This window comes from Heterocephalus glaber, unplaced genomic scaffold (assembly GCF_053883595.1).
Source record: "Heterocephalus glaber isolate CG9 unplaced genomic scaffold, H.glaber_assembly_v1.0 deba00001744, whole genome shotgun sequence".
Taxonomy (NCBI): Eukaryota; Metazoa; Chordata; class Mammalia; order Rodentia; family Bathyergidae; genus Heterocephalus; species Heterocephalus glaber.
Window position 1 is genome coordinate 4,599,805 of NW_028258450.1, and position 144,179 is coordinate 4,743,983.

General features: G+C 38.2%; 3 protein-coding genes, 3 long non-coding RNA genes and 4 pseudogenes across 7 annotated transcripts in view; 7 read left to right on the forward strand and 3 right to left on the reverse strand.

Moving 5' to 3' along the window:
• The window catches only part of LOC101712719 (vomeronasal type-1 receptor 4-like), a 948-nt gene extending 921 nt beyond the window's left edge, over nt 1-27 (forward strand). The window contains exon 1 of the mRNA XM_013066207.1: nt 1-27. This exon is cut by the window's left edge and continues 921 nt beyond it. Coding sequence (XP_012921661.1) covers nt 1-27 — 27 coding nt within the window.
• A 47,663-nt stretch (nt 28-47,690) lies between these two features.
• LOC147821361 (vomeronasal type-1 receptor 4-like) lies at nt 47,691-48,596 on the forward strand. Its single transcript, XM_087200588.1, has one exon. The coding sequence runs from the start codon at nt 47,691-47,693 to the stop codon at nt 48,594-48,596; it is 906 nt and encodes a 301-aa protein (XP_087056714.1).
• An 11,797-nt stretch (nt 48,597-60,393) lies between these two features.
• LOC106007872 (vomeronasal type-1 receptor 4-like) lies at nt 60,394-61,341 on the reverse strand. Its single transcript, XM_013066205.3, has one exon. The coding sequence runs from the start codon at nt 61,339-61,341 to the stop codon at nt 60,394-60,396; it is 948 nt and encodes a 315-aa protein (XP_012921659.3).
• Nucleotides 61,342-63,953: 2,612 nt separating this feature from the next.
• Nucleotides 63,954-106,742, reverse strand: LOC147821362 (uncharacterized). Its single transcript, XR_015447185.1, has 3 exons — nt 106,642-106,742; nt 71,308-71,432; nt 63,954-64,033 (listed from the first exon to the last, which is right to left on the reverse strand). It is a non-coding gene; the product is annotated as an uncharacterized LOC147821362 (long non-coding RNA).
• LOC101711650 (small ribosomal subunit protein mS35 pseudogene) lies at nt 65,108-66,098 on the forward strand (annotated as a pseudogene).
• Nucleotides 76,420-78,048, forward strand: LOC101711292 (von Hippel-Lindau disease tumor suppressor pseudogene; annotated as a pseudogene).
• Nucleotides 106,743-107,769: 1,027 nt separating the features above from the next.
• LOC101701706 (uncharacterized) lies at nt 107,770-116,620 on the forward strand. 2 transcript variants are annotated; one of them, XR_015447143.1, is made up of 4 exons: nt 107,770-107,931; nt 108,074-108,181; nt 108,323-108,348; nt 114,744-116,619. It is a non-coding gene; the product is annotated as an uncharacterized LOC101701706 (long non-coding RNA). The 2 variants fall into 2 exon arrangements; XR_001182453.3 differs by having other exon boundaries at nt 107,770-108,181; nt 114,744-116,620.
• On the forward strand, nt 108,411-109,365 carry LOC147821363 (translation machinery-associated protein 7B pseudogene; annotated as a pseudogene).
• Nucleotides 116,621-121,121: 4,501 nt separating the features above from the next.
• Nucleotides 121,122-128,510, reverse strand: LOC147821364 (uncharacterized). Its single transcript, XR_015447096.1, has 2 exons — nt 128,094-128,510; nt 121,122-122,832 (listed from the first exon to the last, which is right to left on the reverse strand). It is a non-coding gene; the product is annotated as an uncharacterized LOC147821364 (long non-coding RNA).
• Nucleotides 128,511-132,871: 4,361 nt separating this feature from the next.
• On the forward strand, nt 132,872-143,479 carry LOC101701357 (RING-box protein 2 pseudogene; annotated as a pseudogene).
• The last annotated feature ends 700 nt before the right edge of the window (nt 143,480-144,179 follow it).

Consider the following 144,179-nt stretch of genomic DNA (forward strand, 5'->3'; position numbering starts at 1 on the left):
TGTTTTCAAAGAGTACTCAGTGGCTGATCTGACACCCTATACTTTTCATTAGCAATAGAGGAGAGTTTGCAATGATTTCTATTAAAAACAATCACTAGCACTTTATTATTCTTTTATCTGTATTTTTATTAGTACATATTTGTCATACATATTGATCACATTCATTATAGGGAATTTGTACCTGTGCATAGTATCTTAATTATTTTTCCCCATTACCCTTCCCTCCTTTCAACCCTTTTTCTCTTCCCCATTTACAAATGCTTAGTTTCCATTTTCCTCCTTCTCTTCTCTTTTATTCCTTTCTTTTCCTCCACCCCCTCCTTTGCACTCCTTCCCATTTGAACATATTCTTCCTACTTCCCAATATCTATCCTCTATTTTGCTCTTTATTTACCCTTTGTGTTTCTCACACAAGAGAAACAATGCAATATTTCTAAACTTGTGTGTCAGATTTATTTCACTTAAGATTATGGTCTTGAGGTGCTTTCATTGTCTTACAAATGACTCAAGTTATCCTTCTTTATGGCAGAGTAGCACTCCATTGTATATACATACCACATTTTCTTTATCCATTCATCTTTTGATGGGCATATGAGCTGTTTCTAAGATGAAGAAGCTACTATAAATTGTGCTACTATAAACATGGGTATGCATATATTACTCTGGTATGGTGCTTTTAACTCTTCAGGAGGAAGCCTAGAAGGGGCAGAGCTGTGTCAAATGGCACTTCTAGTTTTACCTTATTGAGGAATCTCCATACTCATTTTCATAGTGGTAATACTAGTTTACACCCCCACCAGCAATGGAGAATGTATCTTTTTCCTCTATAGCCTCACCAGCATTTGTTATTGGTTGAGTTTTTGATGACAGCCATTCTTTCTGAAGTGAGATCATATTTCAGTGTTTTGTTTTGGATTTGGTTTTGGTTTGTTTGTTTGTTTGTTTTGGTACTGTGGATCAAACTCATGACCTTGCACTTGCGAGGCAGGCACAGTGCCACTGAGCTAAATCCCTGGCCCAATTTCAGTGTGTTTTAATTTGCATTTCTCAAGTGACCAGTGATATTGAGTAGTTTTTCATATATTTATTTGCTGTTTGTATTTCTTCATCTGAGAAGTGTCTATGCATTTCAGATGCCCATTAATGGATTGGTCTTTAAATTTGGTGGGTCTGATTTTTTTTGAGTTTGTATATTCTTGATGCTAGTCCTCTCTGTCTGAGAAGTAACTGATAAAAATTTTTTCCCATTCTGTGGGTTGTCTCTTCACTCTGTTGGTGGTTTCTTTTCTTGTGAAAAAGCTTTTTAATTTGATGTGGTCCCAGTGGTTAATTCCTTGTAAAATTTCTTGTGTGTTCAGGGTTTTGTTCATAAAGACTTTGCCTACACTCTTGTCAAGAGTGCTACCTATCCTATCTTCCAGCAGATTGTTTCTGCTTTTATATGTAGATCTTTGATCCATTTTGATTTTGGGTTAGTGCATGGTGAGACATATGGGTCTGGGTTCACTTTTTGACATGTGGAAAGTCAGTTTTCCTAGCTCCGTTTAGGAAAGAGGTTATCTTCTTCCAGAGGTGTTTGGTCCCTTAGTCAAAGATAAGGTAGTTGAGTGTCATTAAAGTTATTTCTACATCTTTTATTCTGTTCCACTGATTCCTGGGTCTGGGTTTGTTTTTTTTTTTTTTTTTTTTTGCCAATACCATTCTGTTTTTATCACAGTAAGTTTGCAGTACAAGTTCAAATTGGTGATTGTGATGCCCCCTGCCTTACCCTTGCTGCCCAGGATCACTTTTGTTAATCTAGGTTTCTTCTAGTTCCATATGAATTTTGTGATTATTTTCTCTGGTTCTGTGTGGTATGCCAATGGTATTTTGATTGAGATTGTATTACATCTGTATAATACTTTTGGGAAGTATGGCCATTTTCCTTATATTGGGTCTGGCTACACAAGAACAAGAGCTATCTTTCCATTTTCTGTTATTATCTTTGATCTCCTTTTTCAAAGTACTATAGTTTTCAATGTATAGATCTTTCACTTCCTTGTTATAATGATTCCTAAATATTTTAGTATATGTGCTGCTGAAGTGAGCGCATGATTCCTAAATATTTAGTTTCTCTTGATGCTATTGTGAAAGATGTGATTTTTCTAATTTTTCTCTCTGTGAATTTATTCCTGTAGAGAGATGTTATTGATTTTTGAATGTGACTTTGTATGCTGATATGATGCTGAATTTGGTAATTAATTCTAGTAGTATTTTGCTGGAGTTTTTGGTGTCTTTTATGTGCAGAATCATGTCATCTGCAAATAATGATAATTTAACTTCTTCCTTTTCTATCTTTTTTCCTTTTATTTCTTTCTCTTGTCTAATTGCTCTGACTATATTTCCAGAACTATATTGAAGAAGAGTGGTGATAGTGAACATCCTTGTCTTGTTCCTGATTTTAGAGCAAAACTTTCAGGTTTTGTCCATTTAGTATGATGTTGGCTGTTAACTTGTCATAGATGGCTTTTATCAGATTGATATAAAGAACTTCTCTTCCAATTTTTGTAGGCTTTTTATCATGAATAGGTGTTGGATTTTGTCAAATTTTTTTCTGCATTGATTGAGATGATCATGTGGTTTTTGATCTTGCTTCTGTTTATGTGGTGTATTACATTTATTGATTTGTGTACATTGAGCCATCTCTGCACCCTTGGGATGAATCGTACTTCGTCATGATGTTATCAATCATCTTGATAATTTGCTGCATTCTATTTGCTAGTACTTTATTGAGGATTTTTGCATCTATGTTCAGTAGGGAGATTGGCCTGTACTTCTTTTTTTTGCTTAGGTCCATCTCTGGTTTTGATATCAGAGTAATGCTTGCTTCCAGGAATAAGTTTGAGAGTATTGCTTCTCTTTAAACTTTATTAAACAGTTTGAGAAATAGTGGTATTAGATCTTCTCTAAAGTTCTCAAAGTAGGTATTGATGATCTAGATTTCTGCATGATCTGTTGTGATTTCACCCTTTTCATTCCTAATTGCATGAATTTGGGTCTTTTTTTTTCTTTTGGGATAAGGTTGGCTAAGGGTTTCTCAATTTTATTTAATCTTTTAAAGAACCAACTCTTCAATTCATTGATACTTTGTATTGTTTTGTTAGTCTCCATTACATTAATTTCTGCTCTGATCTTTATAATTTCCTCCCTTGTACGAACTTTGAGCTTCAATGGCTCTTCTTTTTCTAGAAGCTTGGGGTTCAACATTAAGTTGCTTATTTTAGCTTGCACTGTTTTTCTGATGTGGGAATTTATTTCTATAAATTTCCCCTGTAGGATTCCTTTCATTGTGTTCAATAAGATACAATATGTTGTATTGGAATTATTATTAATTGAGCAAACTATCTAATTTCTTCTTTAATTTCATCTCTGATCCATGGTTGTTCAGGAGGATGTTATTTAATTTCCATGCTTTTATGGCTTCTTTTGCCATTGATTTCCAATTGTATTATACTATGATCTGATAATATTCATGGGATAACTTCAACTCCTTTGCATTTAGTTAGTCATGTTCTGTGAGCTATTTTGTAGAAATGTGTTTTACTTTGTAGGATGTCCTGTGTGCTGTTAAGAATGTATATTCTGTGATTGTTGGGTGGAACACTTTGTAAATATCTACTAAGTCCATTTGTTCAAAGGTTTGTTTTAGCTCTGATATTTCTTTCTTGATATTTTTGTCTAGTTGATCTATGTATTTGTGACAGTTGGTTATTGAGGTCCCCTACTATAACTGTATTAGCACTTACCTGATTTTCCATATGTATATGATTGTTTTATGTAGTTGGGTATACCAGTATTTGGTGCATATATGTTTATGATTGTTATTTCTTTCTCTTTGATTTTTTTCTCTTAACAAATGTATGATGATTTTCTTGTCTCTTCTGATCAGTCTTGGCTTGAAATCTACTTTGTCTGCTAATAGAACAGCTACCCTTGCTTTTTTGTGTTCCTATCACATGGACTATTGTTTTCCATCCTTTGACTTTCAGTTTATGAGTTTCTTTTTTAGTTAAATGTCTTTCTTGTATGCAGCGTGTTGTTGGATCTTGTTTCTTGATCCATTCTGCCAATTTGTTTCTTTTGATTTGTGAATCGAGACCATTCACACTGATGATTATAACTGATATGTATTGACTCATCCTTGTCTTGTTATTTTCCTGTTGTTGGTTCCCATTCTTTCCTTTTGGGTTAGTTGCTTGCCTTGCCTGGTGGACTAATTTTACTGGGATTCTTGGAATTGTCTTTTTCTAGAATTCAGAACTTTTTGGAGTGCTTATTTGGTGGTCATGAATTTCTTCAGGTGTTCTTCATCATAGAGGCATCTTATTTCTCCATCAAGTTTGAAAGATGATTTTGTGGAGTACATCAATAAAGGTTGGAGGTTGTTTTCATTTATAGCTTGAAATACTTCACTCTTAGCTCTCCTTGACTTAAGGGTCTGTGTTGAGAAGTCTGCTGTGATTCTGATGGGCTTTTCTCTGTAGATGATTTGTTTCTTTTCTCCAATAGTTTTAGTATTCTTTTCTTATGCTGAATTTCTCAAATCTTGACTAATATATGCATTGATGTAGTTTATTTTCTGATCATGACTGTTTGATGTTCTACATGTCTCACTTATCTGTATCTCAAATTATTTTCCAAAGGTTGGGAGATTTTCTGCTATTACTTCTGTGAACAGTGTTTTTATGCCCTTTGTGCCATCTTCTGATTCTTCAATGAATCCAGTTTATCTCGTATTAGTCTTCTTTGCCTTGTCTAGCAGTTGTTGGATTGATTTTTCATGATCCCTTGCTATTTTTAAGAGTTCTTTCATTTGATGTTTGCCAACCACAACTCTGTCTTCTAGATCTGACAATCTATCTTCACATTGGTTGACTCTGCTCTATATGCTTCAGTAGAATTTTTTATCTCCTATTTGATTCTGTTTTATGGAACCCAGTTCTTTTCTATGTTGAGAATTCAGGGTTTCTACATCTTTCCTAAGCACCTCTATTTTTTTCTGTATCTACTCTAGATTCACTAATACTTTCCTTCATTGTGGTCATCATCTCTTTAATTATCTTTGTTTTGTTTTTGTCAAGAGACTTATTGATCTTTTTTGTTACTTACACTACCACAATTTCATATACTTTAGTGGGGAGGCTTTTGAGTTCTTCCACCTCAAATCCCCCTTGATTTGCCTTGGGTGAGTTCGAGGCTATAGATTGCATCTTGTTTCTGTGTTTTCTCATTTTCTTTTTTTTTAATTCTTTTATTGATACATTTTAGGTATACAATACATTTACATTTATCATTGGGTGCTTGTACCTGTACATGATGTATCTTAGTTCTTATTTTTTCCTCCATTACCTGTGTGCCCTTCACCCCCTCCACCCTTCCCTATTTACATAGACTTTGTTTCCATTTTTTTTCTTTTCTCATAATTTTTCCTTTCCCTTCTTCCTTTTCTCCTTCTCCTCTCACCACCCCTACACTTTTGGATGTTTTCCTATTTCAAATTATCAATTATTCATTTTAATCATTTTAATTCTTATTTACACTTTCAGTTTCTCACACCAGAGAAACTATTCAGTATTTACACATGTGTGTCCTATTTATTTCACTTAAGAGTATGGCCTCAATATGCATCCATTTAGCTATAAATGTCTCTAGTTTCTCATTCTTTATGGCTGAGTAAAAAAACTACATTTTATTAAAAAAGCACATCTTCTTTATCCACTTTGCAGTCGATGGGGACTTGGGCTGTTTCCAAGCTTTAGCTATTACAAACTATGCCGCTATAAACATAGGTGCACATATATCACTGCGGTATGATTCTCTTAATTCTTTTGGGAAGATACCCAGCAGGGGAATAGCTGGGTCAAATGGGACCTCTAGTCCTAGTTCTTTGAGGTATCTCCATACTGATTTCCACAGTGGTTGCACCATTCTGCACTCCCACCAACAATGGCGAAGGGTTCCTTTCTCCCCAAACCCGCACCAGCATTTCTTATTGGTTGATTACTTAATAGCAGCCATTCTTTGTGGGGCGAGGTGGAATCTCAGTGTTGTTTTCAGCTGCATCTTTCGAATGACTAGTGATGTTGAACATTTTTTTATATATTTACTTGCTGCTTTTACTTCTTTGTCTGAGAAATGTCTGTTAATTTCAGATGCCCATTTTTGAATTGAGTCTTTGAATTTGGGGGGGTCTGATTTTTTTTCAATTCTTTATGTATTCTCTATAGTAGACCTTTGTCTGAGGTACAGCTGCTAAAAATTTCTTCCCACACTGTAGGTTGTCTGTTAGCTCTGTTGGTGGTTTCTCTTGCAGTGCAGAGCTTTTTAATATGATGAGATCCTAGTTGTTCATTCTTTGTGCTAGCTCCTGTGCTACTGAAGATTTGTTCATAAAGTCTTTTTCCTATGCCAATGTCTTCAAGAGTTCCACCTAACTTATCTTCCAGCAAGTTTAGTGTTTCTGTCTTAACATTTAGATCTTTAATCTACTTTGATCTTAGTTTAGTGCATAGTGATAGGTATGAGTCTAGTTTTAATCTTTGCCAGGTTGAAATCCAGTTTTTCCAACAACATTTATTAAATAGGCTACCTTTCCTCCAATGAGGGTGGTTGGCTCCTTTGTCAAAGATGAGGTGGCTGAGTATGTCTGGAGTTGTTTCTGCATCTTCTAATCTATTCTACTGACCCTCAGGTCTGTTTCTTTGCCAGTACCATGCTGTTTATATCACAGTGGCTTCACAGTATAGTTTCAAGTTGGGGATTGTGATTGTTGCCTAGAATTGCTTTTGCTATTCTAGGTCTCTCTGGTTCCAAATGAATTTTTGTATTGTTTTCTCTAGTTCTTTGAAGTATATTGTTGGAGTTTCAATCAGCATTGCATTAAATCTATATAGTAGTTTTGGAAGTATGGCCATTTTCACTATATTGGTTCTTCCTACCCAGAAACAAGGGATATCTTTCCATTTTCTTATATCCTTCTCAATCTCTCTTTTCAGAGTGCTGTAGTTTTCAGTGTAGAGGTCTTTTGCTTCCTTTGTTAGGTTAATTCCTAGATATTTCATTTTTTAAGATGCTATTGTAAAAGGAATTATTTCCCGAATTTCTCTCTCAATGAGTCTACTATTTGCGTATAAGAAGGCTATTGTTTTTTGAATGTTGACCTTGTATCCAGCTACTCTACTGAATCTGTCAATTAGGTCTAGAAGACTTTTGACCGAGTTTTTTGGGTCTTCTATGTAAAGTATCATATCATCAGCAAATAATGACAGTTTAACTTCTTTCTTTCCTATCTTTATTCCTTTCACTTCTTTCTCTTTTCTAATTGCTGTGGCTAATGTTTCCAGAACAATATTGAACAGGAGTGGTGATAGTGGGCATCCTTATCTTGTTCCTGATTTTAGCATGAAAGTTTTCAGTTTTTCACCATTTAGTATGATGTTGGCTGTTGGTTTTTCATAGATAGATAGCCTTAATCTGTTTTCTCATTTTCTATTTTTGTTTGTTTGTTTGTTTGTTTATTTTCTGTGTTGAGGATTGTAAATTGCTTATGGTAGATGACTTTATTACTAGTATTGTGGTCTCTTTAGGCATTGACTACTTTTTAGAAATGTCTTCCAGACATATCTAGCTTTTGGCTTTTGAATCTGTCCCAATATATTGCCTCTTCAGGGTATAAGAAATAAAGGGTTGCTGTCTCTTTGTCCTAGCATCCAGTCTTTTGTTAAAAAACTATAATATTGCTTATGGCTCTCAGATCATCTAAATATTTGAATACAGGGAAGATCAACTGAACACAGCAACTATGTCACCGGTGCTGAAGTAGTACACTCAGTAATGACATTAGCATTAGCATCAAGCATGGACTAGAAAATGACTGATGAATATTAATTTGCCACCTTTAACTATAGGTTCAAGATTAATAGTTATATAACAAGATCTAAGACAAGCCAGAAAAATTATATATACTAAATATCTACTCAGTAGAGCAATTTTACCCTAAGTGAAAAAATTTAATAGAGATAATTAGAAAAAAATTAGAGAAATAAAGGAGAAGAGAGTAGAAGCAAAGCTGAGGGACAAAGGAAGACTCCCCAAGCTTTGGCAAACTAGTGAATGATACAGGAGAATAAGAAAGAAGGAAAAAACATAAATGAGAACAAAACAAAACAAAAATCTAAAAATTTTCACATTCAAGAAAAAATAAAAAACAAACAATAAAACAAAATGAACAAACAAACCCTGAAAAACCCCAGAAGTGAAAAAAAAAAGAAATTTCTCTGTGATTTTAAGCCTGTGATTATCTTCTGTGGTCTACAGCTTTTTGGTTGTTTGCATTTCAGGGAATGATTCTGCTCTTGCTGGGAGATTAATTATGAAGTGAAAGCCTAGGTCTGGGCTGGATAATCCCAGCAAGACTGCTGTGAGAATAGGCAGGGTGCCAGTCCTGGTATTTTCAAATCCACAGAACTTCAGACTCAATCTCATCTCTGGGTTATGGAGTTGGAGCCTGAATCATTCAGCCTACAGTACTCTGGGTGTTTCTTGCCAACCTGACCATGGTTTCATGGCCCTGGGCATCTGTGCTTTTTCCTCACCCTGCCACTATGGTATTTCAACATTGGGAGCCCTGAGATGAAGCCAACCCATGACTGCTCTGAATATCAGGTTCAGTTGGCCCTTCCTTAAAGTGGCATCTGACCAAGCACCCTCTTCAGGGCACACAGCAGCTTCTTGGACTGGAGTCACTCACCAGCTGTTGTATCACCCATCCACTGCTTCATTCTACTGGTTCATTTCTCCTTGGAGGCTGTTGAGGCACCCACCCTCACCGTGTCTCTGTAGAGTCAATCCTCCTCTCTTACACCATGAGCTGGGAGCCAGTGAGAAAGTGCAGATTGCCCTTCCTTTCTCTGCATTATTGTCTGTCTCTTCACTTTCTCTGTGGGCTCCAATTTTCCCTTCAGATCTTTCCTGGGTCTTGGGGATCCACCTCCCTCCTTCTTTTCTTCCCCAAGTTGTTATTTTCCATAGCTTTGATTCCAAATCTTGGAGAGGTTGACTTGTTGCCTCTTACAGCTCCTCCATCTTCCCAGAAGTCCTCCTCTATGATTTTATATGTGCAGAGTTTTAGTTCAAATATACTGTAAATTTAGGGCTGGAGTTTTAGCTCAGTGGTGCTGCCACTTGCCTCACAAGCACAAGGTGCCCAGTTTGATCCACGGTTCCAACTCCAGACATATATATATATTTACATATATATATGCAAATTTAAATACTTTGAGATTGTGATGTCTTAGTATAATTAAAAACATACACATCCTATAAATAATTTTCATATTGATTACACATCTTGATATTTTGGTAAATGAATTGCTATGGTTTATATCTAGATGTGCCCCTTAAAGCCCTACATGCTCATAGGTGCAGCTCTGGAATATGATTGTATCATGGGGCATGATACTCATCAGTGGATCACTCCACTGGTGAGTTTATAGCTAAATGTGATGTTGGAGGTTCAAGTCTGGTCAGAAGATGTGAGTCACTGGAATGCATGGTCTGGAATGGTTTAACTCCCTCCTTCTTCACCTGATTTCTCTCTGCTTTTTGATTGTTATTCCATAAACAAGCTGCCTATGCCATGCCCATCTGCTATGCCACCCTGACTTGGAGCCAGCCAGCTGTGTAATTTTTTTTTTTTTTGGTACCAGGGATCAAACTCGGGTCCTTGCACTTGCACAGCAGGCAGCAAAACCACTGAGCTAAATCCAGGCCCTGTGTGTATTTAAACCTCTACAAATAGTGAGCCAAAAGAACTATTTTGTTCTTTAAGTTGTGGGTGTTGGGTATTGAATTTCAGTGACAAGAAAACTAAGGCAAGTTTTGGTACTAGAGAAGTGTGGTCATTACTGTGACACTACCTGATCATGTGATTTGGAATCCCTTGGAACAGGTTCACAGGAAGAGTTTGGAAATGTTAAGAGAAGCTGGCTGACCTTAGAATGGTGAAGATGAGCTTGATAGGAGATTCTGGTCAGAACTCAGAAGACCAGAATTCTAATAGAAATGCAGTCAGTAAGGCCCAGGATCAGGACGATTTAATTGGGAACAAGGACTACATTAGCAGTTGGACTCCAGGCCACGTGTGTTATGCTGTGGCAGAAAATTTGTCGGCACTTTGCTCATGTTTTGAGACTTTGCTAGAGATTGAAATTAAGGGTGATGGACTAATTAATCTGGCAGAGAAAATTTCAAACAGCCTAATATTGAGGCTGTGGCATGAGTATTGTTGAGGGCTTTTAGTCTCATCCATGTTGAGATTAAGTAGCCCAGAAGAATGGTTTAAATGTTTTGAGTTTGCTAGAAAAGAAGCCTCCACAAAGTTGGACCCTGAAAAGATGGTTCAAGTGTGAGTTGGTTTGATGAAATGATTAGCATTAAAGAGAAGCCAAGTATTTTGAAACAGGACAATAGGAAAAATGCCTTGTGGGATTGTGAAAAACCAGCAATGCACAAAATTGTCTCCCACTGCAGGCTTACAATTGCAAAGGTGAAAGACTGCTTTGAGAAGAGAGCTCCAGAGCACTCTGGTGGAAGAAGGGATGCCTAGAGAATTGATTCCTTGGGATTCAGATTGCCAAGTTCAGCCATCCAGGCACATAGAGAGCTCTGCAATCACTAGGAAGATAGAAAAGTGTTCTATTACTGCTCTCTCTGATGCCAGATCTGTCATCATCCACCTATTGCTGGTTTCATTCACATGGAGAATGCAAGAATTGTGGGTCTGGGGGCTTCCACTCAGATTTCAGAAGGCCTTATGAGATCTGCAGTGTGCCCCTCAGAAAGTAGTGCGTGGAGTTGGGAAATTGAAGCCAAAAACGGGGACCCCAATATGTTCGAAAATCCAGGATGGTGGAATGTCTGAGGAAAGCCGCGAGGAGTGAGAAAAGCCAGTTCAAGACAGAAGGCATGTGGGCTACACGGTAACAATGCCCTGGGAGTGAGGCTGCCCAGGTCCCTTAGAGGTTCCCTCTCAACCATAGATTTCCCCAGGTGCTAGACATGGAGCTGGAGGATTTAATGTTTTCTTTGCTGGATTTTGGTCTTGCTTTAGTCCCATTCCTGTCTTCTGGAATGGGAAATTTTGCCTTATGCCTTTGTATGTCAGCAGTGTTTAACCTTGTTTTTAATGTTTATGTGGGCTCACATAAAACAGGTTGCCTTAAATTTCAGAGGAGACTTTGAATTTGGATCTTTCACCAATGCTGAAACTTTTAGGACTTTGGTAACTTTTAGAGATGAACTAAATGCATTTTTCATAAAGGGATGCACGGAGTCTTTTAGGGTCTGGGGGTAAAATGTTGTGGTTTATATCTAGATGTTCACCCAAAGCCTCCTGCACTCATAGACTCATAGGTGGAGCTTTTGGGTGGTGATTGGATCATGGGGGTAGTCGTCAGTGAATTAATCCACTGATGAGTTTATAGCTAAATGTAATGTTGGAAGTTGAAGCCTAGTCAGAAGAGGTGGATCCCTGGGAGTGTGGTCTGGAATGGTTTAACTCTCTCTCTCTCTCTCTCTCTCTCTCTCTCTCTCTCTCTCTCTCTCTCTCTCTCTCTCTCTCTCTCTCTCTCTCTCCCCCATGCCCCTCTCTCTGCTTTCTGATTACCATGGCATAAGCAAGCCTCCTCTGCCATGTCCCTCTGCCATGTTGCTCTGCCTTGGAGTCTGCTGATCATGAACTGACACTTTCACAAACTGTGAACCAAAATAAAACTTTCCTCCTTCAGGTTGTGGGGATGAGGTAGTGTCCCAGTGATGAGGAAAGTAACTAAGACATGAATGCCTTTCACATATATTCTGAAATGTGTTGTATTTTTCAATTTTTGGTTTTTTAAAAATACAAGTAGTAGTAAATGTAAAATTCAGACTGGAATTTCTATTTTATTTCTAGTGAACTGTGCTTTTCTTGAGAATTTATTTTAATCATTCAAAATTCCCACTTTAAATTTCCTGGAGATTATTTCAGGATTGGATACACATCAGTGTCCTGAACAAAACATAATAAATAACTAATGAGACAATACAAAAAATTTGTGTTGTAGAGAAAATATGTGTACACTTGAAAAATGTTGTAAAATTGAGTGGGTTAAACATGCACTTGTGATAAAACCCCTACAAAAAATTGGAATACATGGTCTCTATCTTTTTTTTTTGTATTAAATTCTTTTATTGGTACATTGTAGGTATACAACACAATTACATTTCTCATTGGGAATTGTACCTTCATATAATGCATCTTGGTTCTTATTTTTTCCCCATTTCTAGCCCTCCCTTCACCCCCTCCACCCTTCCCTATTTACAAAGACTTTATTTCCATTTTTTCCATTTCTCATCATTTTTCCTTTCCCTTCTTTCCTTTTCCCTGCCCCTCCCACTACCCCTACCCCTTTGGACCTTTTCTTCCTATTTTACATTATTGATTATTCATTCTAATCATTGGTACATTTTAGGTATACAATATAATGACATTCATCATTGGAAATTTGCACCTCTGCATAGTCTCTCTTGGTTCTTATTTTTCACCCTTGCCCAGCCCTCCCTTCAACCTCTCCATTCCTCCCTATTTACAAAGATTTTGTTCCTATTTTTCCATTTTCTCATTTTAATCCCATTCCCTTCTATCCTTTCCCCTAGCCCTTCCACTTCCTTCCCCTTTGCCCCTTTTCTTCCTATTTCACATTACCTATTATACATTTAGTCCTTATTTAAACTTTCAGTTTCTCACATCAGAGAAACTATTCAGTATTTACACATGTGTGTCCTATTTATTTCACTTAAGAGTATTGCCTCAATGTGCATCCACATAGCTATAAATGTCTCTAATTTCTCATTTTTTATGAGAAATTAACTCTCTCTCAATATCTGAGGCTGAGTAGTGCTCCATTTTATAAAAAAACCACATTTTCTTTATCCAGTCTCCAGTTGATGGGCATTTGGGCTGTTTCCAAGTTTTAGCTATTACAAACTGCACTGCTATGAACATGGGTGCACATACATCACTGTGGTATGATTCTTTTAATTCTTTGGGGAAGATCCCCAGCAGGGGAATAGCGGGGTCAAATGGGACTTCTAGTTCTAGTTCTTTGAGGTATCTCCATACTGATTTCCACAGTGGTTGCACCAGTCTACAGTCCCACCAGCAGTGGAGCAGGGTTCCTCTTTCCCTACAGCCCCACCAGCATTTGTTATTGGTTGATTTCATGATAGCAGCCATTCTTTCTGGAGTGAAGTGGAATCTCAGCATTGTTTTCATTTGCATCTCTCGAATGACCAGTGATGTTGAACATTTTTTCATGTATTTATTTGCTATTTCTATTTCTTTGTCTGAGAAATGTCTGTTCATTTCAGATGCCCATTTTCAGATTGGGTCTTTAAATTTGGGAGGTCTGATCTTTTTAAGTTCCTTATAGATTCGAGATAGTAGACCTTTGTCTGAGGAAAAGCAGGTGAACATTTTTTCCCACATTGTGGGTTGTCTCATCACTCTGCTGGTGGTTTCTCTTGCTGTGCAGAAGCTTTTTAATAAGAAGAGATCCCATTTGTTGATTGTTTGTGCTAGTTCACGGGCAACTGAGGTTTTGTTCATAAAATCTTTTCCTACACCCATGTCTTCAAGGGTTCTACCTAACCTCTGTTCCAACTGGTTCAGAGTTTCTATTTTAATATTTAGATCTTTAATCCATTTTGATTTTAGTTTAATGCATGGTGAGAGATATAGCTCTAGTTTTAATCTTTGGCAAGTTGAAGCCCAATTTTTCAGCACCATTTATTAAAGAGGCTATCTTTCCTCCAGTGAGGGTGTTTGGCTCCTTTGTCGAAGATGAGATGGCTGAGTGTGTCTGGCGTTGTTTCTGCACCTTCTAATCTGTTCCACTGGTCCTCAAGTCTGTTTCTTTGCCAGTACCATGCTGTTTCTATCACAGTATCTTTGTCATATAGTTGCAGGTTGAGGATTGTGATACCCCCTGCCATGTCTCTGTTACCTAGAATTGCTTTTGCTATTCTGGGTCTCTTCTTGTTCCAAATGGATTTTTGGATTGTTTTCTCAAGGTCCATGAAGTATGCTGCTGGGATCTCAATTGGAATTGCATTGACTCTATATAGCAGTTTTGCAAGTATGGCCATTTTCACTATATTAATCCTTCCTACCCAGGAGCAGGGGATGTCTGTCCATTTTCTGATATCATCTTCAATCTCTCTTTTCAGAGTGCTATAGTTTTCAGAGAAGAGGTTTTTGATTTCTTTCATTAGGTTGATTCCTAGGTATTTCAGTTTTCTGGATGCTATTGTGAAAGGAATTATTTGCCCTATTTCTCTTTCAGTGAGTCTGTCATTCATATAGAGGAAAGCTATTGATTTTTGTGTGTTGACCTTGTAACCAGCTACTTGACTGAATTTGGTTATTAAGTCTAGACAATTTTTGGTGGAGTTTTTGGGGTCTTCTATATAGAGTATCATGTCATCTGCAAATAATGACAATTTGACTTCTTCATTTCCTATCTTTATTCCTTTTATTTCTTTCTCTTGTCTAATTGCCATGGCTAATGTATCCAGAACTATATTGAACAAGAGTGGTGATAGTGGACATCCTTGTCTTGTTCCTGTTATTAGTGTGAAGGATTTCAGTTTTTGACCATTTAGTATGATATTGGCTGTTGGTTTCTCATGGATAGTTTTTATCAGTTTGAGGTAGAGACCATCTATTCCACTTTTGTGTAGGGTTTTTATCATAAATGCATGTTGGATTTTGTCAAATGCTTTTTCTGCATCTATGGAGATAATCATATGGTCTTTGTCCTTGGCTCTATTGATATAGTGTATTACATTGATTGATTTGCATATATTGAACCATCCCTGCATCCCTGGGATGAATCCCACTTGATCAGGGTGTATGATCTTCTTGATGATCTTGTGCATTCTGTTTGCCAGTATCTTATTAAGGATTTTTGCATCTATGTTCATTAGTGAGATTGGCCTATAGTTCTCTTTTTCAGTTGGGTCTTTCTCTGCTTTGGGGATCAAGGTGATGCTTGCTTCCAGGAATGAATTTGGGAGTATTGCTTCCCTTTCAATTTCATTGAAGACTTTCAACAGTAGTGGCAGCAGTTCCTTTCTAAATGTTTTGTAGAATTCAGCAGTGAAGCCATCAGGGCCCAGGCTTTTCTTAGTTGATAAGTTTTTAATTACATTTTCAATATCATTGGTTGATATTGGGTTGTTCAGAATTTTTAGGTCTTCTTCGTTCAACTTTGGTAATTCATATGTATCTAGGAATCTGTCCATTTCTTCTATGTTGTCCATCTTATTGGCGTATAGGTTCTGGAAGTAGGTATTGATGATCATCTGGATTTCTGCTGGGTCTGTTGTAATTTCACCCTTTTCATTCCTAATTGCATGGATTTGGGCCTTTCCTTTCCTTTTTCTGACAAGGTTGGCTAAAGGTTTGTCAATTTTGTTGATTCTTTCAAAGAACCAACTCTTGGCTTCATTGATTTTTTGTATCATTCTCTTAGTCTCCATTGCATTGATTTCTCCTCTGATCTTTATAATTTCCTCCCTTGTATGAGCTTTGGGGTTGTCCTGCTCTTCTTTTTCTAGAAGCTTGAGGTTCAGCATCAGGTTGTTTAATTGGGCTCGTTCTGTTTTCTTAATATGCATATTCACTGCTATGAATTTCCCTCATAAGACTGCTTTCATTGTTTCCCATAGATTCTGATATGTTGTATTGTCAATGTCATTTAATTGAAGGAACTGTCTGACTTCTTCTTTAATTTCCTCTGTGACCCATTGGTTATTCAGAAGTGTGTTGTTCAATTTCCACATGTTTCTGAAATTTTTTGAGTTTCTTTTGCTATGGATCTCCAATTTCATCCCACTATGGTCTGATAATATACAGGGGAGAACTTCAATTCCTTTGCACTTACTTAAACATGTTCTATGTGTGAGTATGTGGTCTACTTTGGAGAATGACCCATGTGCAGCTGAGAAGAATGTGTATTCTGATTTTGTGGGGTGGAACACTCTGTAAACATCTGTTAAGTTCATTTGTTCAAGAGTTCGATTGAGTTCTTGTATTTCATTACTTATTTTTAGTCTAGTTGATCTATCTATTTGTGACAGTGGGGTGTTGAGGTCCCCCACTACAATTGTATTAGTGCATATATGACTTTTCATGTCCGTTAGCATTTGTTTTATATAGTTGGGTGCACTAGTGTTTGGTGCATAGATATTTATGATTGTCATCGCCTCCTCTTGGATTCTTCCCTTTACAAAGATGTAGTGTCCTTCTTCGTCTCTCTTAATCAGTGTTGGTTTGAAATCTACTTGATCTGCAAAGAGGATAGCTACTCCTGCTTTTTTTCAGGTTCCTGTCGCATGCAGTATTGTTTTCCACCCTTTAACTTTCAGTCTATGAGTTTCCTTTTGAATTAAGTGTGTTTCTTGTATGCAGCCTATTGTTGGATTTTGCTTCTTGACCCATTCTTCCAGTCTATTTCTTTTGATTGGTGAATTGAGAACATGGTCTCTATCTTAATCTGACAAAAGCCATCTATGAAAAACCAACAGCCAATATCTTACTAAATGATCAAAAACTGAAATCCTTCACACTAAAATGAGGAACGAGACAAGGATGTCCACTATCACAACTCCTGTTCAACATTAGCCACGGCAATTAGACAAGAGAAACAAATAAAAGGAAAACAGATAGGAAATGAAGAAGTCAAATTGTCATTATTTGCAGATGACATGACACTCTATATAGAAGACCCCAAGAAGTCCACCAAAAGTCTTCTAGATGTAATAACCAAATTCAGTAAAGTAGCTGGATACAAGATCAACACACAAAAATCAATAGCTTTCCTCTACACGAACAGACTCACTGAGAGAGAAATAGGGCAAACAATTCCTTCCACAATAGCATCCAAAAAACTGAAATACCTAGGAATCAACCTGACAAAAGAAATCAGAGTGCGATCAGCCATGTGAGATAAGCAGCTTGAAGCTCCGCGGCCATCCCGGGTCCCGCCCATGCCACGGTGAGGTCCACCTAGCCAACTGGGTGCCTGCAAGGCCCAATTACTCCACCCACCCACCCCCGCACCTCTGGCCTTCTGGCTTTTCTGCTACCTGGTCCCACACTACAGAGGTGCAGGAGATTATAAAGAGCCTTATCCTGAGTGCCACAAGATAGAGCAGAAGTTAGTAACAGAAAGAGGGCTTCTCAGGCTCCTCAAACAAAACTGAAGCTCAACAGAAAACTAAAGAGAATCTCTACAATAAAGGCACATCAGACTACTGTACTTGGTCTGCAGCCGCCTTGCTGAGACTCATTGACTCGTATATGCACATGGATTCCCACGTGGCCTACTGGGACAGCAGAGACATACACTGAAGGAGGTCCATAATTTTTATTGCTATTTGCAAAAAAGAAAAAAAAATTCTCTTTTTTTTTAATTCTTAATTTTTACTTTTCTTACACTTCAAATTTTTACTTTTCTTTCTTTCTTTTCTTCATCTTTTCTTTTTCTCTCTCTCTCACTTGTTCTCTCCCTGTCCCACATTGCTCCTCATCTCCTCATTTGTTCCTTTCTGCACTGAATTCGGATTTCTCCCTTATTGTTCTTTTTTTCTCTATTTCCTTCTCTTATTATTAGGTTTAAAGGAAAGTAAATTTGGTATGTAGCCTCCCTCTTGCTGTTAGGTGATTCTATTCACATCTTTGTTCTTTCATTCTGCCTTTCTCTCTTGAATTTAGCAACTTCTTAGAGTTTGTGTGATCTTTCTGTGTCTTCTGACCTCACCACTAATCTTACCTGTTCTTTCTACCTGTCCCTCCCTCCCCAACTCCTTTTAACTCCCTACCCCGAAGGGGAAAGATGCTATATTGAAGAGTTTATTCATAATAAACTTATGTTGGGTTGGTCCTCAGTTTTAATTTAACTCACATAGTTAAATGTGATAAATTAATAACTACCACAAATTGTCATTTTCTAAGCTGTGCTTGATACTATGGTATGCTATGTCATTTGGGCTAACATGTTGTGATTGATCTAATTAGTTTTCCTTCCTGGTATAAGGAAAATAAAATAGCCTCAGAGTCACTGGAGTCTCAAAACCCAAACACAAGCTACATCTGGAAGATACCTCTGAAAAGCAATCATTCCACAAGGGTTTTAAACACAAGCAACAAAGAAACCTACATTAAGCAATTTTGAAATATCAGCCAAGGAATTGAACCAAGGACAGTACCAAAAACAAAAATGAGAAGACACTTATGCAAGGCACATGCTCAGGCTTCCATGCCACATAAAGGAAATTCTGGGGAAAATGAGGTGAAAAGTCTGATAAGCAACCACTTGGACACCCTGAACTGATAGCACAGGAAGTAACGAAGCAGATGCATGAGGCTCTAGAAAAATTCAAAACAGAAATAATCTCCCAGATAAATACAGACATGGTGAGCAGAGTGAAAGACATGATTAGAAGCTCTAGAGCAGAAACAGATAAGAAAAAAGATGATCTCAGAAGCATGCTGGAAGCTATGAATGCCAAGCATGAAAAATAAATGGAAAACATGATCACCCAACATAAGAAAGAAATGGAATCCACAAAACAGATTCAAACAGATATTCAGGATATTAAGAACTCCATTGAAAGCATGCAGAGCAGACTAAGAGAATCTGAAGACAGAATATCAGATATAGAAGACAGGATTGCAGTTAAGGACCATGAAAACAGAGATTTCTTAAAGATAGTAAGGAATCATGAGAAATCAATCCAGCTGCTGCTAGACGATGCAAAGAAGAATAACATAAGACTGATTGGAGTCAATGAAGAAAGAGGAGAGAGTGCAGATGACATTAAAAAACTGTTCACAGAAGTAATAGTAGAAAACTTTCCAGACAGAGGTGGAGAATTGGACACACAGATAAGTGAGGCATATAGAATTCCACCCAGCCATGATCAAAAAAAATCTACACCTAGACATATAATAGTCAAGATCCCAGAAACCCAACAGAAGAAAAAAACTCTACAGGCAGTTAGAGAAAAGAAACAAATCACCTACAAAGGAAAACCCATCAGAATCACGGCAGATTTCTCAACACAAACCCTCAAATCAAGGAGAGCCTGGAGTGAAGTACTTCAAGCCCTAAAAGAAAATAACTTCCAACCTAGACTGTTGTATCTGGCAAAATTATCTTTCAAAATCAATGGAGAAATTAGATACTTTCACGACAAAGAACACCTGAGAAATTTCATGAACACCAAACCAGGGCTACAAACAATTTTATGTAATATCCTAGAAAAAGACAATGAAGGTCACAACTCCGTGAGGGCCAACAGAGACAAGACACCAAGCAAGGTAAGGCACTAAAGGGAAAGGGGTAAAAATAAGAATGGAGCCAACAACAATAAAACATCATGACAAGAATGAGTCAATATAAATTATAACTATCAATGTCAATGGCCTCAATTCACCAATCAAAAGAAACAGACTGACAGAATGGATTAAGAAGCAAACCCACCAATATGCTGTACACAAGAAACACACCTAACTCAAAAGGAAATTCATAGACTGAAAGTAAAAGGATGGCAAACAGTTCTCCATGAGACAGGATTCCAGAAATAGCAGGGGTAGCAGTCTTATTTGTAGACCAAGTAGATTTCAAACCAAAACTAAGAGAGACAAAGATGGTCACTACATCCTTGTGAAGGGAACAATCCAAGAGGAAGGGATGACAATCATAAATATTTATGCAGCAAATACAAATGCCCCCAACTACACAAAACAAATATTAATGGACATAAAAATCCAAATAAACAATAACAACTCAACACCCCTCTATCACAAATAGACAGATCATCTAGGAAAAACATTAACAATGAAATTCTAGAACTGAACCAAGTTATTGAAAAATGGACTTAATAGATGTTTATAGAATGTTCCACCCCACAAAATCAGAATACACACTCTTTTCAGCTGCACATAGGTCATTCTCCAAATAAATCACATGCTAGCTCATAGGGCAAATCTAACTAAATGTAAAAGAATTTAAGCTATCCCCTGTATATTATCAGTCCATAGTGCAATAAAATTGTAGATCAATAACATAAGAAACCACAAAACACCCACAAACACATGGAAATTGAATAACACTCTCCTGAGCAACCAATGGGTGACAGAGGAAATTAAAGAAGAAATTAAAGAAGAAATTAGACAGTTTCTACAAGTAAATGATAATGTCAGTACAACATACAGGAACCTGTGGGAAACAATGAAAGCAGTTCTACGCAGGAAATTCATAGCAGTGAATGCCCATATTAGGACAACAGAGAGAATGCAGTTGAATGACCTAATGCAGAACCTCAAGCTACTAGAAAAGGAAGAGCATAACAAACCCAAAGCTCATACAAGAAAGGAAATTATAAAGATCTGAGCAGAAATGCAATGGAGACTAAGAGAATGATACAAAATTTCAATGAATCAAAGAGCTGGTTTTTTGAAAGAATAAATAAAACTGGTAAACCTTTAGCCAACCTTATCAAAAAAGGGAAAGAAAAGGCTAAAATCCATGCAATTAAGAATGAAAAAGGTGAAGCCACAACAGATCCAGCAGAAATCCAAAGAATCATCAATACCTACTTTGAGAACCTGTACTCTAATAAAATGGAAAACACAGAAGAAATGGACAGATTCCTAGATACATACGAATTGCCAAAGTTAAATGAAGAAGATATAGAAATTCTAAACACCCCAATTACAATGAATGAAATTGAAAATGTAATAAAAAGAATACCAACAAAGAAAAGCCCAGGTCCTGATGGGTTCACTGCTGAATTCTATAAGACATTTAAAGAAGAACTATTGCCATTACTCTTTAAACTCATCAAGGAAATTGAAAGGGAAGCAAGGCTTCCAAATTCTTTCCTGGAAGCAAGTGCTACTTTGATTCCAAAACAAGGGAAAGACCCAACCCAAAAAGAGAACTACAGATCAATCTGCCTAATGAACATAGATGCAAAAATCCTCAACAAGATATTGGCAAACAAAATACAGAGGGTCATCAAGAAGATCATACACCCTGACCAAGTCAGATTTATCCCAGGGATGCAAGGATGGTTCAACATACGTAAATCAATAAATGTAATACACTATATTAACAGAGTCAAGGACAAAAACCATATGGTCATCTCAATAGATGCAGAAAAGGCATTTGACAAAATCCAGCACCCATTCATGACAAAAACGCTACAGAAAATTGGAATAGGAGGTCTTTATCTCAACCTGTTTAAGGCTATCTATGAAAAACCAACAGCCAACATCATACTAAATGGTCAAACACTGAAAACTTTCATGCTAAAATCAGGAACAAGACAAGGATGCCCACTATCACCACTCCTGCTCAATATTGTTCTGGAAACATTAGCCATAGCAATTAGACAAGAGAAAGCAATAAAAGAAATAAAGATAGGAAAGGAAAAAGTGAAACTGACATTATTTGCTGATGATATGATACTTTACATAGAAGACCCAAAAAACTCAGTCAAAAGTCTTCTAGACCTAATTGACAGATTCAGTAGAGTAGCTGGATATAAGGTCAACACTCAAAAGACAATAGCCTTCTTATATGCAAATAGCAGACCCACTGAGAGAGAAATTTGGGAAATAATTCCTTTTACAATAGCATCTAAAAAAATGAAATATCTAGGAATCAACCTAACAAAGGAAGCAAAAGACCTCTACACTGAAAACTACACCACTCTGAAGAAGGAGTTTGAAGAGGATATAAGAAAATGGAAAGATATCCCTTGTTCTTGGGTAGGAAGAATCAATATAGTGAAAATGGCCATACTTCCAAAACTACTATATAGATTTAATGCAATACCAATTGAAATTCCAACAATATACTTCACAGAACTAGAGAAAACAATCCAAAAATTCATTTGGAAGCAGAAGAAACCTACAATAGCAAAAGCAATTCAGGGCAACAGAGACATGGCTGGGAGTATCACAATTCCCAACTTGAAACTATACTACAAAGCTACTGTGATAAAAATAGCATGGTACTGGCAAAGAAATAGACCCGAAGATCAGTGGAATAGATTAGAAGAGGCAGAAACAACTCCAGAAATACTCAGCCACCTCATCTTTGACAAAGGAGCCAATCGCTCTCATTGGAGAAAAGATAGCCTGTTCACTAAATGGTGTTGGAAAAACTGGATTTCAACCTGCCAAAGATTAAAACTAGACCCATACCTATCACCGTGCACTAAACTAAGATCAAAGTGGATTAAAGAGCTAAATATCAAGACAGAAACACTAAACTTGCTGGAAGGTAAGTTAGGTAGAACTCTCAATGACATTGGCTTAGGAAAAGACTTTATGAACAAAACTTCGGTAGCACAGGAGCTAGCACAAAGAATCAACAACTGGGACTTCATCTTATTAAAAAGCTTCTGCACTGCAAGAGAAACTACCAACAGAGCTGAGACAACCTACAATACGGGAAGAAATTTTTAGTAGCTGCACCTCAGACAAAGGTCTACTATCTAGAATATATAAAGAATTGAAAAAAATTAGACCCTCAAATTCAAAGACCCAATTCAAAAATGGGAATCCAAAATGAACAGACATTTCTCAGGCAAAGAAGTAAAAACAGCAAATAAATATATGAAAAAATGTTCAGCATCACTGGTCATTTGAGAGATGCAGATGAAAACAACACTGAGATTCCACCTTACCCCACAAAGAATGGCTGCTATCAAGAAATCAACCAATAACAAATGCTGGTGGGGGTGTGGGGAGAAACGAACCCTTCTCCATTGTTGGTGGGAGTGCAGAATGGTGCAACCACTGTAGAAATCCATATAGAGATACCTCAAAGAACTAGGACTAGAGGTCCCATTTGACTCAGCTATTCCCCTGCTGGGTACCTTCCCCAAAGAATTAAAAGAATCATACCACAGGGATATATGTGCAGCTATGTTTATAGCAGCACAATTTATAATAGCTAAGGTTTGGAAACAGCCCAAGTGCCCATCAACTGGAAACTGGATAAAGAAGATGTGTTTTTTTTATAAAATGGAGTACTACTCAGCCATAAAGAATGAGAAACTAGAGTTATTTATAGCTAAATGGATGCATATTGAGGACCTACTCTTAAGTGAGATAAATAGGACACACATGTGTAAATACCAAATAGTTTCTCTAGTGTGAGAAACTGATAGTATAAATAAGGATTAAAAGGATTAATAACTAATAATTGATATTTTGAAATAGGAAAATGTCCAAAGGGGTAGGGGTGGTGGGAGGAGATGAGAAAAGGAAAGAATGGAAAGGAAAAATTATGAGAAAAGAAAAAAAATGGAAATGAAGTATGTAAATAGGGAAGGATGGAGGGGTGAAGTGTGCACAGGTAATGGGGAAAAAAATAAGAACTAAGATACATCATGTACAGGTACAAGCACCCAATGATAAATGTAAACGTATTGTATACCTAAAATGTACCAATAAAAGAATTTAAGCAAAAAAAAAAAAAAAAAGTACATAGAGATCGTGGATACTCCCTTTGGTGAATAAAGAAGTGGCCACCCAGAAAGTAATTATTCTGTTCTTGATTCACTAAAGGAACCCCCTAGTAATTTTCATAATCTTATGGGAGACATACCACAATAAATATTATCTCACTATATTATTATAAATTGATTACATCAGTTATCATTGAAGTTTAAGTTCTAAATATGTTATTATAAAATGTTTATATTGGTTAAGTTCTAAAAATGTTATTGTGATATGTCTACATTGGTCAGCTTCAAAAGATTAATTTCTGTGGCATAAACAAAAGAGTGTTATTAGAAAGATGCTTTTGGTACCAAACTACATTGAAAGACATAAGGTTTTATATAACTGTGATATTTATTACTGCTCCTTTTCTGGTGTATAAAATGTATTCATGCCCCCTGATTGTATGGGTCTTCCAACATATTGTTTATGGCAATAACCTTTTGATTCAAATATTTGCCCTTCTCTTATACTCCAGCCACCTATGATAATAGGCACAGTTGTAGGCAGATATATTTTCCTTAGATGACGTCCTATGAAAAGATAGCTACTTAGGGATTCAACCACAAGAACAAACATGATTGGCAATAATAACAGTTTTTTAACTATATTTTTATTCCAAAATGCTTAATATCCAGGTAAAGTTATAATAGTTGAGTTCACTACTCCTCTTACAATGCTAATGTTATTGATCTTCTCTTCTGGGTTTTCAACAACCAAAGTTTAGAGTCCAAAACTAAAAAGGTATCTGTGCTAAGAAGGCAGCCAATATTTTGGCCCTGGCCCTCCAAGGTCAACAACAATAGCACAAAGATCCAGGTCATGAGGGAACCATCTCCAATATCCTGCATTTTTGGTGAGTCACCCCACCTCCTGAGCAGGGAGGTTGCTGAACACCAAAACAGTAAAGATACAACAAAAAGTGTGCCAAAGGAATGTCACCTGGGGGAAAAAAAAATCTCCCATGCTTTCGCAGGAAGCAACATGGTCAAGCAAGGCCATGACATATCCTGAGGGCTGACACTGACAGAGGAGCTAAGAGGCTCTATGCATGATTCCAGGACAGTGCCTGTGGAGACTTAATTGACCTTGTTAGATAGCAAGAGATTGACTTTATTTAATATAGGTCTCACCGTAACTTGGTCTTAAATACCCAGTAGAAAAGTACAACTAAAGACAATAGTTATTTGAGTTCAACAAAAGTTTTAAGTTTTTTAGCCAACAATGTTTAAAAAAAGTTATTAGATTTTTAATCCTTTTACAGCCCCAATTAAGAGAAATTATGCTTATTATAGACAGCTAAGCCAGTCAAACACACTATAGATCCTCACAATATATAGGGACAAGCCATTCTTGGGTGTGCTCACTTTTCCTAAAAACATCTTCACATAAAACAAAAAGAAAGGGAGATATGTCAGGAGCAATGCTACATAATTTTAGGGAAAATCATTTGGTTAGCCTAATTGTCCTGCCTACAGCCCAGCTATGGCATTCTGAGACATAATTCCATTTTGGCCTCTGGACACAACTGAGACCTCAAGGATCCAGTGATGCTGTGATTCTCCAGGACAAGGTTACACCAGCAGAAGACATCCTGCGAGGAACAAAATCTTCATCTACTCAGTTCCTCATTGTTCTTGGATTGTTACCTCTTGTTTACGCCAATGTACTGAACTCTCTGCAAGTTATTTGTTACATTTGTTTCTCCCAAAGTACTGAATAAAAGGTGCGGTAAGCTGGGGGCTTTCATCTTTGCCACCCAGAGCAGCACTGATCGGACCCAAAGCTCAGCTTCTTCTCAGTCTCATTTTTCTACCTTTCCTGTAATTTGCCTTGTTCTGCCATGGCTCACAGGAGACTAGGACTTACTGCAGAGGTTCTAGTAATGTCCCCTTTCCCTGTTCCCTACAAAAATGGGTTAAAGATCTAAATATTAAAACAGAAAGGCTGAACCTGCTGGAACAGAGGTTAAGTAGAACTCTTGAAGACATTGATGTAGGAAAAGATTTTATGAACAAAACCTCAGTTGCCCATGACCTAGCACAAAAAATCAGCAAGTAGTATCTCTTCTTATTAAAAAGCTTCTGCATAGCAAGAGAAACCACCAACAGTGTAAAGAGACAACCCACAATGTGGGAAAAAATTTTCACCTGCTATTCCTCAGACAAAGGTCTACTATCTAAAATCTATAAAGAACTTTAAAAAATCAGACCCCCAAAATATAAAGACCAGATTCAAAAATGGGCATCTGAAGTGAATGGACATTTCTCAGACAAGGAAGTACAAATGGCAAATAAGCACATGAAAAAATGTTCAGCATCACTGGTCATTTGAGAGATGCAAATGAAAACAATGCTGTGATTCCACCTCACCCCAGAAAAAGAATGGCTTCTATAAAGAAATCAACCAATAACAAATGCTGGTGGGGCTGTGGGGAAAGAGGAACCCTGCTCCACTGCTGGTGGGAGTGTAGACTGGTGCAACCACTGTGGAAAGCAGTATGGAGATACCTCAAAGAACTAGGACTGGAAGTCCCATTTGACCCAGCTATTCCCCTGCTGGGTATCTTCCCCAAAGAATTAAAAGAATCATACCACAGTGATATATTTGCACCCATGTTCATAGCAGCACAGTTTGCAATAGCTAAAACTTGGAAACAGCCCAGTTGCCCATCAACTGGAGACTGGATAAAGAAGATGTGGTTTTTTATAAAATGGAATACTACTCAGCCATAAAAAATGAGATATGAGAGACATTTATAGCTAAATTGATGCACATTGAGATGATATTCTTTAGTGAAATAAATAGGACACACATGTCAATACTGAATAGTTTCTCTAGTGTGAGAAACTAAAAATGTAAATAAGGACTAAAGGTGTAATAGATAATGTGAAATAGGAAGAAAAGGGGCAAAGGAGAAGGGGAAGTGGGAGAGGTAGGGGAAAGGAAAGAAGGGAATGGGATTAATATGAGAAATGAAAAAATGGAAACAAAGTCTTTGTAAATAGAGAGGAGTGGAGACATTGAAGGGAGGGCAGGGGAATAGGGAAAAAATAAGAACCAATAGAGATTATGTAAAGATGCAAATTTCCAATGATGAATGTCATTATATTGTATACCTAAAATGTACCATTAAAATTAATTAAAAATGACAATAAAATAAAATGAAGTCACTGAATACATTCTAAAAGTAAAACCTCAGGCAATGTAACACTTTTGTTCCTTTAGCAAACAAACCCTATAGCTCTTAGAAAATAATAATTTAAAAAACTGTAGGAAATGAGATAGTTTTAAATCTTTTGCACATAGGCCCACCAGGACACCTGCAGCTTGGGCACAGTCCCCAAATAGAGGCCAGCCAGGACACCATTGGCAAGGGTAAACAGGTCCCAGCCAGTGGGCCACCTGGACACCATAGGTAAGGGTATGCAGGCCTCAGCCAGAGGCCTACTTGGATGCCAGCAACACAGGGACATAGATCCCAGACAGAGGCCAGTTGAGACACCATCAGCAAGGGCACCCAGACCCCTACCAGAGGTCTGCCTGGACAGGAGTGCAGTGCAGGGATCCAGAAGGCCATCATTCTGAGCTCAGGATTTGGTGCAGTGGTGAGCAGCAGAGAGAGGGCCTGTCCAAGGCTTGTTGAGAATTGAAGCCCACTTGGAGAGCAGAGTCACCTCAATAAAGGCAGAGCAGACTGCAGCAGTTGGTAAGTTGTTGGGATCAACACCTACTACCAGAACCTGGACTCACTGTAAGGGAAGGGCAGCTCAAACCTGCTTTCGAACCATGCAGAGTTCAAACCTGAAGGAGGTCAGGGAGCTCAATTCCAGCCTCACAGCCAAAAACCAGCCTGAATTTCACTGGACTATGTCTAGCTCACTGAGATTAGTTGACACAAATCTGTAAGCTATTCACATTGTCCACTGGTGACAACAGAGACACCCCTTGAAGGTTTTTTTTCTTCTTTCTTTTCTTTTTCTTCATTTCTCACCTTTCTTGTTCCTGTTTTTGTCCCCTTTTTTCTCAATTGTTCTTATTTTTATAGGACCAAGAATACAGTTTCTAGTTTTTCTGTTGCTGTTAGTTTGTTCTGTTCCTGGTTCTGCCTCTTCCTTCTCTCTTTTCCTTCTGTCTTTACCAGTTTCCCAAAGTTTGCATGATCTTCCTGTGTCCTTTAGCCTTATTTCTAACCTTGCCCTCTCCTTCTATTCTTCTACTCCCCCAACTCCTTCTAAATCTCCCCAGAGGGCAAATTTGCTATATTGAAGGGCTTACTTATTGTCAATATATTTCTAATTTGTTCTAGATTTTGACCTATAACCACAAGTCTAGTTCATGTGGTTGAAGATTTTGATCTATAACCACAAGTCTAGTTCATGTCCTTCCCGGTATACCAAAACTAAGATTGTCTAAAGGCCATTACAGACTCAAAACCCAAACGCCAACTAAACCTGGAAGACAATCCAAGAAGTAGACATTCCCTAAGAGTTCTAAATATTAGCAATAAAGATACTTCCAATAAGCAATTTATAAGCAGCAACCCAGGAATTAAACCAAACACATCAACAACAACATCCAAAATATAAATGACAAGACTCAAAACCAGACACCCAGATCACGAAAGGCAACTACAAGAAGCAAATAGATGGAACAATCTGAAACTCAACTACCTGGACTCCCTGAACCAGAAATAAAAGAGGATTTGAAAACAATGAAATCACAAATAATTTCTCAGATGGTGACACTAATGAAAGACATGATTATTAATTCTAGAGCAGACACAAACAAAAAAATAGAAAAGCTGAAGAAAATGATAGAAACCATGAATACCCAGCATAGGAAAGAATTGGAAAGCATAAAATACATCCAAGCAGATATCCAAGAAATTAAAAATTCCATTGAAAGTTTCCACCACAGAATAAGTGAATGTGAGGACAGATTTTCAGATATAGAAAACAACACTGTGGCTAACAAACATGTAAACAAAGCTTTCTTAAAAATACCAAGGGACCATGACAAATCAATCCAACAGCTACTAGATGATGCAAAAGAGAATAACTTAAGATTTATTGGAGTCAGTGAAGGAGTAGGAGATAGCACAAAAGACATAAATAAACTTTTCACAGAAGTAATTTCAGAATACTTTACAGAGAAAAAGCATTTGAAATAAAGATAAGTGTGGCATAGAGAACCTCAACTAGCCATAATCAAAAAACCTACACCTAGACATATAATAATTAAGATTCCAGAAATCCAACACTAGAGAAAAATATTAAAAGCAGTCAGAGAAAAGAAAGAAATCACAAACAAATGAAAGCCCATCAGAATCACAGCAAACTTCTCAACACAAACCCTCAAGTCAAGGAGAAGTGGGAGGAAAGTATTTCAAGCTCTAAAAGAAAATCTCGAATCCAGGTTGATGTATCCTGCAAAACTATCTTTCAAAATTGATGGTGAAATAAGATACTTTCGAGACAAAGAACAACTTAGCAACTTCCTGAATACCAGCCGAGTGGGCTAAAAATTTTTAAATAATATCCTAGGAAATGACAATGAGGGTTACAACTCCATGAAGTCCAACAAAATGAATCTATCAGGCAAGAAAAATAATTAAATGTAGGCTTCTGGGCCACTATCTGTCCCGGCCACTCCTGGCTCAGAGGAAGGGGCTTCTGGGGCACCATCTGTCCCACTGCTCCCAGCTCATAGGAAGGGGTTTCTGAGCTGCCATCCCACAGGAAGGGGCTTCTGGGCCTCTGTCCATGCCACTGATCCTGGCCCAGAGGAAGGGGTTTCCAGGACACTGTCCATCCCACTGCTCCCAGATAATAAGAAGGGGCTTCTGAGCCACTGTCCCACTGCTCCCAGCTCAGAGGAGGTGAGCTGAATGGGTGCCAACAGCACTCCGTCCCTGGGTTGAAATGAGAAGGCACATAAATAAGTCTCAAAATCAGACTTCCAGATCACCTACAGCAACCCCAAAGGGAAATGAGATGGAACATTCTGATACTCAACCACCTGGCCCCCCTGAACTGGCAACAAAAGAGGATCTGGAAAAAAATGAAAACAGAAATAATTTCTCAGATAACAGCAGAGAGTGTGCTCATAGGGCAAGACATGATTAATAAATATAGAGAGGAGCTGAGGAACATGATGGAATCCCAACATAGGAAACAAATGGAATCCATAAAACAGATGCAAATAGATTTCCAGGACATGAAAAACTCCATTGAAAGTCTACACAGCAGAATGAGCCAATGAGAAGACAGAATTTCAAATATGGAAGATAAGATTGCAATTAATGACCAGGGAAAGAAAAATTGCTTCAAAATTGGAAGAGACCATGAGAAATCAATCCAGCAGCTGCTAGATGATGCAAAGAAGAATAACATAAAACTGACTGGAGTCAAAGAAGAAACAGGAGAGAGTGCAGATGACATAGAAAAACTGTTCACAGAAGTAATGGCAGAAAATGTCCCAAGCAGGGGAAAAGAACTTGACATACAGATAAGTGAGGAATATAGGACTACAACTAGTCTTGATCAAAAAATCTACACACAGGCCTATAATAGCTAGGATTCCAGGAACTCAACAAAAGAACAAAGTTCTACAAGAAATCAGAGAAAAGAAACAAATCACATACAAAGAAAAGCTGATCAGAATTACAGCAGACTTCTCAACACAAACCATCAAGGCAAGAAGAGCTTGGAGTGATGTATTCCAAGCCCTAAAGGAAAACAGCCTCAAACCTAGATTGATGTACCGTGCAAAACTATCTTTCAAAATGGATGGAGAAATAAGATACTTTCATGAAAAACAGCACCTTAGGAACTTCATGAATACCAAACCAGAACTCCAAAAAATTTTAGACTATATCCTAGGAAAAGACAATGAGGATCACAACCCCAAGAGGCAAAGCAGAATGAACCCACTGGGCATGACAAGAAATTAAATGTAAAGAGGGAGAACCCAACAAAAGGAAAAAGTTATGACAATGATAAGTCAGTATGTTTCATTTAAACCATCAATGTTAATAGTCTCAATTCGCCAATCAAAACAAAGACACTGGTAGAATGAGTCAAGAAGCAAAATCCAACAATATGCTGCATACAAGAAACACATTTAATTCAAAAGGAAACTCATAGACTGAAAGTTAAAGGGTGGAAAACTATACTCCATGTGACAGGAACCTGAAAAAAAAGCAGGAATAACTATCCTCTTTGCAGATCAAGTAGATTTCAAACCAACACTGATTAAGAGAGACAAAGAAGGACACTACATCCTTATAAAGGGAACACTCCAACAGGAAGAGATGACAATCATAAAAATGCACCAAACACTAGTGCACCCAACTATATAAAACAAATACTAACAGACCTGAAAAGTCATATATGCATTAATACAATTGTAGTGGGGGACCTCAACACCCCACTATCACAAATAGATAGATCAACTGGACAAAAAACAAGTAATGAAATACTAGAACTCAATCAAACTCTTGAACAAATGAACTTAACAGATGTTTACAGAGTCTTCCACCCCACAAAATCAGAATACACATTCATCTCAGCTGCACATGGGTTGTTCTCCAAAATAGACCACATACTCACGCATAAAACATATTTAAGTAAGTGCAAAATAACTGAAGTTCTCCCCTGTATATTATCAGACCATAGTGGGATGAAATTGGAGATCCATAGCAAATGAAACTGGAAAAAATTTCATAAACACGGAAATTGAACAACACACTTCTGAATAACAAATGGGTTACAGAGGAAATTAAAGAAGAAATCAGTTCCTTCAAATAAATGGCAATGACAATACAACATATCAGAATCTATGGGACACAATGAAAGCAGTCTTACGAGGGAAATTCATAGCAGTGAATATGCATATTAGGAAAACAGAACGAGCCCAATTAAACAACCTGATGCTGACTTCAAGCTTCTAGAAAAAAAAGAGCAGGACAACCCCAAAGCTCATACAAGGGAGGAAATTATAAAGATCAGAGGAGAAATCAATGCAATGGAGACTAAGAGAATGATACAAACAATTAATGAAGCCAAGAGTTGGCTCTTCAAAAGAATCAACAAAATTCACAAACCCTTAGCCAACCTTATCAGAAAAAGAAAAGAAAAGGCCCAAACCCATGCAATTAGGAATGAAAACAGTGAAATTACAACAGACCCTGCAAAAATCCAGAGGATCATCAATACCTACTTCCAGAACCTATATGTCAATAAGATGGATAACACAGAAGAAATGTACAGATTCCTAGATACATATGAATTACCAAAGTTGAACGAAGAAGACCTAAAAATTCTAAACAACTCAATATCAACCAATGAAACTGAAAACGGAATTAAAAACTTATCAACTAAGAAAAGCTCGGGTCCTGCTGGCTTCACTGCTGAATTCTACAAGACATTTAGAGAGGAACTACTGCCACTACTCTTTAAATTCTTTGAGCACCTGGAAGGAAGCTCCCCCGCTGCCATCCCAAGCTCCTAGGGCCAAGAAGGTGAGCCGGTCCCAGCACCCGGAAGGAAGCTCCCCGCCTCCATCCCAGGCTTCTAGGGCAGTGAAGCTCAGCCAGTCCCAGCACCCGGAAGGAAGCTCCCCTGCTGCCATTCCAAGCTCCTAGGGCACAGAAGGTGAGCCATGTGGGTGCCAGAAGAAACATAAACAAGCCTCAAAAACAGACTTCTGGATCACCTACAGCAACCCCAAAGGGAAACGAGATGGAACAATCTGATACTCAACCACCTGGACTCTCTGAACTGGCAACAAAAGAGGATCTGGGAAAAATGAAATCAGAAATAATTACTCAGGTAACAGCAAAGATTTTGTTCATGGTGCAAGACATGATTAATAAATCTAGAGAGGACACAGATTAAAAAAATAGAGGATCTGAGGAACATGATGGAATCTCAACATAGGAAACAAATGGAATCCATAAAACACACAAACAGATTCCAAGAAATTAAAAACTCCATCGAAAGTTGACACAGCAGAATGAACCAATGTGAGGATAGAATTTCGCATATAGAAGATAAGATTGCAATTAGTGAGGAGGAAAGGAGAAATTGCTTTAAAATTGTAAGGGAACACGAGAAATCAATCCAGCAGCTGCTAGACGATGCAAAGAAGAATAACATAAGACTGATTGGAGTCAATGAAACAGGAGAGAGTGCAGATGACATAAAAAAACTCTTCACAGAAATGATGGCAGAAAACTTCCCAAGGAGGGGAAAAGAACTTGACATACAGATAAGTGAGGCATATAGGACTCCAGCTAACCTTAATCAAAAAAAATCTACACATAGGCATATAATAGTTAGGATTCCAGAAATCCAACAGAAGAATAAAATTCTACAAGCAGTGAGAGAAAAGAAACAAATCATATATAAAGGAAAGCCTATCAGAATCACAGCAGACTTCTCAATGCAAACCCTCAAGGCAAGAAGAGCTTGGAGTGATGTCTTTCAAGCCCTAAAGGAAAACAGCCTCCAACCCAGATTAATGTATTCTGAAAAACTAGCTTTCAAAATTGATGGAGAAATAAGATGCTTTCATGATAAAGAGCACATCAGGAACTTCATGAATACCAAACCAGCACTCCAAAAAATTTTAGACAATACCCTAGGAAAAGACAATGAGGAACACAACCCCAGGAAACCCAGCAGGATGAATCCATTGGTCGTGACAAATTAAACCCAAAGGGGGAGAATCCAACAAAAAGAAAAGTCATGACAAGGCTTTTAAAACTTTTGACTTCATCTCCCTAATGAGTGTATAATTCAATCTTATTATTGTACTGATTAGTATTCTTCTGATTCTAGAATTGCACACCATTCCTTGTGCTATACTGACTATTTATCATCTTATGTCTACTTTTTAATTGGGTTGTCTATTAATGAGCTGTAAGAGTTCTTTATATATTCTGGTCATAGGTTATATGCATTGGAAATATGGTCTGTTTAAGGACTACTTTTCATTTTAATGATGTCATTTAAAGTTCTAAATTTTGATGGAATCTCATCAGTTTTTTTCTTTTATACATCATGGTTTTTGTATCCTAGGTAGTTCTTGCCTACCCTGAATTCATACACATTTTCCCTTATAATTTCTCCTTAAAGTTTTATACTTTTAGGCTTTCTTATTTAGGTTCATAGATCCCTTCAAGTTATTTTCATGTACAGAAAAAAAGGGTTGAGGTTAATTTTTTATATACGGATACCAGGTGTTCTAGTGCCATTTGCTGAAGATACTATCTCTTCCTTGGCTCTTGAATCCAGTTTATATTCCATAAAATGCTAATGTTAAATAATCTTTCAAAACTCAGTGGACCATAGATGTGTGGTTCTATTTCTAGATTCTCTGTTTTATTCAAATGATATATATGTCTTTCCTTACACCAACACTGCCTTGATTACTGTAGCTTTAGAAGTCTTAAAATTGGGTGCTAAACATCTTCCAACACTGTTTTTGTTTTTGTTTTTGGCTTTTCTGGGTCCTTTGTACTCCTATATAACTTTAAAATTTCAATATCCAGTTCTTCATTTATAGCAAGTATGCACAGACCTGAATTTTTATATATACCTTGTGTTTTCTAATCCTGCTAAATTCAAGTACAAGTTCTAGGGGCTCCTAGAGATTTCTTAGTATTTTCTCTGTAGATGATCATTTCATCCACATATAAAGATTTTGCTTCTGCCGTGCCAATCCTATCCTAGTTGTGTCATTTTATTGCCAGACTATTTTGGTTTAGACCTATGTTTCAAAGTCTAATGGACAGATGAAGAGTTGGCATATGTGCCCTTGTTCCCCACTTTAGGGAGAAACCACTGTATCGTCTCCATTCATAGAAGGAATTTTTGTTGGAAGTATGAAGTACATTTCTTTGGTCTGTTGAGAAGGTTCTGTTCTACTTCTAGTCTCCTCATAGCTTTTACCATGAACGGTTGTAGAATTTTGTCCAATACTCTTTCTCCCAATAGTGACAGGATCATATGGCTTTTTCCTTTCCTCTGTTAAAATGATGACTTTTGGGGGTGAATCTTCCAATGCTGAACCAACACTACCATCCCTATAACAAAACCACTTTCTACATACCACCAGATCTGACTTCTAAGAGTTTGTTTTGTTAAACAAATTTCTATCTATGTTCATACTTTTTTCTTCTATTATCTTTATCCAGTTTTAGTATTAGCACAATGTTGATTTCCTAAAATGAGGGGAGAAGTGTTCCTTCTTTTTTCTGCTTTAATTGTTTGATATAATTTGTCAGTTAAAATGTTTATGAGCTTGCTGTTTTCATATAGGTAGGTTTTCAAGCTAGGAATATACTTTCTTTAATAGGTGCTATTCAAATTTTGTATTTCCTGCAGAGTTAGTTTCATTAATTTGTCCTCTAAATTACTTCTTAGAAGTTGTCAAATTTATTTCAAAAAAGATTTTTGTAATATGCTTTCTGTATCCTTTTAAATTCTGTAAAATCTGTGGTAATGTCTCCTAGATCTTAATATTGTAATTTTTTAAAATGTATAACCGATATTGTGTAACAGGAAGAAAAAGTCTAAAAGAGCAGGGGAATTGGGAGGGGTAGAGGAAGGGAAAAAAAGGGAAAGGAAAAAATATGAGAAGAGGAAAAAAATTGATACAAGGTCTTTGCAAATAGGGATGGGTGGAGGGGGTGAAGGGAGGGCAAGGGAAGGGGAAAAAAATAAGAACCAAGAGACTCATGTAATGGTACAAGATCCCAATGATGAATGTAACTGTATTGTATACCTAAAATGTACCAATAAAATTAATGGGGAAAAAAGAATCTCTTCAATGAAATGGAAAGGGAAGCAATACTCCCAAATTCATTCCTGGAAGCAAGCATCACCTTCATCCCCAAAGCAGAGAAGAACACACAACTGAAAAAGAGAACTATAGGCCAATCTCACTAATGAACATAGTTGCAAATATCCTTAATAAGATAATGGCAAACAGAATTCAGAAGATCATCAAGAAGATCATACACCCTGATCAAGTGGGATTCATCCCAGGAATGCAGGGATGGTTCAACATACGCAAATCAATCAATGTAATATACTATATCAATAGAGCCAAGGACAAAAACCATATGATTATCTCCATAGATGCAGAAAAAGCATTTGACATAATCCAACATGCATTTATGATAAAAACCCTTCAAAAAATTGGAATAGATGGTCTCTATCTCAAACTGATAAAAGACATCTATGAAAAACCAACAGCCAGTATCATACTAAATGGTCAAAACCCGAAGTCCTTCACACTGAAATCAGGAACAAGACAAGGATGTCCACTATCACCACTCTTGTTCAATTTAGTTTTGGAAACATTAGCCACAGCAATTAGACAAGAGACAGAAATAAAAGGAATAAAGATAGGTAATGAAGAAGTGAAATGGTCATCATTTGCAGATGATATGATACTGTATATAGAAGACCCCAAGAACTCCACCAAAAGTCTTCTAGACTTCATAACAAAATTCAGTACAGTAGCTGGATACAAGGTCAACACACAAATATCAATAGCTTTCCTCTGCACGAATAACAGACTCACTGAGAGAGTAATAGGGCAAATAATTCCTTTCACAATAGCATACAAAAAACTGAAATACCTAGGAATCAACCTAATAAAAGAAATCAAAGACCTCTTTTCTGAAAACTATAGCGTTCTGAAAAGAGAGATAGAAGATGATATCAGAAAATGGACAGACATCCCCTGCTCCTGGGTAGGAAGGAGCAATATAGTGAAAACAGCCATACTTCCAAAACTGCTATATAGATTTAATGCAATTCCAATTGAGATCCCAGCAGCATACTTCATGGACCTTGAGAAAACAATCCAAAAATTCATTTGGAACAAGAAGAGACCCAGAATAGCAAAAGCAATTTTGGTAACAGAGACATGGCAGGGGGTATCTCAATCCCCAACTTGCAACTATACTACAAAGCTACTGTGATAAAAACAGCATGGTACAGGCAAAGAAACTGACCTGAGGAGCAGTGGAACAGAGTAGAAGATGCAGAAACAATGCCAGACACACTCAGCCATCTCATCTTCAATAAAGGAGCCAAAAACCCTCACTGGAGGAAAGATAGCCTCTTTAATAAATGGTGCTGGAAAAATTGGGTTTCAATTTGCCAAAGATTAAAACTAGGCCTATATCTCTCACCATGCACTAAACTAAAATCAAAATGGATTAAAGATCTAAATATTAAAATAGAAATGCTGAACAGGCTGGAACAGAGTTTACATAGAACTCTTGAAGACATTGGTGTAGGAAAAGACTTTATGAACAAAACCTCAGTTGCCCGTGAACTAGCACAATCAACAAGTGGGATCTCTTCTTATTAAAAGGTTTCTGGAGAGCAAGAGAAACCATCAGCAGTGTGAAGAGACAACCCACAATGTGGGAAAAAATCTTCACCTCCTCTTTCTCAGACAAAGGTCTACTATCTCGAATCTATAAAGAACTTAAAAAGATCAGACCTCCCAAATTTAAGGACCCAATCCAAAAATGGGCATCTGAAATGAACAGACATTTCTCAGACAAAGAAGTAGAAATAGCAAATAAATACATGAAAAAATGTTCAACATCACTGGTCATTCGAGAGATGCAAATGAAAACAATGCTGAGATTCCACTTCACTCCAGAAAGAATGGCTGCTATCATGAAATCAACCAATAACAAATCCTGGCAGGGCTGTGGGGAAAGAGAAACCCTGCTCCACTGGTGCTGGGAGTGTAGACTGGTACAACCACTGTGGAAATCAGCATGGAGATACCTCAAAGAACTAGAACTAGAAGTCCCATTTGACCCCGCTATTCCACTGCTGGAGATCTTCCCCAAAGAATTAAAAGAATCATACCACAGTGATGTATGTGCACCCATGTTCATAGCAGTGCAGTTTGTAATAGCTAAAACTTGGAAACAGCCCAAATGCCCATCAACTGGAGACTGGATAAAGAAAATGTGGTTTTTTTATAAAATGGAGCACTACTCAGCCTCAGATATTGAGAGAGAGTTAATTTCTCATAAAAAATGAGAAATTAGAGACATTTATAGCTAAGTGGATGCACATTGAGGAGATATTCTTAAGTGAAATAAATACGACACACATGAATAAATACTGAACAGTTTCTCTGGTGTGAGAAACTGAAAGTTTAAATAAGGACTAAACGTATAATAGGTAATGTGAAATAGGAAGAAAAGGGGCAAAGGGGAAGGAAGTGGGAAGGCTAAGGGAAAGGATAGAAAAGAATGGGATTAATATGAGAAAATGGAAAAATAGGAACAAAATCTTTGTAAATAGGGAGGACCGGAGGGGTTGAAGGGAGGGCTGGGCAAAGGTGAAAAACAAGAACCAAGAGAGACTATGTAAAGGTGCAAATTTCCAATGATGAATGTCATTATGTTGTATACCTAAAATGTACCAATTACTAGAATGAATAATCGATAATGTAAAATAGGAAGAAAAGGTCCAAAGGGGTAGGGGTAGTGGGAGGGGCAGGGGAAAGGAAAGAAGAGAAAGGAAAAATGATGAGAAATGGAAAAAATGGAAATAAAGTCTTTGTATATAGGGAAGGGTGGAGGGGGTGAAGGGAGGGCTAGGAATGGGTAAAAAATAAGAACCAAGATGCATCATGTAAAGGTACAATTCCCAATGAGAAATGTAATTGTGTTGTATACCTACAATGTACCAATAGAAGAATTTAATTAAAAAATAATAATAATAATAGAAATGAAATATGCATGAAAGTTTATCCTTATTCAGAAAGAAGAAATATATTCATTTTAGACGCACATATTTTCAGGTGTTCAGAGTTATTGGCAACGGTCCATTAATTAGCCTGCATTGGATATTAATAAATACTCTTTTAATTGTTTTTCTAAGATTGCATCCAATGGTGCATAGGGAGGATTTAACAGTAACATATTTGGACCAATCTCAATATTTACATAATAATAAACAATTTGAACAAGAGAATGGGCTCCACAGCAATCCATGTGTGTTACAGCCCTCAGCCATCCCTGTGCTGTAGGTCACAATATGACTCTGCAATGCATGAGGTTTGTTCTCTATGGGCCAGCATGCAGCTCCATGTTTATATCAGCATAACTCGATAGCTAAATCTTGGAAGTGACCTATATGTCCACCAAGAGATAAATGAATAAGGAAAGTGTGGTGTATATACACAATCAGTACTAATCTTCCATAAAAGATAAACTTGAGTCCTTTGTACAAAAAGGAATGTATCTTGAGACCATTATGTTAAATTAAACTTAAACATCACATGGTTTCTCTTACATGAGAAACCCAACATATAAATAGACAGCAAAATAAAAATAGACAAAAAGAAATAGGGGTGTAGATCATTGGCAAAAAGGAAGGGGAAAAAGATGGAGGGAAGGGAGACAGGGCAGGGATGGGAGGGTAAGGGACTGAAAAAAGAATGAAGATGTGTTATGTACCAATTACCCACTAGGAATATAATTGTTGCATACTCTAAACATGTACTAATAAAAAATAAAAATTGAAAAAAACCCAGCACTAGGTAAGTCCCAGAGGCACAGTAGCCTCCAGAACAGAACCAAGTGTGTGCTCTGGGTTCCTGCTTAGTGCTCAGTTGTGTCAGGGACTACTGTAATTTCCATCAGCTCTGTAAAAACTAACTTCTAATGACTTTCGACATCTAGAAGTTTACTTCTGATTAAGCTCAACTGGGGAAAATATACACCTTCAAACGATAACTATGCACATCTATTTAATAAACCAAATATACTCCAGGCGACTCGCTGTGCCCCTGGGACAGTGATCTGTTCCTCCTCTGGATTCATGAAAATAATGTAAGATAATTGAGGCCGCAGGTGACCAGGGAGTCGATGCCCACTGGCAGGAGGGGCCCTGTCTTCCATCCCTGATATATTATTCATGGCTGGTCAGAGGAAGCCTTTCTAAGATGCCTCCCTCTCTCTAGGCTGCTGGCTGCTCTGAGCTACACTCAGCTTTGAAAAGGAACATTCTAGTTTCCCCACGCCTCAGCCTGTGCTTCTACAGAAAGACTTCATTTTTTATCGTAGGTTTATCTCTCCAACATTTTGGGGACTATGATATGCATAGGGCTTTTTATTTGTAACTTTGTTGTTATGATTTCTTTCTTTTCCTTCGAAGAGATATTTTCTTTTTCATTTCTTTGATATTACTATCTCATATGGGTCTCCAAATTTGTCACTGCCTTCAATCATCTTAGTTTTATTTTTTAAATGCCATTCTTTCTCAGTATAGACTTTGTTTAGCTTTGTTATTAACCAGTGTTTGGACTCCACTGATCTCCACATGTGAATTTATATCTCCCATGTTCAGTGATTTTCTACATTCTTCCTTCTCAGCCTAAATTGTTATATAGTTGCAATTATATAATTTATCCTCAATTTCATTTGATTGCATCTTGTCTTTTATTGTCATTTTTACATTTCTTTCCCAGGATCATCTTACTTTTATAAATAATATCCTCACTTCAAATACTATATATTCATTTTCATTTTCATTTAAAATACTTCAATCTCATTTAGATTAATTTATGGCTGTATGTACACTTAGAAGTTTTATGTATTTTTATCATATATCAATATATAGGTTTAACATTTATGGCAATATGTTAGCATTCCTTAAATTGCATGTTTAAACTATTTTTATGCTGGAATATAGAAATCAAGATGATTTGTTTATTGACTTTGCTTGCAGGTACTCTGAAGAATCTTACATAATTCATATAATGTAATCATTGAATACATATCTGTATTAAAATTTACATTCTTTGGCAAAGAGGCGGTAGTTCATGGGTTAAGCATATGCCTAGCATCCCTGAGAGTCTAGGTTCCATCTCTAGCACCTCAAAAATAATTTCAATTTCTTAAAATTGTATGCATTTTCTTTTCTTTTCTTTAAAGCCCAATTGCTCCAAAAGCATGAGGAACAGGAATGGAAAGAACAGATATTTTCACTCCTATTCCGTCTCACAGGAAAAGTTTTCAATATGTAACCTTTAATATGATCATTTTGACATTGCAGGTTTTTAGTACTAAGGTTAGCCTAGTTTTTGTCAGATTGTTATTCATGGAAATAACGTTTTAAATGATTGAGAATTTTGTTATTCATTTATACTCTCCTGAGTATCCCTATCACTGTGGTGCTTTGTCTTTAATATGTTATTTTATTTTTTGAGACGATGTAAGCCATGCAGAATGGTGTATTTTGTTTTATGAAATCAGTACGTCCATTTAACATATCTTGAGCATTTGCATACCATTACCCACCAGTCCCTTCCTTTTCCCTCCGTAAACCTCATTCTCCTCTCTGAAAGTCTACCGTTTAGTTTCCTACCATTTCTCCCTAATTGACTGTTAGATTGATTGATTAATTATGCAGGTTTCTCATGTAAGAGAAATCATGCAGAATTTTACTTTCTGGGCATGTCTTATTTCACTTAACCTGATGGTCTCCAGTTCCATTCATTTTCCTGAAAATGGTATGGTTTCATTCTTATTTATTTTATTTTTATTAACTTCTATGCATTGGATAACTGCAGATGTTTACTAATGATATATGTTGAATGTTATCAAATGAGTTTTGCATCCATTTAGGTGATTATCCTTCCTGGCTCTTGTACTCAAATAAAAAAATTAGTAACAATGAAGTTTCTATGGTTTAATTTAACTTGCATTTTGTCATAATTTTCTAGACAATTGCTGGAGTCTACATATTCTGGAATCAATTTCAAAATTATTTTATAGATTGGTTTTCCTTCGGGTCATTTATGATTGTGCTTTTTGACCTGACTTGATCTATGTATCAGCTTTCCTTATTAATTTTCTGTTTCAGCATGAAAGCCCCTCTCCCACTTTCCAAATTCCTTCCTTCTCAGTGGATCTTTCCTGAGCTTCTCTGGTGCAGCTCCTCCTCCAATCAGTCACGTTGCACCTCTTCTGTCCTTTTCACATTGTCTTTGCTTTGTGATGAAGGGAATATTAACCCTGAAATGGGGTGAATACAATGCTCTTTTCCCATCCTTAAGAAGTATCTGCAATTTTTTTTGTAGTTTGTGTTTGGCAAACTTCCCCACTGAAGCATTCTTTGGGATACACTAAGCAATATTTTCCCAATATTCAATTTCATTCTGGGCACATTTATGACTTTCTAGAATTGGTCTATCTTTTATGGTAAGTTGAAAATTTGAGTGGTGCCTCCAAAATTTCTAGAATTACAGGCATAAGTAAAATCATACTACCATTTTTAAATATTTGCACATTCTCAATTGCTGTCTTTTGAATCATATCATTTTGATGTCATTTCTGTGTTCCTATTGTAGTTTGTACAGTCCTGATAGAGTTTGTTTCCCATTTTAAGTGGTTTTATTCTGCTCTATGTGTTCAATGATCCTTCCTAGAATTCATTTTTCTTTTTAAATTTTCACTTCTCTTAGTACATGTTCACAGTACATAATGATTACATTTACTGTGGGGAGTTGGTACATGCACAGAACACATCTTAATTCCTTCCTTTGTCCCCCTGCCCCTCCCTCTTCCCTCCATCTTGTGGCCCCCTTCCTCTTTGCAAAATCTTCATCTTCATGTTTTTCTCCCAATTCTTTTTTATCCCCTTTCCCTCCTCTCTCCTCATCCCTCCATCTCTTGTTCTTCCAATTTGAAAAAGATCTCCCTACTTCCTATTATCTATATTATTTTGTTTTTTATTTATATTTTGAATTTCTCATACATAAGGGAAAATGTGATGTTTAAGCTTGTATGTGTGATTTCTTTCACTAAACATTATGGTCTCAAGATCCACCTGTTTACCTACAAATGACTCAATTTTATCCTTTTATAAGGCATAGTAGTATTCCACTGTGTATAAATACACATTTCCTTAATCCATTCATCTGTTGATGGCTGTATAGGCTGTTTTCAAGACTTAACTACAATGAACTGTGTTGCTATATTTTATGTATTTCTGCTGTGATCTTTGTTATTTCCTTGCTTCTCGTACTTTTGGATTGGTTTTTTCTTCTAGATCCTTGTGTTGCAAACCATCTTTTGTATTTGAGGTCTACCTTTTTTAAAAGGAAGGTATTTATGATCATACACTTCCTACTTAACATGGTTTTTTATGCATCCAATCAATTTTGAAAGTTGTGCATCTATTTCATTTGATTTCCAATTTGATCCATTGTTCAGGAATGTGATATTTAATTTTCATATAGTTGTTAATTTTTAAATTTTCCTTCTGATTTATATTTTCACATTGATAATTCTTGGAAATGATATCTGTTATAAAATAAATTTTCTTATATTTTTAACTTGCTTTGTAGGCTAATACGTGACCTTTCCTGGACAGGTTCTGTATGTGTTTGTGAAAATGTGTATCTGGTTTGAAGAACTGGTGAGCCATTATTTTCTTAACTAAGTTCATTTCCCCTTTATCTCTCTTTTCCTTTTTTGGAAAAGCATAATGTGTACATCTATGTAGTTGATGATGACCTGTGGGTTCTTATTCTTTTTTCATTCTTTGTCCTTTTTTTCCATCTACCTAGCTAACTTCTTGAATTTGCTGATTCTTTCTTCTGCATGATCATGTCTGGTTTAAAGCTCACTATTGAGTTATTCATCTCAGTCACCAAATTTTCCAACTCCAAAATTTCAATTTGGTTTATATTATGTTCTTACATCTTTTTAAAATTTCTCCTTTTGTTCATATATTAGTTTCCTGATTTTATTTCTTTATCAATCTGTGTTCTCTTGTATCTTATTGAGCTTCTTTAAAAGAGTTATTAAGAAATATTTCTCAAGCAGCAAATAAATTTCCAGTTCTTCAGGGTTGATTGTTAATGTGTTGTTATTTACGTTGCCCTGTGTTGTTTTTCTGATTGTTGTGTTTAGCCTTGCCCTGATGTTTGTGCATTTTAAGGAGACAACAGCTTTTTCAGGCTTTTAAAACCTTCTTATGAAAGTAATGAAACTCTTCTCTTGGTTCTGTGGGCCAAGGCTCTGCTCTGATAAGTCAGATTGGAGCACAGTCATGTGGTGTTGCTGGGTTTGCAGTAGGATCCACCAACGGTAGTCCTGTTTGGAGGGGCATAGGCGGGTATGAATCCTTTCGAATCCCTGTGTGCAACACATTGTATCTAGGATCTTATTTAATAACCACAGCACTGGGACAGGGGTCTACTTCAAGCTCTAGAGTTGGGCCTGCATTACTGAGCATGCTCCTGGATCATGGATGGGTGTGGCTTCCTCTGGGACATGAGTGGACAGGGTTGCCTCTGGTCAACAGAGGAGCAGGATAGGACCTTTGTCACAAGTCTCCTCTGGAATCTACAGCCAGAACAAAGGAGAGGGGAGCTGCTCCAAAAGCACAAAGAAGCATGCTTATTCAGGGGCCCTGGGTTAGCAGGGTGATGACTACAATATGCCTAGGAGAAGCAGGAGCCATTTCACACACAGGATGCTCCAGGATTTGCAGCTCCATGGAGTGTGGCAGTGCTGTCTATGGAAGCGTGGACAGTCATGTCCCCCTCTGGGTTTCTGGGCAGTCAAGACTCTCTGAGTGTAGCTAAGTGTGGCTGGAGCTACATTACAAGGCTGCTCCAGAGTCTTCAGCTGGTACTGAGTTTAGTAGATCTGTGACACAAAATGGGTTGGTTAGGCCTCTTCCACGTCCCTTCGTGAATGTTCTGTTGTGGGATCAAGGTAAAAAAGTTCATTTTCTGATCTCCCCTGAAGTTGGAGGTGTTTCCTACTTTGTTGTTCTGTTGTTTGTTCAGAAAACCTCCCATCTAGGAGAGGTCTGACTTCTTAAATGGCCCTCCTTTGTCTCAGGACCCTCTGGGGTTCTCACCTGGACCCCAAAGTTACCACAAACACCATTCTTTCCATTCAAATAAGCCATGTTGTCATTATTTAAGAGGAAATACAATAAAAAGTATACTGTTCCATGTTCTTTTTCAATTTCTTATGATCAATTTTCATTCCCTATGGTTGTTAAAATGGCTGGGTTTAGATTTTTCATTTTTGACTATGTCTTCTTTATATCTTTGTTTCATCTATTCTAGGTTTATTTGCATGGTTATTTTAATTATTTTTTAATTATTTAATTAGTTTAACTATATTTTAACTCAACTTGTCCTCTATTGCCATCTGTCATTCTATGTATGACAGATTCTCTCTCTCTCTCTCTCTTTATAAAAATAAAGGATGGTATAATTCTTTTTCTTTTGTCAATAATACTCTTCTTTTCATAACAAACATGATATCTACAGATCTACTAGTTGTTTTAAAACCAAAAATTAGAGTTTAATTTACTGGATATTGAGAAATAAACTCCATACAAATGCAATCACATAAAACTGTTAGTATCCACTTTGGAAGAGAAGTTGTTGCAAGTTTGGACTTGTATTTGCACTTCATGATGTGTGATAGCATGATTTTGTCATTTTCCTTAATTCAGAGTGAAAGGGCTGTACATTTTTATCCAATTCAAAAATGAATCATGTGTGTTCGATTCTAATTCAGTTTTTCACAATCTGTTTCTAAGGTTCAAAACCACAGTATCTGAAATACCCATCTCAGTAAATTTGGATTCATGTCAATTGAGTTTGAAAACATGAAGGTGAGGCAGAAGGCTTTAATATTTTCAGTATTAAGACATTTATACTCAATGACAAGCACAGAAGCTCTCAGAAGTCTCCACCTAACAATTTATATGACAACAATGGCTTCAAGCCAGCTAACCTGTCCCTGGATACATTATCCTCACATGTGGCAGCTTCTGCAACATCTTTATAAAGGACCTGCATTCCTATGAACTTTGTTGCCCAGATGTCTATGATTAATTATTTTCATACTAGCTTCTGCTTTCCTCAATATATTAGCATTCTAGGATATTTTGAACAGTGGTATTTTCTGTGTCTCTGATGTCTGTTTCTAGAATTTCAATGAACTCTTCCCACATTTTTCTTAGTTCTACAACCAATCCTGAATCCAGATTCCAGAAACATTTTCATGACATTATCTTCATGACTAATTTTGACTGACAAAATTTTGCTATAATTATTTTATCTTACTACATTTTGATTCTAACTCTAGGAAACAGGTTGGTCTGTTTTCATGTCAGTCTTTCTTATGGTTTTAAATTATTATCCCATATAAATTTCTACATGTAACTTTCCTTTATTGGTGCCAGCTGTTGAGCTGGTTAGATCATAAACACTTCACAGAGTGTTATTACGCACTGCAGATATTTTTTCCCATTTTCCTCAAGTAGTGAAAGATTCAGAGCTGATATTATTAATTCAATCCTATGCTACACCAAGTTGAAGCTGGAAAAAAAGATGAGGGCCTGGTATATTGTCCAGAACTTCTATTTTTGAAAGCAATCACAAGTACATAAATATTGGGAAGAATTTGGGGGAGGGAGTTGTATGAAAAAATAACAAAAGAATTGTTCTTGCCAAACAAGGAGAGAAGAAGACTAAGGAAATAATTCTGGCTAAAAATGAGCAGAGAGTAAACAGGATAAGAAATGTGATCAAAGTGCTTGAAGGTCAACCTCAGATATCTTCAATATCTTATATTGAAGATAAGATGCCTGATAAAAATAAGAACCTGGTCAATGACTGTGGACCATGTCAAAAATCATGATTTCAAACAATTCAAAGGAATGAACAGTAAACTAAAATGTTGCTGAAAAGAACATGAAAGATTATGGAGAATTAATTTTCTGTCATTGTGGGTGTTTCCTAAATGCATTAAATGTTTCTCTTTCATGCTAGACATTGAGAATATCATTGCTATAATATAGTGGATGCTAGAGAATACAGTTGCAGTGAAAGTAGATAATAAAACTTAGTTAAGTTCACAGTTCTTTTATGGCAGCCTAATGAAAAATTTTAAAAATACAGAGATGAAGAAAACAAGGAAAATGCACAATTCATTAGGAATCTAATCAGTACACAGAGATTATGCTTTTGATGATAGAAACAACTGTAGAATGATTTTCTGAGAAAATGATACATTGCATAACTCCAAGATCCAATATATGTAGGTGACTTAGAAAACCCTGTCAATTTGAATTTTAATGTTAATGAATATCATATCATTGATACTCTAAGGATATTCATGACTCTGCAGATTGTATTTTCAAAGTATATACATAAAATTGTTGAGCTTAAAACTTCTAAATAAGCTTCAGTATGCAAGATACTGTCAGATATGGCTTCCTAAATATGGGATGAATTGCACACAGGACCAGAAAGTATCTGGCTGTTGGGGTTGTCTTGTGCATGGCAGAATATTTAAAACTAATCATGAACTACATTGGTCAACATCAAGTAAGTATCCCTCTACTAAGTTTCATGAATTCGTTTGTTGTTTCCCAATATTGAAATTTCATTCATGATTTGAGGTTGAGGTTGGCAAAATGGCCCTGGTGTAGTAATTTGTGTCAAAAGAGTGTTGAAGATGATCACTGATTTGGGAGAATGATACAGTCAAAACTCAAAAAGAAATAGAAAATACACATGTTCTATTTATGTTTTATAAGTACAATGTTTCATACATGGTTCTGGTAAGTTGAGAGAGAAAATACAAATGTAATACTCTGAAGGAAATAATTTAAAAATAAAAGGCAAATGTATCTTTCGCATTGGTCAAATATACTAAATTGCAAGGTATTGACATTTGAATTCTATCCTCTTCATAACACTTCTGTGTTCTAAGCTTCTCCAGAATCCCTGGACTTCAGCCTGTGGAAGTGTCATATCTGGGCCTGCAACAGCAGAGAATTGAATATTTCATCAGCTTCCTAACATACTCAACTGTCAATCATTGTACTCTTACACAAACTGTTAATTTTAATATCACATATAATTCATTTGTTATTTTTTGAGCCCTGGTTTATCCAATTAAAATTTCTAGACTATCATTTAAATAATGTTTATAAGTGACTTGATTTTTGGATTTTCCCTCATATCTGAAATGTTTTTTGGCTTAATGGGCAATTTATTGCTCTTAATATTTTATATGTTCACCTTCTTAATTCAACCTCATCTGAAAAAGCCATTAGACATAATTTTCATCCACCTGACACTGGTCAATATTTTGACCATCATGTTCAGGTTGCTACCAGATATCATGTCATCCTTTGGATTAAGACAATTTTTAGACAGTACTGGCTGTAAAGCATTTTTGTACACATACAGAGTTACCCGGGCTCTTTCCATCTGTACCACCTCCTTGCTGAGTGCATTTCAGGCCATCATGATCAGTCCCAGTAATTCTAAGTGGGCACAGCTAAAATCAAAGCTGTCTATGTGGATTTCCCCCTCATTCTTTGCCATTTGGATCATCAACACTGTCGGCTACACCCCTATTATTAAAACTGTAAGAGCCAGCAGCAATTTCACTGTGATTGGTTCTGTGTTTTCTCAAGCATACTGTCATGCTAATCACTATGGCTATATCCTTACAACATCATTTCTATATGTTACACTGACTCAAGATCTTCTGTTTATGGTCCTTATGATCTGGAGCAGCCTGTACATGGTGAACCTCCTCTACAGACACCACCAGAGGACCCAGCATGTCCACAGCCCAAGCTGCTCTTCCCACCTCTATGCTGAACACAAAGCCACTCACAGCATCCTTTTGCTGGTAAGTTGTTTTGTGCTCAATTATGGTTCAAACAACATCATCCTCTTTTGTTTGATTTTTGGACCCAAGAACATCCCAAGACTGGACAAGATCAATGGAGTTTTATCATCATTGTACCCAACTATCTGCCCTTATATCCTAATAAGAAATAAGAAAATTATTCCCAAAATTAATTCTTCTTTTTAAGACATAAGATTCATGATAATTCAAAGAAAATTAAAGGGCTAATCTGATACCCTACACTTCTTTCTGCAACAGAGGAATCTTTTTTCAATATGTTTGAGCAAACAAACCTGGCCGCCCTTGAGTGCCTGAAATATTATTCTGAATTGACATACTCTGTTAATTAAAAAACTCAGAAATTCTTACAACCAAGCAGCACTTCACTGTTTTACCATCTTCCTACACAATATCAATTTGAGGACCATCAAATATTTACAAGTAGATTTGTACTTTCCAGTTGCAGAGTGTTCTGGCTTGTATCTAGATGTCCCCCCAAAGCCCCATATACTCGTGAATGGGGCTTTTTGGAGGTGGCTGGAACTAGGGTGTGTGTTTCTGGATTGAAGGATGTGATGCTGAGATTAAGGGTACATGATTGCTAAAGCAGTCCAATTATTGGTTTAGCATAGTTTTTGGTGTGGATAATGAGAGGGCCCATTCTAGTGTGGGTGCACTAACCAAAAGGTGGTGTGGTCGCAGAGATAAAAGGGGGAGACTGCTGCTGCTGCCACAGCTGCTTCTGCTGCTTGCTCCTTGTTGCTTCCAGCCTGCCATGCAATGAACTGCTTCTCCTCTGCAATACCCCCTTCCCATGGCACCTTACCTTGGAGCCAGCCAACTATGGACTGAAACCCCTACAAACTGTGAACTGAAATAAACCTTTCCTTTTTTGACTTACGTGTGTCAGGTATTTTGTCTCAGCAATGCAAAAAGTAACTAAGACACAGAAAAAACTTGTGGTGGCATCTTTTTATCACCCATATCTTGAGTTCATCCATGGTTTAGCATATTTTTATCCTATCTTGGAACAGAATACTTACAATTTTTTTTCATTAAGTTTATTGGTACATTTTAGGCATACAGTACACTTACATTCATCATTGGGAACTTCTACCTTTACATGATGTATCTTGGTTTTTATTTTTCCCCCATTTCCCTGCCCTTCCTTCAATCCCTCCCTTACAATTATTTTTTACAACTACAGTGTACCCAACATGTTAATGTCTCAGTCTCTTGGCTATTGATTTAAAATTCTGGAAAATATCTAACTGTCTTAGTTTCCCTATAATTTGATCTTTCACTCAACTAGTATTAGGGATTTGGTGATTGAAATGTGGACTCAAGGTAGATACATAAGTTTTCTCTTGAAGGAGTGATCTTACCACTGAATGTTATCAGTAGATAAAGTTTAAAAGGGAATAATTTTATATCTATATATAAAAAACATAATTATTTCTGTTTTAGAAACAACTCCAAATTTACACATAGTACTATGAACACTAGAACTGCTGAAAGAAATCCACAATTCTTGTGCAGTAGTTTTTTCTCACTAATACATACATAATTTGGGGGCCCCTCAATTTTTTATTTGATGGAGTTTGTCCATTATTCAAAGTGCACTTTGACTCAAATATTTCTGTTTGTTTTAAATCTAAAATAATGAAAATCTAAAATTGGAGCCAAAAATTGTTAAAGGTGGTGATTTTATTTGTTAGAGTTTTCTTGCTATAAGCAAATATCTAATAGAAATTAAGAGGGGAATGTTTATGCATTGTAGTCACAAATTTGTATACAAATATTTTCCCACTAGCTCATCTTCTGGAATTAATGAATGTTGATTCAAATCCATAATATAATTATTTACTTGTTCCAAATGTACAAAAAACCCAAATTTGTTTCCTGTCCAATTTTTAATGAACATATGATAATATACATATTTTATGTGTTCATGTTTATTGCACCAATTAGTAGCATGTAAAAATTTTTTCTTTAATGTAACTATCCTATAAAAGTTTTCCATATATTTTAAACATTCAATTTGAGTTTACATGATACTGTTATTTCAGGGTGAAAATTGTGTGTATCCAATTGATTTTCCATGATAGCATAATTTTTTGCTTAGTGCCAGCTCTATAGTTGAAATTTTTATTGGAATTTTAAAGAATCTATTGAGTATTTTTGATAAACTTTTAGGATTAACTTGAAGATATTAAACCTGTTGTATAATCTTCATTTAATTCATAAGTCAAATGTATGCTTGATTCAGTTATAAATAAATAAGTAGTCTTATTAATTAAACATTCTCAGAATATTGAATTAATACATCACAGTTACACTGATTTGATAGGAATCTAGATGTCCAAAACAAAATTAACAATGTTGAAATATATTACCAAGGCACTGATGTCAATGTACAATTAATTTCCTATATCACTGCTGGGAATATTTATGAAACTTTATTTTTAAAATTTTGGGACTGGGAATTTAGCTCAATGGCACCAAGCCTGCCTCATAAGCATAAGGTCCTGAGTTCAATCCCCGGTACCAAAAAGAAATTCTACCCAACACTCCTGACAAAACTAAGGCAATGTGAGGTACTTCTAGGAAGATGGCTGAGTGGTGAATAGCAGAGAAACAGCCTCTCTGAGATATGGTGTCCAAATGCTGGATTATAGGAATATGAAGAAGAGAAGAATGAGGAAGGTGGGTCCTTGGGAGCCACTGAAGCAAGAATTGAAGCCCATGAGGAGAGCAAAGAGAGAGATGTCAACACGGAAGAAGCAGGTAGCATGTGGCATTTTCTCCCTGAGCCCAGACTCACTGCATGAGAGTGGCAGCTCAAACTTTCAGATAGATGCACAGTGACTACTGGTAACTCCAGAGGCCTCCATGGAGAAACACACCAGTAGAACAGAGCAGTGGATGCAGCAGACTGCCATGGCTGGTGTGTTATTTGGGTTCAGAGGTCCCCATGGAGGGTCATTTGCTGGTAGCCATATTGGAGAGAAGCCCTGAGCTTAGAACTCAGAGCAGCTGTGGACTGGCTCCAGCTAGTGCCTCCAAAGTCAAGGTGAGGCACACCTTAGTTTAAATTGGCAGGAGGTCAAGGAGCACAATTCAAGCCAGGAGGGAGCCAAGTTCAAGCTGGCAGGAGGCATCCAGGATGTTGCAAGCTGAACAAATCAGGTTCCAGCCTCACAGCCAGAAACCAGCCTGAACTTCAGAGAAAGTAAAGGGGTAGACTTGCTGGAATTATTCTGTACCCTGCAGTAAATTTACAGTAGGCTTCCTGTGATTAATCAACTTGGATCTGGACTCTTTCTGCCTACTTTGTCTACCACTGACAGCACAGATACGCCTTGAAGTGGACTTTTTTTTCTTATTTTCTACTTCTTTCTTTTCTTGTTTTTGTTTTGTTTTGTTTTGTTTGATTGTTCTTTTATATGAGTGTGAACATTATTTCTAGTTTTTTTGTTGTTCATCAAAAAAGTATTTTTGTTGTTTCTAGTTTTTGTTTTTTTAGATTTTGCTCTATATTTTTAGATATTTAAGATTATTTTAGACTTTGTTATATAACCAAAAATCTAGTTCATATGGTTGAAGATGGCAAATTAATAGTTACCACAGTTTGTCATCTGCTAGGCTGCATTTGATGCTATTGTTATTGCTGATTGAACTACTCTAGCCAAGATAACATAATTGTTCTAATAAGTTTTTCTTTCTACTATGCCAAGAATGAGATTGCCTAAGGGTCATAAGTGATATTGTAGGCCAGTGCCAAAGAACCAGAGTAAAGGCCAATAAGCAGCAACTTCTCATCTGCAGTAAGTTGAAGAGGCAGGATCTTGAAACAAATTCAAAATCCAAAAGCCAGCCACACTGGGACCACTTCTCTGAGAAGTAGTCATTTCCTAAGGTTTCTAAATACTAGCAATAAAACTACTTGCCATAAGCAATTTATAAGCATCAACCCAGGAATTAAACTGAGAAAAATAGAAAATGAGAAGACAATAAAGCAAGATGCAACCCCAGATTTCCAGCTCGCCAAAGGCAAACCCAGAGGACAGTGAGGTAGAACAATTCAAAACCCATCCACCTAGATTCTCTGAGTGGTAACACCAGAAGTAACAAAGCAGATGAATGAGCTCTCAAAACAATCAAATAAAAAATAATTTCTTAGATAACTAAAGAGGTGGTGACCATAATGAAAGACATGGTTAGTAACTCTAGAGCAGTTACAAAAAAAATTGAGGAGCTTAGGAAAATGATGGAAATCATGAACTCTCAACATAGGAAAGAAGTGGAATCCATGAAACAGATTTAAACAGATATCCATGAGATTAATAATTCCATTGAAAGAATACTCAGCATAATGAACCAATTTGAGAACAGTTTATCAGATACAGGTGATAGGATTGTGATTAGTAATCATGAAAAGAAAGATTTCTTTAAAATACCAAGAAACCATAAAAAATCAATCCAATAGCTGCTAGATGATGCAAAGAAGAAAAACATAAGATTGGTGGGAGTCAGTGAAAAAGCAGGAGATAGCACAAGTAACTTTTTTAAAAACCTGTTCACAGAAATAATGGCAGAAAACTTCTCAAGCAGGGACAAGAATCTGACTTACAGATAAGTGAGGCATATACAACTCCAATTCTCCATGATCAAAATAAATCTACACCAAGGCATATAATAGTCAAGATTCCAGAAATCAAACACAAGAATGGAATATGAAAAGCTGTTAGAGAAAAGAAACAAATTGCCTATAAAGGAAAGACAATCAGAATCACAGGAGACTTCTCAATACAAACTCTAAAGTCAAGGAGAGCTTGGAGTGAAATATTTCAACCCCTAAAAGAAAACAACCTCCAACCCAGATTGATGTGCTCAACAAAACTGTCTCTGAAAATTCATGGAGAAATAAGATACTTGCATGACAAAGAAAAACTGAATTCCTATATCAGAAAAAAAAGAGTGAGCTCAAATAAACAACCTAATTTTGGACATCAAGCTTCTAGTAGAAGAGGAACAAATCAAGCCCTAAGCTCATATGAGGGAGGAAATTATAAACATGAACTGTAATCAATACAGTGGAAACTAAGAAAACAATACAAAGGATTAATGAACCAAAGAGTTGGTTCTTTGAAAGATTAAATAAAATTGACAAACCCTTAGCAAAACTAATCGAAAAAAAAAGAACAGACTCAAATCCATGGAATTAGGATTGAAAATGGTGAAATCACAACAGATCCTGCAGATATCCAGAAAATCATCAAGACCTACTTTGAGAACCTGTATTCTAGTAAGATGCAAAACACAAAAGAAATGGACAGATTCTTAGATACATATGAATTACCAAAATTGAATCAAGAAGATATAAAAATTAAATAAATTTAAATCAGTCAATGAAATTGAAGATATTATTAAAAACCTACCAACAAAGTAAGACTCAGGCCCTGACTGATTCATAGCCAAATTCTACAATAAATTTAGAGAGATTTAATGCTACTACTTCTCAAATGAAATTGAAAAGGAAGCAACACTCTCAAACTTATTTCTAGAAGCAAGTGTCACCCTGATATAAAAACCAGAGAAGGATCCAGTCGAAAAAGAAAGCTACAGGCCAATCACCACAATAAATTTAGATTCAAAAATTCACAATAAGATACTGGCAAGCAGAATGCAGCGAATCATCAAGAAGACTATACTATGACCAAGTAGGATTCACCCCAATGATGCAATATAGTTCTAGAAATATTAGCCAAATCAATTAGAAATGGATAGGAAAATAAGTTAAATTACCATTATTTGAAGATGACATGATACTCTACATAGAACATCCTAAAACCACCACCAAAACACTTTTAGGTTTAATAATCAAATTTAGTAGTGAAGCTGGATTAAAAAATCAACACTAAAATATCAATACCTTCCTGTACACAAATAATAAATTCTATAAGAGAGAAATTAGGGAAGCCACACCTTTCACAATAGTGTCCCCAAAATAAAATACCTAGGAATCAATCTAATGAAGGAAGTAAAGAGCTTTACATGGAAAACTACAATACTCTGAAGAGATTGAAAGGATATCAGAAAATGGAAATGTATCCCTTGTTCTTGGGTAGGAAGAATCAATATAGTAAAAATGGCTATACTCCCAAAATTGTTGTATAGATTTAATGTAATTGCAATCAAAATACTAATAATATATTTCACAGAATGAGAAAAAACAATTCTAAAATTCACTGGGAACCAGAAAAGACCTAAAGTAGCAAAAGCAATTCCTGGCAACAAAAGCAATGCAGGGGACATCAAAACACTGACTTAAAATGATTCTACAAAGCTATAGAGATTAAAAACTACATACTACTGACAAAAAAACAGATCTGAGGATCAATGAAACAGACTAGAATATGGAGAAATAACTACAAACACATTCAGCCACCTTATGTTTGAAAAAGGGACCAAACACCTTCACTGGAAAAAAGCCTCTTTAATAAACCATGCTGGAAAAACTGGCTTTCCAGGCCAATGACCAAAATTAGACCCATATCTCTCATTATGCACTAAACTAAAATCAAAATGGATCAAAGATCTAAATATTAAAACAGAATCAACAAATCTGCTGGAAGATAGGCAGAACTCTTGAAGACATAGGTGTAGGCAAAGATTATGAATGAAACCCTGATTGCACAGGAAATATCACAAAGAATCAAAAACTGAGATTTCATTTTGCACAGCCAAAGAAATAACCAACAGAGTGAAAAGACAACATGCAGAGTGGGAAAAAAGTTTATGCCGTGGCTTCTCAGACAAAGAATTAATATCTAGAACATATAAAGAACTGAAAAAATGCTGCTCATGGTGGCTCATGCCTGTAATGCCAGCACTTGGGTGGATTAGGCTGGAGGACTGCCATGAGTTTGAGGCCAGCCTGGACTACATAGTGAGTTCAAGTTTAGCCTGAACTACATATCAAGACCCTGTCTCAAACAAAAAAAACAATTGAAAAAATCAAAAAGACCCAATCCAAAAATGAGCACTTGAGATGAATACACACTTCCCAGATGAAGAAGTAGAAATGGCAAATAAATACATGAAAAAATGATCAACATCACTGATCATGAGGAAAATGCAAATTAAAACAACACTGAGATTCCATCTCACTCCAGGAAGAATGGCTGCTATAAAGAAATCAACCAATAAATGCTGGTAGGGCTGTAGAGAAAAAGGAACCATACTCCACTGTTGGTGGAAATGTAGACTGGTGCAACCACTGTGGAAATCAGTGTGGAGATTCCTCAAAACCCTAAAACTAGAGCTTCCATTTGAGCTACCAATTCTCCTTCTTGGATCTTCCCAAAAGACTTAAATGCATCATACGTCGGTGATATATGCAGATGTGGGCTAAAGAAGTCCTCAAAATGTGCAAATAGAGCCAGATTGGTGATTGTGTCAAGAGCTTAGAACAGCAAAATACAGATAGGAATGTGAATGGAAACACCATGCATGGCAGGATTCATTTGATAACAAATCTTTATTAGAAATTGGGGTAGATGCCATACATGTTACATTCTGGCAAAAGAATTTGTCTACACTTTGCTGTGAATTTATGGGAGGCTGAGTTTAAGGGTAGTTGATTTGATCTGAGGAAAGAAATTTTAAGGCAGCCCAATGTTTAGTCTGTGAAAGGAGTACTTTTGGCTGCTTTTGCCAGATGTAGAGTGAGAATTAGGCTCAAGCAGCATAGCAGAAAAATGTAAAAGCATAAATTTTGGCACAAAAAAATCACCTGTAAAGTTCAGACCAAGCAGGTATTGTTGAAGATTTTAGCAGCATTAAAAAGAAGTACTTAGAACAGGAACAAGAAGAAAGATTTCTTGAGAGCAGCTAAGTAATCACCAAGAACACAACCATTTCAGTCTCAGAGGTAAAAATGTAGGCAATTTTCCTTTGAAAAAAGAGTCCATGCTATCTATGCTCTAGAAGGTCCTTCTAAGAAATTGGTTCCCTGGGATTTGTTTCATATGCATAGCCACCTAGGCATGCAGAGTCCATTGCAGCCATGGTCCAGAGGGCCTGACTACTGCTCCCATTGACAATAAACTCTGGAATCATCCACATGATGCTTGTTTTTTCAGCAAGGACAATGCAAGAGTTACAAAGTCACTAAGAGTTCCACCCAGATTTCTAAGAAGGCCTGAAAAGCCAGAAAAAGAGCCTCAGAGAGGGCAGTACTTGAAGATGTGGGAATGAAGCTACAGGGCAAGTAGAGATCCCAGGAAATTGGAGATGCCAGGAAAATGGATTATGTGCTGAGGAAAGCTGTAGTGGCGCTAGTCCAAGGAAGTGGCCATGTGGCTACAATCGTCAAGACCTTGGTGGGTGGTGGCTTACCTGTCACTTGGAATTTATATCTCACTATCATGAGCACTGGGTACTGGACATGGAGCCACAGGACTCTACTGTATTTTTTAGTGTTCGTTTTGTCTTTTACTGACATTTTGTTGGTTATATAACTAATTGCATTTCACATTAGCAAATTCATACATGCTCACAGCATACTTTGACCATTTTACCTTCCCCCCCCCCAGCAACCCCATATCAATAACTTCCCTTCTAGTTTTACTTTTTTCATGGGAATTTTAGTGTGTGACTTGGACATTTCAGCAAATTTGAAAACACTGAGTTTGGGGGAAGAGATTATTGTGTTTCAGCTGTACTAAGACAGTTGTATCCTTTTAGGGAGAATTATTAACTAATTATGTTTATTAGGAGATAGTGGTTTTAATCAAAGTGTTTTGGTGTCAAGTTGGCAAGGAGTGGACTATGATCAATAATGCTCATATATCAACTTGATTGGAATAACAAATGTGTAGCAGATGAGCAAACCACATTATCAGGAGACTGGATGTGTCATGGATGAGTGATCTTGGGTACTACATGTGGTGCCTAACCTTTTTACTCTCTGGCACTATTCCTTGTTCTGCTTCCAAGCTGAATGATCTAAGCATTTTACCCTCCATGCCTTTCTACCATGATGTTTTTGCCAAGTAGCCTGCAGTAAGGCAAGTTTAACCTGCCCCCCTGTAAGTTATGCGTGTAAGCTTTTGTGTCTGAGCATGGGAAATTTAACTAATCCACAGTAAAGAGTTACTATTGCAATAATAACATAGAGTAGGGCCAGGGATTTAGCTCAGTGGTTCCACCGCCTGCCTCACAAGTGTAAGGTCCTGAGTTTGATCCCTGGTACCAAAAAAAAATTACATGCAAAACTTGGATAAATATAAAAATATTACCTAAATTTATGTATTATAAAATAAGGATAAAATATTAAGCAATATAATTATTAAGTGATAATCTGTCCTTTTCTTTCTCTCTCCTATTTTAGAGAAAGAGAGGAACAATTCAAGAAACTGAAGGCCAATTTCTGAATTGTGGTAACAGCTAAAAGACTGGACACTTCCCAGAGAACTATTTTTATACTTACATCCCAAACTGAAAAATCAACAAATTACTAGGCACATTACCTCCTGAAATTAAACCAAGAAGACCAAAAAGTTCCTAAATGGATGAACAACACCTAATAAGGTTGAATTAATAATAAAATGATAAAATGTATCTCAAAAAGCAAAGCCCAAAAATTGGACAGATTTATGGGTGAATTTTACCAAATCTTTTTTCACTCTTAAATTCTTTTATTGGTACATTTTAAATATACTATACATTTACATTCATCATAGGGAACTTGAAACTTTACATGATGTATTCTGGTTCTTATTTTCTCCCCATTCCCACTCCCTTCAACCCCTTCACCACTCCCTATTTACAAAGGCTTTCTTTCAATTTTTCCTCATATTTTTTCCTTTCCCTTCATTCCTTTTCCCTGCCTGTCCCACTTCCCCTACGACTTCGAAACCTTTTCTTTCTATTTCAAATTATCAATTATTCATTTTAATCCTTATTTACACTTTCAGTTTCTCATATCAGAAAAATTACTCAGTATTTACACATGTGTGTCCTATTTATTTCACTTAAGAGTATGTCTTCAATATTCATCAATTTAGCTATAAATGTCTAATTTCTCATTCCCTATGGCTGAGTAGTACTCCATTTTATTTAAAAAAAAAAAACAACACACATCTTTTTCATCCAGTTTCCAGTTGATGGGCACTTCAGTTGTTTCCAAGCTTTGGTTATTACAAACTGTGCCACTATAAACATAGGTGCACATATATCGCTGTGGTACGATTCTTTTAACTCTTTGAGGAAGATACTCAGTAGGGGAATAGCTGGGTCAAATGGGACCTCTAGTTCTAGTTCTTTGAGGTATCTCCATACTGATTTCCACAGTGGTTGCACCAGTCTAAACTCCCACCAACAATGGAAAAGGGTTCCTTTATCTCCACACCCCTGCCGGCATTTGTTATTGGTTGATTTCTTGATAGCAGCCATTCTTTGTGGGGTGAGGTGGAATCTCAGTGTTGTTCTCATCTGCATCTCTTGAATGACCAGTGATGTTGAACATTTTTTCATATATTTATTTGGTGCTTTTACTTCTTTGTCTGAGAAATGTCTGTTCATTTCAGATGCCCATTTTTGAATTGAGTCTTTGAATTTGGGGGTCTGATTTTTTCAATTCTTTATATATTCTTGACAGTAGGCCTTTGTCTGAGGTACAGCTGCTAAAAATTTCTTCCCACATTGTAGGTTGTCTGTTAGCTCTGTTGGTTTCTCTTGCAGTGCAGAAGCTTTGTAATAAGATGAGATCCCAGCTGTTGATTCTTTCTGCTAGTTCCCTTGCTATTGAGGTTTTGTTCATAAAGTCTTTTCCTATGCCAATATCTTCAAGAGTTTTATCTAACTTATCTTCCAGCAAGTTTAGTGTTTCTGTCTTAATATTTAGATCTTTAATCCACTTAGATCTCAGTTTAGTGCATGGTGATAGGTATGGATCTAGTTTTAATCTTTGCCAGGTTGAAATCCAGTTTTTCCAACAACATTTATTAAATAGGCTACCTTTCCTCCAATGAGGGTGGTTGGCTCCTTTGTCAAAGATGAGGTGGCTTAGTATGTCTGGAGTTGTTTCTGCGTCTTCTAATCTATTCCACTGATCCACAGGTCTGTTTCTTTGTCAGTACCATGCTGTTTTTATCACAGTAGCTTTGTAGTATAGTTTCAAGTTGGGGATTGTGATACCCCCAGCCATGTCTCTGTTGCCTAGAATTGCTTTTGCTATTCTAGGTTTCTTCTGATTTCAAATGAATTTTTGGATTGTTTTCTCTAGTTCTGTGAAGTATATTGTTGGAATTTCAATCAGCATTGCATTAAATCTATGTAGTAGTTTTGGAAGTATGGCCATTTTCACCATACCCAGGAACAAGGGATATCTTTCCATTTTCTTATATCCTCTTGATCTCCTTTTTCCAAGTGCTATAGTTTTCAGTGTAGAGGTCTTTTGCTTCCTTTGTTAGGTTGATTCCTAGATATTTCATTTTTTTAGATGCTATTGTAAAAGGAATTATTTCCTGAATTTCTCTCTCAATGAGTCTGCTATTTGCGTACAAGAAGGCTATTATTTTTTGAGTGTTGACCTTGTATCCAGCTACTCTACTGAATCTGTCAATTAGGCCTAGAAGACTTTTGCCCGAGTTTTTTGGGTCTTCTATGTAAAGTATAAAGGTTAATGAATTTTTTTTAAGTTTATTGGGGTAGTGATTTGTTATTTGGAAAACTTTTTTTTTTGGTACCAGGGATCGAACTTGGGTCCTTCCGCTTGTGAGGCAGGTGGCGGAACCACTGAGCTAAATCCCTGCCCCTAAAAGATATTTTTTTAAAGAACATTTTCATTTCTGAATTTTCTTTACATTTATTCAATATGTGACTTTAAAACCTCACCATGCTCAAAAGAAATACAGCATTACTTTTATCATCTGAATCACTAGGGACCGTACTCTGTTGCCGATCAAGTGTTAGATCAGCCACTATGTACTCTTTTAGGACAGACAATTCTTGTACCTGAAAGGGAAGAAATGAAGTAGGAAATAATTTTTTTATTCTTCATGATCATAAAAGGGCAGATGATTGGGTAGCACACTGATAACATTTCACCAATGCCCAAAGACCCTGGGAACTTTTTCTGCCCATAAAAGGAATAATAAGTAAAATAATTTTTCAAGCAATAGAAGAACACAAAGAGGCTTACCACTAAAAGGATACTGTGGGTGACTTTTATTTCAGGAGATGGCTGGGAAGAGAGGCTGTGTCTGTGGACATGCTGGGCTCTCCTCTGGTGTCTGTAGAGGAGACTCACCATGTAGAGGCTGGCCCAGATCATGAGGACCAAAAACAAGAGATCATCCATCAACATGATGCTGGAAAATAGTCCTGAAGTGTGGCTTTCAGATGGCCTAGTTTGACAGTATGCATGAAAATATTTATGATCAACAATAGTGAAATTGCCATTGGCTCTTACAGTTTCAATGATGTGTATATAAATGAGCATGTTGATAATCCAGAAGACAAAGAAAGAGGGGAAAATCCATGAAGAAAGTTTAGACTTAAACCAGACCCACATAGAATTCATAGGGCTGATAGTGATGGCTTGAAATGCACTCAGATGAGAGGTAGTTGAGATGGAAACACCCCGAGTAATTCTGTATGTGTACGAAATTACCTTACAACCAATGTCATCCAAAAAATATCTTACTCCAAATAATGCCATGATATGTGGAATTAATGTGAAGATGATATTCAAAGTATTGACCACTGTCAGATGGATCATAATGAAATCTACGGGCTTCATAAGATTAGGCTGAGTTAAAAAAGTATACATAAATATCGCAAACAGTGATGAGTTCATCATAACACCAATACAAATCTGAGAGAAAAGGAGAATGCCAAAAAATATTATACCAAGGAACATTTTCTAAATATTTGTTTAATTAGATTAGCCAAGTCTAAAATGAAAGATAAATTTGTATTGTAAAATTATATTCAAAATGAGCTTATGCTAAATAAAAGAGAGATGGTAAGAATTAAGGAGGTAGACTTTGAAGAGATTAGGGTGTGATTAGGGGAGAAGGGGAGAGGGAAGATTTGGGAATGGAAGAAAAAATGATCAAGATGCAATATGTATATGCACCAGTACTCCAAGATGAATGTAATTATTATGCATTGCAAACATAAACTAGCAATAGAAAAAACAAAAGTGGTCTTGTGGAAGATTATCCAGAAACAATTCAGGATTTAAGGAGATGGTGATTTGTCCCACACTCATTTTTCAACAGTGGATGTAGCTGTTCCAGAAACTGGTGTCCAGGGACTCATGAGAACCTTGCAGTACAGCAGTACTTGCTCTGAAGAAGTGGGATCCCTTGGTGACACCTCCAGTCTAGTCGACTAGAAGTGGGGACCTTTTGGCCCATGTGAAAGGCAATTGCATGTTACAAAGAATTTTATATACGAAATGAGATTTGACACAATATCAAGTTGCATTTCATTTGTAAACCAGTTCCAACCTCCTAAGGTCTCTGAAGGACATTATTGAACAGGCACCCTTGACCTTTGTTCCAGTTTTGGCTGCACACACAATTCTTCCTGGTCAGGATCGTTAAATACTCATCTAGCAGTGAGGGTGTTCTGAGTGGGGACGTTTTGTCTCTCCTCCCAACCCACAGGTTGACCAGTAGTGTTTCAAATATTTGGTTCCCACAACTTTGTGCAGAGAAATTGATATGTAGATAGTAGAGGTAAAAATTGCTGGTAAATATCCCACAATGATAAACAGTCCACAGGACAACTGCCACAACAGGGAACTGACCCTTACACCGCAGTCCATAAACCCAGCCGAACAACTAATCTGTGTATTTCTAGGTAGCAACAGATGTAAAGTCCACTTTTTTTTATCTGAACACTTTCCTTTTTATAGTTGTTTATTTTGGGTGTTTTTAAACAATTTCCTCTTGGACTCATTGTTAGTAACCCACCATGGCTCAAATTAGTTGAAACATATGTCCTGGTCATAGAAAAGTTTAATGCAGCCTAGGAAACTGGACACATATACACAGAATGCCTTTCATCTGTATTTCATTGCAGTCTTTTTAGTAAAATTTTACCTTCCTCGGTGACAGTAGTGTGACAAGGACAGATAGATGTAAACCAAAAGTATCTTGGTGATCTGGAGAGAACATGCCACCCTTTGGGAAACATCTGGGCTGTTACATTGTTTTGCAGCACAGAGGTAAAACTTCCAAACTCTTTTGCAATGCTGCACACTTTCTTATACATGTTGTAGAAAAAGAATTAGTAGATTATCAATATAGTCAGAACAAGGATGATATAAAATCTATCTAGGGTTGACATTGAAAATCATAATCAATATTTCATCTCTATTAATTGAGTTTTGGAGTTTTCTTCTGTATCATTTGGTTGGAGATGCACCTTTCCTCTGACCAGGGTTTTCTTGTGCACACAATGTTATCTTTTTCCATAGTTATGCTTCTGCTGGATTCCATATATATTTCCCTCGTTCTGACAAAGCCCATGAAAGGATTCTAAACTAACCAAGCTCTATTTTCTTTTTCCTCCACACAATTTTCTACTTTAGCCTTTATACTTACTGTAGTAATAATATTCTCATTGTTTAGTGAGAAGAAGCCACATTGAAATTATTTATTGAACACATGCAATGTTAGAGTATTATCCCTCTATAATCTCTTATTCCTTTTATAAAATTTATAATTTGGTTTTGTGAGTATGAATTTTTTGAATTTGTTGAATCTAGTATGATTGATGAATCTTGACCACACTGTCAGTTTGAAAATGCATCTTATGTTTACTATATGATGTGACTGTTTCAGTTTTACATTTCAGCCCTTTGATCATTCATATTTTGTTAATTTTCACTAAGCAGTGGCTTTTCATCCTCTATCTATTAGTCAAAATTCATTCATCCGTCATCATCAAACAAAATTTTTAAAGGTGTGGGAAACTCTTCATAGGAAATCTAGAAACTGCATTCAGATGTACGGGCATCCCTAAGTACATTTCTCTGTCACACAAATGCTAAAGGGAGAGAAGGGCTGCTGAGAAAATCCAAATGGTTTGGCTGTGTGCTTGCAAAGGTGATTTTAAATTGGCAACTACTGCAGATGTCTTAGAGCTGAGAAATCTGTAGCCAAGTGCTTGTTAGTTGGCCTGGGCCCATTGTTTGAATATCACCTTGGAAGGTGGAGCCATTTGAAAGTCTCTGCTTCTGTGATTGACCCTGAATGACTTAATATTTAAAAGATGATGAGCCTCTAACTCCCAAACTCAACTGGGATCTTTTTTGACCAATTCTAGCCCAGTAATTTTACAGGAAGTCTATTGCAGGATGTGTCATTTGGATTTGGTAAGAGATTCTGCCAATTGCAAATCACAGATGTCCCAACTTATTTGTCAGTTTCACACACTTACTGTTTTGGAAAGCACCGTGTTTGAGAACTAATCATCACATGAAGAATGTGTTGAAAAGTCAAAAGCAAAAGCATCCAGGATTGCACAAATGCAGTTTATTGGGGACTTACAGATAGAAGGAAGTCTTGTGCAGCCCAGAGACCAGAGGATTCCTGCACCTGGAGACAGAAAAAAATGGATTACTATGCTAAGCACACAAAGGTAACTTCAGCCCCCAATCCCACCACCTCCAAAATGTATGAGCCTTACTAAAACATTAGTAGGATACAAAATATATCAGTTATCAAACATTCCAGACATCATTACAAGTTTTAAAAAAACTTTTAGCCTTCTTAATGAATTTGTTTTTCCTTGAAGATTTGAAATCTAGTTCAGGGTCACCTGGGAGGCTAGACTGTGTTTATGGCTAAAACATGAGAACTACCTGTATGGAAATCTCAATAGAGAGAAATATTTGGTAGTACAGTATTCTGTAACTTTTTTCAGTAAGAACTCTAAAGCTGTATAAGGAATGTAACCTAACATAGTAAAAGCCATGAATGACAAGTCCACAGCTGGCTTCTTAATAATGATGAGCTGAAAGCTTTTCTACTAAGATGAGGAACAAGAAAAGGATTCTCACTCCTGCTCCTTCTATTTAGGTTAGTATTGGAGGACTTAGCAACGGTACTTAAGCAAGAATTAAGTAATTAATAGCACTAAAAGTATATGTACCTTAAAGTGGTTTATAAAGACAATGTAATCACAATAAAAATTCTAAGAGCATTTTTTACAGAATTAGAAAACCTAATCTTAAATTTCATATGGAACCACAAAATACAGTATACCCAATAACCAAAACAATTTTGAACTGGAAAAAACAAAATCTGATCATTAGACCTCTTATTTTGAAACTGTACCACCAAACTATAATTAGGTAATCAGTATGGTGCTGGCATAAAAATACTTTTATTGACTAATAAAAAAATAAATATTTCTAACATAAACCCAAATATTTACAACGAACTAACGTTGACAATGGCATAGGGGATGCCCAGTGGTGAAAGATACATAATTCACTTAGGGGTGATGAGAACAGTGGATTTACATGTCCAAAAGAATGACTGAGGACCTTGAGAATATCATAAAGAAAAATTTATTCAAATAAGATTAAAGACATACACGGAAGACCTAACACTATGAACTAAGCAATAAAATGCTGGTTGGGCTTTCTGCTTGCCGTTCTTGCAGCCATGGCGGCCGCCGTGCTCCCGTGGCGGTTCACCGTGCAGGCCTTCTCCACCGCCGTGACCCCGGCCACTCACGCTCGGAGACCGAGCCCGCATCCAGGAGAAAGAACATCCAAAAGTGAAAGGCAAATGAGGAGACAGGCACTACCTCTTAGAACAGAGAAAATGGCTGTCGACCAGGACTGGCCTAGTGTTTACCCTGTTGCAGGGCCCTTTAAGCCCTCTGCAGTGCCTCTCCCTGTTCCGATGGGTTATCCAGTGAAAAACGGCGTTCCTATGGCAAAGGAAGGAAATCTAGAACTTCTAAAGATCCCTAATTTTCTGCGTTTGACTCCTGTAACAATTAAAAAGCACTGCCAAGCTCTTAAAGATTTCTGCACCGAGTGGCCAGCGCACTAGACAGTGATGAGAAATGTGCGAAGCATTTTCCAATTGAAATTGACACTGCTGATTATGTTTCATCAGGACCATCTGTTCGAAACCCCAAAGCATGAGGAGTAACCTTAAGGGTGAAACTTTCCAGTTTGAATTTAGATGATCATGCAAAGAAGAAATTGATTAAACTTGTAGAAGAACGATACTGCAAGACTACAGATGTACTCACCATCAAAACAGATAGATGCCCTTTAAAGAGACAGAACTATGATTATGCACTGTATCTACTATGATTATGCACTGTAGCTACTGACAGTATCATACCATGAATCTTGGAAAACTGAAGAATGGGAAAAAATAAGACTGAAGCAGACATGGAAGAATATATATGGAAAAATAGCTCCTCAGAAAAAAATATCCTGGAAACACTTCTTCAAATTAGCATTGCTGAGAAAAACATGGAAGCAAATAAAGAAGAGCTCCTTGGTACTAAAGAGGTTGAAAATTCTCAAAAGTCTCTTGTTAGTCTTAAGAATGAGGGGGAAAATGAAATTACCCTTTCTCAGTACAAAGAGTCAGTGAAGAGACTGTTAAATCTAACATGAGCTGTGAAGTGGGAAGATCTGCTTTATTTTACAATACATGTAATCAATACCTAATTTGATGTAAAAGTGAAAATGTTTAAAAACCACTTCTTACCCAAGAGTTAATTTTAAAAATTATCTGTAATCGTAAAAAAAAAAAAATCCTAGTTGGCTTCAATAATATGGGACAAAATAAACTCTAAGGGAGCAAAGTTATAGAATATAAAGAAAGGCATTATATTTATCCTAAAACATTAAACATATTCAAATATTTATGTTACCTATATATGTGATGTAAAAGCAGAGAGAATTACAAAAAACATGATTAAATCTACCATTGTTTTGGGAGATTTTAACTGTGCTATTTTATTTTGTTTTTGTTTTTTTTTTGGGGGGGGGTGGTACCAGGGATCGAACTCAGGACCTTGTGCTTGTGAGGCAGGTGCCGGAACCACTGAGCTAAATCCCCGGCTAACTGTGCTATTTTAATAATTCTTATTTGCAGATGAAATGTCACTCAGAATATTAAAAAATTGTGCACAACTGTTCACAATGGTGACCAGGCATCCACAGAAACACCACACACACACAGTCCCTGTTACATATGCATCTTTCCTTCTCAGGCACACATGAGACCAGGAGAAAACATAGACATGCAACCAATCCCTAAGTGAGATTCAACAAAGTCCAACAGTATACTTAATAGGACAGTTTGTGTTAATATAATACTGTGATGTATAAACATGGTGAGAGAAATAGATCTAGTTTTAATCTTTGGCAAGTTGAAACATTAAACCATCTGGAAGAGAGGTTAGGTAGAACTCTTGAAGACATTGGCATAGGAAAAGACTTCATGAACAAAACCTCAGTAGCACATGAGCTAGCACAAAGAATCATCAACTGGAATCTCATCTTTTTAAAAAGCTTCTGCACTTTAAGAGAAACCACCAACAGAGTGAAGAGACAACCCACAATGTGAGAAAAAATTTTTATCAGCTGTTCCTCAGACAAAAGTCTACCATTTAGAATATAAAAAGAACTTTTAAAAATCCCTTTTTACCAAGATGGCACCAAAGGCAAATAAGGAAGCTCCTGCCCCTCCCAAAGCTGAAGCCAAAGCAAAAGCTTTGAAAGCCAACAAAGCAGTCCTGAAAGGCATCCACAGCCACAAAAAGAAGAAAATCCACACATCACCCACCTTATGCCATCCCAAGACACTGCGGTTTCAGTGGCAGCTGAAATACCCTCAGAAAAGTGGCCCCAGGAGAAGCAAGTTTGACCATTATACCATCATCAAGTTCCCCTGACCACAGAGTCAGCCATGAAGAAGACAGAGAACAACAACACACTCGTGTTCATTATGGATCTCAAGGCCAACAAGCACCAGAGCAAACAAGCTGTGAAGAAGCTCTATGACACTGAGGTGGTCAAGGTCAGTCTCCTACTCAGGCCTGCTGGAGAGAAGGCGTATGTTCAACTGGCTCCTGAATACGATGCTTTGGATGTTGCCAACAAAATTGGGATCATCTAAACTGAGTCCAGCTGGCTAATTCTAAATATACATCATTTTCACCATTAAAAAAAATATAAGATCTCTCAAATTTAAAGACCCAACCCAAAAATGGGCATATGAAATGAAAAGACATTTCTCAGGCAAAGAAATAGAAACAGCAAATAAACATATGAAAAAAAAAATGTTCAACATCACTGGTCATTTGAGAGATGCAGATGAAAACAACACTGAAATTCCACCTTATTCCAGAAAGAATGGTGGCTATCAAGAAATCAATCAATAATAAATGCTGGAGGGGTTGTAGGGAAAAAGGAACCCTTCTCCACTGTTGGTGGGAGTGTAGACTGGTGCAACCACTGTGGAAATCAATATGGAGATATCTCAAAGAACTAAGATTAGAGATCCCATTTAACCCAGCTATTCCCCTGCTGGGTATCTTCCCAAAAGAATTAAAAGAATCATACCACAGCGATATATGCGCACCCATGTTCATAGCAACACAGTTTGTAATAGGTAAAACTTGGAAATAGCCCAATTGGCCATCAACTGGAAACTGGATAAAGAAGAGGTGGGTTTTTTTATAAAATGCAGTACTACTCAGCCATAAAGAATGAGAAATAAGAGACATTTATAGCTAAATGAATGCACATTGAGGCCATAGTCTTTTTTTTTTTTGGTACTGGGGATCGAACCTGGGTCCTTGCGTTTGCGAGGCAGGCGGCGGAACCACTGAGCTAAATCCCCGGCATGAGGCCATAATCTTAAGTGAAAGAGAAATAAATAGGACACACATGTGTTAATACTAAATAGTTTCTCTGGTGTGAGAAACCGAAAATATAAATAAGGATAAAAATGTATAATAGATAATGTGAAATAGGAAGAAAAGGTCTAAAGGGGAAGGGGAATTTGGAAGGGTAGGAGAAAGGAAAGAAGGGACAAGAATAAATATAAGAAAAGGAAAAAAATAGAAACAAAGTCTTTGTAAATAGGGAGGGGTGGAGGGGTTGAAGGGAGGGCAGGGGAATGGAGAAAAAGGTAAGAACCAAGGTATATCATGTAAAAGTACAAATTCCCAGTGATTAATGTCATCATATGGTATACCTAAAATGTACCAATAAACTTACTAATTTAAAAGGAAGGGGTGGTGGGAGAGGAAGGGGAAAGGAAAGAAGGCAAAGGAAAAAATATGAGAACAGAAAAAAACAAAAATGAAATCTATGTAAATAGGGAGGGGTGGAGGGGGTGAAGGGCGCACCAGTAATGGGGGAAAAAAAATAAGAACCAAGATACATCATGTACAGGTACAAACACCCAGTGATAAATGTAAACATATTGTATACCTAAAATGTACCAATGAAAGAATTTTTTTAAAAAAGAATTTAAAAAGAACAGATTCTCTACATGCTCAAAATTAAAATATTTCTGTATAATCAAAATAGTGAAAAAAACTTATAAATGTGAAGACCAGAGGAGAAGCGCTGAAGAAAAAAATATATTAGAAGAGATATAGAAAAATGAACCCTAAAAAGAATAAATAGAATTAATATAGATGTAAGCAGACTAATAATCAAATGACCCAAAATAGGGGAAAAAGTCAAAATCATATTCCTAAGAAAAATAATACATTTCAAACACCTCTAGGAGACTGTATCACTTCACAGTTAGTGTCAGGATTACAACATTAGAGATAGCAACTGAGACTGAAAATATTTGTTAAACTCTGGTAGTGTGACTATTCATTCAGAAAGATGTGAAATTGAAGGATGTGAACAAATTTTTTAAATGTGTAACTAAAAAGGTTTAAAAATTGAGGAATTATAAGATTTCAGATTATACGGAGGAATAATTTTACAGTGTTCCCCATGATAAAATTGAGTAGGGGAAAAATCCTTATATAAGAAATTTTTTTAAATGATTCCAGAGTTAACTATACAAAATAATCCAAATGACGTAGTTTGAAAAGTATGACGACAGCGGTATCTATTTGCAGTACTTAATGGAAAATAATCTGCACGAAATAATTGTAAAATGAACTCCAAACTTGTAAGAAGATTCAAGAAATTGAGGAAAAGAATATCCAAAGATGTTAAATAGGTTTAACTTATAAACTACAAGAAAAATGTATGGTCACCCCAGTATATTGATAATATGATATAATGAAATTGAAAATATATGTGGTTAATATTATGTATAAATAAAAGTGATTTGTTATTCTTACAGAATAATAATGTAAACTATTTCATATTTGTGCTTTTTGCTTTATTATTGGATAAAATTATACACATAAATATACACATTATCTCTTCACTTCTCATGATTTTAGAGGGGCTTTATGTTCAAAATTAAAAGTAAAATTTGAAATAATTGAAAAGACAATAATACTACCTGTATCATAGATTAAAATTTCATGAAGGAACACTACATAATAAGTGAATTTTTCAGAGGTTTTCAGACTTTTGGGGAGATACGTCAGTATGATATTCATTTGGGTTTCCATATTCCTCCATAAAACTAGTTTTAAAACTCCGTTTAAGAATGACATGATTTGGGTGAAAGGACCAGCATAATAAAGGAAAAAGAGAGAGAAGGATGTATGTTAATTACATTTACCCACTTCCCAAATCATAACATGCCATTAAATAATATCACCACGGAATAACAAAATATAATAAAATTTAGAAATGAAACAACTGAAATACCCTAACATAAGATGAGCCTCATAGTTAATGTATGATAAATGTGTGTGAAAACTCCATTTGAAAATGATGCCATAAATTAGACGAGATAGGCCTGCAGCAGTACAATTAAAATGTGTCCATTAAGTTATATATATATTAGAATTGATCAAGACTGAAGGTAGAGAAGAGGAGGCAATGAAATTGGTTGAAAATTATTTCAAGTGTAAATAAATATTCATTGAAGCACTGAAAATAAACAGAACATAACCAAAATCATAGAATATTAGACATCTAAATTTTTACTTGGAATGTGATTGCTTTTTAAATACATGCTAATAATAATAAAAAAAGTAAAATCAAAGAAATATGACAGGTTTAAACAAAACAGCTGAAATCAATGAGAGCTACAACAAGTATTCAAGAAGTGAAAGAATGAAAATAATAAAACGTATAAAAGAAAGGAGAAATAGTGTCAGTAAAAAGAAGAAAGAAGAAATTATAGGAGCATTACCACAGAAAGAAATATTGCAAAGGTAAATCTAAAACACAGTAAAGTCCAATGAAGCATAGACTAGGAAATGGAAATGTGGAAGATGTCCTTGTACCTCCCTCTCACTCTCAAGGCTGAGTGTGCAGGATCCTCACTCAGGGTGGTAGGTTTCACTGGGTCAGTGAGTCTCTTAAAAAGGCTGCAGGTGGACAGAAGTGACTGTATCAGGGCTGGAGAGACAAGATGCCTCCTCCCAGTGGACATCAATCACCTGTCACCTGCTGCCTCAGTGATCTTGTTTATTGATCCATTTTGATGCACCCAGAGGAGAAACAAATCACCCCCAGGTGCAACCTGAATCTCCTGATGAATGCATAAGGGTGACAAAATAAGAGTGCCAGGTCTCAGTTTGAAGACTACATTTCCCCAAGTGGAGTTGCATCAGAAAGTAAACTTCATGAGCTAGAAAGTTGTTGAAAGTTCCTTTTCACACAGCTGATGGAAATTTCTACAGCCCTTGCTTCAACCTGATCATGGACCGGGACCCCAGTGAGCACACTCACTTTTCCACTAGAGACGACTGTGCCTCCTGCACTCGCGGTGTTTCAATTACATTTCTGTTCCATAAACCCAAGCACCACATGAGTTCAGCACAGGGATCCATCGTAGTTGTAATGCACTCGATCTGCTGTGGAAACAATTTGTCATTTCAAAATTGCTTGCCACAATATAGAAATTGAAATTACACCAAAATTTAGGCTATCAAATATCTCCTACATAATAATATTTAATGTTTAAAAATAATAAAAGGAACATATATTTATACAGAAAGCAGGTTAATTAATCAATATTGCCAATAACTCTAAAATTAAGAGTTAAATTAGTTACTTAGGTACTTAAACACCTAAAATCATGTGTTTGGTTATGTATCATGTCACCACCCCTAAGATCAGACATTCCTGAATGTTTCATTTATGCTTTACTTTTTACATTTAATGCCTATGTACGTTTTTATAAAATATAATTATATTTTTTTCTTTTTTATTTATATATTAATTGGTACAATTTCTTCCCATATTGTAGGTTGTCTCTTAGCTCTGTTGGTAGTTTCTCTTGCAGTGCAGAAGCTTTTTAATAAGATGAAGCCCCAGTTGTTGATTCTTTGTGTTAGCTCCCATGCTACTGAAGGTTTGTTCATAAAGTCTTTTCCTATGCCAATGTTATTGAGAGTTCTACCTAACTTACCTTCCAGCAAGTTTAGTGTTTCTGTCTTGATATTTAGCTTTTTAATCCACTTTGATCTTAGTTTAGTGCACGGTGATAGATATGGGTCTAGTTTTAATATTTGGCAGGTTGAAATCCAGTTTTTCCAACACCATTTATTGTACAGGCTATCTTTTCTCCAATGAGGGCAATTGGCTCCTTTGTCAAACATGAGGTGGCTGAGTATGTCTGGAGTTGTTTCTGCATCTTCTAATTTATTCCACTGATCTTTGGGTCTGTTTCTTTGCCAGAACCATGCTGATTTTATCACAGTAGCTTTGTAGTATAGTTTCAAGTTGGGGATTGTGATACCCCCAGCCATGTCTCTGTTGCCCTGAATTGCTTTTGCTATTCTAGATTTCTTCTGCTCCCAAATGAATTTTTGGATTGTTTTCTCAAGTTCTGTGAAGTATATTATTGGAATTTCAATCGGTATTGCATTAAATCTATATAGTAGTTTTGGAAGTATGGCCATTTTCACTATATTGATTCTTCTGAACCAGGAACAAGGGATCTCTTTCCATTTTCTTATATCCTCCTCAATCTCCTTCTTCAGAGTGGTGTAGTTTTCAGTGTAGAGGTCTTTTGCTTCCTTTGTTAGGTTGATTCCTAGATATTTCATTTTTTTAGATGCTATTGTAAAAGGAATTATTTCCCAAATTTCTCTCTCAATGGGTCTGCTATTTGCGTATAAGAAGGCTATTGTTTTTGGAGTGTTGACCTTATATCCAGCTACTCTACTGAATCTTTCAATTAGGTCTAAAAGACTTTTGACCGAGTTTTTTCGGTCTTCTATGTAAAGTATCATATCATCAGCAAATCATGACAGCTTCACGTCTTCCTTTCCTATCTTTATTCCTTTTATTTCTTTCTCTTGTCTAATTGCTATGGCTAATGTTTCCAGTACTATATTGAACAGGAGTGGTGATAGTGGGCATCCTTGTCTTGTTTCTGGTTTTAGCATGAAAGTTTTCAATTTTTGACCATTTAGTCTGATGTTGGCTGTTGGTTTTTCATAGATAGCCTTAATCAGGTTGAGATAAAGACCTTCTATTCCAATTTTTTGTAGCGTTTTTATCATGAATTGGTGTTGGATTTTGTCAAACGCTCTCTCTGCATCTATTGAGATAATCATATGGTTTTTGTCCTTGACTCTGCTAATATAGTGTATTACATTTATTGATTTACAGATGTTGAACCATCCTTGCATCCCTGGGGTAAATCCGACTTGGTCAGGGTGTATGGTCTTCTTGATGACCCTCTGTATTTTGTTTGCCAGAATCTTGTTGAGGATTTTTGCATATCTATGTTCATTAGGGAGATTGGTCTGTAGTTCTCTTTTTGGGTTGGGTCTTTCCCTGGTCTTGGAATCAAAGTAACACTTGCTTCCAGGAAAGAATTTGGAAGCCTTGCTTCCCATTCAATTTCCTTGATGAGTTTAAAGAGTAATGGCAATAGTTCTTCTTTAAATGTCTTGTAGAATTCAGCAGTGAACCCATCAGGACCTGGGCTTTTCTTTGTTGTTAAATTTTTTATTACATTTTCAATTTCACTCTTTGTTATTGTGGTGTTTAGAATTTCTATATCTTCTTCATTTAACTTTGGCAATTCGTATGTATCTAGGAATCTGTCCATTTCTTCTGTGTTTTCCATTTTATTAGAGTACAGTTTCTCAAAGTAGGTAATGATGATCCTCTGAATTTCTGCTGAATCTGTTGTGGCTTCACCTTTTTCATTCTTAATTGCATGGATTTTAGCCTTTTCTTTCCTTTTTTTGATAAGGTTGGCTAAAGGTTTATCAATTTTATGTATTCTTTCAAAAAACCAGCTCTTCGATTCATTGATTTTTTTGTATCATTCTCTTAGTCTCCATTGCATTGATTTCTGCTCGGATCTTTATAATTTCCTTTCTTGTATGAGCTTTGGGTTTGTTATGCTCTTCTTTTTCTAGGAGCTTGAGGTTCTGCATTAAGTTATTTAGCTGCGTTCTCTCTGTTGTCCTAATATGGGCATTCACCGCTATGAATTTCCTGCATAGAACTGCTTTCATTGCGTCCTTTCATACAGGTTCCTGTATGTTGTACTGGCATTATCATTTACTTGTAGAAACTGTCTAATTTCTTCTTTAATTTTCTCTGTCACCCATTGGCTGTTCAGGAGAGTGTTATTCAATTTCCATGTGTTTGTGGGTGTTTTGCGGTTTCTTTTGTTATTGATCTCCAATTTTATTGCACTAAAAAGCTTCTGCACTGCAAGAGAAGCTACCAACAGAGCTAAGAGACAACCTACAATGTGCGAAGAAATATTTAGCAGTTGTAGCTCAGATAAAGGTCTACTACCTAGAATATATAAAGAATTGAAAAAAATCAGACCCCCCAAATTCAAAGACCCAATTCAAAAATAGGCATCTGAAATGAACAGACATTTCTCAGACAAAGAAGTAAAAGCAGCAAACAAATATAAGAAAAAATGTTCAACATCACTTGTCATTTGAGAGATGCAGATGAAAACAACCCTGAGATTCCACCTCACCCCAGAAGGAATGGCTGCTATCAAGAAATCAACAAATAACAAATGCTGGTGGGGGTGTGGGGAGAAAGGAACCCTTCTCCATTGTTGGTGGGGGTGCAGACTGGTGCAACCACTGTGGAAATCAGTATGGAGATACCTCAAAGAACTAGGACTAGAGGTCCCATTTGACCCAGCTATTCCCCTGCTGGGTATCTTCCCCCCAAATTTAAAAGAATCATACCACAGAGATATATGTGCACCCTGTTTATAGCATCACAGTTTGTAATACCTAAAGCTTGGAAGCAGCCCAAGTGCCCATCAACTGGAAACTGGATAAAGAAAATGTGTTTTTTTTATAAAATGGAGTACTACTCAACCATAAAGAATGAAAAACTAGAGTCATTTATAGCTAAATGGATCCATATTGAGGCCATACTCTTAAGTGAAATAAATAGGACACACATGTGTAAATACCGAACAGTTTCTCTAGTGTGAGAAACTGATAGTGTAAACAAGAGTCAAAATGATTAAAATGAATAATTGCTAATTTGAAATAGGAAAAAAGGTCCAAAGACTAAGGAGTGAAGGGAGGGGAAGGGGAAAGGAAAAGAGGGAAAGGAAAAACTATGAGAAAAGAAAAAATAATGAAAATGAAATCTATGTAAACAGGGAAGAGTGGAGGGGGTGAAGGTTGCACAGATAATGGGGAAATAAATAAGAACCAAAATATATCATGTACAGGTACAAACACCCAATGATAAATGTAAATGAATTGTATACCTAAAATGTACCAATAAAATGTACCAATAAAATTAATTTTTTTAAAAATGGAATACTACTCAGCCATAAAGAATGAGAAACTAGAGACATTTATAGCTAAATGGATGCATATTGAGGCCATACTCTTATGTGAAATAAATAAGACACACTTGTGTAAATACTGAATAGTTTCTCTACTGCAACAAACTGAAAGTGTAAATAAGGATTAAAATGATTAAAATGAATAATTGATAATTTGAAATAGGAAAAGTTCCAAAAGTGTAGAGGTTGTGGGAGGGAAAGGGGAAAGGAAAGAAGTGAAAGAAAAAATTATGAGAAAAGAAAAAAAATGGAAATAAAATCTATGTAAATAGGGAAGGGTGGAGGGGGTGAAGGGCACACAGGTAATGGGGGAAAAAATAAGAACCAAGATACATCATGTACAGGTACAAGCACCCAATGATAAATGTAAACATATTGTATACCTAAAATGTACCAATAAAAGAATTTTTTAAAAAAAGAAGAAGAAACCTATTCCTGAGAGCCTCTGGAAGACATGAGGCCCCTCTTCAGAAAGCAAGACTCTAAGTGCAGACAAGTAGAGTCACTAATGACCCTAATTCTCCACAGTTTAAATGAGTAGCTCTATTGGGTATCCCATTTTTAATTAGGTTCATGATGTGGATAATCTTGCTAGGGCTATGGCTCTCAATAATTTATCTAACCTCCCATTTTGCCATATTTTATCCTCCACAGGGAGCATGGAAATCTGACCTGCTCCTCATATTTGGGTTCTTTATCCCCAACGTAATACTAAAGTTACTTTCTTTCTCCCATCAAACAGGCAGTTCAATGATCACTAATTCTTTTCTCATTGTTTTCTAACAGTTTTCTCTTTAACCCAGCCAGAGCCACAACATCTCAAGGCAGTTAGAGTCCATAATCCCCACAAGGGAGGGTCTATAGCCCCTTCCTGCTGTAAGAAGCTATAGAAGGCCGGGGATTTAGCTCAATGTTTCTGCTGCCTGCCTTCCAAGCGCAAGGACCTGAGTTTGATTCCCAGTGCCAAAAAAAAAGAAGAAGAAGCTATAGAAGACAGAGACCTCCACTCTCTCGGTACCCCCATAATGAATTTTGGGAGTATGGGTCTCTCTGGGGGAAACAGAACATGGGACTGCTCTGGGAACTGTCTGGGAAAGGAGGTGCGACAAGATCCTGGAACACATGTGTAGAACAGTTCCCAAAGCACTGCATGTGGACTTCTCACAAAAACTCAAGCAGGTTTTTCAAAGGATGGCCTAGACCTGACATCAGCATGAAGAGTGGGTGATACAAAAAGCTTTGCCACTGTGCTCGCTCTTGCATGGCAGCCTGCCCTCAGTGCAGGGTGTACTTCTTTTCCTACTTTTGATTGGCCCAAACTTCTTCTGCAATGCCTGTTTCTTTTCCTACCTTTAATAAAACTTTGCAACTATAAAAAAGAATAATTATTATTAAAAAGGCCAAAATACTGGGAAGATATGGAAAAAAGGAACTGTTACATAATGTTCATTGGAATGTAAAATAGTATAGCTGTGATGAACAGTGTGGAATGTCCTAAAAAGGACAGAACTCCATACAGTCCAACAATTCCACTACTGGGTGTATATATATAAAGGACATGAAATTACTGTGTTGAAGACATATTTGCTCTGCACGCTCATGTTTATTTTAGTACTACTCACAACAGTCAAGCTATGGAATTAATGTAAGTTCATTAAAGGAAAAATCAGTAACAAAAACATAGCACAATTGAATATTATTCACTACAAAAAAGATGAAATCCTATCAGTGTGACAAAATGAGTGGACCTGTAGGACATTATGGTAAGTGAAATAAGTCAGGCAGAAAATGACAAATAATGCATGATCTCATTTATGAGGAATCCGAACCAAAAAGTCATGTTATCAGTTGAGTTGTGGATATTTTAGAGATCCTTTTTGCTTCACTCCCTCCCATTGTCATTAAGTAATACTCTCTACCAGTATGTTTTGCTTCTTAGCTCACAAACATTAGATTGTTTTTCAAGGACAGGCAGATACACAGTACCTGGGAACCGGTGCTGAGCTGGAGAACCTAAATGTAATTCATGAATTACTGGAGACTCAGTTTGGCTAAGTTTGAAAGTTAACCCTGTGCACCAGAGCTCCGGAGATAAGGCCCGGGAAGGTGAAGAAAGAGGCCGGGAAGGGCGCCTAGGAAGCGGCCCCTCGAGGAGCCGGCGGACTACGGCTGGATATGAGGCCAGGCAGCTGCGGCCCGTGCTGCGCTCAGTGAACTCAGGCAAGCCGTCGCAGGTCATCTTCTGCAAACGCAGTCCGCTGCCGTGGCTCAACTTCGACGGCGAGCCACAGCCCTACCAGATGATGCAGCCGGGCACGGGCCGCCGCATCCACAGCTACTGATGTCGCCTTTGACTCTTCAGAGATGCGGGGACACACGACGGGCTTCTGCTTAGCCAGACAGAATTATTTGTGCAGTCTCTAAATGTTGATGGACAGCCTATTTTTGCCAGCATCACACTGCCAGTGTACACCTTGAAGCAACGATGCTTCCAGGTCGTCCGGAGCCTCGTGAAGCCCCAGAACTACCGGAGACTGGACATTGTCAGGTTGCTCTACGAAGACCTGGAGAACCACCCGAATGTGCAGAAAGACCTGGCGCGTCTGACACAGGAGCACATCGCCAGGCAGCCACCGGAAGAGGAGACTGAGGAGCTTGATAGGAATTAGGGTTCCTGCACCTCAGCTTCTGCTGGTACCAGTGAGTCTTGATCTAGATGGAGCACTGGCCATTATTCTCAGCTTTACAGTGTCTCATTCTTGACTAAAATATACTACTTTGCTTAAAGAAAAGGTGACTGACTTTGCTAGGTGCTGCTGTGTTGAGGGACAAACATCAGGAAGTGTCACTTCAGCCCTGCCCTTTCTAGAAGTGCTCACCAGCAAAAAGTAGTTGTATTTTTGCCTCCTAGTAAGTCAGGAAAGTTTCAGTGTAAGAGAGTTTGCATATGTAATTCAGTAAAATTGCAGCATACCCTTTCATCACAGGAGAAAGCAGTGGCTTCCACTTTGAACTGATGTAATATGGTTGGTAAAGTGTTCAGCTCCCAGTAGAGGGAAACTGGGAGTGAGTCATCCCTGAGGCAGGGAACGGTCTTTCCCCTCTTAAGGCCCCAGTTCCAAGCCCAGTGGTGGCAAACCTATGGCACATGCACACAGCTTATCATTGGACAGCTCTAAAGGTCACCGCCACTGGCCCATCTTATCTTGAGCCTAAAGTCAGTGTGTGTCAGTGAGCAAACTGGGGGATGCTTTGGTGGAAAGGGTTCAGAGGGTTGGCGTCGTCTTCTGTTCAGGATAGGCTTTAACCTGTGAACAGCAAGCATCTTAAAGAGAATCATTGTTTGACAGATGTGGTGGCACATGCCTGTGATCCCAGCCCTTGGAAGGTTGAGACAGGAGGGTTGCCTCAAATTTGAGGCCAGCCTGGACTACCTAGTGAGTTCAAGGCAGCCTGAACTACATAGCAAGACTTTGTCTCAAAAAAAATAAATAAAAAGGAGAAAGAGAAAATCATTTTTATAGAAAGCACTTTTTCTAATTTTTTAAGTCTCCCACTTTTCTTGGTCCACTTGTGTTGTAATGCTGTTTTGTTTCTATTTCTAAACCAGGATTGGGTTTCCACAGTTGCTGTGATAATAGCACTTTTGCAACGACATCAACACAAAAAATAGCAGAAAAGAGTCATCCTTTGTTTAATTCTAGTGTGAAATAGCCATGCTGTAAACAAGTCATCAGATATGTCAGTTCTTTCTGTAAATCTGTGGCATTCCATTTGGTTCAGTGTCTTTATCTGCAGGACCTGGTCACACTGAACCTGGCTGGAAGAGAGACCAAAGCCCTCCGCGTCAGGCCAGTTCCTCCCAAAAGTCTGTCCTGGAGTAGCCTGGAATGTTGTAGTTTTGTGAATGTACACATCCTTTCTTACAGGCTAGGCATAAAGTCACTAACTCAAATTTAATACTTCTATCAGACTTATTTTTTTGTAACTAATAGTGTTTTTTTTTAATCCTCCTAGCAGAGAAAAATTTAGAAAGACAGTAAAGTAGGCTGAGGCAGGAGGATTGCTGGGAGTTTGGGGTCAGCCTAGGCTACATAGTGAGTACAAGGCCAGCCTGAAATACATACTGATAGCAAGACCGTGTCTCAAAAAAAAAAGATCACTGTAGATGCACTACTTAAATACAATCGCTGTTAACCTTTTAACTATTTTCTTTTAGCCTTTTACAGGACATGTTTTGGTTGGTTGGTTTTAACAGTTAAGCTCATGCAATGTGTACATTTTTGTATTTTACTCTTTCATTTCGGTTTACAACTTAAATATCTTCCCATGTTATCATAAGTTTTTCATAAGCATTGGTATGATCTTTCACAGGAGTGATTGAGGTGTGTCTTGGTGTTACTGATTCCATGGGCCACAGCCCTGTGTCCTCGGATCAGAGTACAGTAAATGAAGCAGACCTTGCCATTTCCCTGCTGCCCTCAGCCCACCTACTCAGTTCCTCCTTTCAGTAGTCAGCAGGTTAGGTGCTTTTTACAGGTATGTTGTGTGTCTAGATTTTAATTTTTTCTTGAGATTGGTGGGGAGACATTGGTGGCAGAGATCATCTTCTTGTTAAATACAAAATTTGAAACACTGTTTTCTGTGTTGTCCAAGAAAGACTGAAAACTTATAGTGTAAAGAATGTTTTTAATTTGTAATCCTGTGAATGTATTAAATGTATTGCTCTCAAGAGACTGATGTTTCCTATTTTGAATTTTTTTTAAAAACCTGTATATGAAATGGTGCTGAGTAAAGGGGACAAAAAAGTTAAAAACATGATGAGGATCACTTCTCAGCTCTTTGGCTAAGATCAAGTGTAGGAAAAGCAGAATGAGAAGCCACCATTCTTAGGAGGAGGTGTGAAATACTGAGAACGTTACCGCCAATAACCCTACCTGGCCCTCACCGTGAAAATCAGAGGAAAATTCCCTTATGCTTCCATCAAAGGGAAGGGGAAGTAGCCCTTTTGAAATGCGCCAAAGCATTGTGTTCTTACCAAAGTCTGCTTTCAAAACAGGATCAGAATAGACAGTTGATTGAGATCAAGGGAAAGATCAGAGCCCTCACTGAAGGAAAGGCCATGGGCCTTGAAGCACCACATCTGTATCTACACTGAAGGTAATTACAGTTCTCTGACCTGACTCTATCACCACATACACACTCTTTATTCCTGAAAAGGAACAGATAATATCTTCAGCTTTTTTGCTTTTCTAATCACTGGGCAAGAAATGGATTAACCAACAGAAAATTAAGCCCAAACATAATATTTTTGGTACACTTGGGATGTATAGAAACAAAAGAATAGTATTATCATTTGCTCTACTGAGATATTGTTGGGAATACCATCAACTTTTATAAATTGCTTTCTTTTACTGTGTTGTTTTAAGAAAGAGTTGGCTCATTGGATACACTGCCTTGTAAATGACAAACTTCCATGAAAATGTTAGAAAAATAGAGCCAATGATAAGCTGCTAATTGTTTGTATATAGGAACTTAGTAAGTTGGTCTGACATTTTATTGAACAGAGGCCCATTTTCTCTGAATGAATTGAGTGGAAGTTTTATAAGTAAAGCAGCAATCAAGGGCAAGCTGTACAAGTTTCAGGTTTCTTTGCAACAGGCTGGGCATTCATTTAGATAACAGATGTCTTCATTTTATCAAAAGGCAATGCTGATTAACTTTGGAATCTACTATTGCTACTCTAAAGCTCTTTCCCAACAGTTAGTGTTGACTAAAATATAGTTGGATAAGTGCTGTATTTGATTTCTGTAGTTGCTATAGCAAATTTTTAAAAAATAGAAATTTGTTCTCCCATTTATCTAGAAACAGAAGTCTGAAATCAAGGTATTGTCAGGGCTACAATCCACTGGAGGATGAATATCCGTGGGGTTCACTGGCTACCACTGATTAGAAGCCAAAAGACAGAAAGTTAGAATACACTTATGGCACCCTAAAAGATTTGGATGTTTTATTAAAAGATGATATTTGGCTTTAGAACTATCTATGGTATCATGTTGTTTCACTCATAGCCATGATGCATGGATTCATGAATAGTTCTATAAGTGACATTTTCTGTAATACATCTATAATCCCATTTCAGGATATTTTGCTTCCCACCTCGGACTTGATGAGTTTAGAGGGCCTGTGTGTCAAAGAAAGAATACTTCTAGCTTACAACACAACTTGTTCCATAACTGGACACAACCAAGTCATTCTGTGCTCCTTTTTTTTTCTTTCTTTTTACTCTGTGCTCCTTTGATCACTAAAATGACAGTGGAACTTTCTGTCCTGATTGCTAAGAGGAAATTGGGTTCTGTGACCAGTAGGAACAAGAAGTGCTATAATGTTTTGGAGCCAGCCATATCTACAATAATTGATTGTCATGTTATTGCTGGACTCCAAACAAAAGGTCTAGATTTCAATTAGCTGGAAAGAAAACCCGAGAAAGGAACCCACATCTGTTCTCTTTTTAAGAAACACAATAGTATTTGTTTACATGGTATTTATCATATGTCATAATTTAATTACACAACCATTCACCCAAGAATGAATGAGAAACGCAATTTTCTCGGCCTGACATGTTGCTAAGACAAAAGTAAATGCCTCCAAAATTTCAGATTTCATATAGCAAGGCAAATAGAGAAAATGAATGCTGAATGAACATCAACAAGGCAGAATCTTTGTTTCCCTAAAATAATCAATGAGCCAGGATTGCATAGTTGCTTGGTTGCATCAGAGTAACAGGTCAAGGCCATGGACAACCATAACCCATGGTTCAATTTGCTCATGTCACCTGCTTGGGTTTGGCAACAATGGTATTCAGTGCAATTTCCTTGTTGCATGATGAAACTAGGTACTGATAACATAATCCAAAAACACTAACAGAAAAAGCATAAAAAAACAACAGATCTATGCAAGTATGAGATCATAGTGCAGTGAAGAAAAGATCATTGTTTCAAATGAGAGAATTCAGCATTTGAAAGCCATGAACTTAGTATGGGTTCTATTTGACCACAAAATTATCAGCACTTCTGAGGTAAGGTTTATTCCTGATTTAAATATTTAAGATCATCTATCACTCACACCAGAGCCCTCCATCCCCCAATTTCACTGATCTTTTTTAGAGTCACATAGTCTTTTGTTGTGGTGGTGGTGGTAGTTCTGGTGGCGGTGGTGGTTGAAACAAATTTTTTTCCAGAAGCTAGGGTTTGGTTCCAAGCCATAGCATGAAACAATACTAGATGAGCTCTAAAACACAAATTTAGAAACATTTCCCTGAAATTTAATATACATAATTGAACCACCTGTGTCTGATATAATAAATTCCATCATATGACTAGTTCTGCAATGCAATGGGACCTCATACATTGGTAACTTTTCTTCATGTACAAAAGCACTAATATTTTATTTCTTCATCCTAAATTTTGTTAAACTTTTAAAGCCAATTTAACTATCCACTACTTTTTGAAAAGCACCCTTCCCTCTTAGAAATAATTGATCATTCATCTAATGTGACAAGTAGAAGTAAATGAATAGAGTGAAACAATACAACGAAATTGTTCCTATAAAATGTGTAAATTCTAGAAATAAAAAATATATTTAAAATAAATGAAATTGTTGATAAGTATTTCTTTATATGACACATGATTAAAATATATCATAAAGGTTTAAATTTTAAAATTTATAACAGTAAAAACACATGGACACTAACTTCTCAAAATAACCCCCTTGATTTGAACACACACATCCCATCATACTTCCACCTTCTGGAGCAGATCTAAAAGTCCTCTTTAGTATCGTCATAAGGTATGATAGGAAATACAATGAATTCTCCTACTGAGTGCCACCAACAGAAAGGTAAGCTCATAAAAACATTACAGTGTGTCCTCATCCACTGGATTCACCAGATCTGGCACCATGTGGCTTCGAACTCTTTCTCAAGGTAAAAGTGACCATGAAAGGTAAACATTTTATCTAATTCAGGATGTTGAGTCAGCCACAATAGTGCAACTAAAGACACTCAGTAAAAAAGGACTTCCAGAACTGCTTCAGAGAATGGCAAGGATGATGGGAATAGTGTGTTCAAAGTGAAGGGGAGTGTTTTGAGGAGGACTCATAGCAGTGTGCCTTTTCTGTGATAATTTTTTGTTTAACCATCCATCAATCACACTTCATATTATCATAGAAGTTGAGAATAAAGTAGAGTCCAGAAATTGTAGGAGCAAGCAAGGATGGGGAAAAGTTGGTCAGCAGGTACTAAGTAACATTTTGACAGGAAAAATAAGTTCTAGTGTTTTATGGCACAATTGGGTAACTTTTTTTTTTTTTTTTTGGTACCGGGGATCAAACTCAGGTCCTTGTGCTTGCGCAGCAGGCAGTGAAACCACTGAGCTAAATCCCCAGCCCAACAATTGGGTAACTATGGACAATGACAATATACTGTATATTTCAAATGATGTAGAAGAAAGAATCTTGAATATTTTCTCCATATAGAAAAGATAAATATTTAAAGAGATAGACATGCTTGCCTTGATCTGAACATTACACAATCTGTGTATGCTATTCAGAAGATATGTTTGTGCCTGTTTGTCTAGAACAGGGGTCAGATTTTCACTGCTATACATATTGCTCAAATATGTACTTCTATTAAACTGTCAAGTTTTAAGAAGCTAAGATATAACATAGTGACTGGTAAATACTGAGAGAAATGTAACTTAGGTGTCATCAGATAATACTACCTATCCTGTGACATTGGGTGTCATAACTGTTTCTTTCACAGAAAACTAGAAGTAGATAATCTTCCATTTTATAGGCTTACATTGTAGGATAAAATTCATACCATCCGATTTTCTATTTGTACAAGAAAAAAGAGTTCCCATTAAGCAGATCTTAAAATGGAATTATAAATTATTGTAATATCATTGTGTTGTTAATCGTGTGCTGTTTATTAGACTGAGATAATATCTTTATTTTACTAAATTCTTTTTTTTTCAGTACCTGGGATCAAACTCAGGACTTTGTGTGTGTGAGGCAGTCATGGTGCCACTGAGCTAAATCCCCAGCCCTTAATTTACTAAATTCTTTAATCAAAATTCTAAAGGATAAACTGACAAGAGCTATCCCATTAAATACCAGGATCTGAGCTAACAGGTCTGGCTGGTAAAATGTTAGAGTTAAAACAACTCCCTTAAGCACTAATTGTAAAATCACACTCTACACGGGGCCCTTGTAATACATGTACAAAAATAAAGATCAGATAGAGAAGAGAAAATGACAGCATGAAGACCAGCAGCATATCACAGCCTTTCCAGGACCTAGAATACAGATACCTAGAAAAGAATTTGGTGAAGAAAAAAAGGAAAAAGGGCTCCAGAACTCAAGAAAGAGCTAACAAAAACACTAGAAAGTACAGAGAAAGTGGAAAAACTGAAGTCAATGCAGAGGAAAGAATGAAACAGTCTAGGACACTAATCCTGGCTCCCAGGGAGAAGACCTGTCTTCACAAACACTAGGGAAGCCCAGAGAGGGTCAGCAACTAACAGAAGAAACAAAAGACCACCAGTAGCCCCAAGAAAAGCCCGTAATATCTTAAGTTGCAAATATAGTGTGGGATTCTACTCTAAAAATGACTCTTTCCACATGGCAGTCCATAGTTAGAGAAGAAATCCAATACAGTGCCTGCCATATTTGTGAGTTATGTAATCAGGAAACATTTTGAGAATTGTTTAAGAGTGAACTATTCTGGAACTAAGAGGCCACAGAACAACTACACTTCAGGATTTCTGAAGCCTCCCTACCACAGTGGCTGAGTGGGAGATGGCTATGAGACAGTCACAGAGAGGGCAGGCTAGTCACAGACCCCCATGGGAAGGTTAAGCAGCAGAGAACTAGGCTGAGAAGTAAATAGCATCCTGTCCTCTGTGTTGAAAATTCAGGTCAGTCACATGTGGGTTTCTGAGGGAACTAAATCTGAAAGTGCTGGCATTAAGTACAGCAGACTCCTTCAAACCCCCACCATCACTGCCTATGTCTAGCACAGAGCTCAGTGGTCTGTTTGCTTCCCTATACATAAACATAATTAGGGACACACCTGGGCTTGGACAGTGGGGTCTCTGGAGCGAGAGGGGCATCTCACAAGTCCACAGGCTGTGGAGCTAGGTGGAGATAGCAGCAAGTTCGGGTACAGAGGAACAATGACGTGAGAGCCTAGAATGAATACAGCCCTAAGGCAGAAATAGGGTGCATGTCCAATAGGAAAGGCTGGGATAGGCATAGCACACACATACACACAGTGGGTGTGCAAACACAATGGGCTTCAGTTGTCACTATCCATCCCCCTTCCTGGTGGGTTGCAATACTATAGGTCCTGGAAAGAAACCATAAGTGGACAGAGTGCCACAAATTGAAGACAAAATGGATGTAGTAGACCCAAAACACAGTAATACTGTAAAAATGACAAGACAACATGCAAGCTGGACCAAAAGCTGCTGTGGCTAGCTGCTAGATGACACAAAGAAGAATAACATAAGACTGATATGAGTCCATGAAAAACACAGGAGAAAGTACAAATTGTAGGGAACAGGGAAAGGGGACGTTACTAGAACCTCTGCAGTAAGTCCTAGTCTCCTGTGAGCCATGGCAGCACAAGGCAAATTAACTTATACAGGAAAGGTAGAAAAAATGAGACTTGGAGAAGCTGAGCTTTGGGTCTGATCAGTGCTGCTCTGGGGAGCAAAGACAAAAGTCCCCCGAGCTTGCTGCACCTTTTATTCAGTACATAGGGAGAAACAAATGTAACAGATAATGGGAGTGGCGGAATTCCTAGATCAATAAGGAACTATGCAGATGAAGATTTGGTTCCTCCCAGGGTGTCTCCCACAGGTGTGTTCTTGCCCTGGAGCATCACAGCTTCATGGGATCCTTGAGGTCTCAATTGTGACCGGTGGCCAAGGTAGAATCATGTTTGGAAATGCCATAGCTGGCCTGTAGGCAGGAGAACTAGGCCTAAACAAATGATTTTTCCTTAAAATTATCTAGCATTGCTCCCAATAACAGATGACAGTAAAAAAACTGTTCTTGGGAGCAATGGTAGAAAACTTCCCAAGCAGAGGAAAGGAACTTGACATACAGAGAAGTGAGGCCTATAAGGACTCCAACTAGCCATGATCGAAGAAAATCTACACCTAGACATATAATAGTCAAGATCCCAGAAACCCAGCCAAAGAACAAAATACTACACACCCAGAAAAAAGCTCCCCCACCGCCATCCCCTGCTCCTAGGGCAGAGAAGCTGAGCTGGTCCCAGCACCCAGAAGGAAACTCCCCTGCAGCCATCCCACACTCCCAGGGCAGAGAAGGTGAGCTGCGTGGGCACCAGAAGAACCCCACCCCACCCCCGTGGAAATGAGAAGACACTTAAACAAGCCTCAAAAACAGACTTGAAGATCACCTACAGCAACCCCAAAGGGAAACGAGATGGAACAATCTGATACTCAACCACCTGGACTCTCTGAACTGGCAACAAAAGAGGATCTGGGAAAAATGAAATCAGAAATAATTAGTCAGATAACAGCAAAGATTTTGCTCATAGTGCAAGACATGATTAATAAATCTAGAGAGGACACAGATAAAAAAAATAGAGGATCTGAGGAATATGACAGAATCCCAACACAGGAAACAAATGGAATCCATAAAACAGATGCAAGCAGATTTCCAGGAGATTAAAAACTCCTTCGAAAGTCAGCACAGGAGAATGAACCAATGTGAGGATAGAATTTCAGATATAGAAGACAAACTTGCCATTAATGACCAAGAAAAGAAAAATTGCTTCAAAATTATAAGGGAACACGAGAAATCAATCCAGCAGCTGCTAGACGATGCAAAGAAGAATAACATAAGATTGATTGGAGTCAATGAAGAAAGAGGAGAGAGTGCAGATGACATAAAAAAAACTGTTCACAGAAGTAATGGCAGAAAACTTCCCAAACAGAGGAAAGGAATTTGACATACAGATAAGTGAGGCATATAGGACTCCAGCTAGCCTTGATCAAAAAAAATCTACACATAAGCATATAATAGTTAGGATTCCAGAAATCCAACAGAAGGACAAAATTCTACAAGCAGTGAGAGAAAGGAATCAAATCACATACAAAGGAAAGCCCATCAGAATCACAGCAGACTGCTCAATGCAAACCCTCAAGGCAAGAAGAGCTTGGAGTGATGTATTTCAAGCCCTAAAGGAAAACAGCCTCCAACCCAGATTGATGTACCCTGAAAAATTATCTTTCAAAATTGATGGAGAAAGATACTTTCATGATAAAGAACACCTCAGGAACTTCATGAATACCAAACCAGCACTCCAAAAAATTTTAGACAATACCCTAGGAAAAGACAATGAGGATCACAACCCCAGGAAACCCAGGAGAATGAATCCATTGGGTGTGACAAATTAAACACAAAGGGGGAGAATTCAACAAAAAGAAAAAGTCATGACAAGGCTTTTAAAACTTTTAATTTCATCTCCCTAATGAGTGTATAATTCAATCTTGTTATTGTACTGATTAGTATTTTTCTGATTCCAGAGTTGCACACCTTTCCTTATGCTATACTGGCTATTTATCGTCTTCTTATGTCTACTTTTTAATTGGGTTGTCTGTTAATGAGCTGTAAGAGTTCTTTATATATTCTGGTCATAGGTTATATGCATTGGAAATATGGTCTGTTTAAGGACTACTTTTCATTTTAATGATGTCATTTAAAGTTCTAAATTTTGATGGAATCTCATTTATCAGTTTTTTTCTTTTATACATCATGTTTTTTGTATCCTAGGTAGTTCTTGCCTACCCTGAATTCATACACATTTTCCCTTATAATTTCTTCTTAAAGTTTTATACTTTTAGGCTTTCTTATTTAGGTTCATAGATCCCTTCAAGTTATTTTCATGTATGGAAATAAAGGGTTGAGGTTAGTGTTTTATATATGGATACCAGGTGTTCTAGTGCCATTTGCTGGAAACACTATCTTTTCCTCGGCTCTTGAATTGAGTTTATATTCTATAAAATGTGAATGTTAAATAATCTTTCAAAACTCAGTGGACCATATATGTGTGGTTCTGTTTCTAGATTCTCTGTTTTATTCCAACAATCTATATGTCTTTCCTTACACCAACACTGCCTTGATTACTGTAGCTTTAGAAGAAGTCTTAAAATTAGGTACTAAACATCTTCCAGCACTGTTGGTTTTTTTTAACTTTTCTAGGTGCTTTGTACTCCTACATAACTTTTAAATTTCAATATCCAATTTTTCATTTATAGCAGTATACACAGGCCTGAATTTTTATATATACCTTGTGTTTTCTAATCCTGCTAAATTCAAATACAAGTTCTAGGGGCTCCTAGAGATTTCTTAGTATTTTCTCTGTCGATGATCATTTCATCTACATATAAAGATTTTGCTTCTACCTTGCCAATCCTATCCCAATTGTGTCATTTTATTGCCAGACTATTTTGGTGGGGACTAGGTTTCAAAGTTTAATGGACAGATAAAGAGTAAGCATATCTGCCCTTGTTCCCAACCTTAAGGAGAAAGCATTATATCGTCTCCATTCATATAAGGCATTCTCACTGGAAGCGCGGAGTACATGTCTTTAATCTGTTGAGAAGGTTCTGTTCTACTTCTAGTCTCCTGATAGCTTTTACCATGAATAGCTATAGAATTTAGTCCAACACTTTTTCTCCAACTAGTGACAGGATCATATGGCTTTTTCCTTTCCTCTGTTAAAATGATGACTTTTGGGGGTGGATCTTCCAATGCTGAACCAACACTCCCATCCCTATAACAAAACCACTTTCTACGTACTTCCAGATCTGACTTCTAATAGTTTGTTTTGTTAAACAAATTTCTATCTATGTTCATACTTTTTTCTTCTATTATCTTTATCCAGTTTTAGGACTAGCACAATGTTGATTTCCTAAAAGAGGGGAGAAGTGTCCCTTCTTTTTTCTGCTTTAATTGTTTAATATAATTTATCAGTTAAAATGTATATGAGCCTGCTCTTGTCATATAGGTAGGTTTTCAAGCTAGGAATATATTTTCTTTAATAGGTGCTATTCAAATTTTATATTTCCTCCAGGGTTAGTTTCATTAATTTGTCTTCCAAAGTACTTCTTAGAAGTTGTCAAATTTATTTCAAAAAAGATTTTTGTAATATGCTTTCTATATCCTTTTAAATTCTGTAAAATCTGTGGAAATGTCTCCTAGAGCTTGATATTGTAATTTTAAAAATGTATAATTGATATTGTGTAACAGGAAGTAAAGGTCTAAAGGAGCAGGGGAAGTGGGAGGGGTAGGGGAAAGGAAAAAAGGGGAAAAAAACATGAGAAAAGGAAAAAATGGAAACAAAGTCTTTGCAATTAGGGAAGGGTGGAGGAGGTGAAGGGAGGGCAGGGGAAGGGGGAAAAAATAAGAACCAAGATACTCATGTAATGGTACAAGATCCCAGTGATGAATGTAACTGTATTTTATACCTAAAATGTACCAATAAACTTAATGGGAAAAAAATAGAAAAAAAAAAACAACAACAAAATACTACAAGCAGTTAAAGAAAAGAAACAAATGAAATACAAAGGAAAGCTCATCAGAATCACAGCAGACTTCTCAACACAAACCCTCGAGTCAAGGAGAGCCTGGAGTAAAGTATTTCAAGCCCTAAAAGAAAACAACCTCCAACCTAGATTGATGTATCCTGCAAAACTATCTTTCAAAATTGATGGGGAAATAAGATACTTCAACAACAAAGAACACCTGAGAAACTTCATGAATACCAAACCTTTAGTCCAAGCAATTCTAAACAATATCCTAGAAAAAAACAATGAGGGTCACAATTCCATGAGCCCCAACAAAGCAAAGCCATCAGGCAAGGTAAGAAATTAAAGGAAGGTGGGGGGGATAAAATATAAAAGAGCCAACAAAAGGAAAAATAACATGACAAGGATAAGTCAATACATTTCAGTTATTACCATCAATGTTAATAGCCTCAATTCACCAATCAAAAGAAATAGACAGGCAGAATGGATTAAGAAGCAAAACCCAGAGACCAGGGATTTAGTTCAATGGTTCTGCCGCCTGCCTCACAAGCACAAGGTCCCAAGTTCGATCCCCGGTACCCCCCCCCAAAAAAGAAGCAAAATCCAACAATATGCTGTATATAAGAAACACACTTAATTCAAAAAGAAATTTATAGACTGAAAGTAAAAGGACAGAAAACAGCTCTCCATGCAACAGGAACCCAGAAAAAAGCAGGGCTAACTATCCTATTTGCAGACAAAGTAGATTTCAAGCCAAAACTAATTCAGAGAGACAAAGAAAGTCACTACATCCTTGTAAAGGGAACAATCCAAGAGGCAGAGATGACAGTCATAAATATATATGCACCAAATGCTAGTGCATCCAATTATATAAAATAAATATTAATGGACATAAAAAACCAAATAAGCACTAATACAATTGTACTGGAGGACCTCAATACCCCACTGTCACAAAAAGACAGATCATCTAGACAGAAAATCAACAACGAAACACTAGAACTGAACCAAACTTTTGAACAAATGGACTTAATAGATGTCTAAGAGTATTCCACCCCACAAAATCAAAATACACATTCTTTCAGCTGCACACAGGTTATTCTCCAAAACAGACCACATGCTAGCTCATAGAACATATTTAAGTAAATGGAAAGGAATTGAAATTATCCCCTGTATATTATCAGACCATAATGCAATTAAATTGGAGATCAATAGCATAAGAAACCACAAGAACTCCACAAACACATGGAAATTGAATAACACTCTCCTGAAAAACCAATGGGTCACAGAGGAAATTAAGGAAGAAATTAGACAGTTTCTACAATTAAATGGTAGTGCCAGTACAACATACAGGAATCTATGGGACACAATGAAAGCACTTCTACATGGGAAATTCATAGCAGTGAATGCCCACACTAGGAAAACAGAATGAGCTCAAATAAACAACCTAATGTTGAACCTCAAGCTCCTAGAAAAAGAAGAGCAACACAAGCCCAAAGCTCATACAAGGGAAGAAATTATAAAGATCAGAGCAGAAATCAATGCAATGGAGTCTAAGTGAATGATACAAAAAAATTGACGAATCCAAGAGTTGGGTTTTCATATGGATAGATAATATTGACAAACCCTTAGCCAACCTTATCAAGAAAAGGAAAGAAAAGGCTCGAATCCATGCAATTAGGAACAAAAACGGTGAAATCACAAGAGATCCAACAGAAATCCAGAGGATCAATACCTACTTTGAGAACCTGAAATGCTTGCCAGGGATTTAGCTCAGTGGCGCCTGCCTTGCAAGCACATGGTCCCGAGTTCAATCCCTGGTACCAAAATAAATAAATAAATAAATATTAAAATAGAAACACTAAACTTGCTGGAAGATAAGTTAGGGAGAACTCTTGAAGACCTTGGCATAGGAAAAGACTTTATGAACAAAACCTCAGTAGCACAGGAAATAGCACAAGGAATCAACAACTGGGGTCTCATCTTATTAAAAAGCTTCTGCATCAAAAGAGACACCACCAACAGAGTTAAGAGACAACCTACACTGTGGGAAAAAAGTTTTATCAGTTTTTCCTCAGACAAAGGACTACTATCTAGAATATATAAAAAACTTTAAAAAATTAGACCTCCCAAATATAAAGACCCAATTCAAAAATGAACATCTGAAATGAACAGACATTTCTCAGACAAAGAAGTAAAAGCAGCAAATAAACATATGAAAAACTGTTCAACATCACTGGTCATTCAAGAGATGCAGATGAAAACAACACTGAGATTCCACCTCAGCCCAGAAAGAATGGCTCCTGGCGCTGGGGATGTAGCTCAGTGGGTCCGCAAGGACCCAAGTTTGATCCCTGATACCAAAAAAAAACCCAAACAAATAAAATGAACTGTTGTAACTTGTCCAGATTATTAAAAAAAGAAAAAGAAAGTAAGACAGAAAGAATGGCTGCAGTTAAGAAACCAACCCACAACAAATGCCGGCGGGGGGGGGGGGGGGTGGAGAGAAAGGAACCCTTCTCCACTGCTGGTGGGAGGGCAGACTGGTGCAACCACTGTGGAAATCACTATAGAGATACCTCAAAGAACTAGGATTAGAGGTCCCATTTGACCCAGCTATTCCTCTGCTAGGTATCTTCCCAAGAGAATTAAAAGAATCCGGGCCAGGGATTTAGCACAGTGGTTCTGCCACTTCCCTTGCAAGCACAAGGACCCAAGTTCAATCCCCGGTACCAAAAAAAAAAAAAGAATTAAAAGAATCCTACCACAGCAATATATGCACACCCATGTTTGTAGCGGCACAGTTTGTAATAGCTAAAGCTTGGAAACAGCCCAATTGCCCATCAACTGGAGTCTGGATAAAGATATTATTTTTCTATAAAATGGAGTACTACTCAGACATAAAGAATGAGAAACTAGAGACATTTATAGCTAAATGGATGCACATAGAGGCCATACTCTTAAGTGAAATAAATAGGACACATGTGTAAATACCGAATAGTTTTTCTGGTGTGAGAAACTGAAAGTGTAAATAAGGACCAAAATGTATAATAGATAATGTGAAATAGGAAGAAATATTCTAAAGGGGAAGGGGAATAGAATTAACATGAGAAAATGAAAAAATGGAAACAAAGTCTTTGTAAATAGGGAGGAGTGGAGGGATTGAAGGGAGGGCAGGGGAATGGGGAAAAATAAGAACCAAGGTATATTACATAAGGGTACAAATTCCCAATGATGAATGTCATCGTATTGTATACCTAAAATGTAGCAGTAAACTTAATGAATTTTTTAAAAGCTGCTGTAGTCAAAAAAAACACCACATCAGAACTATAAGAGTAAAGGAAATCAGATGATTATCAAAGCATATAAAAAATTTATTCATAAGAATCATTCAGAAAACTTTTCAAATCTAAGGAAAGAATTTAATATTCAAGTACAAGGGGCATATAGAACACCAAATAGCTATGACCAGAAAAGAACGTCTCCAAGACACAATATAAGTGAAATTCCAGAAATTCAACAAAAGGAGATTAGAGAAAGCCAGGAAGTAACTCACGAAGACAAGCCTATTAGAATTAAAGCGGATTCTCAGCACAAATCCTAAAGGCCAGGAGAGCTTGGAGTGAAGTTCTTCGAATCTAAAAGAAAACAATTGTCAAACTAGACTTCTATATCCTGCAAAATTAGCTTTCAAAATTAATATAGAATTAAAGACTTTCCTTGAAAAAGAAATATGAAAAAAATATATAACCACTAAACCAGCACTGTAGAAAATGCTCAAGGGAGTCCCAGACAAAGACAGGAAGGAAAAGCACAAAAGATGAAGCTCCTCTTTTCCCTATAGGCAGAACAAATATCATTAAAAGTACCAAACATCGACTTCATGCAATCCAAAACAAAATACCAACAGCATTCTTCACAGAAATAGAAAAAACAATCCTAAAAATTATATGGAACCAGAGGAGACCCAAGAATAGCAAAAGCAATCTCAGGCAATAAGAAAAAAGCAGAAGGCATCATAATCCCAGGTTTCAAGTTATATTACAAAATGACGGCGATAAAAACAGCATAGTACTGGGGAAAACAGACATGCAAGTCAATGGGACAGAATAGAGGATGCATAAACAATCCCATTCAGCTATCCAGTTTTTGACAAAGGGGTCAAAAACAGGCTGGAAAAAAGACAGCCTCTTTAATAAATGCTGCTGGAAAAACAGGTTATACATGCAGAACAGTAAATCTAGACTCATATCTCTCAACCTGTACCAAAATCAAATCAAAACAGATCAAAGACCTATATATTAAAGCAGAAACACTTAATCTGCTGGGAGATAAAATAGATAAAACACTTGAAGACACAAGCATAGGCAAAAACTTTGTGAACTGAACCCTATTTGAACAGAAAAAAGTATCAAAATCAACAAATGGGATAAAAACAATTTTAAAAATTCTGTGCAGCAAAGAAAATAACCAGTAGAAAGCCAGGCATGGTGGTGCACACCTGTAATCCCAGCAGCAGGGAGGCTGAGGCAGGAGGATTGCTGTGAGTTTGAGGCCAGCCTGTGCTACATAGTGAATTCAAGGCCAGCCTGAGCTAGATAGTGAGACCCTGTCTCAAAAAAATAAATAGGGCCAGGGATTTAGCTCAGTATTTCCACTGCCTGCCTCTCAAGCACAAGGTCCTGAGTTCAATCCCTGGTAGCAAATAAATAAATAAACAGTAGAGTCAAGAAATAAATCTTCAGAATGGGGAAAAAGTTTGGTAGCTATTCCTCAGACAGAGGACTAATATCTAGAATATGTGAAGAACCCAAAAAAAGACCCTCCAAACTTTAAAAAAAAACAGCCAAAAATAGGCAGTTGAAATGAATAGAAATCTCTCAGAAGAAGTAAAAATGCCAAATAAGTATAGGGGGAAAAAGTTCAACATCTCTGACCAATAGAGAAGTGCAAATAAAACAATACTGATTCCATATTACCACAGAAAGAATGGCTATCATCATGAATTCAAAGGTAAGAAAGGCTGGTGAGGTTGTGATGAAAAAGAAACCCTTCTACATTCCTTGTAGTAATATAAACTAATACAACCACTAACGAAGTAAATATGGAGATTTCTCAAAACACTAAAATTAAAAATTCCATTCAACCCAACTATACCTTTCCTGGATATCTTCCCAAAAGAGTTAAAAACATCATATTCCAGTGATACATGCTTACTCATGTTTGCAGTAGCATAACTCACAATAGCTAAATCTTAGCTATATGTCCATCATGGATGAATGGATGAAGAAAATGTGGTATATATGTACGATGGAGTACTACTTGGCCATAAGGAAGGAAAAATTTGAGTTATTTTTAGGAAAATGAATTCACCTGGAGAACACAATGCTAAGCCAAATAAATGAGACACAGATGGTTAAACAATTCATGGTTACTCTTGTATGAGAAACCAAACATATCAATAATTTAAAGAGCAAAATAAAAAAATAGGAAACTAGAAGGTAGACCTTTTGCAAATGGAGAGAGGATCAAGGGATAAAGGAAGAGGAGAGGGGAAATGAAAAGGACTAAGACGGAATAAGTATTATACCAACTCCCCAAGATGAATGTACTCATAATGTATCAAAAACATGTATAAAGTGTAGCACATAGATTTAGATAGAGTACTTAATGCTTGATTATGATAAACATCTATGCTACTAGCTTAAGTATTATGATGCTGTCCTTTTTATTGTAATCTTGAAGTGTACTTCTATTCATTAAAAAACATTATCTGTAAAAAAATCACGACCAATAACATGTCCTCAGGATGGAAGAACGATGTGTTTGGTTTTGAAGAGATCAAATTGTGCTAAATAAAATTTTTTAAAAACATGTACAGAAAAATCCATAGATGGCTCTAATAAGCCTTCATCTACAAAATTTTATTTTTCATTATGTATATTGACTTCACTAAAATGTTCTTTTTTTTTTTTTTGGTACCAGGGATTGAACTCGGGTCCTTGTGCTTGCACAGCAGGCGGTGAAACTGTTGAGCTAAATCCCCGGCCCGCTAAAATGTTTACAAAGCTTAAAATATAAACTTCGCCAAAGTCATATCAAGACATTATTTCTACTACATGTAATCCAAAGCCACACGTTTTATGCACACATACTTAGAGTGATTTGTACAGATATAAAAAGACCAAGTATGGTAGTTAAGAAAAAATGTAAATATATCACTTGACCACACTGAAAAAAGAAAACAGGAATTGCTACCTACTCTTTGTAGGATTTTTTTTCCAAGTACTAAATGTTAAGGAAGAGAACTGAAAAACACCTTTGTCCTTAATTCTTATTTATTAGTTGGCAAGCATTGTTTGCTTAAGGATCAAACACCAAAATGTGATCCATTTCTAAAATGCCACTGTTAAATTCACATCTGCCATTTGAATGCTGTTTTGGTTATTGTTGGATTACTTACACGCAAGTGAGAACAAGTAAGCCATAAATGCCACATCATCACACAGTGCTATAAAAGCAACCCAGGTAGTCAGGCTCAATTGCCAACCAGCAATAATTGTGCATGAGGTAACGAAAAGTGAGAGTACTCTTCCCTAAGGATGAAGGTTCTACTCTTATCTCTTGCTGTAGGCATGACCTGGATTGCCCAGGATGTGAATGGAGAAACAGTAAAGGCTGAAAATGGAAAGGTACTAATGAGAAAGCATGATGGACGCTATTTGAATATTTGTGGGACTGTCTACCTGTGTGTATGTGTGTTGGGTGTAGAGTCCCATTTGACTACACTCAGTGGCAAAAATCAAAATTATGGCAGAGCTCATCACAGTAAGTAGCAGTCTAGTTTAAACTATAAGCCAGTAACCCACAATTCTCCCTATTATTCACAACTGTAAAACTTTGCTTAATTTCATGACTCTGGCTCTATTTTCGGCTTTGCTTTCAAGCTTTTATTATTCAACAATCGAATTTGCTTTTTTTCATAAGTAAACACACAGAGAAAGTGTCCTAACATATCTCATGTGAATGTTCTTTTCAGTGGGTAATGAGATGGAAAACTATTTATGTGGTTGCCAGTAATGAGAAAATGATAAGTGAAAATGGACCGTTGAGAATGTACTTCCGGAGCATGAAACCATTTTTCAATGGTGACGTCAATGTCACCTTTTATATCAGGTGCGTACTCAGTTACAGAAAGCAGGTTAAGCATCTTTAAAAGCTAAAAAGGAAGAGAAACATGTAGCTACACAGGTTTGGAAATGTTTACATAAAAGATGACATTTGTGTTGATACTTTTATTTTTAAGACAGAAAGATAAGTACCAGATGAGGGACAAACATGTGTCAAAATGCCAGAATGAAAAATAACATGGTAAGTTTTTGTCAAAGTGACGTATTTACATATGACTGACAGTCTATGCGAGCAGGAATTGAACAGTAGAAGTTGTAATCAGAAAGAAACATAGGCTAGTCTGCAAATAACCATCTAAACATGCATTAATATATAGGAAACCCTTGTGTATTACTAAACACAGGAACAGCAAGCAAGGTGAGGAAACAAACAGACTGACCAGATGAGAAAAAGCAAGCCCATTTCAAAACTTGCCATCCAAGAGTGTCAGCCAGAATCACTTGCATTGAGAAGAGACTCAAAGGCAGCAGAGGAATAGGAAAGTTTATCAGGAGGGGAAAGGCCCCTAGTGTGTCCTGATTGGAGGGTGTTGGCAAAAGGAAGCTATAGCTGGGCTAATTAGAGCAAGAGTCCAATGCAATTGCCTGGGCTTGCATATTTGGCTTTCTCCAGCAGGTCCTAACTTTGAAGTGGGCACAAAAAATCAGGGAAACTGTCGGTTATTAGCCAAATCCTGGTGTCAACTGTTACAGGGATAATATTTCTCTTACTGGACTTGTTACTACAGACAGTGGTCTGATTTCCTCGAGTCTGACTAGCAGATAGGAAGTTGGCTCTCTGAGCTGTTTGCTGCAGATTGTGGGTTAGAGTTTGTTTTACATCTGTGTAGTGAGGCCATTGTCATTTGTATACCCAATCTCTGTGCGATAAAGTAAGAGATTTTCCAAAGCCCCTCTGAATGGCTGGAAGAGAGGGTATGGACAGAAAATAGTTTAGAAGCACGCTTTCTTGTCGGTGTGAGATGTCAAGTCCCCAGATTTTCACAGCAGATAATGTAAGAGAGAAAAAAAAACAATTCTCAGTGGTTCCAGAGCCTGCCTCGCAAGCTCAGGGTCCCAAGTTTGATCTCCAGTACCCAAAAATAAAAAAAAAAAAACACCAAAACTTCTGAAAAGTATCTAGAAAAAAAAAGAATAGTTATGAGCAAAAGCAAAGCATGTATAGTGGAACTTGTCCAGAGAGTTGGATTCTAATCTTTGAATTATTTTATAGCTCTATAATTTGCAGAGAACTGAGAACAACGCAAAATGAGTCTTACCCAAAGACTTGTAAATTCTGCCCTGTACCTCAGATGTCCCTTTACTTCCCTTTCCCGCTCTAGAATGAGCTATCTCTGCCTGCATTTGCCCATTCACTCCAACATTTCTTTCTTCCACACAAATTTGTGAGGAGCTTGCTTCTCTTGTGAGCTGGTTGTAACATTTGCCTACTTCCCTTGACTAATGAATGAAATAAAATGCTTATACAGTGTTTAAATATTGTGCACAGGAATAGCCATAGTATTCTCCATAGTGCCCTTAACTAGAAATAATCCAAATATGCATCAGCTTAAAATGATTAAAATGAATAATTGATAATTTGAAGTAGGAAAAGGTCCAAAGGTGTAGGGGTGGTGGGAGGGGAAGGGGAAAGGGAAGAAGGGAAAGGAAAAATTATGAGAAAAGAAAAAAAATGGAAACAAAAATCTATGTAAATAGGGAAGGGTAGAGGGGGTAAATGGCGCACAGGTAATGGGGAAAAAAATAAGAACCAAGATACATCATGTACAGGTACAAGCACCCAATGATAAATGTAAACATACTGTATACCTAAAAAGTACTGATAAAAGAATTTTTTAAAAATATACATCAGCTTTAAAGTCTATAAATAGGCCCAAGTGTGGTGGAACAAATTTGTAGTCCCAACTACCTGGGAGACTGAGGCAAAAGAACTGAATGAACCCATGAGTGCAACATAACCTGAAAAACACACAATGAAAAGTGGCAAATGCATGCTACATAGAACAACGTGAATGAAGCACATGGACAAAGAACTGAGTAAAGAATTGAGTGAAGAAAATAAGCACACAGCGCACTCTTCCATTTGTGTAACTCAAAAGCAGACAAATCAATAAAGATATCATAACAAATGGTTGTTACTTTTGGTGCATTTTTAACTGTATAGATTCAGAAGAGAGGCTCCTGAATTTCTGAAAATTCTCTCTTCTTAATCTCATGATAATTATATTGGAGTTACACTTCCAAGAAAACACATAAATTTTTTATAGATAAAAGACTTCTTAGGGAGTGTAACAAATTAAATAAATTATTTGTTCTGAAGGAATGCCACTTGTAAATATTCTTTAAGAATTTTTAACTTGTCAGGTCAGTGACATTTTTTACTAATTCAAAATTGCTTCATTTTCAAGGATTAATTGTACATGCCAGAAATTCAGCATTCTTGCATCTGAAAGTGAGGATGCCTGGTACAGCATGGACTGTAAGTATGAAGTGTGATCCTTAGTGCTTATATTTTAAAATATGGTCATGCCCTATGTAACATTTGCCTATGGCTGACCACATGTATGACCATGATCCCATGAGATTATATTGTCCAGTAATGTTGCAGCTAAGTTAGTGTAAGTACACTCTGTGATTATTGCACAGTGATGAAATCATGGTGCATTTCTTAGAACATACCCTCGGAGTAAGAAGTGCATGACTGCAGTAGCACAGCAAAATAGTATACTACTAACATTGTTATTATTAATATTACTTCAATGAACTAAAAGAGCTAGTATTCATAGAAGTCTTCCAAAGTACCAGGCTCTGTACACAAGGTTTGCCTGCCTTAATCTGTTTGTTTCTCACAATATACCTGAGAGAGAGAGAGATCTTACTGTTATCACCGTAAAGAGAAATAAGAAACAGACCTATACAGGTTCAGGAAATGTCTGGGACATGTATAAGGTGGCAGAAAATTCCAGACAAAACATCTAATTCCAAAGTCTTTCTCTTTAATTTCAGACTGCTTGTAAATCATTGAGAATCAATTGATTCAGTTCTTGATATTATCATTCCTCTCTGTAAAGTTAACAAGCTTAATAATCACTCAGATTCTTATTTTTTCAGATGCTGAATTAATATTAATAACAACTTCATCAATGGATTTGAGTGTTTTAAAACTATAAAAAAAACACATTTATTAGGCTGTACAGATATAAAGGGAAAACCTAGAAATGTATACTAATTTTTTAAAGTCTTGAATAGTTTTCAAACAGGGATATAAGCAAGACAAAAACCAAAATCCTTTTTTGTAATCTAATTAGAAAATGATCCATATTTATGTTGTCCTTTGCCTTGTTTAAAGCCTATGTTTATATTGAAAGTCATCATAATATAACTCAAAATCCAAGATTGTGATGCCTTCTGCTGTGCTCTTGTTACTCAGAATTTCCTTTGCTTTTCTGAATTTCTTCTGGTTCCATATGAATTTTTTAAGTTCTGTGAGAAGTACTGATGGTATTTTTATGGGGATCGCATTAAATCAGTTAAATATCAGCTTTGGAAGTATGGCCAGTCTGACAGTATGGATTCTGACTATCCAGAACATGGAAGGTCCCTCAATATTCTGAAGTCCTTCCTGACCTCCTCATTTAGAGTATTGTAGTTTTCATTGTGGAGGTCTTACAATTCCTTGATTAGCTGTCTAATTTCTAGGTATTTATGTTTTGTGATCCTATTGTGAAAAGTATTGTTTTTCTAATTTCTTTATCACTGACTTTATTAATGGCATATGGGAACACTGTTGATTTTTGTGTGTTGATTTTACATTAGGCTATATTATTTAATTTGTCTATTAATTCCAGGAGTCTTGGTGAATTTTTCTATGAGTGTTTGGTGAATTTTTTAGGGTCTTCTATGTAAAGAGTCATGTCATATTTATACAATGATAATTCAACTTCTTACTTCCTAAACACACCCCTTTTATTTCTATCTCTTGCCTGATTGCTCTAGCTAATGTTTTGAGTACTATAGTGAAAAGGAGTAATAATGGATATCATTATTTTCAACTTTTCCCCATTCAGTATGATGTTGGCAGTAGGTATGTCATAAATGGCTTTTATCAGATAAAGATAAGGTCCTTCTGTACCCATTTTATCCATGATTTTTACCATGAATGGATATTGGATTTTTGTCAAAAGCTTTTTCTGTGTCTATTGAGATGATCATATGGCTTTTGTCCTGGCTTATGTTTATGTGGTGTATTATATTTATTGATTTCCATAAGTTGCTCCACCCATGCATCTCCGGAATGAAGCCTACTTGGTCATGGTGCATGATCTTTTTGATGATTTGTTGCATTTTGTTTGCTAGTATTTCATTGTTTTGGGGGGGCGGAGAGAGACAGGGTCTCACTATGTTGCCCAGACTAGCCTCGAATTCACTGTGTAACCCAGGCTGGCCTCAAACTCTTGGCAATCCTCCTGCCTCAGCCTCCTAAATGCTGGGATTACAGGCATGCACCACCACGCCAAGCTCCTTGATATTTTTTGCATCTAAATTCATTAAAGAGATTGACCCATAGTTTTCTTTTTCAGTTGGTTCCTTGTCTGCCTCTGGAATTAGGACGATGCTAGCTTCCAGAAACGAATTTGAAGTACTCCTTCCCTTTCAATTTCATTAAAGAGTTTGAGGAACGTTAGCATCGTATCCTCCCTGAAGTTCTTGTAGCTTTCAGTGGTGACTCCATCAGGTCCTGAGCTTTTCTTAGTTGGTAATTTTTTACTACTGCCTCAATTTCATTGTCTTTCATTTGATTGTTTGGGGTTTTTATGTCTTCTTCACTCAGTTTTGGTAATTTATATGTGTCTAGAAATCTGTCTCTTTCTTCAAGATTCTCCAATTTGTTGGAGTACAATTTTTCATAGTAGTTGTACTTATGACCTCCTGGATTTTGGCAGTGTCTACTGTGATTTCACTTTTTCATTTCTACTGGCATTCATGTGGGTCTTTTTCCTTTCTTCTGTTAGTAAGCTTGGGTAAAACTTGGTCTGTTTTGTTTATTCTTTTAAAGAACCAGCCTTTCAATTCATTCATTCATTCTTTATACTTTTTTTTAGTCTCAATTTCATTAATTTCCGCCCTGATCTTTATGATCTTCTTTCCTGTACTAGGTTCAAGTTGGGACTGTTCGTGTTTTTCTAGTATCTTAAGGTGTACAACTATGCTATTTTGGGAAGCTCACTTTGTTCTTCTAAAGTGAGGACTGACCACAATAAACTTCCCTCTTAGGCCCATTTTCATTGTGAGCCACAGGTTCTGACGTGTTGTACTGCATTGTCATTTGATTCTAGGAAATGTTTTATTTCATCCTTGATTTCTTCTGAGTTCCATTGAATTTTCAGGAATGTGTAGAATTTTTGTGCTTTTTTGTGATTAAATTCTAAATTTAGCGTGCTATGATCTGATGGTATATATAGGATGATTTTGATTCTTTTGTATTATTTAAGCAGGCTTTCTGGCCTAGTGTGGATGATTTTGGGGAAAAGTTCCATGTGCTGCAGAGGAGAATGCATATTCTGTTGTAGTGGGGTAGATACCTATTAAGCCCATTTGAAGGTGTTGGTCTCCTGTGGTATTTCTTTGTTAATTTTTTGTTTAGTTTACCAGTCTATTAGTGAAACTGGGGTATGCAGGTCACTCACTATAGAAGGGCTAATCTTTATTTGATCTTTTATGTCTAATAGTGTTTGTTTTATAAAGTTAGGTGCACTGATATTGAGTGCATGTATACTTACAACTGTTATCTCTTCCTGTTGAAATGTTCTCTTAACTAATATGTAGTGACCTTCTTTGCCTCTTATCAGTTTTATATTGAAGTTTACTTTGAGAATAAAACTGCTACCCATGCTTGCTTTTAGGGATCCTGGTGCATGAAATATTGTTGTCCACCCTTTGCTTTTTAGTCAATAAATTTCTTTTTAGATTAGATAAGTGTCTTGAAATGCAACCTACTGCTGGGTTTTTTGTTTTTGGGTTTTGTTTTTTTGTTTTGTTTGGTTTTTTTGGTACTGGGGATTGAACTCAGGACTTTGTACTTTTAAGGCAGGCAGCAGCACCATTGAGCTAAATCCCCGGCATTTTTTGTTTTCTGATCCAGTGTGACAAACTGTGTCTTTTAATTGAACAGTTGAAGCCACTTACATCGAGAGTTATTACTGAAAGGAATTGACTTATTTATTCCTCTAATTGCATTCTTTTTTTCTGTTATTTTCTTTATTTTTTTTTCCATTTTGCCTTGCTTGATATATTCATGCTGTCTGACTTTTTTTACTTTCTTGACTTTGCTGTCTCTGTCTAGCACACTCTTGAGTATTTTTTGTTGTTCTGCTTTGGTGTTCATGAATTTCTTAAGGTGTTCTTTGTTGTAGAATGTCCTTATTTCTCCACTGATTTTGAAAGATAGTTTTGCAGAATATATTAGTCTGTGTTGAAAGTCATTTTCTTTTAGGGGTTGAAACACTTCATTCCAAGCTCTCTTGGCCTTTAAGTTTGGTTTTGAGAAATCTGTAATTCTTATGGGTCTGCCTTTATAAATCACTTGGTGATTATTTCTAACATTTTAAGAGTCTATGCTTGTGTTGGATCTCTGCAATTTTCACTATGACATGTTGTGGAGAAGTATTTTTCTGATCATGACTATTTGGAGTGCTATATCCCTCTCTTATCTGTTTATTGATTTATTACTCCATATTTAGAAAGTTTTCTTCTATTATTTCTGTAAACAGATTTCTTATTCTACGTGTGCTGTCCTCTAATTTCTCTCTAACTCCACTTAGCCTTGTGTTAGTCTTCTTAGTGTCATCTAGTAGCTATTGGGTGAATTTTTCTTACTCTCTTATCATTTTTAAGGTTTCTCTGAGTATACTATCATGTGATTCATTTTTTTAGATTTCTGAAACCCTTTCTTCATATCGGTAAATTCTGATGTTTATAAATTCAGTAGAATCCTTTGCCTGTGGGATTTCTGTTTGGCTACATTTTATTGAGTCTATTCTTTGGTAAATTTGTCACTTGTTTTGAAAAATTTTGGTCAGCTCTTCCAATTTTTTATTTCTTCCAATACTGCACTGGTCAGTTTGTTTGATATTTTCACTACCTTTTGGGATATGTCATCATTGAGTTTCCTGAGTGTCTTTGTTTCCTGTTTAATCATTTCCTATAGGTTGGCTCTCTGGTGTTTGTTTTCCTCCCCATCAGTGCTGCTTGGATCTGCTTAGGGAGAGTTGAGAGTCTTTGGAGGCATTTTGTTGTTCTTTTTTTGTGTGTTCCTTTGTGTGTGTGCTGAGGTATGAAGTCAAAAAGTGTGGAAAGAATTTTTTGTTGATATGAAGATCTCTTCATTTGTTTCTGTTTTTCAGTGATTTTTTCTTGACTTTATTGGTCAAGAGTTATTGTTAACCACTCCAACCTATTCAACTTAATTGGGTTGGACCCTGTCACTCTGCTGTAAGGAGAGAATTTCTGCTGGTTATAACAGTGTTGATAAATCCAACCATATGTCAATCACAAGTATTAAAACTTATTCTGAAAATTTTCACCCTTTTGCCAAAGGTGTCAAAGGGTGACACCTAATATAATTTGCAAACTATATTATAATCCTGTCCGTGGTTCATCTGGGATGTGAAAGGTAGGAGAAAGGAGTCACAACCTGATTATGAGCAGCCAAGCAGTTTCCCTGTGGACCTGTCATTGCCTGTCCAAAGCAGTGAGGGCCGTCACTCCCTCCAGACTTGTGTCCTGGTTGCAGGTTGTGCTCCAAGTGTGACCACCAAAAGCATCCATGGATCAGTTGCCTCAATAAATTTGAGAGGAAGAAAATGTGTCATTTGCCCATATCTGAGTTTTCAAGTTCTCTGTCAACTTCTGCCAGAGACCACACACACTCTTCCTTCCTTCAGAGCCTGGCAAAATTCATGGTTGTTTCTGCATCTTTCCTCCACAGCCCTTCCTGACCTAACAGATGGCCAGAAGACCTCTGCCCAGTCACTGTTCACTGCCTCTCTGCTTACAGACATCTGTCTGCCACAGTCCTGTCTGTGGTACCTGGGGCAGCCCCCGGCTTGGCAGAGTGGTAGGCAGGACTTCAGGCCATCTCAGTCCTTTCCACTGCATGCCATTTTATCCCTCTCCATTGACCTGCTTTTGTTTCTCTAAATCCCCACCTTGAAAGTGCTTCGTTCTTCATGCTGAGGAGGGAGGTCTATTCCATAAACCAAGTGCACACTCAAGGGCCAACTCCCTCCTTCAGTCTGAGCCTCTCCCAAGATGTCATTTATGTTAGTATGGTGAGGGCATTTGCCATAATACAGGAGTGGTGCAGCTTCCCCTCACACACCCTTTAAGTACTGGATTTTACTTCAGCTAGGTTCTGTTTTCATTTATCTTCCCCTATCAGACTTCATCTTTCACCCTCACTTCAAGATACCTGCCTTTCTCCAGTACCAATTTGGAGACACCATTACTGTCATTCCATAGGCAACCATCTTCTCTCTTTCAGGAAATACTTCTTTCCTTCATTTTGTCATGAAAAGGATTCCAAAGATCACTGACATGTTATAGGAAGGCAGACAGATGTCTGTGCTGTTGTAGGAATCCTTGTCTGTCACACAATAAAGATCAGTCAGGTCTATTTTTTTTAACATCACAAATACGTAACTAGCAGCACTAAGACAAGATTTTCTATTTCTCTTTCTCTTGCAGACTCAGGGAAAACCTACTTCCAAGTGAAAGAAGGTTTCAGACAAGCAAGGGTAATTTATCTAGCCAACATAAGCGAGGATGCTAAAGTGACTTACATGCTGTTGGCCCTAGGTAGGTATGACAGCCATGCCGTTTGGGGTAAGGAGGCAGGATTAATGAGTTCTTCGCAAACCTGCTATTATCAGGTTTATCCCTTGGTGGATAAAACTAAGAATGCTGCCCTATATTTATTCTGTCCAAACATCTTGGGTGAAACACAAAACTGCTGAGAAAGGAGCCCATATTCTTCCAGATTTTGGTATTCAGGAAAATAAATCCTTCTACCCTCCTCCCTGTATAATCCTTCCCTAATGAAGTAATTTAATTTAGGGAACTAAGTACTGGGCAGGAGATTTCTCTAAGTGGTTCATATGACTTATGGCTTTACTTTTAGGTTGTTACCCTGAAGAAATAAAAAGGCATTTCACACATCCCCTGCCCATGGATGTCTATGACACCTCTATTCATTAACCACAACAACTGGAAACTACCTAAATAATCTTTAGTGGCTGGGTGGATAACCAACATCTTCCCTATCCATGAAGTAAAATGTTAGTAGGAATGCACCACTGAGGCACTCCTCCACAGGGGTGAAACTCAATGCATCACACTAAAAGAAAGACTGTAGAGGCACAAAAGCTACACCTTGGGTGGCTCCACTCACCTGCTGTTCTGGAAAAGACAAAACTGTAGAGAGAGAAAACGAGTCAGACCAAGGAAGTGTATGGCCACGGAGACAGCTCAGGGGAAATGGGCAGGGATGGAATTCACACATGCGTTTTCCAAACACAGACTCTGTGTTTGTCAGAACTTGCAGAAATTCTTCCTGAGAAGAGTGAATTTCATTATATGCAAATTCAAAACAGAAGTTTGGAACCATTGGAAATGACATGATACAGTAAACTCATTGACGCCAGCCAGTTGTAATGATTATCTCAAACAGGAATTTGACATTTCTTCAGGTCTCCACAGCAGAGTTAAGCATAAATGAATGCTCTAATTCAGTGGTTCTCAAAATTGTCCCCACAATGAATCACCTAGGCAGGTTAATCATAGTAAAATACACACAACATAAAAGTTACTATTTTAACCATTTGAAAGTGTACAATTTAGCCACATTTAATAATTCACAATGTTGTGTAAGCATCAACTTTTTCCAGTTTCAAAACCTTTTCATCACCCCAAAAGAGACTCTGTGCCCATCATGCACTCACCCCCGATTGTCCCTCCCTCAGTCTAGCAACCACTGTTCTGCCCCCTCTCTCCACAGGTTGGCTTACTCTGGACATTTCATAGAAAGGGAATTGTACAGTAAGTGGCCTGTGTTTCTGGCTTCTTTCACTTGGCAAAATATTACCAAGGTTTACCCATGTAGCATGTAGCAATACTTCATTTATTTTATTTAAAACCACATTTGTGTGTCCATCCATTTACTCATTCATGAACCCTTCAGTTCCTTCCATCATTTTCCTATTGTGAGTAATGCTACCATAAGCATGGAAGGGTAGACATCTCTTCAACATCCTGATTTCCTTACCTTTGGATATATACCTGGTAGTGGGGATTCTGAATGTGCGAATGACTCAAATCCCAAATTTCCCACAGGACATATGAGATATTCTCTTTAGTGTTCAGATTTTTGAAAAATTGAGAAGTAATTGCTATCGCAGGTAAGATCATCCATAAACTATAACATTTCCTCATGGAGCTGAGAGTGCCCCTGGTAAATGTCTAACTTGTTCCTCCCAGCTGGGGACAAAGACCCAAGGGTCAGTTACTGGGGATTTGCTGCAGGAGACAAGAAGAGTAACTGACGCCTATTCTGTTGTCCTGACCTCCCTGTCCATGAGCTGTGGCACCTTTGCCTTTCCTCAGAACATGTAGCCTCAATTTAGAAGGAGCTCCGTAAAGAAGGAGCTTGCATGCTTCTGGAAATCAAAATGGAAAATGAAAGGCAGGCCACCACACCCCTGAACTGCTCAAACATGCATGGCTTTCTCTATTGTCCTCAGCCTAAGTGCTGCCTTTCTCTTAAAATCAATGTTCTGTTCCATTTCTACTAAATAACCATATGGAATTTTCTCTCCTAATTCAAGCCCCAGTCCAAGACCACGATCTGGCCCCTGGTGACTATATGTATTTTAAAAAAAAAATTAAAGACCTGGAAATTCCAGAGAAAAATCTTATTAAAATTACTGGAACAGGTAAGTCAATGTCCTCCTTTTAGTGTACTGTTTGTTCAATAAGAAAATGTGATGTTAAAATGTAAATTGATCTACACTGGATGATATATTTATGTCTTAAATGGAGGGAAAAAATCATTCACCATGTCATCTCTCTTTCAGATACATGTCCCCGTGACAGAAATTAGGTAAGTGGATATCCATTTAACAGATTCTTCTGAATTCTATTAGTAGGTAAGGGAGTCTGATAACCAAGGGTCAACTCAGAGATTCTCGGTCCATCAGTGACATTGTCAGACTTCTCGCCAAAAGTTGTTATCCACTTCTTACCCAAATAACTGAATTTTTACCATCAAGAGAAATTCTTGAATTTATCATGGTCTTCAATTTCCCATTCCTAAAGAAATATTTTTTTAGCCACAGAGAAAAATACAGATTTTGTTTATTAGTGGCTCCCTGTGGCTCCATATTTAGATGAGAACTTTAGAGAGTTAGATTTTTTTTTTCTCTCTGCAGTTCTGAGAACTTCTGGGTGTTGTACATGCTAAACAAGTGTTCTACTTGTGAATTTCATAAAATGAATTGGAGGAGGGGAGATTGAAAGTTACACAGGCTCAGTAGCCCTTCAGATTTTAGTTGTGACTACTGTGTGCCCGTAAATTATCAATGGCTATGGGAAGAGATTGAGGAAAGAAATAACAAACAGGTAATTTTTCACCCAAGGAATTAGTAAGTGCCAGAACTTCTTCTAGAAGGTGTACATGTAAATACTGGTGGACAGACAGATGTAGAGTTACATAGATAAATGATACAATGTAACTATAAGTTATATGCCACATTTTTATTGATTGATGAAGTCAAAAAATTGAGGTGCAGGCCCTGAGGAAGGGGTAGCAAGTACCATGTCCGGCCATAAAAGTGGTAAAAGGAAGGTCCTGAGAATATGCAAGAAGCAGGCCAGGGAGATGGATGAGTAATGTAAGACTTTCAAACAGAAACTGTAAGAGGAACAGAAGAAACTCCAAGACCTCAAAGCTCAGGTCACAAGAAAGAAACTTGGCCACAGGCAGAATTAAGAAACATGGCAAAAAGTAAGCAGCTCATTCTGCCTGAGTTGAGGGTGACCCTTAATTTTCTTCCTGTATAAATATCTGAATTACCTGCCATCTTGGGTCATCTGTAGCAAGAATGGCGTATTGTCTTGAACCGTGCTATATATTTAAGAATATACTTTTTTAAAAAATCAGAGGCAAAAGTAAAAGGCAGAATAAAAGGAAGGAAGAAGGAAGGAAGGAAGGAGGGAGGGAGGGAGGGAAGGAAGGAAGGAAGGAAGGAAGGAAGAAAGGAAGGAAGGAAAGACGCAAGCAGGCAGATCCCATCTCCAAAAAATGTACCTCCCTGTTTCCTATCGATTCTCTATTCTTTAATTTATTTGTATTACTGATTCCTCACAGAAGCGAAACCATACAATATTTAATCATCCAAGAAAAAACAGGAAAAAAAACTATTTAACCTTCCATGTCAGATTTCTTTCACTTAATATTATGATCTCAAGATCCATCCAATTTCCTATAAATTACTCAAATTTACCCTTCTTATGTCAGAGTAAACTTAATTGTCCATATATACTACAACTTCTTTATCATTATATCCATCCATGGGCACTTAGACTATTTCTATAATTTTTTGTTTGTTTGTTTTTCTTTTTCTTTTTTTGAGACAGGATCTCACTATGTAGTTTAGGCTGACCTTGAACTCACAGCGATTCTTCTGCCTAGCCTCCCAAGTGCTGGAATTACAGGTGCCACCAAGGTCTATTTCCATTATTTAAGTATTGTGAAATTGTGCTGTGTTGTAAGTTGTCTCTTCCCTCTTGGTTATTCCTTTTCCTGAGTGAAAGATTTTTCATTTTATATAATCTTGTTTATTGATTCTTGGTATTATATCTAATGCAGTTCAGGGCTTTGTTCAGAAAGTCTTTGCCTGTGTCTTGTGTTCAAAAGTTTTACAATTTTTTCTTTGAGCAAATTTAGTATTTCTGTTTTTGTATCTAGGTCTTTGTTCCATTTTGATTTGTTTTACAGTATGGGATGAGAGATATGGCTCTAGACTCATTCTTCTGCACATGGATAGCCAGTTTTTCCAGGACCATTTATTGAAGAAACTGTTTTTCTTCCAGCTTATGTTCTTGGCCCTTTGTCAAGAACTGGATGGCTGGAGGTGTGTGGTTTATTTCTCCACCTTCTATTCTATTCCATTGGTCAACATATCTGTTGGGAGACAAGTGCTTTGCTGTTTTTATTACTGTAGCTTTTTGGTATAGCTTACATTTCTGGATTGTGATGCCTTCAGCTTTGCTCTTGTTGCCTAGGTTTGCCTTTGCCATTCTGGGTCCATATAAATTTCACAATTGCTTTTTTTCTCATTTTGTGAAAAATGTGGATGATATTTCAGTTGCATTCACAATAAATGTGTATCATTTTTTGTTATTGTGGCCATTTTGACAATATTGATCTGCCTATCCAAAAATAGGGAATGTCTTTTCATTTTCCAATGTCCTTTTCAATCACTTTTTTCAAACCAATGCAGTTTTTATTATACAGGTCCTTCATTTCCTTGGTTAGGTTAATTCCAAAATATTTAATTATTTGGAAGCTACTGTAAAAGGGGTTGTTTTACTGCTTTTTTCTCAATGGGTTCATTTTCAGTGCATAGAGATTTTACTGGATTTTGTGCATTTATTCAGTATCTTGCCATTTTGCTGCACTGATTTGTTAGTTCTAAAAGTCTTCTGGTGGAGTATTTTGGATCTTCTATGTAAAGGAATATGTCTTTTGCAAATAAGATTACTTTAATCTCTTTTTCATTCAAATCTCTTTTATTTCTTTCTCTTGCCTTATTTCTCTGCCTAAAGATTTGAGTGCTACATTGAACAAGAATCATGAGAGTGGAACCTTGGCCATATTCCTTGATTTTAGAGGAAATACTTTCAGCTTTTGCCCACTTATGATGTTCACTGAGGGTTTGACATAAATGGCTTTTATCCGTGTGAGATAAGGTCCTCCTATACCAGATTTCTGCTGTTGATTTCTAGTTTTATTATGCTATGATCCAATAGTATGCAGAAAGTTATTTCCTTTATGGCATAAAATGTGGTCTATTTTGGAGAAAGATCCATGTACTGCTAAGAAAAAAATGTATATTCCATTGTCAGATGAAATACTCTGTAGATACATGTTAAGTCCATTTGTTCAATGGTGCGGCTCAATGTAGATACTTATTTGTTGATTTTTTGTGGTTGACTTCTCTATTTATGAGAGTGAGATATTGAAGTCCCCCACTATGGTTTTGTTGATGTTTCTGTGACTTTTATATTCAGTAATATTTGTTTTATGAAATTTGGTGCCAGAAATTTGGTGCATATACATTTACAGTTGTTTTTTCTTCCTTGTTGAATTCCCTTTACCAATATGTAATGACCTTCTTTGTCTTCTCTGATTATTTTTGGCTTGAAGTCCACTTTGTCTGAAAAAAAAGTTTGCTACTCTTGCTTGTTTTGGGCTTAAGTTGCATGAAGGGCTGTTTTCCATCCTTTCACTATCAGTCTATGTATTTCTTTGTAGATACCATGTCTCTTGTAGTCAATGTGGACTTTGTTTTTTTTTTTCTTATTCAATCTGACAATCACTGTCTTTTGAAGAGTATTTACATTGAGTAATTACTAAAAGGTATTGACTCAATCCTGTCATTATATCTTTCTTCTGATGCTAATTCCTTTTTTTTTTTCCTGTTTAACTCCTCGCCCAGTTGGATATAGTATTTTCTTTGGAATCTTTGGTGATGTTAACCGTATTTTCTCTACCTAGGTTTCTTTTGAATACTTTGCAATCCTGGTTTGGTGGTCATGAATTTTTCATGTATTCTTTTTCATAGAAAGTCTTTATTTCTTCATAAATTTTGAAAAATAGTTTTGCACAATATATCTGGGTTGAAAATTATATTTTTAGGGCTCAAAAACTTTGTTCTAAGCTCTTCTGAATTTTAAGGTTTGTAGTGAGAAATCTGCTGTTATTCTGTTAAGGTTTCCATTATAAATTACTTGATTTTTTTTCCAACAGCTTTCATGATTTCTCTTTGTGTTTAAATTCTGGGATTTTTAACTGTGATATCTCCTAGAGAAGTACTTTTCTGGTCCTGACTATTTGGAATTCTATTCTGGAAGCATGCATTGAATATTTTTCCTGGATTTATCAAAACTTGGATGATTTTGGGTGAATAAGTTTCTATATATTTTGTACAGTCTTCTAACTTTTCCTTAACCCCTAATTATTCTTATGGGATTTTTTTTATCATCTAGAAGCTGTTAGATCCAGTTTTCATGGTGTCCTGTTGTCTTTTTGGATATTGCTGAGTACCTGATCTACTATTCACTTTGTCAAGTTTTGACACAATAAGCTGCCCACACTTCTAATGAAATTTTTTATATTATGAATTTCTGCTTGATTTTTTTCATAGTCTCTAATTCATTACTAAAATGGTCCTTCATATCTTGTGTCATCCTATTTAATTTGGTCAGCTTTATATTTGTGTCTTCTTTAAGATCATTGAACATTTATCATTTTGGTCCTTCATCTGTTTATCTACATGTTCTTTGAGCTCCCCGAACATCTTATGGATCTTTTTGTTTCTTCTTTGATTCCTTCAAATATTTTAACCACTTGGATTTTTTTCCATTAAGTTTATTGGTACATTTTAGGTATACAATACAGTTACATTCATCATTGGGATCTTGTACATTTACATGATGTATCTTGGTTCTTATTTTTTCCCCATTCCCCTGCCCTCTCTTCACCCCCTCCACCCTTCCCTATTTACAAAGACTTTTTTTCCATTTACCACTTGGATTTTCACTTCCTCCACTTCTGTGCCCATGAGATCAGCTTTTGGAGAGTTAAGAACTTTTGAAAACATACTGCTGCCTTCTTTTCTCATGTTTCTACTATTTTGTGTTGAAGACTGAGGATCAGTTAGGGTGGAAAAACTCTGTCACTGCCATAGAAATCCATTTAGTTAGTCTACATTTCTTTGTAATGTGTTCTTGGATTTGCTTTGTTTGGTGATTTACACACCTCTTAAACCTACTGAACATAATAGAAACAATCCAAGTCACTGCACTGCGAGGAGTTCTACTACCAGTTATATCAGCATCAACAGAGCAAATCACATATCAATCATGTAATATAAAACTTGTTTAAACAATTTTACCTTTTTTTCAATGACCAGAAAGACTGTGAGGCAGTTCTTATGATAAATAGGCTGGGAAATAGAGGATGAGGTATGGAAAAAAGGAAGAGAATTTTTCAGAAAGAAGGAAGTTAAAAAAGATATAATAGTAAATGAAAGAGGGAAAGAGGTTTTTGTTGGTATTGTTTTATTTCTGGAGTAGAGGGCTGGTGGAGAGGGTGCTTGAGAGGTTACTTGTGGGGTGCAAAGAGTAAAAGAAATATAATTAAAAATTGAGGGAAGCTGTGGAGAAGTTGCCACCAATTAATATGCTAATAAAATATAGATAGATGATAGATAATTTCTTTTTGGTACCGGGGTCAAACTCTTGCAAGGCAGGTGTCGGCACCACTGAGCTAAATCCCTGGCCCCACTTTAATTAGATTTTAAAAGCCATATGTGTATTCTGGCATGGTAGCCTAGCACTTGTAATCCCAGCACTTGGGAGGCTGAGGCAAGAGGATTGCCACGAGTTTGAAGCCAGCCTGGGCTATATCACGAGTTCAAAGCTAGCCTGAATTAAGTGAGATCCTATCTCAAGAAAAATAGAAACCAAAAAAAAGCCACATATACCTAGCGACTACCCTATTTGTGAGCCCTGGTTGAGATTTATCAAATGTCAAATATCATATACCACTAAGACTTTCTGTATCCTACAAGATAAACTTTTTTGTTTTGCTTTGTTTTGTTTTTAGACAGGGACTTGCTATGTGGTCAAGACTGGCCTTATATTTGCTGTGTCATGCAGCCTTCCCTTGAATATGTGATCTTTTTCCATCAGCTTCCCAAGTGCTGGGATTACAGCCATGTGCCATCATGCTCTGCTAATGTTACTTCTTTGAAAAGTTAATTTTCAGTATATCATGAAAACAATTTCTTTCTTACCCCTTTTCCTTCTACTGTACTCTAATAAATAAGTACAAATATAATATATTGATTAAAGTTTTTTAATGTTTGTAAGTCTTGTTTTGGGATAGACCTACAAAGAAGACTTTTAAATCGTAAGTGCTTAGTAAGCCCATAACTGCCAATCTAGGGGATGTCTAGAATCCATGTAAATACATATTTTCTATATCTTAATTGGGGAAGAAAGAGGAAAAAAGAAATACTGGTAATATATAAGCCACTTTCACCTACCTTCTGGCTATGCATATGCAAAGGAACAACTTTGTGAAGATAGCCCTGATGTGGGTTCCATAAAATTCCTGTTCAAGTGCTTGCCTTCCCCTGGAATTTTAATAGAGTATTACCTGTGAGAACGATTCAGTGCAATCACTTATGCTGTGCTTCTACCTTGCAGCTGCTCCTCCTTGTTCTCATGATGATCAAGTTCTCACCACATCAAGCCAGCTAACTGCTTCCTGATTTTGGAAGCCACAAATCTCTATGTCCATCACCTACTTGACACTTGGCCAAGTTCACTCACGTGAAATCAAATGTGCCTGTGCTTTTCAAACATGTTCTCTATTTTCTCTCTCCCTCCTGAAGCTGTGATTCACAGGTCATCCCTTTCCTGATCTTTTTTTCAACTTAGATTTTTCAGTCTTTGTCAAGGAGCCTTGGGTATAACTCAGTAGAAGCCAAGCATGTGTGAATTTCAATCTTGATTCAATCTCTAGCACCAAAAAAAAAAAAAATCTAAATAAAATAACCTAACGTAAATATGCTTAGAGTCTACTATCTTGTATAGACAGCATAATAACCTTCAGAAGATGTCCATACGCCAATTCCTGAAGCATGTGAACATGTTGTTTTACACAGCAAAAGACACTGGTATGATAAAGCTAAAAGTCTTGAGTTTGGGAGATTTTCCTGGGCCAGACATATGGGCCCCATGGAATCACAAGAGGTTTTGTAAGTGAAAGAGGGAAGCAGGAGAGTCAGAGGAGGAGAGGATATGGCAATGGAAGTAGAGGTTGGAGTGATGAACTTTGAAAATGGTAAAATGAGACATGGGAGAAGGGAAAGAGGTGATTCCAGAAGTTAGAAACCCAAGAAAACAGTCTCTCCCTAAGATCCTTCTGAAGGAACCTGACTTTAGCCCACATCTGACTTCTGGCTTTCAGAAGTGCAAGGTAAATTTGTGCTATTTCAGGCCACTAAGTTGATGATGATTTGTCTATTTATAAGTGTCTGTGGCTTTTATGGAACCCTCAACACTCTGTAGAAAGCAAGATCAGTTACCACTAATGTAAAAACAATAAAAGATTTGAATATCACACTGAAGGAGAAAATGGTTAAGTACCATAAGGCAATTCTTGCATCTTTTATTTGAAAGGATTTTTCTCCAAACTGGATAACTTTCAAATAAAGAAATGTGGTTATATTGTTACACTAAGTAATTTTCCACTTCTTAAGAAAAATGGTTTTGCAGAACAGAATTAGTGTTTGTAGCATTTGTCATTTTTTGTACTGTTCTTCATGAGGAAGAGACTTTCCTCTACCTTATTATGCCCTGTGTCTGGAGGCCTCAAATAAAACTAACAAAAGAAATATTAGTGGGAGAAAAAAGGCACATGACCTTTATAGGAGTTCACCAAAAAAAAGAAGGAAAATTCAAGAAAGCAATTAACCTTGGGGGCTTATATGCTCTTTTACCAATGAAAACAGGGTTTGGGGGTTAAAGGGATCATGAATTGTGGGGAAATGACTAAAAATATTAGGAGAGAACTAAAGGAAGGTAAGGGCTATTTCAGTAGGGTCTGTTTGTGTAAATTTATCTTGGTGTAGACTCCCTGTCTTTGACTATAAGACTCACTTTTCTCTCTGATGGGGAGGAGGTAGGAGCTTATGGTGGGGCAAACTGAGTGAGTGACCTGTCAATCATGGAAGACCCAGAACACATGGCCAAAACATTCATGACTATGCAAGTTCCTGAACCCTTTGTGTGAGACTGACTGGACCAACTGAAAAGTGCCATCTCCAATTTTTCATTGACATCTGGTGCAAAACCAAGCAGACTTTTGATCTGATGTCAGGCCTAGTGAGTTTCTGGTAGGACGCCCATCCCAATGCCTTGTTTCCATGGGAATGAAGCCATCTAGAAATGGGACATACAAAAGAACCTGACCGTTAGTCTCCTGGCCACTGGGAACTTTTTACCAGTCTGTTCTCCCACTGCAGAGCATGTTACTTTCTCCACCTTCAATAAATGTAAATGCTTTATACATTTTCTGCATTTCGTGTCCAATTCTTTATTCAGGAGACCAATAATCTAAAAAGAATCTTCAGACTCCAAAAGCTGGTAACATTTTCTTGGCAAGTCAGCAGAAATAAGGCCCTTTGGGCAATGTTTCTCTCTCTCTCTCTCTCTCTCTCTCTCTCTCTCTCTCTCTCAATCAAGCCAAGAAGGAAACACTGGTTTACTTTTTCATTTCCTCCTCTTTCCTTCAGCAAATTCCCAATCTCTTTCTTGTCCTTTCTCTCCATTCAGGCTTTCATCTGTCCAAAAACTCAAATCCTTTAACTTTTTTTCTGATATTAGTTATCAGAGAGAGGCAGGGAGCTGAAGGGCAAAAAAAAAAAATATGGAAGCTGTGGAACTGAAGAAGTTTCTCATGGCTCAGGAAGCAGTTCCCTGGCATGTCCTGCCATGTTGAAAGGGGAAGAGGAAGTGTGTGGCTTCTGTTTGTCCAGCTACCTCTTGGTTATCTCCCTTTTTTCTTTCCACTCTTTCCAATTATTTGTCACTCACTGTAGATACAAGTCAATTAAGAGTTTCCAGGACATTTTTCATTAACCCACACACAAAACAGACCATTTGAGGCTCTGTCAGGCCCATAAAAACCATAGGTTCCATGTGTGTGGCCTAAAGTTTAATATGACTCCTTTGCTCCCACATTTTTGTTCTTGCCAGTACTTCATTCAGCATTCACATTTGTTTGGGGAAAATAGCTATCAGTAACTTAGTCTCCTGCTTGAATAGCCACATACCCTAGCCTGTGCCTTTTTGGGCTCAAAATCTCATCTGTGGGCCAGGAATTTAGCTCCATGGTCCCACAACTGCCAGGGAAGCACAAGGTCCTAAGTTCGATCCCGGGTACCAAAAAACAAAAACAAATTTCTTCTGCGCTTTCCCCCAGAAGGGCTTTAATCTATAGATAACATTAGGGAGTCACTTATTCAGGGTCCCATTTTCTAAGACCTCAGGGAGCCAACCCAATTTATCTTTCCACCATGTTGACTCACCATTTTGGTTTGCCATGTAGGTCTGCCATGTTGGTGTACCACGTTGGTTAGCTATGTTGGTTCTACCATGTTGGTTCCACCATGTTGGTGCCACCATATCAGTCAGCCATGTTTATCAGCCATGTTTTCCCAGCTGACTTTGTGAACATCAGAAAACCTCCTCCTTATAAAGAGCTAAGGTCTCCACTTTGGGGAAACATATAAGACTCCTCCCCTCTTCCTTTCTGGATCTGGTTAGATCTCCATGATTCTTCAATCCCAGTGTTAAAATGAGACTGGGGGTCTCCTGAGGGCATGAGGATGTGAAAAAGACGCTGAACAGCAAATCTAGACATCAGAAATCCTTTGTCTAGGTCACCTGGAGCCTGCTGATCTTTTAGGAACATCTGCATTGTATCTAAAGTTATACATTAGAGTTTCAAATTGACAAGGCCATTTACTCTGGCCTCACAGAAGCCCCTTTAGTTTTAGATAAAGGAATCTATACACATTAACTTTTAGATAAGATGAGGTCTGGCTCATTGGGAGGAATGGTTTCATCTTAAGCAGTTCCGGGTCAGTGTTACTGTATTGTCTTGTGTCAACTGAGTCCTTGCTGAGAAAGAATGCTGTAATGGACTGAATCAGTCCGCTGCAGACCGGCAGGTCTTCAGACGCGGTCCCGAGGTCACCAGTCGTGCTGAAAACACTGAATCAGCCCGTGCCCCAGCAGCAATTGACTGGACCCCTCCCCCCTCCTTTGGTCTCTTCTCTGTACAGCCACCTGGTTCCACACTACAAAGACGCAGAGGACACCGGACCACCAGACCACTGTACTGGAGCTAATCAAGTTCTCAGCATTTAAAGAATTCCTGCCCAGGGGTAGGGGCTTCTGAGCCACTGTCCCACTGCTCCTGGTCCAGAGGAAGAGGCTGCCCAGCCACCATGCCTCCCACCACTCCCAGCCCAGAGGAAAAGGCTTTTGGACTGCCCTATATCCGGACGCTCCCGGCCCAGAGGTAGGGACTTCTGAGCTCCCGTCCCACTGCTCCTGGTCCAGAGGAAGGGGCTTCCGGGCCGCCAAACATCCTGCCGCTCCCGGCCCAGACAAAGGGACTTTCGGGCCACCATCCCTACCGCCGCTCCAGGCCCCTGGCCCACCTCTCCCAGCTCAGAGGAGGTGAGCCACATGGACACCAAGAGCACCCCCCCTGCTCCCCCAGTCGAAATGAGAAAACACATAAATAAGTCTCAAAACCAGACTTCCAGATCACCTACAGCAACCCCAAAGGGAAATGAGATGGAACACTCTGATACTCAACCACCTGGACCCACTAAACTGGCAACGAAAGGGGATCTGGAAAAAATGAAATCAGAAATAATTTCTCAGATAACAGGAGAAATTGTGCTCCTAGTGCAAGACATGATTAATAAATCTAGAGAGGAGCTGAGGAACATGATGGAATCCCAACATAGGAAACAAATGGAATCCATAAAACAGATGTAAATAGATTTCCAGGAGATGAAAAACTCCATTGAAAGTCTACAAAGCAGAATGAGCCAATGTGAGGACAGAATTTCAGATATAGAAGACAAGATTGCAATTAATGACCAAGAAAAGAAAAATAATTTCAGAATTATAAGGGAACATGAGAAATCAATCCAGCAGCTGCTAGACGATGCAAAGAAGAATAACATAAGACTGATTGGAGTCCATGAAGAAACAGGAGAGAGTGCAGATGACATTAAAAAACTCTTCACAAAAGTAATGGCAGAAAACTTCCCAAGCAGGGGAAAAGAACTTGACATACAGATAAGTGAGGCATATAGGACTCCAAATAGCCTTGATCAAAAAAAAATCTACACATAGGCATATAATTGTTAAAATTCCAGAAACTCAACAGAAGAACAAAGTTCTCCAAGCAGTCAGAGAAAAGAAACAAATCACATACAAAGGAAAGCCCATCAGAATCACAGCACACTTCTCAACACAAACCATCAAGGCAAGAAGAGCTTGGAGTGACATATTCCAAGCCCTAAAAGAAAACAGCCTCCAACCCAGATTGATGTACCCTGCAAAACTATCTTTCAAAATGGATGGAGAAATAAGATATTTTCATAACAAAGAGCACCATAGGAACTTCGTGAATACCAAACCAGCACTCCAAAGAATTTTACACAATATCCTAGGAACAGACATTGAGGATCACAACCCCAGGAAGCAAAGCAGAATGAACCCATCTGGCATGACAAGAAATTAAATGTAAAGGGGGAGAACCCAACAAAAAGAAAAAGTCATGGCAATGATAAGGCAATACGTTTCAGTTACAACCATCAACGTTAATGGTCTCAGTTCACCAATCAAAAGAAACAGACTGGAAGAATGGGTCAAGAAGCAAGATCCAACAATATGCTGCATACAAGAAACACACTTAATTCAAAAGGAAACTCATAGACTGAAAGTTAAAGGGTGGAAAACAATACTCCATGTGACAGAAACCCAAAAAAAACCAGGAGTAGCTATCCTTTTTGCAGATCAAGTAGATTTCAAACCAACACTGATTAAGAGAGACGAAGAAGGACACTACATCCTTGTAAAGGGAACAATCCAACAGGAAGAGATGACAATCATAAATATCCATGCACCAAACACTAGTGCACCCAACTATATAAAACAAATACTAACAGACATGAAAAGTCATATATGCACTAATACAATTGTAGTGGGGGACCTCAACACCCCACTGTCACAAATTGATAGATCAACTAGACAAAAAATAAGTAATGAAATACTAGAACTCAATCAAACTCTTGAACAAATGAATTTAACAGATGTTTACAGAGTCTTCCACCCCACAAAATCAGAATACACATTCTTCTCAGCTGCACATGGGTCATTCTCCAAAATAGACCACATATTCACACATAGAACATGTTTAAATAAGTGCAAAGGAACTGAAGTTATCCCCTGTATATTATCAGACCATAGTGCAATGAAATTGGAGATCCACAGCAAAAGAAATGAAAAATTTCATAAACCCGTGCAAATTGAACAACACACTTCTGAATAGCCAATGGGTCATAGAGGAAATTAAAGAAGAAATCAGACAGTTCCTTCAATTAAATGACAATGACAGTACAACATATCAGAATCTATGGGAAACAATGAAAGCAGTCTTACGAGGGAAATTCATAGCAGTGAATATGCATATTAAGAAAACAGAACGAGCCCAATTAAACAACCTGATGCTGAACCTCAAACTTCTAGAAAAAGAAGAGCAGCACAAACCCAAAGCCCATACAAGGGAGGAAATTATAAAGATCAGAGGAGAAATCAATGCAATAGAGACTAAGAGAAAGATACAAAAAATCAATGAAGGCAAGAGTTGGTTCTTTGAAAGAATCAACAAAATTGACAAATGTCCCGGCCCGCGGGTAAGTCAACGGAGACCCTAGAGGGGGAGCGAGGATGAGAGGGGACAGGGGACACGAGAGATGGAGACAAGACAGGTTTCTGATCAAGTCTCGTTTATTGCAGAAGCTGTTACAACATATATACCGTAGGGCTAGAGGGGAGGAGCAAGAGGAGGGTACTGGGGCTACTTCCTTGTTGCCGGGTAGATTTGCAGCAGGCCCGGATATGTCCATAAAAGGCACTCAAGAGTTCTAGCGGGGGGGCAAGGCCCCCCACAGGTCCTCCCTTTAAAATTATAATTTTAGAAAGGCGTCAGGAGAGCCAAGCCTGCGGGGGCTGAGCCTGTCTTGGGTCAGAGCAACACACGTGTCTGCACCGTGCACCTTACCCGTCATCGGTTAACCAGAGAATCAAGGCTCTGGCACCTGTCTTAGGCGGCACACGAGGGCTCTCTCATTGCATGGCACGCTTGCTCAGTTGCCCGTCATTGGCTTGCCAGCCCACTCACCAGGTGGGGCGAGAACACTTCGCCACGGCAAGGACCTAATCGATGGTCCGACATTCGTCCTGGTCAGCCATTGCCAATCTATTATAGTAGACCTGTATGGGCGCTGTTTTTATTGCCTCTATCTGGGCTCTAAGAAAGGCCATGATTTTGTTATAAAGTACGGGCCCTAAAGAAATGAGCAAGAGTAGACCCAATAAGGGTCCCAGCAAAGGGAGGAGATAAGGGAGGAAACCATTGAGGCCAGTCCAGAGGGGATTTTGAGTGAATTTTTGTCGTCATCTGTTTAAATCTTCCTGAAGTTCGCGAATTTTTCCCCTGACGATCCCAGATTTGTTGGCATAAAAACAGCAATGTTCATTTAAGGCTAGACTGTGAATAAGAGAGTTAAGCTACCCTGATTAAGCTTTTGAAGATAACCAATGTGGACATGCTACAATAACATATTCAGAACTTAACCAATATGAACGTTTTGTAACAACATATTTAGTGCTTAAATATCAAGGACAACCAATACAATCAATTTATAACATATTTAGATAATATTCATTGTGATATGTCTCCCATAAGATTATATAATATAAAATTTACTAGGGGGTCCCTTTAATGAATTAAGACCAGAATAATCATTTTCTGGGTGGCCACTTCTATATTCATCAAAGGGAGTTCCCATCTATAATCGTTTTGACAAACAATTAAGAATATATATCTTTTTATTTTATAACTGTTAATTGTAATTTGATTGTTGCGTGTGGGTAACAATGCACGTCACTTTCATAAAATAAATTTCAGTGGTACTTTGATCAATTAACAACCTGGGAAGAAAAGCATGTCTTTAGTTTAATAATATTATCTATAAGTCAATTTAACAATAGGCGAATATCCTTTGAAGAGGAAGGAACATATTGAGCTCAACTGTACAAACACAAACAACAGACAATAGACAAACATATAAGACAGTGTGTAAAATTAGGGTGCACCCAAATATAACTAGCCAAATTGAATTATACTATACTCTTGATGATTATTAGATTGTAATTGTAGGTGCCATTGTTAACTGGTTAAGATTGGACAACGTCAGGTCATCGGCATCATCAGCACACCTATCAACTTGTTTTACTAGGCGTTCTGGGAGCCACCTGGCTGACTTCATTTCCTTGGAGTAAATACACACCGATCCTCAGCCCCAGATAAGTACAGGATCCGGCCCGTGCCATGAGTGGTCCAGGGGGTCTTTCCACATCACCGAGGCAAATTGTCGTTGCGTCTCTGGTTGCCAGAAACGATTGGCTGCAGATAAACCTTTGGCATCCAAATTTAAGAAGTTAAGAATAAATAGTGCATGTGATATCAGATTTCTAGGAGACCCCTTAGTAGGATACCATTCCCCCTTTTTTATTTTGTCTAAAGTAATTTTAAGTGTGAGATTAGCCCTTTCTATAATGCCTTGTCCCTGTGGATTATATGGGATTCCCGTTATATGTGTTATTGTAAATTGTTTGTAAAATTTGGAGAAGGCAGAGCTGATATAGCCAGGACCATTATCTGTTTTAATTTGTTGTGGGCAGCCAAGCACTGAGAAGGCAGTGAGGAGATGAGCAATGATGTGTTTAGTAGCTTCCCCAGATTGCAGGGTGGCAAATATGAATCCACTATATGTATTAATGTTGACATGTATATATTTAAGATTTCCAAATTTAGGGTAATGTGTGATGTCCATTTGCCATAGGGCATTTGGAATCAAGCCACGAGGATTAACTCCCAGATGAGGTGTAGGAAGGTGCAGAGTGCACGTAGGGCAGGCCTTAACAATTTGTCTAGCTTGTTCTCTAGTAAGCTTATACATAAGGCGAAGCGTGTGAGCATTAAGATGATGGAATTGGTGTGCCTTCTGTGCTTGGTCAATCGGACTGGGGGCATCAGTATTTATTGAATAGGCAAAAGCCTGAGGTCTTGTGGCTAGGTCTGCTAAGCGGTTGCCCTCTGCAAGTGGGCCGGGTAGGTTAGAGTGGGCTCGAAGGTGCCCAATGAAAAAGGATTTGGATCGTTTTCTGATTAGATCTTGTAATTGGAGGAAAAGACCACCAGTCTGAGAGGCAAGTTTGATCAGTCCACATGTTTCTAATAAGGGAACAGATTGGGCAATGTAAGCACTGTCAGTAAAGAGATTAAAAGCTCAGGCAGGAAATGCGGTAAAGACCGCTATGACTGCCTGGAGCTCGGTTAACTGGGCCGAAGAGTGGGCGGTTTGGAACTGGACAATGTTATCATCCCACACATAGGCAGCCATTCCAGTGGAAGAACCGTCTGTAAAAACGGGTAGAGCCTCTGGCAGAGGAAAGCAAGAAGTGATCTTCGGGAAAATGAAGTCATGTCTGTTGGCAAAGTCAATAAGTTTGCTGGGAGGATAGTGGTTGTCCAATAACCCTGAATAAGAAGCAAGAGCAATTGGGCAGGAATCGGTGGTTTGTATAAGCCAATCGACCTGGTCCTTAGGGTAGGGTTGGATAATGACATCAGGTTCTTTTCCAAAGTACATCTTTCCATGGTCTCTGCCCAAGATAACTAGGTCTGCAACTGCAACATAATAGGGGTAAAAGACCCGCTTAGGGGAAACTGGGAGATGAACCCACAAAAGGGGAGCGGTTTGCCAAAAGACAGCAGTGGGAGAGAGGGAGGTTTTGCAGATGATATACTGTAAAGGAGAGTTATAATCCATAAAATTAATTGTTTGATTTTGAATGGCTTGTTCCACTGTACTGATGGCTTTGCGCCCCTCGGCAGTGAGCTGTCGAGGTGAAGTAGGGTGGTTATCACCTTGTAGGGTATCATAGAGAGGCTTCAGGTCATGTTTAGTGAGCTTTAAATAGGGCATAAGCCAATTAATGTCTCCTAGCAATTTTTGGAAGTCATTTAAAGTCTTAAGACCGTCCAGCCGCAAGGTAAGCTTTTGGGAGGAAATGTGACGTCCCTTCATCTGAAATCCAAGGTAGTTATAAGGGTCTTTTAGTTGAACCTTATCAGGGGCAATCTGGAGGCCATGAGATTCAAGTGCCCGTCGAAGGTCAGCATAACAAGCTAAAACCTCACTTCCTAATTGCCCCGCTACAAGGATATCATCCATGTAATGGATAATATACATTTGAGGCCAATTGTCTCGGGTGGATTGGAGTGCCGCGGCTACAAATGACTGGCACAGGGTGGGACTATTGGCCATGCCTTGGGGCAGAACCAGCCACTGAAAGCGCTGCATTGGGGTACAGAAATTGGTCGCTGGAAGGCTAAATGCGAAGCGTTTTTGATCAGCAGGATGTAAGGGAATGGTGAAAAAGCAATCCTTTAAATCAATAATAATCTTGTAATACCCAAGGGGAATGGCTACCGGCGAAGGGAGACCAGGTTGTAAAGCTCCCATGAGTACCATGGTTTTATTAACTGCTCTAAGATCTTGTAAGAGTCTCCATTTTTCCGACCGTTTTTTAATGACAAAAATGGGAGTATTCCAAGGGGAGTGGCTAGGAATAATATGGCCAGCATGAAGCTGTTCCTGCACCAACTGTTGAGCTGCTGACAATTTCTCCTTAGAGAGGGGCCACTGATCGACCCACACTGGATCATCTGAGAGCCAGGTAATCTTTTCAGCATGGGCCGCAGGAGTGTCAATGGCCCCTATGGAAAATGGCCTAGCCCTGCCCGAGGGGGCCGAGGGACAGGCTCAATGGGGTGAGTAAGGTTTGTAGGGTGTTTCCCCAGTCCCGTTCCTGGAATGTACCCATTTTTAAACATCTGCATAGTGACAATTTCATTGGGGCTGGAAATAATTATCCCCATTTGTGATAGTAAGTCTCTTCCCCATAGATTAATAGGTAACCCTGAAATGATATAAGGTTGAATGGTGCCCTGATTACCATCTTGGTCTCTCCAGGTCAGATCTTTGGCACTTTGTTTAGGATTTTCACTCTGACCTATACCCCCGAGATGGGTGAGGGTGTCTTTTAATGGCCATGCCTGAGGCCAATCCTCTCCCTTTATGATAGTTACATCGGCACCAGTGTCAACCAGCCCAGAAAATTGTCTCCCATCTAACCACAAGGTCACGAGAGGCTTTTGTGCTGAAAGTATCTCTGACCAGTAAACATCAGATGAGCCGAATCCCTGGCTGCCTCGGGCATTGTTTAGAGCCTTATTAGAGGTAGAGAGAAGGGGAAGGAGTAGCAATTGAGCAAATCTTTGGCCTGATTGAATGGTATTAATAACTTTGGGAGAAGAAACCATAACTTTAATTTCCCCAGAGTAGTCATTATCTATCACTCCTGGGTAAACCAACAGCCCATTTATGGTACTACTGCTTCTGCCTATTACTAGGCCAAAAGTCTCTCTAGGTAAGGGTCCAAAGACTCCTGTGGCGAGGGCCTGGACTCCCATTTCTGGGGTCAATACTGTGTGGGTGGTGGCACTGAGGTCCAATCCGGCACTTCCTTTTGTGGCTCTGATGAGGTCTGAAATGGATTGCTGTTTATTGGAGCAAAATTGAGCGCCCCGTAAATTTGTTTGGAGTTGGGGGCCTGGGGCTGGCCCCCTTTCCCGTTTCCCGAATTCGAATCCTTAAGAGGGGGAAGGGGTCGGCCCTGGGCATCAGTTTTGGATCGGCACTCACTCGCCCAATGCCTCCCCCGATTACATCGGGGGCAGGGCCCGGGGGGCGGAGCATTGGGGCCCTGCATTTTAGTGGTCGGGCATTCTCTAGCAAAATGGCCGGTGGCCCCACACCGGAAACACTTATTGCCGACGTGGCGTTGCAAAAATTGTTTGACTGTGAAGCCTTGCATGGCGGCCGCCATGGCAAGGCCCTGTTGGTAGGCGGCCCCAATCTCAGAACAAAGGCGAATGTAGCCGGAAAGGTCAGTTTTCTTTTTATAGGGGCGGATAGCGGCCTGACAGGCGGCATTGGCGTTCTCAAAAGCAAGCTGTTTAACAAAATCTGTCCCTGTCTCCGCGCTCCCAAAAATCCGGCCTGCCGCCGTGAGAAGGCGGTGGACAAAGTCCGCAAATGGCTCGTCTGGGCCCTGCCGAATGTTAGTGAGGGAGGCACTCACGTCTCCTTTGGAGGGGAGCTTTTTCCAGGCCCTAGTGGCGGCGGTCTGAATCTGGGCATATAACCCCGCATCAAATTGTATTTGTTGGTCGTTGGCGGCGTAGGCCCCCTCCCCAAGGAGCATGTCAAGCACCCATCCATTCCCCGCCTGAGCATTGCGCCTAGCAGTTTCTCGGCAATTTTTAACATATTTAGATTTCCATAATAAATAATCACCTCCTGTAAGGGTGGCGCGGGCCAGAGTCTGCCAATCAATTGGGGTGAGCCAATTTTCTGCCACCGATTCTAAAATAGCCATGGTGTAAGGTGCAGTGGCCCCATATTGAGCTGCAGCCGTTTTAAAATTTTTAATGACCTTAAAATCAAAACCACTGTGGTGTCTTCACGCCTGTCTCTGTGCGTCAGTAGTTTTAGTTACGGGAAAGGCTTCCGCATTTTTAAGTTTCAGGGATACTCCCGACCCGGATGGCACCCTAGGGGCCGCCCCTCTAACGGGGGGTCGTGGCTTAAGTTTGTCTTCTCTACGGACATTTTTATGGGCTTTGCCTGTTCTTAAGCCTTCAAGCTGGGTAATAAGTTCTTGGTGTTCCTTTTCTAACCTTATCTGTTCTTTTAGAAATTCTATTTTGTCCCGGAGTTCCTTTTGGGGATCAACAACAGGACATGCCAGAGTGGGAGTGTCGGGGCCTGAAGAGATATAAGGAGGGGGATATCCGGAGTCGCCCCACAATGCTCCCCCCGCGGGCTCCTCCGACCCGGAGCCCTCTTGGGGCGGATCTGGGGGCGGAGGCGGGCCACGATAGGCTTGAAGGGAGGGATATAGGGGCGGAAACTTCCGCGAGGGTGGGGCTGTCCTAGAGGCGGTGGCGGAAAGCAAGGAAGCAGGGGTTCGGCGAGGCCCTGCCCTACAGGGCTTGGCAGGGTTCGTGGCCGTTTGGGGTTGGTCCGAAGGGACGTCATGTCCGTCGGGGGCGGGATCGTCGTCACTGTCAAAGGACATCAAGTCCTCTTCTTTGTCTGACAAAGAAGTCGTGGTCTCAACGGGCCTGGGCCCCGGCGCCATATTGGCCCGGGAGACTGCGTCAGAATCACTGGCGGGTGTCAGCCCCTTACCATCTCGGAGAGCTACCTCCCCAGCCTGTATAGCCTGCGCCACCAGTGGATCCCTCGCTTTATGAGAAATAATATCATTAATCAAATTCCAATATGAGAACGCCGCAATAGGGACCTTCCCGGGTCCGCAAGTGGCATAATAATCCTGGAGAGCTTCCCCCACCTTCTTCCATCTCTGTTCGTCAATGGTTCCCTCAGCAGGGAACCAGGGACAGAGATCTTTAATATAATCAAAAAATCTTAACAACTGTTTGACTGTAACCTTTACCCCTCGTGCCTGTAATGTCTTCTTGAGACCTTGCACAAACAATTCGTGCTGACTAATGCCCTGTCCCATAATCGCTGCTCAACTTACCGAGGTGCAAAAAGACGGCAGGTCCACGTCAATTGCAAGCCTCTCCCGTGTCGAGTGTGCTCTTTGTTCCTCAATCTTAATCTTAGGGCCCCTGAGCAGCGTCCTTCACTGGATCCCCCGTTCTCTGGCCCCACGTTGGGCGCCACTTGTCCCGGCCCGCGGGTAAGTCAACGGAGACCCTAGAGGGGGAGCGAGGATGAGAGGGGACAGGGGACACGAGAGATGGAGACAAGACAGGTTTCTGATCAAGTCTCGTTTATTGCAGAAGCTGTTACAACATATATACCGTAGTGCTAGAGGGGAGGAGCAAGAGGAGGGTACTGGGGCTACTTCCTTGTTGCCGGGTAGATTTGCAGCAGGCCCGGATATGTCCATAAAAGGCACTCAAGAGTTCTAGCGGGGGGGCAAGGCCCCCCACAGACAAACCCTTAGTCAACCTTATCAGAAAAAGGAAAGAAAAGGCCCAAATCCATGCAATTAGGAATGCAAAGGTGAAATTACAACAGACCCAGCAGAAATCCAGAGGATCATCAATACCTACTTCCAGAACCTATACACCAATAAGATGGAAAACACAGAAGAAATGGACAGATTCCTAGATATATATGCATTACCAAAGTTGAATGAAGAAGACTTAAAACTTCTAAACAACCCAATATCAACCAATGAAATTGAAAATATAATTAAAAACTTAACAACTAAGAAAAGCCCGGGCCCTGATGGCTTCACTACTGAATTCTACAAGACATTTAGAGAGGAACTGCTGCCACTACTGTTTAAACTCTTCAACAAAATTGAAAGGGAAGCAATACTCCCACATTCATTCCTGGAAGCAAGCATCACCTTGATCCCCAAAGCAGAGAAAGATCCAACCGAAAAGGAGAACTATAGGCCAATCCCACTAATGAACATAGATGCAAAAATCCTTCATAAGATACTGGCAAATAGAATGCAGAATATCATCAAGAAGATCATACACTCTGATCAAGTGGGATTCATCCCAGGGATGCAGGGATGGTTCAACATATGCAAATCAATCAATATAATACACTATATCAATAGAGCCAAGGACAAAAACCATATGATTATCTCCATAGATGCAGAAAAAGCATTTGACAAAATCCAACATACATTTAGGACAAAAACCCTACACAAAATTGGAATAGATGGTCTCTACCTCAAACTGATAAAAGCCATCTATGAAAAACCAACAGCCAATATCATACTAAATGGTCAAAAACTGAAATCCTTCACACTAAAATCAGGAACAAGACAAGGATGTCCACTATCACCACTCTTGTTCAATATAGTTCTGGAAACATTAGCCACGGCAATTAGACAAGAGAAAGAAATAAAAGGAATAAAGATAGGAAATGAAGAAGTCAAATTGCCATTATTTGCAGATGACATGATACTGTATATAGAAGACCCCAAGAACTCCACCAAAAGTCTTCTAGACTTAATAACCAAATTCAGTCAAGTAGCTGGTTACAAGGTCAACATACAAAAATCAATAGCTTTCCTCTACACAAATGACAGACTCACTGAGAGAGAAATAGGGCAAATAATTCCTTTCACAATAGCATCCAAAAACCTGAAATACCTAGGAATCAACCTAACAAAAGAAATCAAAAACCTCTTCCCTGAAAACTATAGCACTCTGAAAAGAGAGATTGAAGATGATATCAGAAAATGGACAGACATCCCCTGCTCCTGGGTAGGAAGGATTATTATAGTGAAAATGGCCATACTTCCAAAACTGCTATATAAATTCAATGCAATTCCAATTCAGATCCCAGCAGCATAGTTCACGGACCTTGAGAAAACAATCCAAAAATTCATTTGGAACAAGAAGAGACCCAGAATAGCAAAAGCAATTCTAGGTAACAGAGACATGGCAGGGGGTATCACAATCCCCAACCTGCAACTATACTACAAAGATACTGTGATAAAAAAAAAAAAAAAACAGCATGGTACAGGCAAAGAAACAGACCTGAGGACCAGTGGAACAGATTAGAAGATGCAGAAACAATGCCAGACACACTCAGCCATCTCATCGTCGATAAAGGAGACAAATACCCTCACTGGAGGAAAGATAGCCTCTTTAATAAATGGTGCTGGAAAAATTGGGTTTCAACTTGCCAATGATTAAAACTAGACCTATATCTCTCACCATGCACTAAACTAAAATCAAAATGGATTAAAGATCTAAATATTAAAATAGAAACTCTGAACCAGTTGGAACAGAAGTTAGGTAGAACTCTTGAAGACATCATTGTAGGAAAAGATTTTAAGAACAAAACCTCAGTTGCCCATGAACTAGCACAAACAATCAACAAGTGGGATCTCTTCTTATTAAACAGCTTCTACACAGCAAAAGAAACCACCAGCAGTGTGAAGAGACAACCCACAATGTGGGAAAAAATCTTCACCTGCTTTTCCTCAGACAAAGGTCTACTATCTCGAATCTATAAAGAACTTAAAAAGATCAGACCTCCCAAATTTAAAGACCCAATCCAAAAATGGGCATCTGAAATGAACAGACATTTCTCAGACAAGGAAGTAGAAATAGCAAATAAATACATGAAAAAATGCTCAACATCACTGGTCATTCGAGAGATGCAAATGAAAACAATGCTGAGATTCCACCTCACACCAGAAAGAATGGCTGCTATCATGAAATCCACCAATAACAAATCCTGGCAGGGCTGTGGGGAAAGAGGAACCCTGCTCCACTGCTGGTGGGAGTGTAGACTGGTACAACCATTGTGGAAATCAGTATGGAGATACCTCAAAGAACTAGGACTGGAAGTCCCATTTGACTCCGCTATTCCGCTGCTGGGGATCTTCCCCAAAGAATTAAAAGAATCATACCACAGTGATGTATGTGCACCCATGTTCATAGCAGCACAGTTTGCGATAGCTAAAACTTGGAAAGAGCCCAAATGCCCATCAACTGGACACTGGATAAAGAAAATGTGGTTTTTTTATAAAATGGAGTACTACTCAGCCATGAAAAATGAGCAATTAGAGACATTTATAGCTAAATGGATGCACATTGAGGCGATATTCTTAAGTGAAATAAATAGGACACACATGTATAAATACCGAATAGTTTCTCTGGTGTGAGAAACTGAAAGTGTAAATAAGGACTAAAATGTATAATAGGTAATGTGAAATAGGAAGAAAAGGGGCAAAGGGGAAGGAAGTGGGAGGGCTAGGGGAAAGGAAAGAAGGGTATGGAATTAATATGAGAAAATGGAAAAATAGGAACAAAATCTTTGTAAATAGGGAGGAATGGAGGGGTTCAAGGGAGGGCTGGGCAAGGGTGAAAAATAAGAACCAAGAGAGATTATGTAAAGGTGCAAATTTCCAACGATGAATGTCATCATATTATATACCTAAAATGTACCAATGATTAGAATGAATAATCAATAACGCAAAATAGGAAGAAAAGGTCCAAAGGGGTAGGGGTAGTGGGAGGGTCAGGGGAAAGGAAAGAAGGGAAAGCAAAAATGATGAGAAATGGAAAAAATGGAAATAAAGTCTTTGTAAATAGGGAAGGGTGGAGGGGGTGAAGGGAGGGCTAGGAATGGGGAAAAAATAAGGACCAAGATGCATCATGTAAAGAAAGGTACAATTCCCAGTGAGAACTGTAATTGTGTTGTATACCTAAAATGTACCAATAAAAGAATTAAGAAAAAATAAAAAAATAGAAAGATAAGATAACCAGGGAAATGGCATTGGCTGAGTATTGAATGAATCATTATTTTTAAGTGAAAAGGGATTAAGAAGCCTTCATATCTAAACATATATATATACACACACGGGTGAAATGGGTAATGTTCCCGATTTTCTCCAAACTGACCACCCAGAAATGAAGGTATAGGCCAAACAGGATATTGGGGGATAACAGAAGAGAAGCGGGATTTTAGAGGAGATGAAATAAAAAGGAAAAAGAACGCAGAATAGGAAAATCCAGAGAAAACAGAAAGGAACTGCACACCTCTACCACTAGAGGTCAGGAGAGGAACGTTCTTTGATGCCCTGAAAGCCAGGCTGCCCTTCCTAACTCTCAAGACTTCCCGTCTCTCTTTGGAGTTCCCGAGAGTACCCCCAAAAAGGGGAGATGAAAACAAGGGCTTATATGCAGAAGTTTCTGTGGGGAACAGGCCAGATGGATTAGTGGAAGGACAGGGAAGAATCAAGTAGAGAAAGGGAAAACCAGTCCACAACCATAATATCGAGCTGGTTGCCACTTTGAGAATCAGTGCCATAATCTGGGGTCTTTTGAGGGCCATGTGCAATGCACGTGGAACTGTCCCAAATTGGGGGGAAGGGACATTCAACCCGTGGCTCACACTCTCTCCTCAGTCAAGGGCTGCTTATAGTTTATATCCTTCTCACTTTCAGGTTTGCACATATAGTAGTGATTTTTAGTTACCTATGGCCAACCATGATCCATAAATATTAAATGGAAAATTCCCAGAAGTAAACAATTTATAAATTTTCAATTGTTCCATTTCAAGTAGAGTGACAAAATCTCAGGTAAACCCACTCCATCCTTGCTGGGATGGGAATTATCCCTTAGTCCAGAGTATCCACATGGTATACACTGCCCACCCAGTAGTCATTCAGTAGCTACCTCCATGCTGGACTGTCGAGACCTCACAGTCTTTTGTTCAGTTAACCCTTATGCAATAGCCTAACACTGTGTCCCTTCCTACACAATCCACCTAACTCCCCCACATCGGGTCAGCATTGCATCATCTCACATCATGGCTGCAATACAGTAAGTTATTTTGAGGGAGAGAGACCCCATTCACATAACTTTTATTGCAGTATATTGTTATAATTGTTCTATTTTATTATTATTGTTAATCTTACTGTGCCTAATTCATAAATTAAACTTTATCATAGGAATGTGTATATTTAAGAAGAAAAATATAAAATTTATAGGGCTGAGTGCTCATCAAGGGCTCAGACATTCACTGGAGTTCATGGGATATAACTGTGTATGAGCAGGGACCACTGCCCTCAGAACGAAGGGCACTCGGGTTTCTGCAGGCCTCCCACGTTCAGCAGTGGAGAAAGCCTGGGATAAATTATGAAGCCTAAGCATTTGTATTAGTAATTTTAATTAATTTTTATTCATAACCTCAGATGACACACAGTTGAAGGAAATAAAGAATAATAGGGGCCGGGGATGTAGCTCAGTGGCGCCATGACTGCCTGTAAGCACAAGGTCCTGAGTTCGATCCCTGGTACCAGAAAAAAAAAAAGATAGGGAACAAACCCAAATAATTATGTTAATTCCTTTTCTCTCCTAGGGCCAGGGATTTAGCTCAATAGTTCCATCGCCTGCCTCAAGTGCAAGGTCCCGAGTTCAATCCCCAGTACCAAAAAAAAAACCAAACACTTTTCTCTCCTTGCTGAAGCAAAATACCCAACACCCAAAGTTCAAGGGGAAAAGGTTTATTTGGCTCACAGTTTGTAGAGGTTTCAGTCCATAATAGGTTCCCTGTAAGGCAAGGTGGCAGAGGGGCAACAGTTCATGGCAGCAGAAGCAGCAAAAGCAAAAAGAGAAGCAGGAGGGATTTCACAGAGGAGAAACAGGAAAGCAACAAGAGACTTTAACAGTGTCTTTCTGTTCCTTTCATCTTATTCACATCACCAGGATTAGGGCAGTGCCAAACCAATCACTCACGTGTAGTGTTTTAGGAATCACACACCCTTAATCCTAGCATCACACAAGCTAGATTCACCCACCTCAGAAAAAGCCCCACCTATGACTGCATGAGGCCTGGGGGCGGGGGGGGGGGGACATCAAGACACAAGCCCTAACAATAATGGAATAAGAAACACAGAAAACAGGGGAAAGTTAGACATTTCCCAAAAGAGAAGAAAATGAGAAATGGGGAGAAATGATATGAAAAAAAAATGTCCTCCAATGATGAGGTCTTGGTCACCAACCTGCGGCACTTAAGGGAGGCAGTGGTACCTCAAGGGTAGGGGCTCAGTGGAAGCCATTGGAGGCTCCTGAAGGACATGGTGAGCCCCCACTCTTTGCTGTCCTTGCCCTGATGTGCTGCCTCATTACAGTATGAAGTAACAGATCCAAATGACCATGGACTGAAACCTCCAAAACCATGAACCAAAATAAATCTTTCCACCTCTTAAATTGATTTCCTCATGTATTTTTTCACAGCAATGAAAAGCTTGAGAGGAGCCAGGTACATCCCAGCTTGGATGAAAGCCACCTCTGTCCTGACTGTGGCACATTGAATTCTCGTATAAGCCCCCTCCCTCTGACCCAAGTGGAAGAAATTGCCCATCTTGCTGCTGCCCTTGACCACAGTTCTGTCAGCAAGTCCCCAATCAACTATGCCATTGACACAGTCAGAGGTCACCACGGAGACAGAGGACAAACAAATAAAATCCTTTATTACCTTAAAACTTTGGATGCAGGTATGTTACTCATTTAGGGAAGGTTGCCAAAGCAAGGTTTATTAGCTCTAAATTTACCTACCCTGTGAGAGGTACTGTTCTTGCTGGGAAAGTGCTTTCACTCCATGTTCTTTTGTTTGCTTTTTGTTTTTTGAGACAGGATCTCACTATGTCATTCAGGCTGGCATTGAACTCATTATGTAGCCCAGGCCTCAAGCTCATGGTGATCCTCCTGCCTCAGCCTCCCAAGGGCTGAGACTACAGCTGTGCACCACCACGCCAAGCTCTTACTCCATGTTCTTACTGAAGGTCTTTAAGGAGTAAAAAGATAAAAACTTTTCCATGTTCTTTCTTCATACCTGTTCTGTGCTTTGATGGTTCACTGCACCTTGATAACTAGCTAGGGACGCACCTGAACGTTCCCTTGTCCCAGGTTACAGGGAAAGAGCACGCCTGGGCTGCCGTTGCTAGAGACATGCACAGTAGACACTGACCATAGCAAAACCAAGCACCGACCACTTAGCCCAGCAAAGAAGCTTTGTTCCTTTTGTGGGCCCTTCTTCAGCCTCACAGCGTTGGAACACTAGCTGATCTCGGAAGAGACAAGATGTACAAAGCCATGTATCTAATGCCGCTGGGGACTGCAGGTCTGGGACCCACAGACCCTGCCATGTCCCTGCCCTCACAAAGCCTAGAAGAAGCTCACACTGAGTGCAGTGGTCAAGAAGGTCACTAAAGGGCCGGGGATTTAGCTCAGTGGTTCCACTGCCTGCCTTGCAAGCGGGAAGTCCGGAGTTCAATCCCCGGTACCAAAAAAAAAAAAAGAAGGTCACTAAAAACAAGAGCCTCCATCTTCTGCCTGGCTAGCTTGTTGCTGATCAAGCCCTTCCTCCTCCCTCTACCTCTGGATTTCTTGACTGCATCAGGGGCAGGCCAGGGGAGTGGACCCTTTTTGGGGTTACATCATCACAACAACACATGTCCCCCAAGAAGCAGATAATGTATTTGTGTTACCAAGGGAAAACCTAAATAAGCCCTCTACCTCCTCTTGCTGTTGGTAGGTTTTTTAAATCACTCATTTTGGAGGCCACACAGCTGAGCTATTTATTATCAGCCTCCCACTGGCTGCACTATAAATGGCCCCACTGACTGCTGCCAGCCTCTTCGGTTTCTACACAAATTTGTTTGCTCACCGCTGACCAAATCAAAGGAGGCCATTTATTTTGGTAAAAGGGGAAAAGGGTTTATTCAAAGCTAGCTCCAAGGAGATGGAGAGGCCTATTTGCCGCAAATCACCATCTCCCTACGTACGAGTGGGAAAGGGCCTCGAATAGCAAGGAACAGAGCGGAGGGGAGCACAGAGAGACAAGCAGATCTCCACCCTCGCTTTACCATTTCCAGCCGTCCTCGGTTCGTTCCTTCCTGGGGAAAGGAAGCTGGTTTCTACCTCCTGCGGCTGGAGCCTGCGCATTCTGCCATTTCTTTTAGGCTAAGGGGAGGACGTGCTGGTTGTGTGCTCAGCAGGAGGGAGTTTTGGAGAAACTGCTTATCTCCAGGAGAGCAAAATCTAACTTCTAAAGTTCCATTTTGCAGGGCTGGTGACCATAGGAGCTGCCGAATGGATTAAAGCTGTGAAGCTACCTTTCCGAATCTGGTACAAAGTTGCTTTTCTGTCATCTTCTGTTTCCCGTGGGACAGTGGCCCTTCTGCTATCTTCCCCCACCCCCTCCTTCTGTGCCTTTACGATTAAGATTAACTGCAAGTTTAGCTATTCGTGAGGAAAAGGACTAAAAAGACAGGAGTGAGGATGTCACCAGGCAGGGGCCTAGTGTATCAGGATTTCAGAGTTCACACGAACCCGAGGGCTTGTCTCACAACCCCAGAGAATGGACTTGAAGAGAGAAGAGGTAAAGAGCAGAGAAGTTTATTAAGGTGATGCTCCTGAGAGGCAGAAGGAGTTCCGAAAACGGGTTGCTGCTGAGGCTCTTTTTCTAGGCTCATGTCACATGAAGAGTTACTTTCGGTCAAACTGTAATCAACCTATAGGATTACAATACGGTCACTTAGTTAATATTGATCTTTTTTTTTTTTTTTGGTACCGGCGATTGAATTCAGGACCTTACGCTTGCAAGGCAGCCAGCGGAACCACTGAGCTAAATCCCTGGAACTGGGATTAATAGGGCTGGGAATTTAGCTCAGTGGTTCCGCCACCTGCCTCGCAAGCGCAAGGTCCTGAGTTTGATCCCCGGTACCAAAAAAAAAAAATATATATATATATATATATATATATATATATATATATATGCACACACATATATAATAGAAAAACAAGGCACATAGCAGGGGTATAGCTGCAGGCATTGTTAACTTTAGCTTTCCTGTAACTTTTGACACAGAGAGCAAAGGCATTCCTGGAAGGCATAGGAGTAAGCGTCAGGGTGTTCTGGTCATCTGTGTGTTATGTTACATACTTGTTATGTTATTTGGGCTTACTGGACCAGGTGGCGCTAGTTACAGTACAACTTCCAACTGTTGCTTATCTCTGGTGAGGCTTGCAGCACTGTTACCGGGGTTCTTGGGTGCTATGGGTTCCTTCTAGAGATTCTTTCCAGGCTCTTTTTTGTTGTTGTTGCTGTTGTTGTTTTCATTGTTTATGGGTACATTTTAGGTTTACAATTCAGTTACATTCGTCATTGGGATCTTGTACCTTTACAGGACGCATCCTGGTTCTCACTTTTTCCCCATTCCCCTTCCCTTCCCCCACCCCCTCCACCCTTCCCTATTTACAAAGACTTTGTTTCCATTTTTCCTTTTCTCACATTTTTTTCCTTTTCCTTCTTTGCTTTCTCTTACTCCTCCCACTTCCCCCACTACTTTAGGCCTTTTCTTCCTATTTCAGTTATCAATTATATGTTTCAATCCTTATTTACACTTTTAGTTTTTCACACCAGAGAAACTATTCGGTATTTACACATGTGAGTCCTATTTATTTCACTTAAGAGTATGGCCTTAATGTGCATCCATTTAGCTATAAATGTCTCTAGTTTCTCATTCTTTAGAGCTGAGTAGTACTCCAGTTTATAAAATAAAATAAAATAAAATAACACATCTTCTTTATCCAGTCTCCAGTTGATGGGCAATTGGGCTGTTTCCAAGCTTTAGCTATTACAAACAGTGCTGCTATAAACATGGGTGCACATTGTGGTATGATTCTTTTAATTCTTTTGGGAAGATACCCAGCAGGGGAATAGCTGGGTCAAATGGGACCTCTAATCCTAGTTGTTTGAGGTATCTCCATACTGATTTCCACAGTGGTTGTACCAGTCTGCACTCCCACCAACAATGGAGAAGGGTTCCTTTCTCTCCACACCCCCGCCAGCATTTGTTATTGGTTGATTTCTTGATAGCAGCCACTCTTTCTAGGGTGAGGTGGAATCTCAGTGTTGTTTTCCTATGCATCTCTCAAATAACAAGTGATGCTGAACATTTTTTCATACGTTTATTTGCTGCTTTTATTTCTGTGTCTGAGAAATGTCTGTTCATTTCAGATGCCCATTTTTGGATTGGGTCTTTATATTTGGGGGGGGTCTGATTTTTTTTAAGTTCTTTATATATTTTAGATAGTAGACCTTTGTCCAAGGAACAGCTGGTAAAAATTTTTTCCCACATTGTGGGTTGTCTCTTCACACTGTTGGTGGCTTCTCTTTTGATGCAGAAGCTTTTTAATAAGATGAGATCCCAGTTGTTGATTCTTTGTGCTAGTTCCCATGCTATTGAGGATTTCTTCATAAAGTTTTTTCCTATGCCAAGGTCTTCAAGAGTTCTACCTAACTTATCTTCCACCAAATTTAGTGTTTCTGTTTTAATATTTAGATCTTTAATCCACTTTGATTTTAATTTAGTGCATGGTGAAAGATAAGGGTCTAGTTTTAATCTTTGGCAGGTTGAAATCCAGTGTTTCCAACACCAATTATTAAAGAGGCTATCGGCCAGGGATTTAGCTCAGTGGTTTCGCCGCCTGCTGCGCAAGCGCAAGGACCCAAGTTCGATCCCCGGTACAAAAAAAAAAAGAGGCTATCTTTCCTCCACTGAGGGTGGTTGGCTCCTTTCTCAAAAATGAGGTGGCTGAGTGTGTCTGGTGTTGTTTCTGCATCTTCTAATCTATTCCACTGCTCCTCAGGTCTGTTTCTTTGCCAGTACCATGCTGTTTTTATTACAGTTCTTTCCAGGTTCTTGTTGTCCTACATAAAGAATTGGGCAAGAAAATAAATAGGACACACATATGTAAATACCGAATAGTTTCTCTAGTGTGAGAAACTGAAAGTGTAAATAAAGATTAAAATGATTAAAATGAATAATTGATAATTTGAAATAGGAAGAAAATGTCCAAAGGGGTAGGGGTGGTGGGAGTGGAAGGGGAAAGAAAGAAGGGAAAGGAAAAGTTATGAGAAAAGAAAAAAATGGAAACAAAATCTATGAAGGGCATTGGGTGAAAGGCACACAGGTAATGGGGAAAAAATAAGAAATAAGTTACATCATGTACAGGTACAAGCACCCAATGATAAACGTAAATGTATTGTATACCTCAAATGTACCAATAAAAGAATTTAAGGGAAAAAAAAGAATTGGACAAGACAGGTGCAAGAGGTATAGAGGTTTTACATTTATTAAAGGTAGGAAAAGAAATATGCTTTTCAGGGTGAAAATGAACCACTGAAGAAAGAGAGAGCACAGTGGCCATGAGGTCAATTACAAATATACTTGGTGTCTTCTGTTCTGACCTCAGATCTAGGCCATCCTATCAAAACCCTGCTTGAGTTCATCCCAGAAAATTGAAGATAGCATTTTCTGACTGGTCTCAGGTGCGGGTCTTGGACACATGTGTCCTGGATCTCTGTAACTGACAGAGGTCACACCCACTTGCCCAGCTGGCTAGCCAAGCCCTAATCTCCTGCCTCAGGCCTGCCATCCTATCTCCATTTAGGGACCTGGTTTCCACAACTCAGCCCTCACCCACAGGCCTGGTTTGCCTCATCTCTATTCCAACTCCATCTTGGGCCCTGTCCCATGCTAAATGCCTATTACTGTCTACCTAACTTAGCTACACTAGGAGGTTTCCAAAGGGCTGATGAGGAAGCTAAACCCACCCTAACCATAGAATTAAGTTGTAGATTGTCTGATTCCTGTCATGGAAAAAGAATCTTTAGGATGTGTCAGTAAGAGGCATAAAGGGATTTCCTAGGCAAAAAAACTTAAAACTGTGCACTCAGAGAAGAAGTGTGGTCCCTCAAGAGAGGAAAGTACCTTGCAATCTGAATCTGTAGTGGGATATTTTATGGACTCTTGGGGTCTCTTCAGTCCAGGGTGTGTATCCCTATTGTCTGTAAGGTCGCTTGTCTAAGACTATGTTAAAATGCAAACCATTCACATGGGGTTGAAGTTGAGATCTGCTGCCCACTGCTATTGCAGCTTCCTTGGGGATAGAGGAAGTGCAACTCCCAGGTGGGAAGCACAGGCCCAGTGCTCCCTTTACAGGGTTATTGTGTCTTTAAGACCCTTAGGTCTTTTTTAATGAATTTCCTGGAAGGGAAAAAGGCTTGAGTGAATTTTGTATCCTACAGCTGTAATGTTCAAAAAAGTACAGTTTTAAAATTCCAATTTCTTTGTCTCCTTTTTACCTATCTTCATTTTTTTCTATCCTACGTCAGTCAGAATTTCTTTTTTTTTTTTTTTTTTTTTGGTACTGGGGATCGAACTCAGGACCTGGCGCTTTCGAGGCAGGCATCGGAACCACTGAGCTAAATCCCCGGCCCACTGTCCGACTTTCTAATCAGTAATTTTCTTTAGATTTACAGAAGCCAGGATTTATGACCTACAGATAACCTAAGAAAACCAGGCCACCCACAATGTGTAATTACCTGGTGCCCATCTGATCTGCCTCCCCCCCCAAAAGAAGTCCCTGTAAAAGCCTTGCTCCTAAGTCACCAAGGAAGATGGCTTTTTGGTCAAGACAAGAATCCCCATCTTCCAGCTGCCGGGCTTCTTGCCAATGAAACTCTTTTGCTCCCCACCACTCTTGTCTCTGAGATGTTTGGCTTCATCCCTTAACAGTCAAACCAGACCTGTCTCACAGTGCCATTTGGAATCATTTCAAAGTTTCTAACAAAAGTCTTGTGGTTGGGGCCGAGGATTTAGCTCAGTGGTTCTGTCGCCTGCCTCGCAAGCGCAGGGAACCGAGTTCGATCCCCAGGACCAAAAAAACCCAAAAGCCTTGTGGTTAATCCTCTATGAGAGCCTGGAGAGGGGAGGAAGGAGTAAAAAGAAAGGAGATATAGAAGCCAAACTGACCTTCTGCTTGTCTGTTTCCGACCTGATACGCACACATACACATACACATACATACACACACTTTCTTTTCCTCCAGAGAAAACAGGCAGCTGCAGGTGTCCAGCACCTCCAGACCCTCAAGGCATGGGGTGAGCAGGGCTAGGAAGCCAGCCTGACCCTGGCCTTCCCTGCAGCCTCCAGGCATCAGGGATGCAAGGAGGAAATTGTACAAGGAATGCACATCTACTGAGCAGGCTCTGAGGGGGGCTGGTTGGGCGCCTCCTCCCCTCAAATTCCTTAATCCACGCATTTAGAGGAGAGGGAGAAAACAGAAGGCTCACAGGAATTCTTAGTTCCTCTGACAGCAGCTAGCTCAAGTTTCCACATCACCAAACAGTGTAATCTCTAGTTGGTCCAAGTATTCATAGCTTTAGAATTGTATGACCATTGCATTTCTTTTTCTACATGAAAATCTGAGTTAATGTGAACTCTGGAGTCACAAATACCAGGGGATCTTGGAATCTCATGTAAAAGTGTGGTATTTTTTGGTACTGAGAGCAGTATGGTTGCACATTTCTTAAGAAGTGGAATAAAGGGCGGGGAATGTAGCTCAGTGGTGCCGCATCAGCCTGGCAAGCAGAAGGTCCTGAGTCCGATCCCTAGTACCGCCAAAAAAAAAAAAGTGTAGCTTCTTAAAGAAGCGGAATAGATATATATTAATCCTCCTTTCCTCCATGATTTGCTGGGCCAGGGATGTAGCCCAGTGGTACAGCACCTGCCTGGAAAGTGCAAGGCTCCAAGTTCGATTTCCAGTACCAGAAAAAAAAAGTTCTCCCTCCATGGTCTGTATTCCTCAGTGTCAGTTTTAGGGTGCAGGGAATCAATCACGGTCCAAAAACATTAAGTGGAAAATTCCAGAATAAATCATAACCTTTAAACCACTTTTGTTACAGTATATTATTATAATTTTTTTGACAGGATCATAATTTCATTTTTCAAAAACAGTTTTATTCTACTTTGGCTTTCTCATGTAAGAAAAACCATTTGCTATTTAAGGTTGTGTATATAATTAATTGGGGGAGGGGTGAGAAAAGGAACTAAAAATTAGAAACAAGGAACTAAGATGCATTATGTTCATAAACCAGCTCCCTACCAATAAAATACACTATGTACTGCAAACATGGACCAATAAAGTAAAACACTTTTAAAGCCTTTTAATTGCATACAGCTTTGTGTCTATGATATTACATTCATCATGACATCTAAAAGGCACTTTCTGGGGAATGGTTAATATTTTAAGCTACATCTACACAGTAGTATGTACCAAGGGGGAAAACAGCTGATGTTTTCCATGCAATTAGTATGGAGAAAAATCCCCCATTATTTAATTTGCAGTGATCAAAGTAAGCTGCCAGAGTGTCTGATGACCTTATTAAACAAGGAGCCCTGGGAAGACATGCGAGGGTTTAGAAAAGCAGTCACCGGCAGGTGGCCAGGATTCTGACACAGGGTCAGCTAAGGCAGGGTTCAGGCTGTCTTCAAACTCACAGAGATCTTTCTGCCTCGGCCCCCTTCCTTTAGTGAGTTCAAGGCCAGCCTGAACTAGATAGCTAGACCCTGTCTCCAAAAACATAAATTTTTTTTTTGCTTTTACCTTAGATTTCTTGGCTTTCTGGCCTTTCCTAGGTAAATGACTAATCTTACACTATTCAGTTGATCACAATTGATAAACACTGAGTCATCAAGTGTTGCATTTGGAACAGGATGTTTTATTTTTAGCGATGTCAGAATTTGTTACCATTCAGAAATACTATACAGTATGAAGAAAGACAAACATGAGACATTTATAGGTAAATGGATGCACGGCAAGACCATAACATGAAGTGAAATAAATCAGACTCACAAGTTTAAATATCACATGGCTTCTCTTATGAGAAACCAAAAGTAAAAATAAAAAACAAAATAAAACATGGGGCCGGGGATTTAGCTCAGTGGTTCCGCCACCTGCCTCGAAAGCAGAAGGACCCGAGTTTGATCCCCGGTACCAAAAAATTAAAACTAAATAAATAAAAGATAATAGGGGGAGCCGGGGATTTAGCTCAGTGGTTTTGCCTCCTGCTGCGCAAGCACAAGGACCCGAGTTTGATCCCTGGTACCAAACAAAAAAAGATAATGGGAAGTACGGAGATAGATCTTTCTGAAAGGGAAAGAGGTTCAAGAGATGAGGGGAGGGTAGCCGCTCACCTTCCCCGACCCAACGTCTTAGCCACCAGCTCCACGCCAGGCGAAGACCCCTGCGCCTTGTCCTCTCACTCGGGGAGCGCAGACTCCAAGTCGGGAGGCGACAAAATGTTCTCGCTGAAGAAGCGGAACGCGGTGGCCACGTGGAGCTGGGGCGTGGAGTGCGATACGTGCTCCATCTGCAGGGTCCAGGTGATGGATGCCTGTCTTAGACATCAAGCTGAAAACAAGCAAGAGGATTGTGTTGTGGTCTGGGGACGATGCAATCATTCCTTCCACAACTGCTGCATGTCCCTGTGGGTGAAACAGAACAATCGCTGCCCTCTCGGTCAGCAGGACTGGGTGGTCCAAAGACTCGGCAAATGAGAGTAGTGGAGGCTTTCTTAGTGCAGTTGCTCAAGACCCTGGTAGATCTTGCTGTCAGGGGCCCAGCAAAGGCTCAAACACTCAAGGGGACTACTTTTTCACATAGAAGGCAGTGGATCTGTGGTCTTCTGGGACTTATCAGAGGCATGGTATAGCCTTTTGTCAACTTAATTTTCAGGATTCTCTACAATTAAGAAGATAATTTATTAAAGATGGTCTTTTCCTACCTCTATGGTCTCTGTCATATACACTGCTTAAAAGTGCTGTAAAAAAGGAGAAAAGTCCAAATCAAATTACCTTTATAATTTACCTATCACTATACACACGGCTGTAGAACAAGTTCTGTTCATAGGAGAACTTTTTGCATGCTTACAGTTGATCACATAAAAAGAGAGAGTGTTATAGTAACAAATAAAGTGCAATTTCAAACCCAACTCTTATCCTCAATTTGTTCCTAATATTTATTTTTGGTGGGAAGAGCAGAGATTCCTTGACATTTTTATTTGATATATTGAGAATTTTAATTTTGGATCAGTGAACAGGTTAAATAGAATTTAACTTTCAGGCATATGGGATTTTGATTGTTTTTTAAATTATTCTCTATCTTTGTCTCATCAAGAAAATGTAGATCTGTATCCATCTCACTGTTAAATCATTGAGTATTAAAGGATAGGTATTTTCTAGTTCTGGAAAAATTATGTTGTA

Bases quoted from the DNA above. Each gene is read 5' to 3' on its own strand.
- LOC106007872 (XM_013066205.3), bottom strand. From the start codon at position 61,341: ATGTTCCTTGGTATAATATTTTTTGGCATTCTCCTTTTCTCTCAGATT.
- LOC147821361 (XM_087200588.1), top strand. From the start codon at position 47,691: ATGTTTATAAGTGACTTGATTTTTGGATTTTCCCTCATATCTGAAATG.